This window comes from Medicago sativa, chromosome 1 (genome assembly GCF_051527215.1).
Source record: "Medicago sativa cultivar Bolivia chromosome 1, Bolivia_mono, whole genome shotgun sequence".
In the NCBI taxonomy this organism is placed as follows: Eukaryota; Viridiplantae; Streptophyta; class Magnoliopsida; order Fabales; family Fabaceae; genus Medicago; species Medicago sativa.
The window spans coordinates 4,198,536-4,342,714 of record NC_140749.1 but is presented as its reverse complement, the minus strand read 5'-3'; the positions used below and the strand labels follow the sequence as shown (position 1 = coordinate 4,342,714).

General features: G+C 32.2%; 11 protein-coding genes, 3 long non-coding RNA genes and 2 pseudogenes across 19 annotated transcripts; 9 read left to right on the top strand and 7 right to left on the bottom strand.

The window, feature by feature from the left end:
* LOC146951880 (F-box/kelch-repeat protein At3g23880-like) overlaps nt 1-556 on the top strand; it is a 1,564-nt pseudogene extending 1,008 nt beyond the window's left edge.
* A 12,017-nt stretch (nt 557-12,573) lies between these two features.
* Nucleotides 12,574-13,197, top strand: LOC146951879 (uncharacterized). Its single transcript, XM_085756081.1, has one exon. It carries the CDS (start codon nt 12,717-12,719, stop codon nt 13,068-13,070), a length of 354 nt encoding a protein of 117 aa, XP_085612207.1. The 5' UTR covers nt 12,574-12,716; the 3' UTR covers nt 13,071-13,197.
* Nucleotides 13,198-17,014: 3,817 nt separating this feature from the next.
* On the bottom strand, nt 17,015-24,007 carry LOC146951878 (flavodoxin family protein / radical SAM domain-containing protein). The gene is made up of 8 exons (XM_085756071.1): nt 23,112-24,007; nt 22,462-22,577; nt 21,749-21,924; nt 18,370-18,560; nt 18,202-18,288; nt 17,779-17,936; nt 17,473-17,683; nt 17,015-17,390 (listed from the first exon to the last, which is right to left on the bottom strand). Exons 1-8 carry the CDS (start codon nt 23,943-23,945, stop codon nt 17,238-17,240), a joined length of 1,926 nt encoding a protein of 641 aa, XP_085612197.1. The 5' UTR covers nt 23,946-24,007; the 3' UTR covers nt 17,015-17,237.
* Nucleotides 24,008-31,283: 7,276 nt separating this feature from the next.
* LOC146951877 (uncharacterized) lies at nt 31,284-33,654 on the top strand. The gene is made up of 3 exons (XR_015006896.1): nt 31,284-32,955; nt 33,046-33,171; nt 33,284-33,654. It is a non-coding gene; the product is annotated as an uncharacterized LOC146951877 (long non-coding RNA).
* Nucleotides 33,655-37,819: 4,165 nt separating this feature from the next.
* LOC146951876 (AAA-ATPase At3g28510 pseudogene) lies at nt 37,820-39,732 on the top strand (annotated as a pseudogene). The gene has a single exon (XR_015032576.1). The product of XR_015032576.1 is annotated as an AAA-ATPase At3g28510 pseudogene (transcript).
* Nucleotides 39,733-40,688: 956 nt separating this feature from the next.
* On the top strand, nt 40,689-42,920 carry LOC146951875 (AAA-ATPase ASD, mitochondrial-like). Its single transcript, XM_085756061.1, has one exon. The coding sequence runs from the start codon at nt 41,042-41,044 to the stop codon at nt 42,443-42,445; it is 1,404 nt and encodes a 467-aa protein (XP_085612187.1). The 5' UTR covers nt 40,689-41,041; the 3' UTR covers nt 42,446-42,920.
* Nucleotides 42,921-43,047: 127 nt separating this feature from the next.
* LOC146951874 (S-adenosyl-L-methionine-dependent methyltransferases superfamily protein) lies at nt 43,048-48,632 on the bottom strand. Its single transcript, XM_085756046.1, has 8 exons — nt 47,514-48,632; nt 46,645-46,794; nt 46,072-46,342; nt 45,864-45,956; nt 44,705-44,879; nt 44,371-44,613; nt 43,912-44,106; nt 43,048-43,559 (listed from the first exon to the last, which is right to left on the bottom strand). Exons 1-8 carry the CDS (start codon nt 48,303-48,305, stop codon nt 43,361-43,363), a joined length of 2,118 nt encoding a protein of 705 aa, XP_085612172.1. The 5' UTR covers nt 48,306-48,632; the 3' UTR covers nt 43,048-43,360.
* A 15,893-nt stretch (nt 48,633-64,525) lies between these two features.
* On the top strand, nt 64,526-74,772 carry LOC146951873 (uncharacterized). 2 transcript variants are annotated; one of them, XM_085755681.1, is made up of 18 exons: nt 64,640-65,003; nt 67,207-67,508; nt 69,197-69,274; nt 69,406-69,626; nt 70,047-70,139; nt 70,569-70,652; nt 71,326-71,436; nt 71,810-71,915; nt 72,005-72,067; nt 72,209-72,262; nt 72,457-72,514; nt 72,799-72,875; nt 73,078-73,148; nt 73,228-73,288; nt 73,381-73,440; nt 73,563-73,625; nt 74,422-74,555; nt 74,686-74,772. In XM_085755681.1, the coding sequence occupies exons 1-17, from the start codon at nt 64,784-64,786 to the stop codon at nt 74,542-74,544; spliced, it is 1,845 nt and encodes a 614-aa protein (XP_085611807.1). In that variant the 5' UTR covers nt 64,640-64,783; the 3' UTR covers nt 74,545-74,555; nt 74,686-74,772. The 2 variants fall into 2 exon arrangements, with proteins under 2 accessions (XP_085611800.1, XP_085611807.1); XM_085755674.1 differs by having other exon boundaries at nt 64,526-65,003; nt 74,422-74,772.
* Nucleotides 74,773-74,903: 131 nt separating this feature from the next.
* Nucleotides 74,904-79,636, bottom strand: LOC146951872 (putative LRR receptor-like serine/threonine-protein kinase At2g16250). The gene is made up of 5 exons (XM_085755662.1): nt 79,134-79,636; nt 77,244-79,058; nt 76,695-76,820; nt 76,402-76,424; nt 74,904-76,137 (listed from the first exon to the last, which is right to left on the bottom strand). Exons 2-5 carry the CDS (start codon nt 78,998-79,000, stop codon nt 75,536-75,538), a joined length of 2,508 nt encoding a protein of 835 aa, XP_085611788.1. The 5' UTR covers nt 79,001-79,058; nt 79,134-79,636; the 3' UTR covers nt 74,904-75,535.
* Nucleotides 79,637-93,135: 13,499 nt separating this feature from the next.
* LOC146951871 (uncharacterized) lies at nt 93,136-93,888 on the bottom strand. Its single transcript, XM_085702556.1, has one exon. The coding sequence runs from the start codon at nt 93,886-93,888 to the stop codon at nt 93,136-93,138; it is 753 nt and encodes a 250-aa protein (XP_085558682.1).
* Nucleotides 93,889-95,826: 1,938 nt separating this feature from the next.
* Nucleotides 95,827-97,476, bottom strand: LOC146951870 (uncharacterized). The gene has a single exon (XM_085701600.1). It carries the CDS (start codon nt 97,031-97,033, stop codon nt 95,942-95,944), a length of 1,092 nt encoding a protein of 363 aa, XP_085557726.1. The 5' UTR covers nt 97,034-97,476; the 3' UTR covers nt 95,827-95,941.
* Nucleotides 97,477-101,204: 3,728 nt separating this feature from the next.
* Nucleotides 101,205-102,209, top strand: LOC146951869 (uncharacterized). Its single transcript, XR_015005888.1, has 2 exons — nt 101,205-101,660; nt 101,773-102,209. It is a non-coding gene; the product is annotated as an uncharacterized LOC146951869 (long non-coding RNA).
* Nucleotides 102,210-110,561: 8,352 nt separating this feature from the next.
* Nucleotides 110,562-111,640, top strand: LOC146951868 (protein RADIALIS-like 4). Its single transcript, XM_085756022.1, has 2 exons — nt 110,562-110,913; nt 111,493-111,640. The coding sequence occupies exons 1-2, from the start codon at nt 110,657-110,659 to the stop codon at nt 111,515-111,517; spliced, it is 282 nt and encodes a 93-aa protein (XP_085612148.1). The 5' UTR covers nt 110,562-110,656; the 3' UTR covers nt 111,518-111,640.
* A 4,593-nt stretch (nt 111,641-116,233) lies between these two features.
* Nucleotides 116,234-122,480, top strand: LOC146951867 (Maf-like protein). Of its 3 annotated transcripts, XM_085755995.1 has the most exons (10): nt 116,234-116,371; nt 116,486-116,557; nt 116,645-116,719; nt 118,083-118,166; nt 118,865-118,945; nt 119,428-119,497; nt 119,632-119,723; nt 120,894-120,935; nt 121,064-121,144; nt 122,132-122,480. In XM_085755995.1, the coding sequence occupies exons 1-10, from the start codon at nt 116,342-116,344 to the stop codon at nt 122,201-122,203; spliced, it is 699 nt and encodes a 232-aa protein (XP_085612121.1). In that variant the 5' UTR covers nt 116,234-116,341; the 3' UTR covers nt 122,204-122,480. The 3 variants fall into 3 exon arrangements, with proteins under 3 accessions (XP_085612121.1, XP_085612137.1, XP_085612127.1); XM_085756011.1 differs by lacking the exon at nt 118,083-118,166; XM_085756001.1 differs by lacking the exon at nt 118,865-118,945.
* Nucleotides 122,481-123,803: 1,323 nt separating this feature from the next.
* LOC146951866 (uncharacterized) lies at nt 123,804-127,454 on the bottom strand. 2 transcript variants are annotated; one of them, XR_015032567.1, is made up of 3 exons: nt 126,805-127,454; nt 124,481-124,924; nt 123,804-124,057 (listed from the first exon to the last, which is right to left on the bottom strand). It is a non-coding gene; the product is annotated as an uncharacterized LOC146951866 (long non-coding RNA). The 2 variants fall into 2 exon arrangements; XR_015032566.1 differs by having other exon boundaries at nt 124,401-124,924; nt 126,805-127,134.
* A 2,523-nt stretch (nt 127,455-129,977) lies between these two features.
* Nucleotides 129,978-134,237, bottom strand: LOC146951865 (sugar transporter ERD6-like 6). Its single transcript, XM_085755988.1, has 17 exons — nt 133,928-134,237; nt 133,783-133,845; nt 133,327-133,416; nt 133,161-133,220; nt 132,866-132,931; nt 132,713-132,778; nt 132,526-132,601; nt 132,338-132,402; nt 132,160-132,252; nt 131,949-132,029; nt 131,746-131,830; nt 131,131-131,240; nt 130,990-131,049; nt 130,832-130,900; nt 130,679-130,738; nt 130,335-130,449; nt 129,978-130,251 (listed from the first exon to the last, which is right to left on the bottom strand). The coding sequence occupies exons 1-17, from the start codon at nt 134,123-134,125 to the stop codon at nt 130,139-130,141; spliced, it is 1,470 nt and encodes a 489-aa protein (XP_085612114.1). The 5' UTR covers nt 134,126-134,237; the 3' UTR covers nt 129,978-130,138.
* Nucleotides 134,238-144,179: the final 9,942 nt, after the last annotated feature.

The following is a 144,179-nucleotide window of genomic DNA, read 5'->3' as shown; positions in this document are numbered from 1 at the left end:
CAGGCTACTATCGCTATGATGGTGTTGCAAATATCCTATGCTTTAACTTTCGCAACGATCAATTTCACCAACTCAGAGGGCCAAACTTATCAGCTAAAGATCGATACTTTCTATGTGATGATGTTGCTGAAATCAAGGGTTTTCTTGCTTATGTTGTGCAGTGTCACTATAGCAACTTGAAAATTTGGGTAATGGATCATCAAAATGGATGGGAGAAAAAGTACAACATTGTCCCACCTTTGTTCAATTTTCGTATGTGCGGTCTTTGGAAGAATGGTGATCAACTCCTTGGAGGAAAGGATGGAAAGTCCCTTGCATCATATGACCATCAAGGCAACTCACTTTGCCAATTTCAAATTGATGTTGATTATACTATGAATTTCTGGATTCATGAGTATGTACCAAGCATTGCTCCTTTGTCAGCATAGTTAGCTAAGACATTAGTCACACCAAACTGAGATATATATTGTTAATGCATACAATGGTGTTATTTAGCATAGGTTTTAGCTAATTTGACTTAATAAGAAAGAACATCTGCAAGAGTTATGATCATTGATCAATTATGTTTACCAACATCTATCACATTTCTCTGAGATTAATGTTTTTTTTATTATTTAATAGTAGTTCTTCCTTACTGTTTTTCAATTATTTAATAGTTGTTTTCATGCAGAAATGCAACAAAATATGTCTTTCTGTATTGGTAAAAACAAAACAAAATCTATAAAAAGTGGTTTTAGGAGTTTGATTACTATTGTGATTTGTGAGAAACATATATGGATGATATATTAGATTGAGGAAACTGAAGAGGAAAAGGATATCATATAGGATCCACACTCAGAATTCCTAGCTCTTTTTTGCTTTGCAGCATCTGCAAAATAGAAAGGAAAAAAGCAGCTTCTTAACCTCATAAAAAGAGAGAAACAAAATATAATTTTTTGGCCCTATTATTGGTTCTTATTGTCAAATTCCATCTCTAAGGGTATTGTTTTGAGTTGACACACGATCAGTTGGAAAGAAAAAACCAAAACAGATGATACTTACACTACTTTGGTGTATTAAAATTGTCTTTATTCTTTGATTTATTTGTGATTTGAAAAACTGAAACAATCGTTATTTTTTCTTAATTTCTCTTGTTACAATCTTCTATTCTTCAATCAAAATACAGGTTCTAATGGTATTATGTCTAACTTGTGAACAATTACATTAGAAAGGATATATGATACTTGTATTCATATTGTTATGATGAATATTAGCTTGTTTTTTGTGATCTAAAATCGTAAGAGTTTAAGAATTCAAGAGTTTTACAACTTTAATTGAAATGAGGTCCAATAGGCGCTGGAGATAAGTGCTCATAATCCATAAGCACGGTTGACGCTAATAATGTAGGCAACTCACTTTATAGAGTAAAGTGAGAGTATTATGGATTATTGATTAACAAATTAAATGTGAATATTGTGTATATCATAATAAATTTCGAGTTTGTTGAAATAATAACATGATTTTTTTTCACTTTGCACTTTATTCATTTGAAATGAACCAGATTAGGTTGATACAATTTAAGAGAATGATTGCATGAATCAAAGAGCACATGTAACGACATTAATCAATGGTGTGTGAATCCGAGGGTGTCTATGGGCGATATAGTGACCTGAGGAGAGGCTCTTGGATCTTTGGTGTTGGTGAAGTATAATTCTGAGGTAAGTTAATTGCATTGTTGAGTCGTCTTGGTTGTATCTCAATATCCCTGTCATGTTGGATGCGTTAGAAGAAATTGAGCTCTATCATTTTTTTCGTTTGTCCGTTAGTTGTTTGTGGTAGGGACCGAGATCCCAAGAGGGCTATCTCTTATCTCAAAGGATTAGTCGGCGCGTGTCTTCTATTTTTCAGCTAGGGAGTTCTGCATTTCATGCGCGTATTGTCTTGTGGTTTCATTTTCTCTGGTGTATGGCTTGGTTGTTAAGGTGTTGGTTTGGGCTCTGATTGCTTTTTCTTTCATTCCGTTGGTAGTATATCAGATTCATAATTAGAGGATTGTTGCTCATCTTGTATCTGTGTGTCAGGGGTGTGGTTTTTTGGTGATTGGGATTTGGTTCCCTATTGTACATTAGTCTTGTATTTCTTCTAATGCATTTCATTTTTGCATTTCCAAAAAATAAAACAAAAACGAAGAAGATGGTTTAATGTACCCCTACAATTGGTAACATACCCTTAATAAAACCCCTTAAGAATGTTGTAAAATGTCTTGACTCAGAAAACCATAAGAGTATAACTGTTATGGTTTTAAGGATGTTATGGTATTAAGGATGAAATATATTTAAAATATAAAAAGACAAGAGATATTTTAACTGTTGATGACACTAAATCCATATAGATATAACTATATTCAAGTTTCTGATTTACTTCGGATATGCAACGTTGACAATACCAAAATCATAGATTGGATCTACACTCAATCAAAAACTAATGTTTTAACCTGAATCAAATAAACACCGCATTAATACGGAAAATAAAAAACACACTGCACAAAAACGGGAAATCAAAACAAACAAAATAAAACAAACGAAAGAAGACGGAAAATATGTAGAAATCACTTATTTAACTAAAAGAAAGAAAAAATTATTTGGAGGGGTGATTTTGAATCAAAACTAACCATAAATCACCTTCTTTGATAGATCAAGTAGAAGAAAAATGGTGACGGTTAAGGTTTAAAAAAGAGAAAAAGAGAGACGCACTAACTAACATGTAGGGCTGGAAATGAGTCGAGTCGAGCCGAACTTGTCTGAGCTCGACTCGACTCGATAAGAATTGGTTCAGCTCGAAACTCGGTTCGAGTTCGACACGAACTTATTTTTCAGCTCGAGTTCGGCTCGTTTAAAGTTCATGAACGGTTCGGTTCGGTTCATTAGGTTCATATCGTTTGTTCAAATCACATAACTCAAAAGTCAAAATTTATAATATTGTTTAAAAAAAAGAGAAGAATATCATCAAATCATTCCCAGGAAAGAAACCTGGTATAAAATAGTTAATGACTTTTGTGAAATAAAAAATGAAGCACAACATTAACAATTAAGTTTGTAGTAGTCAAGCCAAATATGTTTTTTCTTCTTCTTAGCAACTAGACTAGATAATTACTTTGCAACCGGCAAAAATATCACTTGGAGTAAGAGAATAAACAATGAAACGACTCGGTAGGATAAGACACAACATAGTGCCAATAAGAAGAAGACTGAAGTAACGTACACAAAAAATTGGATTAGAAACAAATATACCAATAGGTTTTTCCTTTTTGATGGAGATTTGCTTATCTTGCTACTTACTACTTGCTAAATTCTTGTCAGTTACTATGGGTGCGTTTGGCCCTACTTTTTTTAGGTCTAAAAGTCACTTTTAGAATAAAGTTGAAAATTAAAACTTTGAAGTTGAAGTTAAAGTTGTTTGGTATTTGTTGTTTTTTTCAACTTAATTAGTACTTTTAAGTTCAAATCTGTTTGGCAAAATATTTTTAAAAGAGCTTTGAGATTTTATTACAAATTATCATAAATAAAATAAAAGACATTTTTTTTATAAAAAAATAAATTTTGTAAAGACCTGATTTTTTTTAGACCAAATGAAAATTTATAAATTATTATATAAAACACTATCATAAATTAAATTGAAAGAGTTTTAGAAATAATCCAATATTAGAAACATAACACATCATAAACTTGAACGATTTTTGTTTTCCAACAGCTTAGTGGCTATTTGATTTCTAGCTCTATCCATGTAGCTCCCATCTTGTACTCTTAAATTCTCTGAACTCGAATCTTCATTAATGTTTCTTTCTTCTTCTCGTTCGAGCATATATCCAGTGATTTGGTCCCATTTGTTGAATTCCTCATCTTGAACGCCACATATTCGAATGAAGTTATGAAGTGCTGTTGTTGCAACTATGATCTTTTCTTGTTTGATTAGTGGAAATGGTCTCATATCACATAAAATATGCCACCTTTTCTTCCAAACACCAATTGTTCTTTCAATGACATTTCTAAGTGACGAATGTGCATGATTGAATACTTCACGAATGCCTTGTGCTTGACTGCCATCTCTAAAATCAGGAATGTGATATCTTTCACCTTTGTATGGTGATAGATATCCTTTCATGTTTGGATATCCTGCATCAACCAAGTAATACTTTCCTAGAAATATTTTAAAAAAAAAAATCATTGTTAGTTTATGCATAAAAGTTATTGTTAGAACTATATAAATCACAAATTTTATTTATATATATAAAAAAAAGATTAATCGTACCTTCAGGAGGATGAGGGAACACATTTTTCATTTCTTCAAGGACTGACGTAAGAATACGTGTGTCATGCGCAGTACCAGGCCAGCCAACAACAACAAAAGTGATTAACATGTCTAAGTTACAGATTAACATGACATTTTGCGTTGGATATCCTTTTCTGCCAATATAACGAATTTGATCTTTAGTAGGAACAATGGCAGGAATATGCGTTCCATCTATAGCACCGATGCATCCTTCAAAATAAGGCCAATACCTTCTATCATCCTTGATTTTGGACGGAATTTCTGTGAAGTTAAAATCAGGCGGCCTCACTATTTCTTTTGCTAGTAAACATAAACTTTCTAAAACTTCACTATACTTCCTACTTACGGTCTCTCCTGATTTCCCAAATTTATTTTGAATATTTCTATTAGTCTCGCTATGCGCACAACTCCAAAGAAACATAACAAGTGCTTCCAAGGATGTCATTTCATTTGATGGGTGCAACCATCCCTTACTCACTAATAACTTTTCAAGTTTTAATACAGCATAAGTTTCCATTCTAAACATATTATAACTTTCACCCGGAGTGTTAAGAGTATCTCGAACCCAAGTCCATCCATGAGAATAAAGAAATCTATTACCTTGCTTCGATAAGTACTTCATGTGATAGTCATAAGCAATCATCGCTGCCCCATAACATATTTTATAAAACATGCATTTTCTTTTTTTAACTTTTCTTGAATGCTCATTGATCTGATTAGAAGACATCTGTAAACAATGACATTACCAAATGAAAATAAATATAAAATAAAGTTGCTCAAATATTGCATAAATATCAATACAAAATTCTCAACCAAAAGCAAAATACCAAATGCCAAATAACAAAAGTACTAAAGATAAAGCATAAAGCAAAATCTAAACATAAAGTATGAATGCAAATATAACTAGAAAAATGAGATCAATGGTTTCAAAATGAGATCAATGATCGATGGTTTCAAAATATAACTAGCGTAAAGCAATACCTATTCAAAATGATGCAACAAATATATGTTTTCACAGATCAATACCTAATATATTTGATGCAACATTTTTTAGTCTCAGATCATCATATATATGTCATTCAAAATGTTGCATCACTTGTGAGAGCAATGATGAAACGTTTCTTATAGGCCGGGATTTTTGTTTTTTTGGCTTTTAACAAGATTAATTTATCACTAAAGAACAAAAAGGACCTAATTTGAATCTGATCATGACAGGACAAAGCAACTAAAGTATAAAAACAATACATATATCATATAAAAGACACAAGGAAAGGAAAGCAACAAAAGGATTGGCGCTATTTTACCAGAAAAATAATTAAAAAAAGGAACATGGTGGCCTGTGCGGGAATCGAAGCTGGAGAAGCAAATTACACCTCCGAAAAGTTGTTTCAAAGCTCACTTTCATAACTTATTTTCAAAGTGACTTCTATTGGATTTCCTTCATGGTAAAAAAGTCACTTATTTTATTAAGAGCTTAATTAAAATTGTGTTTGGCCCCACTTCTCCTTAGAAGTAGAAGAGAAGTGGAAAATAAGTAGGGCCAAACATGCTCTATGTACAACAAAGGAGCGCAGAAGTTTTGTGTGGACAATTGAAAATGAAAATGAACCGAAAAGTAATCTTAATGTAAATTGGAAATGAAATTGGAAATTGCAAAAGCAGTTGATACATATAGTAAATTTAAAGTTCCTCCTACTTCCTAAGCTTTTTAACAAAACGAACCGAAAAATTTAAGCCTTAAAGTCTTTTTTTAAATTTAATTAATTTCATCAATATAAAAAGTTTCTAAAACTAAGTACAAAATTATTTAAATATATGAAATCAATTATATATATAATCGAGCTAACTCATGAACCAAACGAGTCGAACCATCTATAACTCAAGGTCAGCCCATTTATTTAACAAACTTAATTTTCGGCTCAAGTTCAGCTCATTAGGTTCATGAACCAAGTTCAACGGATTAATTGTCGAATCGAATTTCGAACTATACTCGAGTTGGTTCGGTTCATTGCCAGCCCTACTAACATGTTATTTTGTAAATTTATGGTACTTATTTTTCAAAAATATGTACCTCTTTATAATTATTTTAATATTTTATCTCTTTTCCCTTAAAAAAATATATTTGATCTCTTACTATACTTGCATTTTTTTTTCAAAAGACTCGTATTTTATTGTTAGGATCATGCTACACTTGTTAAGAAATCAAATAAGTGAAGTTTTATATTTGAAAAAATATTTTTTTAAAAAATGTTAAAAATTAACTACATAACTTCTAAAACCTCCAGCTCAAATTATATATTACTTTGATAATTTTACACAAATTAACACATGTAATTAATGTTATATGGAGAAGAGAAATTATGAATAACTTTACAAAAATGTTTTTCATTAATGGTATGAGAAAAATAAATTAAAAGAACTTTAAAAAATAGAGAAATAAATAACAAAGGGCATAATAGAAAAAGAAACATTAATTTTTCTTTGATATTTTAAATTGACATATAATTTGTTACAAATATATATATATATATTGTTAGAATGACATAATTTGAGACAGATGGAATATTAATTTAAGGGTTATGCTTTTTTTTTGGTCGAATTTAAGGGTTATGCTAACAAAAGACACTTGTTAAGGATTTAAAAAAAGAGATAATTTATAAATTTTACTTAAAAAAAAAAAGTTCATTTTTAAATTTTCAACGTGTTGAATACACAATTTTCGAAGTTTTTTTTATAAACTTTTTAAGTTTTAAACACACACTTGTTTCCTTCAAACAAAAACATAAACTTATTAACATTTCCCTTAATTTAATCACTAGCATTTTCGTTTAGTTTATTGTGTATCCTTAAGATGAAAATTAGTCAAACCTATGTCAAAAAAAAGTAAATATTTTGTTTGTTCATAAAATATACTTGCGGGAAAAACAACTTCATTCTGATTATGACTTTTTTTGTATAAATGACTTTATCCTAATTAAGACTTTTCAGTGGTCTACAGTATCTCCACAAATTTAAGTTCTCTAATTTGACTAATGATTATGAAATTAATTTTTTGTCATCTGTCTACAAATGGAAATCATGCACTTCAAAAAAATTGAAAAAAAAAATAAAAAATACGAAGCTGATACTCAGTAATTGGAGGAGTCACTTCCTTCCCCCACTAGCCACTAACATGAAAAAGCTTCAAAAGCAAACATGAATTAGCGTCATTGATTACAAATTTGGTCCCCTAAACAAATCAGATTTATTTGATTTTTGTGATTGAAGTAATGTGCAAAACCAGAACACTCATATAAGACAAACATCAAAACTCAAGACCATTCTGTGTCTTGTTCTATAATTCTATTAATTAATTAATTAGTGATTAGATAATCAACACTTTTATAGTTAAGTAAAAGCTGTATAACCCAAAATAATGCTCCTAAAAAAATCCAAAATAATGACCCACAGATCTAGCGATGCCACCATTTTCTGCATTGTTGAGTCTTTGAATTACTCCTACACGTTGACCCCATAAATTTTTGGTGCATTAAGCTCGTTTCTTGTGCGTGCTATTCGAATTATTTCCTCCGTTTTAAAATGAGAGTCGTTTAAAATTTCTACGCACATATTAAGAAATGTAATAATTTTGTTTAAAGACATTGTATTTTTACTAAAATAACCTTATTACCTATTGATGCATTTCACATCATTATAATGTACATCGTAATAATTAGGGGTTCCGATGAAAAAAGTTAATTAATACTACACTGAAAATCAAAACGACATTCATTTTAAAACAATTTATTTTTTGCTAAAACAACATTCGTTTTAAAACGGATGGAGTAATATGTTTCTTATAACTAGGAGGGGGAATAGAATAGGTCGAACTAAACTTTACAATGTCAAAGTCTGACACGATAAAAAAATTAAAATATAAGTATGACATGTAGTTTGTCATAGAATTATTTTTAAACTTGAATATCGTCTTTCTAAAAGGTTGATATGACCATGAAGTTACTTAAATGTCTATTATATATGAATATATTTAAATAAATAATCTCACGCATGTTAAAAGGTCATGATAACGTGTGTCAATATGACAATATAAGATAAGAAAATAAAAAAAAAATTGAAATCTATCAATTTTTGTATTAAAAAGGTAAACTTTTAAGATATAATGTGTACAAGCTTATGTGACTATACATGATGAAAATTGGATTGAATCAACAATTAAGCTTCGAAGCATTTATACTAAATATATGAGAGTCTAAGCCAAGCTTATGCGATTATAACAAACTTTCCTAAGATCAAGGGAAACAATTATGACCGTTTTACAACTATTTTTGAGCTTGCTGTAAGCTTGTGACTCAAGTCACTTATTGTCTATCGTGTTTTTCCTCCATTTCTGATAATCTTTTGTGCATTTGTTTTGCTATCATTCAACAAAAGTATTTTAATTCAAATCTATAGCAATTAAAGATTTTTAAAAATTTGAATACTCTAACCTTAATATCAATAGATTTGAAACAACGGAATTACCATACAAAATCTCGCGTCCAACTCCCAATGGTCATAAATCGTGAAAATAACAAAGCTAAAATTTGTAGAGTTTGGTCAAACGCATGGCAACAACGGGTATCCCACCGTGTAAACAAACACGTGCTAAATGTTTGGTATTGCTTTATTTGTACCCCATTAAGCAATTATTAAATAAGTACTTGGTATGTAGTTTATTTTTATAAATGAAGAGATGTTGGTACTTGATATACAGTTAAAACTCTATAAATTAATAATGTCAGGACCGAAGAAATTTATTAATTTAGAGAGTTATTAATTTATAGATAAATTAATAATTATTAATTTAAAGAGTTTCTAAGTAATTATATTGTACATACCAAATAAAAAGGCCAATTAGTCTATGCCTCTTAGAATTACGTTGCAGCGAACCTTGAGTCTCAACGTAAATCAATAATGACTTTTGAAGTACAGTAAATTTAAACAAGAGGAACAAATGTGTTCAATGTATTCTTAAGCAAGTTTGGCATATTTCAATAGAGTGTAATATATTTTTTTCAGTTGCTATGAATTATTAATTTATGATTTTATTGGGACCGAAAATTATAAAGGGATCTCCCGAAAAATTATTATCTTATTATTTTATCGAGTTTTTCAATTTTTTACATTGTCCCAAGTCGGGACCGGACAAATTTATGTTTTTAGAGAGTTTATTAATTTACCGAGTATTAATTTAAAGCATTTCTACTGTATGTAGTTTATTTTTATAAATGAAGAGATGGTGGCCGTAAAAAAACCAGTTAATCAAAGATATAGTGAGCACAACTCCCAAACCAAACTCTAGACAATTTAGTGATTTACACAAACACTAGAGTTCCTGATTATTTCTACCACTACCATGATTTTACACACATCATATATGAGTGAAAATGTAACTTATGTATGACCGTAAAACTAGAGTTCCTGATTATTTCTACCACTACCATGATTTTACACACATCATATATGAGTGAAAATGTAACTTATGTATGACCGTAAAAAAAAGGATAGAATTGATGGTTAATTATTAGGTCATTACTTTTTTCATTCGATAAGGTTCTTGGATGCCCTATTTAGATCCTAAAATTCAAAATATCTCATTATATTTTTGAAGGTTTTATGGGGTTTCTATTAATCTGAACTACATGGGACGCATAAGAAATTCAGAGGGTGTGAAAAAAGAAACGTCTAATTAATATAGTAAAAAAAGCCAAGTACCCACCCCCCACTTGTGTGATAAGTGAAGAGAGGACGCCGAACCATGCAAGCAACAACACAGCACAAAACAACACAATTGGTCAGACTGCAACACTGCAATATTGAGTAGTACAACACACCAAACCAAACCTGCCAATACTGCCTTTTACCTTGCCCTACCTCTAGTAAAAATACCCCACATACCCTCTTTTGGTCCACACCCTTTCTTTAACCATGGTTACTATTACCATCACTTTTCCACTTTCTTACTATGCTCACATTTCCTTACCATAGTTTATTCAGCAGTCAAAGAGCATGTAGTAAGGTTTTTGTCCTCTCACACACCTCCCTAGTTTGTACAATACTCTACTCTCTTATTGTACCTTAGCTACTTTTTATTTTATTATTTTACCCCTTTTTCATGCAATGGTAGAAAGGAAACAACATGTACATTGGAATGGCATTGGACGGAATGAATGGACAAAAAGAGAAAGTAAAATATGACTTAAATGACTTTTTCAGCATTTTTTTAAGAATTTTTATTTCATTTTGAGAGCAAAACGATGACCTTTAATCAATTACTCTCTCATTTTCACAAAAAATTGTACCTATTTGATCAAGTATATATTAATTTATTTACCATTATTATAAATAAAAACATGTAGTTATTAAATTGAGAATGATATATGTAATATATATTACATTGTACAATTGAAAAAAATAAAATAAAACTAACACTTTCAAAATTATTTATGCAACATCGACACTTTAAATTAAAAATGTATCAATATCTAACATGAATACAACACCAATAAATATAACAACATTTAATCAAATTTTTATTTGAATAAATTGTTAACTGTGGCGCAAATGTTTGAGTTGGGGTGGGGAGGGGAGGCTTGGAAGTGGAGACGAAAATTATGGGCATGGGAGGAGGAGATGGTAGTGGAGTGTAGGTCTCTATTGTTGTCTGTTATGTTGCAGGTTGATATTCGGACGTGGATCCCGGATCCTTCAGCAGGGTATATTGTTAGAGGGGCTTATCACATGCTCTCACACGGGGCGCCCCACACCATTGGAGATTCGATTCATGCAGACCTCTTATGGCGGAAGGAAGTCCCGCTTAAGGTTATGATTTTTGCTTGGCGTCTTTTTTGAGATAGATTACCAACTAAGACGAATCTGTTTCGAAGAAGTATCATTCAGGATGAAGATCAGTTGTGTATTGGCGGTTGTGGGTTTCATGAATCATATGTTCACTTGTTCTTGTCTTGTGATTTTTTTTGGGTCAGATTTGGCAACAAGTTCGGAATTAGTTAGGTATCTCTTCTGCGGACCCTTCAACTGTTGTAGCTCATTTTCTATAGTTTCGCACCTCTGCTGGGCATGTAAAATCACAGTGCTATCTCATGACTGTCATCTGGTATTCGACTTCTTGGGTTCTTTGGAAGGAAAGAAATGATAGGATTTTCAGAGGAAAAGCAAAAACTATTTATCAACTTCTGGAAAGTATCAAGCTTCTTTCTTTTTGGTGGTTGAAGGCCAAGTTAGCTTTGTTTTCTTTTAAGTTTCATGAATGGTGCCAACATCCTTTTTTATGTTTGAGTGATGGCTGACTGTGATTATTATTGATAAACCTGTGATGTAACTTCTAAACTATTATCTCTGGCACACATTGTGTTGGGGAAATAGTGTTTCGGGTTAATATATGATTTATTTTGATCTTTTAAAAAAAATTATTTGAATAAGATATCATTTATACGTAATTGCAAAGATTAATTCTTGAAACCCAAGACATCTAGTTAAGTCGAAAAAATTCATTTATCATCTCATTATAATACTTTTGAATAATCAATTTATTTTCTTAAACTATTAGTATCTTTATATGTAAGAACATATTGCTTAATGTACAATTATCAAGAAGAATTTGTCTAACATGTACACTATCGTTCATGTTAAAAAAATTAAAAATAACAGTTTTTTATTTAAAAACAATAATTATTTTATATTTAATTTGTTAAAAAATGTATATTCAGTTTTCAAAATTATCTTTCAATGATTAAAAGAAAACTAGTTGAATTTTTAATTCTCATTATTTATTATGTACATTTTTGTAAAAAAAACTAATTAATATTTCTTAAAATTTTAAAAGGACACTGTAAAATGAACAATTTTTAAAGAGAGGAGTATCATTTGACAGAGAAATTTGAACTGAACTCGACCATTAAAGTTTGATGGTGTAACTTTTACACGTATTATGTTATCAATTTATCCCGTGTCTTATACGAGTGCTTCACAATGGTGCTTGCTTTTAGACCCGTGTTTGCAAAATCTTGGTTCTGGTCAAAGATATTGGTCTACCTTTTAAATATTGTTAACTATTTTTTACAAAAAAAAAAAAATAATAATAAATAATATATGCACTTATATATATTATGTCAAGTGATTCTTAAGAGAGAGAAAGTGAAAGAGAGAGAGAGAGAGAGAGAGAAAAAAAAGTGATTATTTTGATTCATATGTTTTCTTCTCACCTCTTTTATCATATGATATTATGGTATATATTTGATATTGATGGGTTTGTGTAAGGTTTTTTTCTAGATTTTTTGAATAGATAGAGATTGAAAGTTGTTATTTGTAATAGAGTAAGAAGGTTTTATTATCATATCATATCATATATGGGTAAGAAACCACAAAAAACAAAGGAAATTTGGGCAGCAATAGCTGAAGCATCATCAACAATAGATGAAAATCAAGAACAACCTCAACCTACCAGAAAAAGAGGTAGACCTCGTAAGATTGTTGTGAAGATGGAAAGTTCAGAAGAAAAAGCAGCTTCACAACAACAAGAAGAAGAAGGTTCTATGAAGAAAGAAGAAGGAACAAAAACATCATCAGAAGTAGAAGCATGCATGGTTAGAAAAGAAGAGGGAGGTGAAGAGATTCAACTTGTTCCAAAAGGTGTGTCTGTGTCTTGTAGAAGCAGCAGAGCTAGGCGTAAAAGCAAACCCATAAAGAGTAGTACTCAATAATATTTTTATTTTTATTTTTTATATTTTATGATTAATTAATGATTACTGCTTTCATTAAGAAATTATTAGCTTCTTGATTTGTCTAAACTGATATTATGTCAAAGAAAAGAAACTATTTTATCTTGAAGTTTTTTTTTTTTTTTGGTGCTTAATTGGTTTATTATCTAATCCTTATTGCACAAAACCCATGTATTGTGTTGTGATTCTATATGAGTTCATTTCATTTTGTTTGTTTCTTTACTTGAACTAGAATATTATCGATTGCTTGAAACTATTAGGGCTGAATTTATACTAAGTATAATAAGTTGTTTGCAGTACTAGTGATTGAAACATGCTTGTGGTTAGGTTTATTTTCTTACTTTTCCCTTATTTATATAATTATATTATATGAGTTGAATATCAAAATGTACATATTTATTTTCATCACTCTTTTACTTTATATTTTCTATAAGTTACACGTACTTTGAAAATACACAACCAAAGAACAATGAATTTGACATCAAATTTATGGTGTAAAAATATCATTACTCTAACTATATATACAACCGTCTGTTTGATATTTGCATATAGTTGGATTACAACAACTTCATGTTGGATCTTTTGATGGATATGAAATGTTGGATCGTCTAATTATTATTGATTATTATTATTAGCTGTAGTTTGCATCAAGTTTGTTGATTTGATTTGTATGGAAAGGTAAAGAATAATATTAATATTACATAGGTAAGACTCACGTGTGTGGGTGCAGTGAATCTGAAAGGAGTATGGGGTTTGAGTTTTCTCGGTTCTCACTTCACAGACAAAGTGAGTGTGAGTGGGTACCATTGCAATTTACCAATACCATTTGCAGGAGTTCATCACGTGAGAGTCAAGTTCCAATCAACAGTATGCACCTTCGAGTGTTTTTGATTAAGTGCATGTTTGGTTATGAGGTGACAAATGAATTCATTCTATAAAATTGATTATGAATAAAAATGAGTTGAATGTGTTTATGTAAAAGTGGTTTTCACAATAAATTTAAAGATTAAACTCAATTGTAGAAGTTAAAGGCTACAAATTGTAGATTCAAATAAAATCAATATCCCTATAAACAAAATCGATTCTCCTCTAAATCATTCAAATGTGAGTGTATGTTTGGTTTTGCGGTGACAAAAAGTGATTGAGTGAATTGATTTTGAATAAAAGTGATATTAATGTATAGAGATTTATGTTTGGATGTATTTATGTAAAAGTGTTTTTTTTTTGTCAAGTAGCCTGATTTTGAATAAAAGTGATATTAATGTATAGAGATTTATGTTTGGATGTATTTATGTATAGAGATTTATGTTTGGATGTATTTATGTAAAAGTTTTTTTTTTTTGTCAAGTAGCCTAGTGGCTAGAATTCACCTTTTTCAAGGTGAATAAGTGGAGTGTCCGGGGTTCGAACCCCAGCCTCTGCATGCATGTCCCTGCCAACTGAGCTATGCTCACGGGGGACTTTAAAAGTGCTTTTAACATTAAGTTTAAGGCTAAATGATTTGTATAAGGCAAAAATTACTAATTTTAATTTTGAAAAGAGTCAATTCTACAAGTAAAATCAATTCTACATCTAAAATTACTTTTGACCCTTCAAAATTGAAATCAAACATATGCTTTGACAAGAATTGACTTCATGTAGAATTGTTTTTTTAATCTCCAAAATTGATTTCTAAAAAAAATGTGAAAACATAATTTTATAGAGTTAGAATTGCTCCTGTCACCTGAAAAAATTGACAAGAATTGACATCAAGTAATTGCTTTTAGTCCCAAAATTAATTTCCCACGAAAATGGCAAACATAATTTTATAGAGTTAGAACCACTTTGTCATTTAAAAATGTATATAAAACAATAGATTTGAGATCGTAAATCAATTATTGAATTCAAAACTAGAAATTTGACTTCCAAATTAGATGAAATTTTAGAGAGAAAATCAATTACATCTTATAATAAATATTAAAAAAATTCATCCTACTTTTGTTTTTTTGAAGGGACATTTCTACTATTGTTACACACCTAATCATGTCGAAATAAGTTCTATACTTTCGGCATCAAGTTTATATCATCCAAAAATTGAAACCAAACATTTCTAAGATCTAGCCGATTTGAGTCAAAGAGAAAACATGAAAGGATAGAACTTAATTTGATTATTTTGTAACTTACATTGACACCCAATGCTTGTGAAAGTGAAAACAGTGACATCCATAGAGAAAACATTTTATAATGCTTGTCCAGAGCATTATAGAAATGATATTTGTACAATCATTTTCTGATAATTTTTAGAAAATTTTCTCTTTAATATTCACATAATGTTCTTACTCTCTTTATTTTTCTCTCTATTTTTTTTACCAATAAGAATAAAAAAAAGAAGTTTTTCACAAAAGTTGTCATCAAATAGTTGTACAAATATTATCACTCTTTCATTAAGGATTTAGTGGTGTTTTATACATGGCGTTGCAAGCTTGTGTAACTTAAAAATGGTGATCCTTGAGACTTGAATACTGGGGGGCAAGTATATACCGTACTATATTTCCTTCCTTCATTGATCTGTCGTCTTCTATATTGTTCTCTTTTTTTTCTCGTTCATAATAATGACAAATGAATCAAATACAAAAATCTCAATTCCCAAATCAAAAGCAGGAAATCTGTACCATCGTCTCAGAATCTTTGTCGACTTTCTTTGGGTAGTACGATTACGTAGTTACAAAATAAGTACTTTTTACTTCGTAGATGCAATTTATCAAAATTTGAAGGTGATACTAAAATAATCCAAGTAAAAACTATAGTGTTTTTATTAGTGTAAAAATAAATCAGGCCAAATAGTGTCGGTTAACCAAGTAACCTTGACCCTCGAATATGAATTGAGTCAGTTCTCTAACAGGACGATACTATCACGGTCCAAAGTTGTCATCAGTTAAAAACATGTCCTTACTCCTTAGTTAAGTACATCCATGGAAAATGTGTGTAATTGATAGGGACTACTAAGAAAAAATGCAATTGTTAGTGGTGCCACTGCGTGAAAGCGTGTTTAAGGAAAAAGGGAAATATGGCTTGTAAGTCTAACATTTGCACGCAGGACAATTATTAATAAATCTTGCAACTTGCAAGATCAGAAACCAAATTTTAAAAATTAAATTACGCATATAACTTAGTGATACATTGTTAGATTATGACTCACAATTCCACGAGTTCAATGCACATGAACAGAGTGGGTTATGCAGTATGGAAAATATCACATTAGGTACTAGTACTATTTTGACTTCAATAATATAATTAGGGTGCAATTTAATAAAGAAAACACGCTACCACTTTGATCCATAAAAGGGATTTTATAATTGTAATAACCAAATTACAAACGATAACAATTTAATCACTTATACATAAAAAGTGATATTAATTTAATCAGATAAATAATTGGCATCCTTTCAGTCACACAATAAGACAAGAAAAATAACAATTCAGTCTTTCAAAAATAAGAAAGAAATGACATCAATTTAATTTAATATTTCAAATTTTCAATCTCATGGATTTTGTATAAAGTTATGTTTGGATATCACATATGATTGAGGGATTAAATTGCTGTCAATTTGATGCAAACTTAACCTTTCAAGGACTAAAATATATTACTCTTAACAAACAAAATTTTGAAACTGTGAAGACTTGGCTATTAGCCAATCAAAGTCAATAGCTACCAAGGTTTTAAAACCTTAATATATAACTAATGAACCCCAAGAAGAAAAAAAGGAACGAGTGCAATATTGTTCAAAGATTTATACATTTTATTTGTTTGCTTTGCATTATGATTACCACTTTATCTACCTCTCTTCAAACCAAAATACTACTATGCTAGCAACAAACACAGCAGAGCAAATACTACGCAATGCTATTTATTGCAAGGAAAACTCAAGATATTCTTCAAATCTCAATTTCAAAAACAAATAGCTGCAAGAATTAAAATAACTACAAAATTCTTTCCTCAATTGCCTCGAATTGGGAAAACATTGGGACTTAAATACACTGGAATGCTTTAACCTATGTCTAAAGCATTGTATTACAAAACTATCCTATTGAAATATGTTGTAATACCTATAGTTACACAATAAAGAAATGAAAGGGGAAATGGATGTTGGCTACCCAAAGGCCTAACTTCTAACCTGATTCTTTGCGGCTCGACTTGTGATGTCTCTCTTTCCTATATCTCAACTGTCCTGGATCAAATCCACCTTCCTCAGCTCCATAGACGGCCCAGGATGGTGTGGCAGCCATGTAATCTTTGCTGTCAAAAGTACTTCCAGAAGCCACCTGAATTTAAATTGATGATAAATGTCAGAAACAAAACAACAATCCAAATTCAGTCCAAAGTAATAGGGAAATAAACACCCACCAGATCATGAAATTTATCATAGTCTATCCATGTATACCACTGGCCATCAATTTTGAACTTCTTAGTTTTTGCCAAGAGGACACAACACGAGTGAACATGCTCACAGGCAACTTCATACTCCCCTTGGCTTTTCAGAGACAGAGCCTCCGAGAAAGCTTTCACGTCGGCATGCCAAGGGACATTTTCCATTGTTAATTTTGATGTAGCAGTCCTGAGAAGAGTTCATTGTCATTCGAAGATGGTTTTCAATCAAGAATTTAGCTGGACTAAGGGGTAGAGATAGAGAGAGAAGAGGGGGAGACTTACGAGCCACAATATGTAACACCCTTGATTTCAATGAAGTCGGGTTCTCCAATACTGAAGAGTTTATAATAAGCATCAATTTCTTCAGCATTCCATCCTTTCACAAGGGTCAGGCGGTATACAGTGCGCTGGTGTTTTTCCTTCAGAGCAGTCAAGGAATCCTGGAAAATAGTTATCAAAATACATAGACAATGTGATCAAGAGGACACAGTATCATCAAACAGTCAAATAAAATCCAGCGCAGTCGCCCCTTCTTCAGATGGTGATCATGCAGTAAAGAGTCCATGATATATGAACTAAACTCTTAACACAAATAATGCATTTCAGCTAGGCTGCTAATTAGAGTAGTTACATACATCATACATCATGAATTCATGATTTGATTATACTTTTCTAGATTTTCACTGACATTGAAAAGATACTCACAATAAATCTTTCCCAGAAATCTCCAAAGAGTGGTCTATCGATTGCCTTAAGAGAGTCCTTTGTTCCGGCATCTACACTGACATATAACTGCAAGCAGCAAACAAGAATATTAAGTTTGGCTTGCTTATCCAGCATGTTCAAATTATAAAATTCTGAAAACCTCAAAACCTGGGTAATAGGCTTCAGCAACTTAATTTTATCTGGAAATTGTGCATTTGTAACTAGAAAAGTGGAAATCCTCCTTTTGTGCAACTCATCCACAAGTGTATTTATCTCTGGATACATAATAGGTTCACCAACAAGAGATAATGCACAATGCCGTGGTGTCATGCCTTCAGTTAATCGCTCCGAGGTGACTCCTACAAAAAGAGTTAAATGAGCCAATTTTGAAACTAATTATATGCAGAACGGTGGGTTGTTTTGAAGCTAATCCTCCCAGTATCAGTCAAAATGATATAACGGTGCTGGAGTCCGATTTTACTTATTTATAAAAATATTTGCAACTTTGCAATGCCAATATGGAAAACGATATTATAAAATGGGTCAAAATCAAAATCCTAGACAAGATCAGGGAAGGATCACAAATAAATTCATAATTTCACAAATAAATTTGACATATATATCGCAATAAATTCATGTATATGCATAACAAATAAATTGTATACTTACTAATTAAATAATATAATACTCCCCATAAAAAAAAATATTTTCTTATTATTTATTTATTTTTTGACCAAAAACATTTTCTTATTATTCATATTTTATGTGTACAGTTTTCTTAAGTCGCGTGATCAGTTATTAATTAATTATTGAAAACAAAAAGAAACAAGGAAATGTTGGCGTGTAGCACAAATAGGAAACCACAGCGTTGGACGTGTTTTATTTTTGGGTTTTAGTACTGACAGCATCGTTTTAATTAAACGGGTCGTGGATCCGACACGCGAACAACAGCTCTGCATAACAAGTACAGAAACGATGGACACACAATTTCATCGTTTTTGCGACTTTTGGCGGCGACCCTTGCCACCCCCACCAAATTCGGCCATACTCCAGCACGCGAAGGGGAGGCAAGATCACAAAATCGTACGATCCTACGAGTTGGATCACGATTTTGACTACCTAGGTCATGCCATCACACAAATCCAAAGGCATTAGAAAGTACTATGTACATTGAAGAGTCAAGTTATTATTCAAATGCTTACAAATTCTTAATAATATACTTAAATGGAAAAGAACAAACTCAAGAATCTATTTAAGTACTTTGTGGATAGTGACAGGCCGGCCACTGGATAAGACCAGACCAGAATTCAGCACATCAGAGATGGATCCTTTCGCCTACCTGGCCTGATTGCAAACATGTGTTTTCTAGTTTGTGAATTCATTTATGCAGAGAGCTATGGGATGAGACTCGATAAAACATTGTTTACCTCCTCTCAGATGGGCTAACATCTGAGATATTAGATGCACCTGTGTTGTAGAGAGCTACAACAATTGAGATTTCTTTGGATTTCAAAAAACCTAAACCATTGACATTTTATTTGGAGCACTTTTTTTAATAAAAATACCAATAATTATTGTTTACCTAAAACATTAATTGAAGAACAATTTTTCTATGCACAAATTTAATACAATGTCAATATCTAGTTTTTTTGATGTGTGAAATTGAGAGATTCTCAAATGGTGCTTTCAATAAGGGAATAACAATGGTTGTCAAACTTAACACATTTCCAACAACAAATATATTAAAAATGCTCAAAATTATTTGAGGAGGGTTTAAGGCAAAAGAAGAAATAGAAAATTATCCAGATTGAAGAAAGCGAGTCAAATTGCAATCCCAACAACATACTCCCTCCGTCCCATAATATAAGCAAAAAAAACTCATTTTCTTTGTCCCAAAATATAAGCAAAAAAGACAAACTTTTATCCTATTTAATCTTGTTTTTTTAAAAAATCTCTTTTCCAAGAAAAACTTTTGTTTATTCTCATAAAATTAAAGGCAAATTAGATTCAATTTTCTCTCTTTCATTTTTTCCATAACCAATAGCCAATGAAAATTGTTTTTACATCTTCCTATAAAACTTTTTCCAAAGAAAACACAAAACTATACTCCAAATTCTTATGTTTTAGTTTTCTTAATAAGTGTGATTTTTTTTTTTTGCTTATAATTTGGGACGGAGGGAGTATATGTTTTTCATGTCAAACTTGAAGTGGGGAACTCAAAGCCACCTCAGATGCAATAACGCCGCCATTATCGATATTGTCGGTGCTTCAATGTTTAATTCCAACGAATCAGCAAAGATCGTGGTTGTGAGAGAGAAACTGATACATGATCAGAAAACCGCCACAGATAGAATGAAAGACCCGATTTTGAGAGAAGAAAGTGTAGAAGATATAAAGACTCTAAAGTTGTGGAATCAGAGAATGAGGCAAAAAAAAAAGAGATTAAAGCTCCGATTACCGTCTCTGGTAATGCGAAACGTGATTTCACTTCTACGAGAATTGATGGCGGCAATAATGTTTCATCCAGGTTGAGAACTAATATTAATAGTACTGAAAACGGTAATTGGAGCTTTAATCTCTCTTTTTTGCCTCATTCTCTGATTCTACGACTTCAAAGAGTTTTTGTATATTCTTCCCTTTCTTCTCTCAAAATCGTGTCTTCCATTCTATCCGCGGCGATTTTCAGATCATGCATCAGCTTCTCTCTCACAGCCACGGTCTCCGTTGATTCGTTGGAGTTAGACATTGAAGCACTAGCGGTATCGATAACGGCGGTGTTGGTGCATCTAAGGCGGAGTTGAGTTCCCCACTTCAAGTTTGAAATGAAAAACATAGATGTTGTTGGGATTGCCATTTGTCTCGCTTTCTTCAACCAGGATAATTCTCTATTTCTTCTTTTGCTCCAAACCCTCGTCAAATAATTTTGAGCATTTCCAACTTATCTGTTGTTGGAAATGCGAGTTTGACAACCATTAAAAATTGCTACTGTTCTCCCTTATTGTAAGGACTATTCTCTCAATATCACACATTAATAAAATTCGACAGTGTATTAAATTTGTCCATTTCATGCATAGATGTTCCAAAATTGTTCCCAATTGATGTTTTAGGTGAACAATAATTAGTAGTAATTTTTATTAATAAAAAAAAAAGTAGTCCTCCTAGAAATTTGAAAAGGGGTTTGTCTTTAGGGACAAGATATTTTTTTTCAACTGGAGTATTTAGGGAAAGAGGTAGTGATGAATATAATCAAATAAAGGATAAATGATGATCTCATAATAGGAAAAAATCAAATAAGAGAATACTTATGTCAAATGAAAAAATTTACCCTCATTTATTTTTCCCTTAAACTCCTGCACGCACAAATTATAATCTACAGCTAGAGCTAGTCTCCGGTATGAAACTTACCCTACTTTATGAAAGTGTGCATGTTATGATCTAGAGCTACTCTCGTTAATTCACTATTAACATATGTAAGTCCATCAACCTGACAACAATGTGTCAGCGTCAAACTTCTGAAATGATAACAACAAAGAAAATATAAAATTACCAGGAACTCCTTTCATTTGTTTAATCATATTTGTATGCTGGTCTATTGCAGAATTTACGATCTCTATTGGATCGTCCATCTCCCACACCCAACTTTTCGCTACTGGATTTGTGTGATGCCTCCAGCAGAAAACACATTTATTTGCACATGCCAAGCTAGGGGTTGCCTCCATGCACCTATTTCACTCATAAAAGTTGATAAAATGAATATATGATAGCTGAGGTGTGATTGCGAACACATAAAGCAGAAGATAAATCCACTTATAACAAGCACCAAAAAAATACTTACTAAAACCTATGAAATGATCAAAAGTTGCAGATAATGCGAAAGTACAACAGAAATTATAAATCCAGAACATTCTTCTTCTAAGCCATGTCAAATACCAGCACAAAGTTACTTAAAAACATAGATACACTCTGTTTCTTCTCTCTTCCTGATTACTTTACAAACTTATTTTCATTCAAATTTAAGTTCAATCCATCAACGATTAAAAACTGTCACACCATCGATGAAACGTACATCGAAAACAAACAAGCTCCATCTTGAGATTTAGGTTTTCATTGGCATAAATAAGGTAATGAATTGCAGGATGACATATATTATAATAAAGTTGTCCGCTAGCACGACACATAAACGATGCTCAGACCACCAAAACCAAATGCTAATGAAACGTGAACTTAAGTAATTTGTAGAGGAAGTCAAGTCTCAATTACCTATGACTCTCAATTCCGTAAAATGAATGCTTGTAGCAACCACCTCGACCTCGAAGCTGTGACTTAGTCCATCTACAAATCTTGACACCACTGTGTGAACCAATAATCTTATAACCCTGCAAATCGATAATATTTTAAAAACATTACATCTTATCTAACAAACAGAAAGTTAAATCAATTGACATGTTGAAATTTGGGGACTAACTCAACCTTACAAAACCGGCTTGTAAGGTGAGGATTGCCTCCTCTATATAAACTCTTATCAAGAGTCTTATCTATCTGATGTGGGACTTGGGTTTTTCCCAATATGACAAAAACTGCATATCTTATGTAACAAACAGAAAGTTCAATCAATTGACAATAACTGCATATTTAGCATCACCATAGTGATCTTGCAAAATCCAAACCAGAGTGTAGCTTTCGCAAAATCACCGTGGGTCATCATAATTCGGACAAACTCACGGTGATGCCAAACAAGTACCAAGTAAGCAAGCAATATCACTATGATACCAAAATCACAATAGCTCTTCTGACAAACTCACTAACTAAGCGATATAAGAGTCACTAACTAAGCGATATATGAGATTGGAATCTAATGCAACGCATATATGAATTACATTACACAAAGTAAAAATTGAAAAACAATATACCTGCTTCACCAAATTTGCTCTAATAACAGGAGTCACCATTTCTTTCTTTCCATTCAACTTCCCATTACTCTCCTTCACCGTAGCCACCAGCTTCCTCGAAGGTGCTTTACCGGCAATATCTTCAAGATCAACAATCTCCGACTCCGCCTCTTCCTCCTCATCAGACTCTTCTTCATCAGAACTCAAAACACCGCTTTCCTCCTCAGCATTCTCCAAATCACCACCATCATCAACACCTTTCAGTATTCCAACAACCTTCCCACACCACTTCTCAAAAACCTCATCCACCTCACCACCATCAACATCTCCTTCCCCCAACGGAATCATCTCGTTACCACCCAACGCCTTCATCCGTTTCACAATCTCCTTACCAACCGCATTGAAATTCTCACCATAACCTCCACTACCGACACCGAATACCGCAAATCTACACTTCGACAAAATCAACGAACCAACTCTAAAATCCTCCGAACTCTCCGCAAGCCAATCGGCGAAGAATTTATACTCCGGCGGTGGTTTTCCGTCTTCCCAAGTGGAAGCAACGATAAGGAGAAGCGTTTCCTTGGGGAGATCTTCGGGTTCGTAGTTTCTGCCATCGATGATGTCGAATGCAAGGTTGTTTGAGGTGAGGAAACGGTGGAGGCGGTTAGAGAGGGTTTTGGAAGTGTTGGTTTGAGAAATGAAGAGGATTTTAGGGTTAGGGTTGGGGTTTTGGGAGCTTAGGGTTAGTTGTTTTAGGCTTCGTAAGCGGCGGGATTTGTAGAAGAAGTAGAAGGTTGTGGCGGAGAAGAGAGCGAGGAGTGTGAGACGAGCTGGTACTGATAAGAATGGCATGGTAATGGTGATTCGATGATGGTGGAGCAGTGAAGAGTGCGTCGTGTGAGTGTGAGTGTGGCGGTGGAAAACGCCGTGGGAGGGAAAATGAAAACGAAGAGGGAGTGCTGTTTAGTGGGCTTTAGGTTTTGAAGTTAGAAGCCCGGTTGTTTTGTTACGGCCTGGTGGGCTTTAGCGGTCTGCACGAATCTTGAATGGTCATTGTTGTTTACACCTTGAACAAGGCTAAGAAACACCATAAAATGGCAAATTTAACCTCAATTTCCATCGACAGTTAACTACCATTTGTTAATTTTCATTAGAAGTAAACTGCCGATGAGGTTATTTTGATATTTTCGTGGTGTTTCCTAGACTCTTTTGAATTAGACGGTTGTTATAGTTTATGCTTTTCTTAGATTGTTCAACCCCTTAAATAAGTTGATGGAAAGTACAATTAGATGAATAAATAGTTGGTTAAGAGTTACGCTATAAACTTTGTGCAATCGAAAACTACCATCCAATAAATCGAGTTACTTTTGAGCAAAACTGAAAGGTTCATAGAACAACTATCCTCAAATTATGAAATTGATAACTATATAAAAGCAGGATGAAAATGAATAAATATTTAAGAAACAAAATATAAGAACTTTTGAAAATAAAAAAGAAATAAACCAAGACTTGTGGTAAGATTAATCAATGTATCTAACTCTGATTCTTGATTGTAGCATTGAGCTTCTAAAAAAAATTTCGTTTTTGGTGTGGAGATGGTAACTCTAATTATTGGCTGGAAAAAGAGACTTTTTCCAATCACGTACCTTATGTTCACTGTCATGACATGCATTGAAGTGTTAATGATCTTGTGGATGACAATGATCAACATATTTCTCATCTTTATTCCAATATGCTTGGAAACATTATCAACAAGATTACCATTTTTTTTTACAAAATTAACACAGTTACCATGTATCCTTCTTTGCTTGTGCAAGACACCCCTGATGTGTGGGCAGGGGCGAATCTCTTTGGAGACCCATGGGAATCATGGTATCCCCCAAGTTTGCTACATATATCATCATATTAGGCATAATTATACAACGTGTGTTTCATTGGTTGTAGTGAAATGGTGACCATTCTCTCAGCATAACTCTTACGGCCTATGTTTTTTAATATTTCTACTCTATTTTTAATATTTTATTCAAAAAAGTGTTCATGTGGGGACTTGCATTGGCTCCCCCACAATATAATCAAAAGAAACCAACCACTTGACCTATTAATTTCTCCTTGATATATCTTGAAATGTTTTAATATATATTACATACATTTTTGGCATCCCCAACAAAATTACTTAAGATCTGCCACTGTGTGTGGGTGTGCAGTGGCGTATCCAGAACCCTAGACCAGGGGGTGCGAATTATTTAATTTTAATTAATTATTATTATCATCAAATATATATATATATATCCTCTAAAAAAATATAATTAATAAATAAAAAATAAAAAATAAAAAATTAAATATATTATTAGCCAGGGCCGTCCCTATGAAACTGGAGGCTCGACTCTCATAGTAAAAATAGGCCCCTGATAAAAAAAACCACAAATTTTTTAAAAGATTAATATTCTATTTAAATTGAAAATAACACTCGTATAATGATTGTTAACCACCAAATTCAAAATTAACAATTATTTTTACTAAAGACGTGTTTTTTAACTTATAAATAGAAACATGGAACATGATTTTTTATTTAGAAATTGAAACATGAAACATGTTTATTTTTCTTTTTTGAGTGGGGGTGGGGATATTGAGGCCCATCGCTTTAGGAGGCCCAGCTCGGTTGAGCTCTTTGCACTCCCCAAAGAACGGCCCTGCTATTAGCCTCTAAATATTTATATTGTTTAATTTTTGTTTTGGTTTTGAAGAGTTTACAAATCCTATATATAGATAAATAAAATATTGTGGGTATACTTAGATAAATAAAAACAACAAATAAATCATTAGACACTACAACTAAAGTTTTTTTTTTCTTCAAAAAAAACTAAAGTTATGTTTAGTTTTTTCAGGTTATACAATAATATTGCGCTAGCCTATTGGAAACTATAATTTTAGCAAGCTACTACAACTACGAAACACTGGTCTGATTCCTTCAATTGTAAATTTTAATTATGCTTCTAATAAAAATGTTATGATGATAGCACAAAAAGCAAAAAAAATATAAGCAGCTTTGTCAGTATACATCACAGAGTGGTTAATGTCATTTAATACTACAACATAGTAAGTGTTGGGTTTGAGATATGAGTGGTCAGAGTGCTACTCAATTGTCAAGGTGCAAAGATGAAAAGCCAGGGTGTGCAGAGTGCAAAATATCTATGGTGATACATGAAATTTACCAAAATCCAGGGTGTGCAGGTGCACACCCTCACCTATAGCCAGCTCCGCCCCTGTGGGTGTGGCCCAAATGCACCTCTTACATCTACTTTGTTCTTGATGGTTATCATTTGTTAATTGGGTATCCAAACTTCTTTGTTGTGAGAAGCAAGTTGGAATTCTTGTTATGGTAAATATGATGATATGACTTTGTTTCATTCAAGTTTGTCTTACTGTCTCGAAACCCTATCTCGTTTAACTGATGCCCTATTTGTAATACAGAGGGAAGGATATGTTCCATGTCTTGGTCCTTTGCATGTGCGCTAAGAGTGTGCATCAACTGATCAACTCTCTGGATCTTGATAACTTACACACTTAGTTGATAAACTTTAGTAGTGAATTACTAAATTTGGGTGGTTTTGGCGGTATTACATGTGATAATCATGATAAGGTCTTTTCTGCACGGGTACTTAACAACATTAATGGCCCTTACATTCATTATGTCGATATCTCATGTTTGTTGCTAGCGTGTCAAGTAAGAATTAGAAGTCTCACATTATTGGTTGAGCTAAGGGATTTAAGGAGGTAAAATATAAAAATCTAGGGTTCGAATCCTAGGAAGCTGAGAAACGAGTTGCAACATAATGAAGGATACTCGTATAACTACAACCCATATAATGATAGTTGGAGAATTTCATACCATCACATTCAATTGTCATTGGATTAATTGAGATTTACTATGATAGTTAGATACTAAAGATGTTAAATTAAAACAAATAATTTTATTAATAAGAGTAAATCTCAATTAATCCAATGACAATTGAATGTGATGGTATGAAATTCTCCAACTATCATAGTTAGATACTAAAGATGTTAAATTAAAACAAATAATTTTATTAATAAGAATTGCATTATTTGAACACCAAAAAATGAATTGCATTATCTTTTGGACTTGTTTATTTCATCGAATTGATCAAAGGACCTATTGATCTATACAAAAGTCAAATACCTCATGTCTTCATGTCACCATATTTGTTCTTCTCTGTATGACAATAATGTAAACATAAATATATCAAGGTATTTTTTTAAATTACTTTGAAGAACTATGGATAATTTTTCAACACCCAATAAAAATATGAATTTAGAATACTGATATATTTATACTACTAGCAGCTAATGTATTTATACTACTACCAATACTATTTATCCACTCCATAAGTATGTGTCCAAAGTCTAGTATAAGTTTATCACAATATTAGCGAGTCTAAGCATTATCAAAACAACATTAGTAATTTTTCAGAAGAAAAAAAAACCACAATTTATCTCAGTCCACAAGAATTATTTAACAAAAATGTTATCTCATAAATATCAACACTTGTGCTCTTGATACTAGCATCGTATGATCTTTGCAGCTTTGGGGTAGAGGTGTCAATATCATGGGGCCTTGAAGTTTTGGCCCCAGCCCACATAGTAATGGGGCTTAAAAATCCACCAGATTAAAAGGCCCACATTCATGCAAGCCCATAAATCAAAAGCCCCCAAGCCCCAAAATTTCTATAAACATTTTCTTTTAAAGTTTTTTTAAAAAAAAAAAAAACTATTTTTAAAGTTTTTTTTTTAATTCAAAACAAATTATTTATACAAAATAACTTATTACGATTTCATTTTAAAAAACAACTTATTTATGCAAAACAACATATTTATGCAAAACAACTTATTTAAAACAGCTTATTTATACAAAATAGCTTATTTGTGCAAAACAGCTTACTCGAAACAACTTATTTATACAAAATAGCTTATTTGTGCAAAACAGCTTATTCAAAACAGCTTATTTATACAAAACAGCTTATTCCAATTTCATTTTAAAAAACAACTTATTCAAAAGAGCTTATTTATGCAAAACAACATATTTATGCAAAACAGCTTATTCGAAACAACTTATTTATACAAAATAGCTTATTTGTGCAAAACAGCTTATTCAAAACAACTTATTTATACAAAACAGCTTATTTGTGCAAAACAACTTATTTATACAAAACAGCTTATTCCGATTTCATTTTAAAAAACAACTTATTCAAAACAGCTTATTTATGCAAAACAGCTTATTCGAAACAACTTATTTGTACAAAACAGCTTATTTGTGCAAAACAGCTTATTCAAAACAACTTATACAAAACAGCTTATTCCGATTTCATTTTAAAAAACAACTTATTCAAAACAACTTATTTATGCAAAACAACATATTTATGCAAAACAACTTATTCAAAACAGCTTATTTATGCAAAACAGCTTATTCGAAACAACTTATTTATACAAAATAGCTTATTTGTGCAAAACAACTTATTCAAAACAACTTACTTATACAAAACAGCTTATTTGTGCAAAACAGCTTATTCAAAACAGCTTATTTATGCAAAACAACATATTTATGCAAAACAACTTATTCAAAACAACTTATTTATGCAAAACAGCTTATTCGAAACAACTTATTTATACAAAATAGCTTATTTGTGGAAAACAACTTATTCAAAACAACTGATTTATACAAAACAACTTATTTGTGCAAAACAGCTTATTCAAAACAGCTTATTTATGCAAAACAACATATTTATGCAAAACAACTTATTCAAAACAGCTTATTTATGCAAAACAGCTTATTCGAAACAACTTGTTTATACAAAACAGCTTATTTTTGCAAAATAACTTATTCGAAACAACTTATTTATACAAAAAACTTATTCAAAACAGCTTATTTGTGCAAAACAACTTATTTATGCAAAAACAACTTATTCGTAATAAGCAGTTTTGCATAAATAAGCTGTTTTGAATAAGTTGTTTTGCATAAATAAGATGTTTTGCACAAATAAGCTGTTTTGAATAAGCTGTTTTTGCATAAATAAGCTGTTTTTTTAAAAAAATAAGGTGTTTTGAATAAGTTGTTTTTTAAAATAAGATCGTAATAAGCTGTTTTGCATAAATAAGCTATTTTGAATAAGCTGTTTTTCATAGATAAGTTGTTTCGAATAAGCGGTTTTAAAAAAAAGTGATCCTAATAAGCTGTTTTGCACAAATAAGCTATTTTGTATAAATAAGTTGTTTCGAATAAGCTGTTTTGCATAAATAAGCTGTTTTGAATAAGTTGTTTTGCATAAATATTTTGTTTTGCATAAATAAATCTAACTTATTCCTAATCCTAGTTAACATTCCTAATAGCACTGCCAACCCGCCAACCCTAATTCTACTGTTTTTGGGCGCCAATCATTCCTGGCCATTGGATGCTAATCTTTGGGCGCCATTAACCGTTGATCAGATATGAGTATTGCTCAATCCCCCAATTGCATTGTAAATGACAAACAATTAATGTCAATCTATTTCCAATACTTAGTGTTGCATAATCCTCCTTTCTCTCTCTCCATCTCTATACGATTCTTCATCTCCACCCCTTTTCTCTGCACTCTCCCAATGCCACCGTCCACCCCCTTCTCTCTCCACGACCTTGCTGCCCTCACGGATATTCCTCACCGTCCTTCTCGCCGCACCACCACTTCTCCGCTGCCTAAGTTCTGCTCAAACCCGTTTCTGAAACTACGCCGCTGTTTCGAGAATTCTGTTCGACAACAACACTGAAAAACCAGAAGCAAAAGAATCGTGATGAATTGTGCAAGCCCAATAATAGTTTAGGGTTCAAGCTAGCACTAGAGGTGTTCACTGTTTGAATCAGTAACCTTCATCAACAATGGCTTCTTCGTTCTGTAAATCAGCGGCGAGAGCGACTTCAACTTCCTTCGCGAATCGTTCTAGAACCTTCGCTCAAAAACCTTCCATTCCGCTTCTGTTTTCTTCTCAAGCTCCTAACCGTTTCAAGGTAGAACAACATATTTTCCAGCTTCAATTATGGAAATGAATTTTTGTTGTCTTAATAACGTGTCTGTTTTTGAATGATTTTATCGGTTGTTGGAAGTGTTGAATCATTGATGCCTCTTCATACTGCCATTGCTGATGCTAGACTCACTTCTTATATTACTTCCAACTCCACTTGCTGGAGCATGCTTCCACAAGGTACTGATTTTTTTTAATTATTGTGACGACATTTTTTTTTCATTGTTAATTTTTCTTGCATTTACGTGATTATAGTTATTATTCTGTTTGATTATAAAAAATAAACATGTGTATGATATATGAGGTTTATGGAGTTGAATTATTAGTTTACATAATTTAAATATTATGTATTGTTATGGTTATGGCTGTTTCAGCAATTGATTGTCTAGGTTTTGCAATATTAAGTTGAATTCCTTTGAAAACATTTTCTATATATGATGCACTTTATTTTGTGAGTGATTATAACTTTATAAGCTGTTTTAGATTTTATTGATTAGAGATGAGAGGGGTATTCTTTGATTTGGTGAAATATGCATCAGACGAGAGGATGAGCTTTATTAGATAGATATAATGAGTTAAAGGATGGTGTAGAATTAAGATAAAGAGGTGAAACTTAGAAAACTCACCTCAGTTGGAGAAATGCTCTTCTTCTATAGCATTTCTGAACATTGTCTGTTCCAATTTTTTCTTTTCCCTTTCCTGTAATAAATGCAATAAGAGAAAATATGTTGGATTTTCAAAATCCATTATTTAGGTTCGTGCTGATAATTTTTCTTTTCCCTTTTATGACAAATCAACATGTTGTGGTGCTGCTGTTCTGTTTTAACAGGCAGTGTACATGTCAGTAGAGAAAAATAAGGACAAGCCATTAACACTAATGCTTCCTCCACCAAAATTTAAGCATAGTCCTCCTTTGATGTTGAACATGTACCGAGGAACTCAATTTGGACCCTATTTAAATTTTTTCCTATTGCTTTAATTTGTTATATTTGTATTTTTTTTTGTCCAATTCCTTTTTTAAACTTTGCTCATTTAATATTTTTCAAAATCATTCTACAGGATGCTAAACTTAGGCTGCTAATGTACGGTTTTGAGTTTCTGTGGTTTATATGTTGTTGATTTCATCTGAAGTAATCTTTTATATGTTTTGACTAAAATAGGAGCTAATGCTTGACTGCAAAATATGTATCTTGACTTCATTTGATCTTTATTTTTCTTCTTCTAACTTACCAATGGTTTCTTTTTCAAAGTTTAAATTGAATGGGTGGAAAGTCATTCAAAACAGGTTTGAGAGTTCCACAAATTTTTTTAGTAGTGCGCCAAGAATTGAGTCTCTAAATCTGGAAATGCATAATATTTGTTTTGTTTGAATATATTTATCTAAGTTATTATTTATGCAAGGGCATGCCATAGCAAACCAGTGCTAAGATAATGTAGTTTTAGTTAGGTTCTTTATCTTACTTTTAGTTTCAGTTTGGTCATAATATAGTCTCATTTTATATTCAGTTTGGTCCTTATGATCCCTTATTTTTTTTAAATTTAAGGATTATGAGTTGTGAGGATTGCAATTTCAAAAGAAAAACATTGTTGAATATGTGAGGGCAAAGGTGTCTTCTTGAGAGACTACCATTGAAGATAGATATTGACCTTTTCTGATTTATGTTTTTGGAGTTTTCATTCTTTACTACTACATGTTACTTCTACATGTATTCATTCTAAAGTTGTAGTATAAAGTTTCCAGCATCATGGGTCCTAAAACACATGTTACTAACTCATCATTTATCTTTATGTGATATTTATAATAAAAAAATTCAGATAGCAAAGCATTTGTAATTTTTTTGACAAGGCTCCAATCTAAAGACAGTATCATACATGCACCAATTATTTTTTTGAACTTTGGAAAGGCTTGAAAGTCCAATAGATCAAGATAAAGAAAAGAAATTACAGGAAAATGTTCAAGAGAGACATAAAAATGTTCATTAAAAATTTTCATGATGTATATGATTGTAAATTTATATCATTGTAGTATTATTGCAAGACTAAGATTCACTATTTTATTGAGCATGAAGAAACCCACACTGGCTTTCATTTGTAGTATTATATATTTTCATTTTGTTTTCGAGTGCTGATGCATTTAGCGCTTTTCTGTTTCAGTTGTAGGTCTCCTTGCATTTTTTGGGTTTTGGCTACCTTCCATGTTGTTTCCTGCAACTTTGTGTTGTGCACTGCATGACTGTTGTAAATTTTTCAGCTTGAGTTGGTTCTTTGGTTGTTTGTGTGGCTGCAATTGTGTTTGGCAGAGTTATCAGTTCAGGTTCACTTCTTCAGTCTTTGCTGATGTTGTTTTGTAGTTCTGCTGTTGTTTTGTTTTGCACTGGTTTTTTAGTAGACCGTCTGGTGTTGTTTATAAGTGTTGGCAGAGTTTGTAAGTGTTGGCAGAGTTTGGTTTTTGGGGTTGAATTATATTGGATTTGGTTTTATATGATTTTGGTAATTGTTATGTTGGCCTATTGTTGCTTATGCGGGTATGTAACTTTCCTCCACTTCTGTGAAGATACACTACATTTTTGCACTCTATTATTTTTGTTTCTAAAATAAATTTATGATTAGTGTTCTATACCTCACAAATATTTTCATGTTAATATATGTAGTTAAAATACATATATAGTTGGATTTGAAGATTCTATGGACATATGAAGATGGCAATTGTATGACTACTACATCAAATGTGGTCTTCTGCAATTTGTAATGATTCCGGTTGTTGGCCTGCCATGCTACTTTGGCACAGAAATAGGTAAATACTGAACTGATATTAAATAGAATTTGACATTTTGTTTCTCCATGGCTGCAGATGATAAATTAATTTGTTGATATGTTTGTCCAGGGCAAGGTTAGTATGAATCAGAAGTTATTGGTCGTATGTGCGTATTTCAAACCAATTATGTCAGACAAATGATGCTGAATTAAAGGGGATATATTTACTGTCATATTACTTATTGTTATGTTAGAGGTAAATAGGCAGATTGGATTTTAAAGGATGTTTATGGTTATTTGGGTATGTTGTTGTATACACTGTGAGTCCGTGACCTCTTATCACACTTTAATTTTTTGTTGTATTGCAGGTGAATTGAAAACTTCATGAAGGGAATTTCATGCCATCGCAATTACAAGACGGTTCCCAAAGTATATATATTTGACGTCTGTTTCATGATTTTGAAATTCCAATGTGGTTAGGCTTCACATGTTGAAAGTATATGTTTCATCTGTTAAGGATTTCATGTCTGTCATGGATCTCCTTAAGTTGTTTTTATATATACGTATGACCTTATTATATGTATTGCAAGCCTATTTGATGAAATTATTAATGCATGAAGCTATGCTTCAGTATTACTAAATTCTTCATCTTAATATTACCAAGTGCATATGATCACCTGATTATTTATTGGGTGCTAAGTGACCATGGTTTCATGTCAAAGTTATTTCAAGACCCATCATTTTATACATATATTTGAAGTCTATATAATGACATTCTTAATGCATTATGTTAAGAATTTTTTTATTTATTTAAGAAGCTAAACTAGCTCACCTAAATTGACACCGGTGATAATCAAACCTGAGACCTCGAGGAGCACACTCCCAGATCCCAAGCCAATACCACTGGGCCAACTCAAATGGGTTTATGTAAAGAAATATTAACTGCCGTTTTGGGTTATTATGTTACGTTACAGTGCTTTCTCTAAAAGTTGTGTAACCAATATTGTGGCGAGTCAACCAAATATTGTCAAACTCAATAATTTAATTGTTCGATTTTCTCACTTAACATGTACAATATTATCACACAAAAAAATAATAATTAAAATACAAGGTATTTTATATTTCTTCAACTTACATTTTTTACTATACATGACCCGGGCGGTAGCACGGGTAAAAGTACTAGTTGTTTTGAATAAGTTGTTTTTTGAAATGAAATCAGAATAAGCTGTTTTGTATAAATAAGCTGTTTTGAATAAACTGTTTTGCACAAATAAGCTGTTTTGTATAAATAAGTTGTTTTGAATAAGCTGTTTTGCACAAATAAGCTATTTTGTATAAATAAGTTGTTTCGAATAAGCTGTTTTGCATAAATAAGCTGTTTTGAATAAGTTGTTTTGCATAAATATGTTGTTTTGCATAAATAAGTTGTTTTTTAAAATGAAATCCGAATAAGCTGTTTTGTATAAATAAGTTGTTTTGAATAAGCTGTTTTGCACAAATAAGCTGTTTTGTATAAATAAGTTGTTTCGAATAAGCTGTTTTGCATAAATAAGCTGTTTTGAATAAGTTGTTTTTTAAAATGAAATCGAAATAAGTTGTTTTGTATAAATAAGCTGTTTTGCACAAATAAGCTGTTTTGTATAAATAAGTTGTTTTGAATAAGCTGTTTTGCACAAATAAGCTATTTTGTATAAATAAGTTGTTTCGAATAAGCTGTTTTGCATAAATATGTTGTTTTGCATAAATAAGCTGTTTTGAATAAGTTGTTTTTTAAAATGAAATTGGAATAAGTTGTTTTGTATAAATAAGCTGTTTTGAATAAGTTGTTTTGCATAAATATTTTGTTTTGCATAAATAAATTGTTTTGAATAAGTTGTTTTTTGAAATGAAATCATAATAAGCTGTTTTGTATAAATAAACTGTTTTGAATAAACTGTTTTGCACAAATAAGCTGTTTTGTATAAATAAGTTGTTTTGAATAAGCTGTTTTGCACAAATAAGCTATTTTGTATAAATAAGTTGTTTCGAATAAGCTGTTTTGCATAAATAAGCTGTTTTGAATAAGTTGTTTTGCATAAATATGTTGTTTTGCATAAATAAGTTGTTTTGAATAAGTTGTTTTTTAAAATGAAATCGGAATAAGCTGTTTTGTATAAATAAGTTGTTTTGAATAAGCTGTTTTGCACAAATAAGTTGTTTTGTATAAATAAGTTGTTTCGAATAAGCTGTTTTGCATAAATAAGCTGTTTTGAATAAGTTGTTTTTTAAAATGAAATCAAAATAAGCTGTTTTGTATAAATAAGCTGTTTTGAATAAGTTGTTTTTTAAAATGAAATCAAAATAAGCTGTTTTGTATAAATAAGCTGTTTTGCACAAATAAGCTGTTTTGTATAAATAAGTTGTTTTGAATAAGTTGTTTTGCACAAATAAGCTATTTTGTATAAATAAGTTGTTTGGAATAAGCTGTTTTTGCATAAATAAGCTGTTTTGAATAAGTTGTTTTGCATAAATAAGTTGTTTTGAATAAGTTGTTTTTTAAAATGAAATCGGAATAAGCAGTTTTGTATAAATAAAGTTGTTTTGAATAAGTTGTTTTGCACAAATAAGCTATTTTGTATAAATAAGTTGTTTCGAATAAGTTGTTTTGCATAAATAAGTTGTTTTGAATAAGTTGTTTTTTAAAATGAAATCGAAATAAGCTGTTTTAAATAAATAAGCTGTTTTGAATAAGCTATTTTGCACAAATAAGCTGTTTTGTATAAATAAGTTGTTTCGAATAAGCTGTTTTGCATAAATAAGCTGTTTTGAATAAGTTGTTTTTTAAAATGAGATCGGAATAAGTTGTTTTGCATAAATAAGTTGTTTTGAATAAGTGGTTTTTAAAAAGTCATTCTAATAAGTTGTTTTGCATAAATAAACTATTTCGAATAAGCTATTTGCATAAATAAACTGTTAAGAAAAAAAATTATAATATGGGGCTTTATTAGGCCCACAAATAAATAGATTTTATAGTGGGCTTGGCCCCAAATAATTCTTTTCAATTAGGGGGCTTTAATTTAGTGGGCTTGGTGGGGGCTTTTTTAAGTGGGCTTTGAAATTTGGGGCTCTATTGACACCTCTACTTTGGGGCCTCATACATACTTGCTTGTTACGTTAAAATGGATACATCATAGCAAAATGACACGTGGTCATTGGACCACGCATTCATGGCTGTATATTAGAGAAATTAGACATCTCTCCATGCATGCTATGTTCATAAAACTGATTTGAAAGTGGCTAATATTAAATTTCCATGTGCTTGCCCAAGTACTTATTAACTCTTGGGTTGTAATTGGCAGGTTGTAACTGTTTTATCTTTTATTTTTATAGAAAGTTGCAGTTGTTATCTTGTCAGTTTCAATAACTTTCATGGTTCCAATATTGTCAAACCATTCCCACTTTCAAATTCAATAGTCATCTCTCTTTTTTTTCAATGTGGCAACATGAATTGTACAACTTTTTTTTGGTTACATTGTGCGTGTTTTTCTTAGAAAATGGTGTGATGACTTGTGACTTTGAAAGAATTAAATTTATTAAACTTTCGTATGCTTCCTCGAAACTACTACCTCCGTCCCTAATTATAGGGCATTTTTGAAAAAATAACGGAAATTAAGATAGTGGATATTTATATTAAATATGTTTGTAATTACTATTATTTTTACAATTTTATCCTTTAAGAGGGAGAGTTGGTTTATGTTTTGAATATGTTATTTACTGTTGATTGAAGAAAAAAAATGTATAATAAATAGGGGCATGTATGTAAAGAAATAATTAATGTAGTTGGAAATAGCAAAATGGTCTTATAAAAAGGGACAAAAAAATTCTCAAAAAGGTCTTATAATTAGGGACGGAGGTAATACATATCTTATCATTGACTCGAATTTTTAAGTTGACTTGATGAAACTACCTTGTTCATGCTTCTTCGTTTCCTTCCATTTTCTTGTTAAACTTCATAGTGGTCGGTCCCATTCATTTAGGCATTGTTTTTTCTATGGGTAGGTAGCAAATCAATTCTCACTCTACATATTACGGTATTACGGGTAGCACTTGGGTGACATTGTGGTTAGTTACATTGACAAATCACAATGTCACAAGTGTACAAACAAAAAAAAAACATTGTGAAAGAGAGCGAAGAAAGCCACTTGTGACATTGTGGTTGACCAATATCACCAATATCACCAACCACAATATCACTTAAGTGTTATCCACAGATTACCTAACAACTCATCATATATCCGGTCAAAATTAATTTCCATATATATCTTATTGTGAAGAAAAATTTGAACACATCTTTTGAATACACCCGTGAAAAGGAAATAAGAATAATTAAATAATACTCCATTCCTCCCAAAGTATAAGTAAAAAAAATCAAATCATATTTATTAAGAAAACTATAAAATAAGAATTAGAAGTATAACTTTTTTTCGTTTTCTTTGAAATAAGTTTTATAGAAAAATGTAAAAACAATTTTCATTGATTATTGCTTATGAAGAAAATGGAAGAAAGAAAAAATTGAATGTAATTTGCATTTAATTGCATAAGAATAAACAAAAGTTTTTTCAATGTGGCAATATGAATTGTACACCTTTATTTGCTAATTTTCTCACATAAGAATTATACCCTCAATAATTTGGGTACTATAATAGTATAATTTATGAAATAGTCATTTATTTGTTCTAATTCATTTTAAATGAATTCTACAAACTTAACTAAACTCATGGTCACCACATTACATGACAATACAAGTAGTGTGACAAGCAAGCAACTGTGGTTATGTGGTCTTTTGCATGTGGTCAAAAGTCCAAGCTGTTTCTGAAACAGTGTACTATGAAAAAGACATGCAAGTCTCATTCAAGATCAACTATCAGCATCTCATGATCATATTTTGTCCTTATACGTAACAAACACATGAGAAACAAATGTTCCTAGCCTATATGTATATACAAGACCAATAGAGTTTAAACAAAGAAACACAGTAGTTCAAAGTAGAAGAGAAAAAGAAGAAGAAAAAAAACCAAACATGTTTGAACTTTGGGGTCTAATAGGTTCAAAGCTTGCAAGCTTAATGTTTATATGGGCTATGATTCAAAGTTATTGTCCTCATCAAGTTCATGCACTCATTGAGAAATTCTCAGAGAAATTAGCCAACTTTTGTTACCCTTTTGTTGAGGTTAGATTCTTTGAGAACATTGGTGATTACATGAGAACCAATGAAGCTTTCTTATACATTGAAAACTACTTAACATCTAAATCAACCAACCAAGCAAAGAAACTTCAAGGTGAATATGCGAGAAAGTCTTTAGTTCTAAAGATGGATGAAAGACAAAAGTTTTATGATGAGTTTGAAGGGGTTAAGTTTGTTTGGAGTCTAATCAAGATTGTCCCTAACACAAATTCTGTTTCATTCTATCCAGCTTCAGACAAAAGATTCTACCTTCTCACATTTCATCGCAGTCATCGCGATTTTGTTGAGAAATCTTACCTTAACCATGTTTTGGAACAAGGTAAGGAGATTGGTTTGAGTAAGAGGCAGAGAAAGCTTTACACAAATTGCACAGGTAATGGTGAATATGAAAGGGGAGGTAAGTGGAGTCATGTGATATTTGAACATCCATCTTCTTTTGAGACAATTGCAATGAATCCTAAAAAGAAGAAAGAGATTGTTGATGATCTTGTTACATTCAGTAAGGCTAAAGAGTATTATGCGAAAATTGGTAAGCCTTGGAAGAGAGGCTATTTGCTTTATGGTCCTCCTGGAACAGGAAAATCATCACTAGTTGCTGCTATTGCTAATTTTTTGAAGTATGATATTTATGACATTGAGTTAACCAATGTGAAAAATAATGCTGAGTTAAGGAAACTTTTGATTGGAATCACGAGTAAATCTGTTGTGGTTATTGAAGATATTGATTGTTCGCTTGATCTTACCGGTCAGAGGAAGACAGATTCGGAGAATGACAGAGAAAAAGAGGACAAAAATGAGGAGGTGAATCAAGTTGCTGCTGCTTCTCTGCAGGGATTACAAGCAGCAGATAAAGCAAAGAACAAAGCAAGTCAGGTAACACTTTCTGGGTTATTGAATTTCATTGATGGGATTTGGTCTGCTAGTACTGGTGAGAGATTGATTATATTCACTACTAACTATGTGGAGAAACTTGATCAAGCTTTGATTCGTCGTGGACGAATGGACATGCATATTGAGTTGTCTTATTGTGGTTTTGATGGATTCAAAATGCTGGCAATGAATTATCTGAGTATTGAATCTCATCCTTTGTTCGAGATGGTTCGGTCCTTGTTGGAAGAGACTAACATGACTCCAGCTGATGTTGCTGAAAACTTGATGCCTAAGGTAGCTGATGAAGATGTTGAGGCATCATTAGAGAGGTTGATCCAAGCACTTAGAACCTCTAAGGAAGAGGCTGAGATGAAAGCTAAGAAAGAAGCAGAGATGAAGGCTGAGAAAGAAGAAGGGACAGGTGAAGAGGATTCATCAGAGAAGGAGGCAGAAGATGCAGAAGACAAGAAGCCTAAGGAAGAGAATGCCAATGAAAATTCCTAGGCAATATTGCTGGTTATTTTATATTAGAGTCTTATTAAAACATTAGTATGAATCTCTATTTCTATGCTTACATTAGAGTCTTAATTTACACTATTATAAGTTAGATTAATATGCTAAGGTTGAAACATTGTTGGTGGTTATGCTGAATTACAAACTCAACAACTATTTAAAAGATGGTTAACAATGTTGAATTATAAATATTTTTAGTTTGCAGTGCAAGTTTTATGTGTGTGCTTTTATATGTTTGTTGATAACTGGTAAACTATTTTGTTTTGTTCTTCTGATACCATATTGCCATACTATTCTGCAAGTCATTAAATAAATAGTTTTTAGTTTAAAGAACTTTGTTATGTGAGCTTCTATCCTAAGTATTAAAATATTATTATAAATATTTCTTTGAGGAATATGGTTACACATCTATCCTCCTCAGGTACTATTTTAAATAAACAGTAATACTTTAGGTTCTTTTGGACATTAAAATCTCATTTTCATATTGGCCTTGACATGAAGAAATAAATAAATAAATGAAATGACACATAATGAAGCACCATTTTTTTTTAATAATAAAAGCCAGGTCTGATTTCATCTTATCTGATGCCTTTTCAACCTTTCCTAGGACCAAACAAAAAGGAAATGATGTAATACAAACAAGTCATGATCCATAATACCTACCCCCAAATAACCTTAACTCATTTGCTGCATTTTCTTATGTGTGACTAAGTGTAGAGTAAGACTCACATTCACTGATAAGTCGATAGACACTCGAACGTAGAGAGGAGTGGAGCGAGCGTATTCTTGGTTTCTATCAAGAAGGTCGGGGTGTGGCGGGCAAAGGCCCTTCCGTAATTTATGGCAACTACTCTATTGTCGGAGACGTAGACACAATCGGCCAAACTACATGATCAATTTTTTTTTATGCATTTATTTATCAGTTTTCTTTAAGGTCTAACACCAAAAAAAGTCATGAGTCGGTTGCAATTACTTTTATCAGTTTTCTTTAAGGTCTAACACCAAAAAAAGTCATGAGTCGGTTGCAATTACATTACATTAGTACACATCAATCAAAGAGAAATTGACTTCAACTTTTTTGGCCGACATGTGAAGATATAGACAAAGATGCCAATCAACTTTTTTTGTATAATAGCCACATAACATTATTCACAAAGGATAAATAAACAAGTTTTCTAAGGAGTAATGGTATTTTGACATCCATTTGATGACAACTTTGTTGACAACCTTGTTTTTCTCACTTCTTATTGGTCAAAAACAATGGGGAGAGAAAAAGGAAGAGAGAGGATAACAACATCATGTGAGTATGAGAGAGAAAGTTGTCCAAAAGTTGTCAAAAAGTGGTTGTCAAAATATCATTTCTCTTTTCTAAGATACACACGTGGACAAATTGGACATGATCTCATGTCCTTCACCTTTTTATAAGACAAAGCTGGAAAACCATTTCTAAATTCACATTATGTTTGTGCAATAGAAAGAGCTTAAAAAAAGGTAGAAGTGAAATCTGAAGGAAAAAAAAATGAAACAAGGTGACATGTTTGCTCAAATAGGATCCATAATTGCTTCCTTGATGTTTGTTTGGGCTATTTTTCAACAATTTTTTCCCTATCAACTTAGGAACCAAATTGAGAAATACTCACAAAAATTGGTTACTTTTATCTACCCTTACATCCAAATCACATTTCATGAGTTCACTGGTGAAAGACTCATGAGAAGTGAAGCCTATTCTTCCATAGAGAATTACCTTAGCACCAAAGCATCAACACAAGCAAAGAGACTCAAAGGTGACATAGCTAAGAATAATCAAGCACTTGTTCTTAGCATGGATGATCATGAAGAAGTAGGTGATGAATTCAATGGAGTTAAACTTTGGTGGGCTAGTGGCAAAAATATATCCAAACAAAATTCATTTTCACTTCATCACAACATAGATGAAAAAAGGTACTACAAACTCACTTTCCATAAACACAATAGAGATGTGATTTTAGGTACATATCTTAATTATGTACTAAAAGAAGGTAAAGCAATTAAGGTGAGAAATAGACAAAGGAAACTTTATACTAATAGTGGATCTTATTGGAGCCATGTTGTGTTTGAACATCCTTCAACATTTGAAACATTAGCAATGGATTTGGAGAAGAAGAAAATGATCATTGATGATCTTATTACATTTAGTAAAGCTGGTGAGTTCTATGCAAGAATTGGAAGGGCTTGGAAAAGAGGTTATTTACTTTATGGTCCTCCAGGGACTGGAAAGTCAACAATGATTGCTGCCATGGCAAATTTGTTAGGCTATGATCTTTATGATCTTGAATTGACTGCTGTTAAGGATAACACTGAGTTGAGGAAGCTTTTGATTGAGACATCAAGTAAGTCTATAATTGTGATTGAAGATATTGATTGCTCACTTGATTTGACTGGTCAAAGGAGGAAGAAAAAGGAGAGAAAGGAAGAGGAGGAAGAGAAGGATTCAAGGGAGAAAAAAGGTGGAATTATGGAGGAAAGAGATGGAAAAACTAGTAATGTTACACTTTCTGGACTATTGAATTTCATTGATGGATTATGGTCTGCATGTGGAGGTGAAAGACTAATAGTTTTCACAACAAATTATGTGGAGAAATTGGATCCTGCATTGGTTAGAAAAGGTAGAATGGATAAGCATATAGAGTTATCATATTGTGGATTTGAGGCATTCAAGATGTTGGCTAAGAATTATCTTAATATTGAATCACATAATTTGTTTGGAACAATATGTGAATTGTTGAAGGAAGTTGAAATCACTCCAGCTGATGTTGCTGAGCATTTGATGCCAAAGACTGCTTCTGGTGATGCAGAAATTTATTTGAAAAGTTTGATTCAAGCACTTGAATTGGCAAAAGAAGAAGCTAGGGTGAAATCAGTGGAAGATGCAAAGAAACTATGAAGCATCTTTCAAGCATGATTTTCATTGGCATCAATGTATGATTCATCAGCCAAAACAGCCAGAAAGTTAGAAACTAGACATCAACTTGATGCTGAGTATAGTAGTATATGGAAATGGATGGTCTGCACTTACACAATATCACAACTATAGATTTGAACCGTCCGATCTTAAATCCCGACTTTGTATTTTGGATTGATTTACAAAGTCAGAAATACAAGTCATCTGATCATGATCGGATGGATGAAATTGTGTAACTGCGCATGAATGCACGACTTTCCCAACTTCCAAAAATCCAATTCCTTTGTCTATCAAGATATAGAGTAAAGGGGTGTAATAGTGTAAGAAAAGATGGTAAATTGATAAAAGTATACTAGAGCTTATCGTATGAGAAACTTACTTTATATATTCTATTGTACGCAAGCATGCACTTAGTGCACGAATTAGTGAAAAGTTGAAGTAAAGAGAACTTTAAAAATTGTTGGACTTGGAAAGCATTAAGAAAAGGTAAGCAATATTTCAACATGAAACATCTAGGAATTCTAGGACAACATTTTCATTGGCTAATGTGATTTTTTTTTTAATTCCCACATTGAATTGTTATCTCTCTTGTAAATTCCAATGTTCTATTTCTTCAAACAATAATAGCAACCAAGTAATTTTTTACAACAACAAAATTAATAAAGTAATTTTTACAGCAAAAATAAAATAATAAAATATTTTTTACAACAACAAAAAAAAAAAAAATAAAGAATTTTTACAAACTTCATTTTCCTTTTACACATTAAGTTGATTAAAATAAACAATTGATTCACGTGTAAGTCGAGGGAAAGAATATCATGGAATTTGAATCAAGTCATGGTGGGACTCTGGATTTGATGTGATGATACACCAAAAAAATGGTATATATTAGAGGGTTCAAGGCCTCCATAGAGTTTTCTGTGCACATAAGATACCCTCTTTTTCCTGGTAGAAAGTCATTCTGATTTCCCATTGCATACTTCTCAATATTTCCTCCAATGCATTTAGGACTTCAACTTTATCACGTATGATCGTCAACCCTCCTGGCCGTAAGATACGGTCCATCTCAACAACAATCGACACAGGTTGCTTGCACCTGCAAATTTATTGTTAAAAGCAATTTGGTCACAGGTCTCAACTAAGTGCATTTGCAAGAGTTAATTTACATATTAAGATTTATGTTATGACATAAACCTCTGCGTAAGTGATCGAGATACATTATAAAAATAGTCTACAAGATTATGACCTGTGCATAAGTTTTTTCAGCTTAGTTCAACAAACTTCCTATTGTAACTTATGGAAATAACTTGCAACAAATACGAAAACAGTTCAATCATATTCCCATTTTAACTATAGAAATAACTTATACGCAAACGCTAGTATAATGGTTATGGAAGAACATCAAGAGAAAGATAAGTACAACAATACTGGTAAAATTTCCCGAATACCTGCTTTTGAGGCGTGAGAACAAATGATCAGCATGCAGAAGGTCATAAGTTCTTGGATAAGTACCAAAAGACTCGCACCAATCGTGATAGACGCCAAAAAATCCCCGTTCAAAAATTATGGGAAGCGTATCCGGTGCATGGACAGGTACTACATTCATCACCCAAACGTTATGTTTAGATAGAGCTGCAGCTAATCTGTATTTTCATAGGAGAATTAATTAAATTTTATTCATGTTTCTAACAAGATGTTGGAAATCATTCAATGGAATAAAATTACATGTGTATTAAATATGTAATGATGTACTAAATATAAGCAAAAAAGTACATGTATTTGGTTCACATTTGGACCAGATACATGTATGGTTTTTCCTTATATTTAAGTCCGGAATGGTATCAAAGGAAAATGCAGCTCACTTATTGATGCAACGAACTTAAAATCAAGTGGTTTTGCTGGCATACCCTCCATAGATGGATTTCATGTCCATTACATTCCTGATATTTGTCCAGTTAATGCCCATTCCATTGAGATATGACTTGTTAACTATGGCGTTCCAATGGTTGGTGTCCGCGATCAATTTCTCCTTATTGTTCATCCAGTCAGGAAAAGTTTCGAGCCTCTTCGGCCATTCCTCAGGCCACTCTGCCCCATGCTGTTCAATTCCAATTGGAATGGTGTGCAAACAAGTCTTGATTGGAACATGCCTATTTAAAAATGATGAAAAATAACCTATTATTAATAAACAACCTTAAGCTGATTAGAAACAAGTCCTCAACTAATGTTTCAGCAGCATACCAGACTGCGTCGGGATTTTCATTTTCTTTGCAAATTGGTGGGATCTTCTTCCTTCTCAATTCGTATATGTCATTTCCTTCAGGCTTTTGATATATTCTAACTCCAACTTCACCAACATCATCACTTTTATGTGCCAGAACATTCCAACAAATAGAGGCTGTCAGTGCGGTCATGGCTGAAACAGAGAAGAAATGTTACTTTTCTTTGTGTGAGTTGTATGCATTTCCACTTATAAACTCACACTACAAAAGTTGTTAGTCATCCGTTTCAAGGTTACTCAGGTCACGCTTCAGATGTTCAGTCTTAGGCGAGATAAGGTCTGAAAATGAGTTTATAAGCGGGAGGCATCTCTCACCCTACAAGCCGATTTTGTAAGCAGGATTAGCCCACATAAAAACCTAAGCTGGTACATTAGGCCACCCATTATCAAGCCCCTCAAGTCATGCGTAACCATTCATGGGGCGTCGGAGGTGACAAGAGTCTCACATTAGATGAAATATGGACCGAAATTGATTTATAAGTGAGAGACATCCTCATCATACAAGTCGGTTTTGTAGGGTTGAGTTAGGCTCAACTCAAATTTTAAGAATAACGAATTTATTATTTCAAGGTTCATTTGTTTGATTCTAGGTTCATGATTTATGTATTGCATTTTGTATTCTAGGAGATGACCATTATTTGATTTGTGATTATTTAAAAGGTTAACTCAATTAAGTCAATGATAGAATTATGTAAGGAGCTTATAAATATGTATGTCAGTCATGAACAATTCAAGAACATTAAAGTGAAGTAATTCAGTTTTCAATTACAGGTCTCTTTTCCACGCGTTTCTCTTGTCCTTATGTATTTAATTAACTGTTTTCTTTCGTGACTGTTTGACTTCACACTTGGTTGTTTGACCCAGTTAATACTCTTGTTTTATCACACAAACTGCATAGTCAATTTTTCAACGAACATTAGTACCACCCTTTACATACACCTGGTTAAATATCGTGTTTTTGCTAAAACATATGATAAGCAAACAGAATTTGTGTCAAGCTAGCAGTACCATGATAACCATGCTTAAAATCAGAGGGGAAAAACCGAGAATGAATCACAAGAAACATAGTTCCTTTATTTCATCAATGAGTGCACTTTTTTATTCAAAATTGAGACAAACCTTCTTCTTCTTCAATGCTATCATGTTTAGTTGACATGATGAAGTATCCACCAGGTCTTAGAATCCGATTCATCTCCAGTAGAAGTTTACCCCCTGAAAAAAAAAATGAAAGGATGGTTCAAGCTATTGTTGTAATAATCAAATAAATAGAATCTGTAGAAGAAAATTTCATCTTAAAAATACCAAAATTATAGACTGGAATACAAACCATTGGAATGCCAAGGTATGCTGCAACGTGCACAATTTATAGCATCAAAAACTTGACTTGGAAAAGGAAGTCTCCTTCTAGCAAAAGGGCTAACCAATGTTGGGAAGCCGCGCTCGAGTGCCACTTGAGCTAAGTCCACTAGGTCATCTTTCAAGCCAAGTGACAATGTTAAAACACCCTTATCGAAGAGAGCAGCTGCGAAGCTTGAATCTGTACATCCAATGTCCAGGACAACACGAATATTTTTACCCCACTCAATGTCTGGTACCATCTATAATTTTCAGGACAAGTTTCAAGATGTTTGCAAAGATGGTGGCAGTGAATATTAACAAAAAAAAAAAATCTGTTGAGTTGAAAATCATAAACAGTTGTTACGAAGCAAATCATAAACAAGTCAAACCTAGAAATCACAGTGCCACAGAGATACATTTTCATCTCGTCATATCCAAAGAAATGAGACTATGTTTTGGAAACTGAAATTATCCATTATTAACTAATGTTCTATCATTTGCAATACAATGATTATGTTTAAGAGGAACCAACAAACAAGCATCATTCTAATAGAAATCTCACCTCTTCAATCGACTCAAGATAGTGCTGAATCCCTCCCAAAAATTCTGACTGGTTTTGAGGGAAAGTAAGATATTCTCCAGAATCCACCAACCAACGATGTTTTTTAATATATGCAGCTAGTTTCGGGTGTGCAACATTCTTATAAAATATCTGCACTGACGCCAAATGTTACTGTGAGATAACAAAGAAGCACCAAACCAATCCAACACTTAAGGCTAGACTAGATAAACTTCTAAATGAACATCAACAACAGCCGAGCCTTATCCGACTAATAAATGAAAATTTACTGAAAAATTAATATTAAAAGCCTCTTGCAATATCTACATGTTTTTTAAACAATAGTTTCAAAAAGAAAATAGCTTCTCTATATCAATGCATATGCTATCTCTAACTTCTCAATAAATCCTAGTAGAAGCTTATAGGGATTATATCAAAAATGAAGAATCATAAACTCATAAGTATCATAATCTAGAAGCTAATCCAAACCAGACCCTAGTAGGCTAAACAACTTAATTAAGTGCTTATAACGTAAGCAATTATATGATAATGGCTTATGTATAAGATATTTCTATAACAAAAGATAAGATAAAGTTAAACTATTTTCATAAGCTTATTTGAGAGTTTATGGGAATAAGTTAAAACAGCTTATGAGCATGTCATAAGTTGTTTCCATTAGCTCTCGCAAACAGTCTCACAAGTTCTCATGCTAATAAATAAGCTCAAATAATCTAATTCAAATGTGCCCTAAATTCTCCATACTATAAGCTTATATGGATTATTTCACAAGTGAAAAATCATTAACACATAACCTCCAACAATCTAAAAGCTAATCCAAACTAGACCTTAAATATAACATACTTTTCATATACCTTCAATTTGCTCTCAGGCCACGGCACCGGAGACTCATAACCATCAAGAGGAAGAGAAACCATACACATGAAGGGCATCCTTGGACAACTCCTCTCCGTGTGCCGGTACTGCACCTTTCCACCACCTACTTCGATATCAATGCAAGGAATATAGTTATGCTTGCTTCTAGTATTGCACATTTTCCATCTATAGTTAACATTTGATTCAAACAAAGGTCCTTTCACTTTTCCCTTCTTTGTTTTCTTTAACTCTTCCAATATCTCAGAATCTTCATCGACGGATTCAGCTGAATCATCACCACCAACAACATCAGAATCCAAATCAACTTCACTCTCATGATCCAATCCTTCTTCTTTATCTTCCAACTCTTTTTCACCTTCTTCCTCTTTCTCCAATGACCCTTGATTCACATTCTCTTTATTATTATCCTCCTTCTTATGCACACGTTTCTTTCCACGCGCCACTTCTTTCTTATGAGGGCGCGTAGAAGAAGAATTTGAAGATGACCCATCATCAATCTTTTTCTCATCACTCTTATGAAATTTATGATCTTTCTCCACTTCCACACGTTTTTCTGATTTTGGTGTTGGTTTTTTAACATTGGAAGAAGAAGAAGAAGAAGAAACAGGTTCTGAAATATCTTCAAAACTTTCCCTTTGAAAACTAACAGAAGAAGATGAAGAAGAAAACACAGTCCAAACAAAAATAAAACAGAGACCCAAAATTGTTACAGCTGTCATCTTCACCCATAACCCAGTTGGTCTTTTAGCTTGACGAGGTATAATAGCCATAGCTAACTCAATGCGTCACCGAGTTTTCAAAGAAAAAAAAAGATTACTGAGTCATTGTTTTGAGTTTAGCTTTGTGAAGCAGAAATGGCAATGATTTTTGAATAAGCATATGAATCTGAATCTGAAGGTGATCTGAACAATAAGAAAGTGATGGAATTCGAAAGTGGATGGATGAAGAAATGAATTGGGAAAGGAAAGAGGGAATGAAGAAGAGAAGTTGGTTGGAGTGTCGTGAAACAGATCGTGTTGTTTGAGGTTTGATGTGTTTAAGGATGGATGTAGAGAGTAGAGACAGACAGTAATATGAAGTCAGCTTCTTACAGCTCTAGTTAATAATCTAGAACTAGGATATTTATATGTCAAAGAAAAATATAACTAGATATTTATTTATCTTGAATTTTTTTATGACAAGGGTATTAATCAATCATCTCCTAGTTTGGTTTTTATGGAACCATTTTTATTTATAAAAAAAAAAAATTGTGATTATGTGAAAAAAATTTGGTTTCAAAGAGAGGTGTTTGCGGTGCAGTTTAATTAAGTCATGAAGCAAAAATTTAATAATTTAAAGATTAAAATATTTGCACTTTTGTTGAATTTGAATTTTCAAAAAACTATTTGATTTTATCCAATTTAATGTTGTTTAAATTAGATTGATTTTTTATTATCCAAATTATAATATTAAAAAGGGAAAATTACACTCACCTCCCCCGAGTTCTATCAAAATAACAAAGACACCCCATCTAGTTTTAAAACTTACATTAACTTCCCTTAAATTTTCATCAAAAACAAACACCTCCCTTCCTTGTTAACACCGTTAAATTTCTGTTAACTTTTAACAAATTGATACATTATCCATGATACATATCCAACCTCTCCGAAGAAAAAACGAGAGATGATGATGCTCAACAATCTCTCATAATCCAGCGATACACAATACAAGCATCACAAAATATATATTACAAAAATTGAATAATTCATTAATTTGTCTCTTTATTGAATTATAACCCATACATCTTCCTTCATTTGTCTCAAGTTTTAGTGCAGTTGTATACCATGTGACTCCATAAATTGCAGGCTGCATACTAACCCGTAAAGATGGTCTTTTAATCATTTTCCCACATTTGAAGATACGCTTAATTTCAATTAGAACCTCTGAATCCTCCTCCAAAGCTAAAATTGGAGCCATCTAAGATATTCTCACATGTATACTATTCATTCTTTAGCACCAATTGGATTGATTTTATTCAATCTCCCTATCTCAGTCATCTATCTATAAATAAATATACAATTCATTGTTGCAATTGCGACTCTTTCTCTGGAATTAGCAAAGTCTCTCCCATTGTCATTCCCTTGACTCTCTTTAGAATTAACAAAGTATGCCCTTTTACACACAATCAAGTTAAAAGACATATCGGCTTGTAAAAACTAACAGAATATTAACACAATTAACGTTGTTAGTATAGAAGGGAGTTGTTTGTCTAATTAATGAAAACTTAAGGGAGGTTAGCGTTAGTTTTAAAACTAAAGGGGGCTGTCAGTGTCATTTGGTTAAAACTCAAGGGAGGTGAGTGTAATTATCCCTATTAAAAAAGTTCTAATAACACCTACTATACTACAAAATTATGATAAAATAATATTGGCAAATGCTAACATATGCCCTCTAGGATACATGTTAAGGAACTCATTATAGAAATATACGTATCAAAAGTTGTACTGTAACGCCCGTCTTAATTATTTAATTAATTTAGCGAGGTTTTGAATATATTTATAAATATATGCTTATATGATTTATGAATTTAAGTGATTTATGAAGTTTACGTGAGTTTATGTGAGATATATGATTTATCTGAAAATTATGTGATATATGCGTTGTTATGATTTTAGAGATGATATGAGGTGTTGAGACTTATTTTATTATTTAATAAAATAAGATTTGAGAAATAAAATAAAAATATTAGAACTTGGGCTGTGATGTGAAAAGAGCATTTTTAGAGGTGTAAAGAGAAATTAGAAGTGAGGTTATAAATACAAGGAGTTAGGTTGAGAAAAGTTTTTAGGCAGAACGTACGTTTTTGGAGAAAAGGGAGAAAAAGTCAGAAAGAGAGAAGAGCAAGAGGAGGCTGTCGATTTTCATCTATAACTAGGTAAGGGTGGGACTAACTTTCAATATTATTAAGGGTATGATTCTGAGAATTGAATTTGACATGATTAGGTTGAGTTTTGGTGAGAATTGGGATTAGGGTTATATGACCGATTTGATGATTAAACCATGAAAAGATGTTAGATTGATACAAAACTAGTGTACAGACCTCAGATATACATTAGAGTGTTAATTAGATGCTGTTTTGGTGTTAGAATCATGAAGAGATATGAAAAGTTGAAGTTTTTAGGTTTCTGCCCGAGCCTGAACTGTCATCGCTCGCAACAGCGAGCTGGAGCACTCGCAACTGCGAGCTAACCCAGACCGCTCGCCACTGCGAGCAAGACCCTGAGCTCGCAACTGCGAGCAGAATCGCTCGCCATTGCGAGCAAGATCATTGAGCTAGCCACTGCGAGCCAAGTTACTCGCCATTGCGAGCTAGACTGTTAGTTGCCCAAATTGTTGTTCCATGCGATTCTTTCGCACGTGTAGTTGTGAGTTGATCTTAGGGGTAAGAGTGAGAGTTGTTAGGATATTCCAGAATGACCAGAAGCCTGATTAGATGACTGAGATTATTAGTAATGTTGCATAAGTAATATTATGATGTTTTATGATAATTAAGTTGATGTAATTCATTCCTTAAATGATGTTAATGCATTCAAGCACCATTATATGCTATACCTTGCTGCTGTTTACTGTTGTTGACTGTTAATGTCTTGAAGTTGCATGAGTCGGTCTAAGTTGTCATGATTTAAGAAGTTGTCCATTTTAATGGAGTTGTATAAGATGTTCACGTTGTTGTCCAAGTTGCGTTTAGAGTTGTGATGTTGCATAGTCAGCGATGGGGGCTTAATGCCTGACAGGTCCTTTATGACCTTAGCGATGGGGGCTTAATGCCTGACAGGTCCTTTATGACCTTAGCTATGGGGGCCTAATGCCCGACAGGTCCAAATGTGACCTTAGCGAAGGGGGCTTAATGCCCTGGTGGTACCACATGCATAATGAAGTTGTCTAAGTTGTTGTTGAAGTTATCTAAGTTGTTGTTGAAGTTGTAGTTGCATTGTAGAGTCGTCATAACTTATATTTAATGATGATTTAACGATGATGTCTGACGATGATGCCTTGATGATGATGTTTGATTATGATTTGATGGTGATATTTTGATGATGATGTCTGTTTATGATTGATGATGATAATAATATGATACTAAATGATTATTAATGCTGATGTTTATGATGTCTTAAGTTGTAAAATATATGATGATACTTGATTATGATTTAATGATGATTTTTGCTTATGAATTAGAGATGATAATTGTTTACGAACTAATGATGATATTTGATAATGATAATTAAATATGATTCGATATAATGCTAAATGATAAATGTTTTATATGTAATTGATGATCTATGTTGTTAAATGCATTTTGATGAATTATATGTTTAATTTATTGACTATGAAATCTCACCCCTTCTGCGTATATGTTGCCTCGACCGTGGGTAATGTGCAGGTAATAAAGATTAGAAGTGTTCGTGAGAGGACTCCTCACTTGTGTCTAGGTGCTCTGATACGTAACGGGATGGGGCTTGCTTTCTTATCTATTCCTTACGTGTCTTTATGAACTTTTTACGAATAAGTATTGAATCAAATTATGAGATTTTCTGATAAGGCCTGCGTGCCAAGACTTTGTTCATGTTGAACTATTTCCGCTGCGTATTTCCATACTTTTATGATGTTGAACCTGGAAGGATATTTATTAATATCTATTTTATGACTTAAAAGTAGTATGTGACATTCCGTTTATGATTTAAATACTCTGATTTGATATGAAATTTTTATGTTGGAAAAACGGGGTGTTACAATTGGTATCAGAGCAGGTCGGTCCGTCCGGCCAAATAGATGAGTCGATGTGTCGTTTTACAGTTTTGTACTGTATTTGAGTTGTCTTGTTTGTTGTTTGTTGTTTAACCCTTTGTATGGACTGGTTGGAGTACAACCATGTCCATATTAATTGTTTTAGTAAGTCGGTGTATTTCTCTTCTGCCGAAGAAGAAGGTGGAGCAGAGTTTGGTCTACTGAGCAGCTGAAGCAATTAGAACGCGATGGAAGTATGAGGTTGTGCATTGATTATTGACAACTGAGTAAAGTAACTATAAAAAAAAAAAATAGGTATCCACTTCCAAGAATTGATGACTTGATGGATCAGTTAGTGGGTGCACGTGTGTTCAGCAAGATTGACTTGAGGTCAGGTTATCACCAGATTAAAGTGAAAGATGAAGATATGCAGAAGACGGCTTTTTAGGACGCGATATGGACATTATGAATACAAGGTGATGCCTTTTGGTGTTAGTAATGCACCTGGTGTGTTTATGGAGTGTATGAATCGCATCTTTCATGCATTTTTGGATCGCTTTGTGGTTGTGTTCATTGATGATATCTTGATTTACTCTAAGACAGAAGAAGAACATGCGGGACATTTAAAGATTGTTTTGCAAGTGCTGAAAGAGAAGAAGTTGTATGCTAAATTGTCTAAGTGTGAATTCTTGTTGAATGAGGTAAGTTTTCTTGGCCATGTTATTTCTGGTAGTGGTATTGCAGTCGATCCATCTAAAGTTGAAGCAGTATCACAATGGGAGACTCCTAAGTCAGTTACAGAGATTAGAAGCTTTTTGGGTTTGGCAGGTTACTACCGAAGATTTATAGAAGGATTTTCTAAGTTAGCACTTCCGTTAACACAGTTGACGTGTAAAAGGTAAAACCTTTGTGTGGGATGCGCATTGTGAGAACAGTTTTAATGAATTGAAGAAGCGGTTGACGACGGCTCCAGTTTTGATTTTGCCGAAACCTGATGAACCTTTTGTGGTGTATTGCGATGCGTCCAAGTTGGGCTTGGGTGGTGTACTCATTCAGGATGGTAAGGTGGTTGCTTATGCATCAAGACAGTTGAGAATTCATGAACGAAATTATCCTACTCATGACCTTGAATTAGCTGCAGTCGTATTTGTGCTTAAGATTTGGAGACATTACTTGTATGGTTCGAGATTTGAGGTGATTAGTGATCACAGGAGCTTGAAGTATTTGTTCGATCAGAAAGAATTGAATATGAGACAGCGAAGGTGGCTCGAATTGTTGAAAGATTATGACTTTAGCTTGAATTATCATCCGGGTAAAGCTAATGTTGTTGCAGATGCCTTAAGTAGGAAGACTTTACATATGTCCGCTATGATGGTTAAAGAGTTTGAATTGTTTGAACAGTTTAGAGATTTGAGCTTAGTTGTGAAATATCGTCTCGGAGTGTTAAGTTAGGAATGCTGAAAATTGATAATGATTTCTGTAACACCCCGTTTTCCCAACGTAAAAATTTCTTAAATTAAATCAGAGTTTTTCATCATAAAACGGAATGTCACATTTCTTAAAAAAACGTAAATGGAATAATAATTTATCCTTCAAAAATATAACAACATAATCTTTAAAACTTCGTAGCGGAATAGTTTGACAACTTAAATAATCTTTCGCACAAGGGCCTCAATATAAAATTTCATAAAACTTAGTTCAACGTCAATTCTTGAAAGATTCATAAAGTAATACGTAAGGAACAGAAAGTAAAGACATAATCCCATCCCGTTACGTATCAGAGCACCTAAGACACACTTGTGAGGAGTCCACTCACGACCGCAACTAATCCTGGTTACCTGCAAGTTACCCATACGAAGAGCAACATTTCCAAGCAGAGGGGTGAGATTTCTCAAACAATAATATAAAGCATATAAATCATATAAAGTACATTCAACAACTTAAACATCTTATAATTCATTAATCATATCTAACAACTTAAACTTTCTTAACTAGTGTCACTATTCTTCCTATATTAGTCATATACTTCATCTTATATTATCAATAATATCACATACATCATCACATATCATCATTAGTAAACATGTAGCATCATATCATAAATTACATAGCATCATACCATAAATCACATAGCATCTTATCATAAATCACATAGCATCTTATCATAAACAACTTCATAATCAATCATCATAAGCAACTTCGTAATCAATCATCATACACATCATAATCATTCATCATCTTAAGCATCATAATCATTCATAAAGCACTTCATTAATAGCTCATCAACTTGACATCTTAACATCTTAACATCTCGATAACTTGACATCTTAACAACTTGACCTGACAATGCATCTAGACTCGACTATGTAACTCTTAACGTCTTAAACCATCTTTGATCATCATGAAAATGCAAATGCATGTGGTACCATTTTAGGGCATAAGCCCTCATCATCGTGGTTGAGCATAAATATACTCCTAGGGCATAAGCCCTCATCGTCGTGGTTGAGCAAAAGCTCCATCGTCGTGGTTGAGCAAAAAGCTCCATCGTCGTGGTTGAGCAAAAGCTCCATCGTCGTGGTTGAGCAAAAGCTCCAGGGCATGAGCTCTCATCTTTAAATGAGTATGCATGGACTCAACATCTTACGTCTTAGAAACTTTATGAACATCTATGACATCCTAACATCTTGATATCTTGGCAACATAACATCTTAACAACTTGATGACTTCATAACGACTCGACGACTTAACAACTCTTATCATCTTAACGTCTTAACATCTTAACATCTTGACAACATATGGATCACATAAATAATTCATGTCATATCATAATATAACAATATCAAATGATAATAAACAACATCTTAAAACATCATATTCATCAATCATAAACAATTTCATATAACATCGTATTTAAACATCGACAATAATTCACTATGTATCTTTGTAAAAACATAATAAATTATCCACAACATATTTTCATGTCAAACCAAAGCTACTGGAAAGATATCACAAATATCAACAACTTTCATGTTTAGAACAAAGATCAATTCAAAACAGAAACATATGAACAAAACGCAAAAACATGAAACAGAGAATGCTGTCACCGTACAATTTCGCTAAGACCTCCCTGTAGTATTTTAATCATAACTCAAAGACCAAACATTATTTTCACGTCAAACCAAAGTCACTAGAAAGCTAACAAAATTATCTAAAATTTTCATGTTTACGCCTAAGACCAATTCTGTACCGATCAATACCAGTTTTTATTTTAAATTCGGAAAAGTTGTGCTGAAAGTCCATAAAAATTCACTGTGACCTACGTGTAGTAATTTGACCATAACTCAAACTCTATAAATCCTATTGACTTGAGACCAACGGCATTAGAAAACTAACATCCATACCTACAACTTTGGTGTTTACACCTAAACCTAGTTCGGAACTTAAACTTGTCAAACTGAGACAATAAAAACGCGTTTTGCACATTGACAGCAAAATCGCAGTTCAGCTGCGATTTCGCTTTGGGGAAATATTTTCCACTTCTTATTCAATCCAATACTCTCCAAACTTGATCCTAATCATTACTCTATGATTTCCCTATCATTAGAACACTAATTATTCATCAACTTACTGTATGCAAATTCAAATGGTTCTCAAATCTATTAACAACCTATTACAATTATTAAACCCTAATTCTTAAACTCACCAACATCTCATCCAATTTCATGGTTTTAACCTCAAAACTACATCTAATAATCATCCTATGGGTTATCTAAGGACTGTATACAATTTCTACATCAATTCAACAAGTTTTCATCATCTAATCATCAAATCTCTCTCAAAACCCTAATTCTCAAATTCCCACAAACTTTCCCCAACTTGTTAGATGCAATCTAATGATTTAACAACTTAATATTAATGCAAGATAGTCTCACCCTCACCTTAGATTAATTCCTGAATCAGCGGCAGCGTTCTTCTTTCCTAAGGTCTTCTCCTCTTCTCTTGACTTTTCTCTCCTCTTCTCTTCTTTCTTGTTCTCCTCTTTTCCAAAAAGCGGTTTCCGGTAAACTCTTTCTAACCTAAGCTTCTCTATTTATAATACTAAACGCTCTTCCTAAATCTATTTTGGCCCAACAACTTATTCTTCTTTCTATTCTAACCTCCTTCTTATTTCTCTTACACCTCAAAACTACTTTATTCCTCATAATCTTATTTATTTCTAAATTAAATATATCTCTCCCCCACTTAATAATAATAATACACCAATAACAAATATATCTCTAACAAATAACAAATATATTTCTACACCAAATAACAAATATATCTATAACAAATAACAAATATATTTCTACACCAAATAACAAATATATCTATAACAAATAACAAATATATTTCTACACCAAATAACAATTATATTATGCTAGTAGATACCAACATATAACATAAGAAAATATCACATAAATCATGTAAATCATACCAATCATATAAATATATTCTAAAACTAATTAAAATAATTAAATAAAAAGGAGGGCGTTACAACTCTCCCCAACTTAAAAGAATTTCGTCCTCGAAATTCAAGCACAAGAGAAAATAAATTTAATTATTGTTTCTTCAAACAAATCACAAAACCACATCAATGTTAGTCAGTTAAACATGATCGTATAATAAAACATAACTACTAACTAGAAAACATGACGACACGACACAACGACTCTTCTACTTGGCCGAACGGACCGACCTGCTCTGATACCAATTGTAACACCCCGTTTTCCCAACGTAAAAATTTCTTAAATTAAATCAGAGTTTTTCATCATAAAACGGAGTGTCACATTTCTTAAAAAAACGTAAATGGAATAATAATTTATCCTTCAAAAATATAACAACATAATCTTTAAAAATTCGCAGCGGAATAGTTTGACAACTTAAATAATCTTTGGCACAAGAGCCTCAATATAAAATTTCATAAAACTTAGTTCAACATCAATTCTTGAAAGATTCATAAAGTAATACGTAAGGAACAGAAAGTAAAGACATAATCCCATCCCGTTACGTATCAGAGCACCTAAGACACACTTGTGAGGAGTCCACTCACGACCGCAACCAATCCTGGTTACCTGCAAGTTACCCATACGAAGAGCAACATTTCCAAGCAGAGGGGTGAGATTTCTCAAACAATAATATAAAGCATATAAATCATATAAAGTACATTCAACAACTTAAACATCTTATAATTCATTAATCATATCTAACAACTTAAACTTTCTTAACTAGTGTCACTATTCTTCCTATATTAGTCATATACTTCATCTTATATTATCAATAATATCACATACATCATCACATATCATCATTAGTAAACATGTAGCATCATATCATAAATCACATAGCATCATACCATAAATCACATAGCATCTTATCATAAATCACATAGCATCTTATCATAAACAACTTCATAATCAATCATCATAAGCAACTTCGTAATCAATCATCATACACATCATAATCATTCATCATCTTAAGCATCATAATCATTCATAAAGCACTTCATTAATAGCTCATCAACTTGACATCTTAACATCTTAACATCTCGATAACTTGACATCTTAACAACTTGACCTGACAATGCATCTAGACTCGACTATGTAACTCTTAACGTCTTAAACCATCTTTGATCATCATGAAAATGCAAATGCATGTGGTACCATTTTAGGGCATAAGCCCTCATCATCGTGGTTGAGCATAAATATACTCCTAGGGCATAAGCCCTCATCGTCGTGGTTGAGCAAAAGCTCCATCGTCGTGGTTGAGCAAAAAGCTCCATCGTCGTGGTTGAGCAAAAGCTCCATCGTCGTGGTTGAGCAAAAGCTCCAGGGCATGAGCTCTCATCTTTAAATGAGTATGCATGGACTCAACATCTTACGTCTTAGAAACTTTATGAACATCTATGACATCCTAACATCTTGATATCTTGACAACATAACATCTTAACAACTTGATGACTTCATAACGACTCGACGACTTAACAACTCTTATCATCTTAACGTCTTAACATCTTAACATCTTGACAACATATGGATCACATAAATAATTCATGTCATATCATAATATAACAATATCAAATGATAATAAACAACATCTTAAAACATCATATTCATCAATCATAAACAATTTCATATAACATCGTATTTAAACATCGACAATAATTCACTATGTATCTTTGTAAAAACATAATAAATTATCCACAACATATTTTCATGTCAAACCAAAGCTACTGGAAAGATATCACAAATATCAACAACTTTCATGTTTAGAACAAAGATCAATTCAAAACAGAAACATATGAACAAAACGCAAAAACATGAAACAGAGAATGCTGTCACCGTACAATTTCGCTAAGACCTCCCTGTAGTATTTTAATCATAACTCAAAGACCAAACATTATTTTCACGTCAAACCAAAGTCACTAGAAAGCTAACAAAATTATCTAAAACTTTCATGTTTACGCCTAAGACCAATTCTGTACCGATCAATACCAGTTTTTATTTTAAATTCGGAAAAGTTGTGCTGAAAGTCCATAAAAATTCACTGTGACCTACGTGTAGTAATTTGACCATAACTCAAACTCTATAAATCCTATTGACGTGAGACCAACGGCATTAGAAAACTAACATCCATACCTACAACTTTCGTGTTTACACCTAAACCTAGTTCGGAACTTAAACTTGTCAAACTGAGACAATAAAAACGCGTTTTGCACATTGACAGCAAAATCGCAGTTCAGCTGCGATTTCGCTTTGGGGAAATATTTTCCACTTCTTATTCAATCCAATACTCTCCAAACTTGATCCTAATCATTACTCTATGATTGCCCTATCATTAGAACACTAATTATTCATCAACTTACTGTATGCAAATTCAAATGGTTCTCAAATCTATTAACAACCTATTACAATTATTAAACCCTAATTCTTAAACCAACATCTCATCCAATTTCATGGTTTTAACCTCAAAACTACATCTAATAATCATCCTATGGGTTATCTAAGGACTGTATACAATTTCTACATCAATTCAACAAGTTTTCATCATCTAATCATCAAATCTCTCTCAAAACCCTAATTCTCAAATTCCCACAAACTTTCCCCAACTTGTTAGATGCAATCTAATGATTTAACAACTTAATATTAATGCAAGATAGTCTCACCCTCACCTTAGATTAATTCCTGAATCAGCGGCAGCGTTCTTCTTTCCTAAGGTCTTCTCCTCTTCTCTTGACTTTTCTCTTCTCTTCTCTTCTTTCTTGTTCTCCTCTTTTCCAAAAAGCTGTTTCCGGTAAACTCTTTCTAACCTAAGCTTCTCTATTTATAATACTAAACGCTCTTCCTAAATCTATTTTGGCCCAACAACTTATTCTTCTTTCTATTCTAACCCCCTTCTTATTTCTCTTACACCTCAAAACTACTCTATTCCTCATAATCTTATTTATTTCTAAATTAAACATATCTCTCCCCCACTTAATAATAATAATACACCAATAACAAATATATCTCTAACAAATAACAAATATATTTCTACACCAAATAACAAATATATCTATAACAAATAACAAATATATTTCTACACCAAATAACAAATATATCTATAACAAATAACAAATATATTTCTACACCAAATAACAATTATATTATGCTAGTAGATACCAACATATAACATAAGAAAATATCACATAAATCATGTAAATCATACCAATCATATAAATATATTCTAAAACTAATTAAAATAATTAAATAAAAAGGAGGGCGTTACAATTTCCTGAAGAGTATTAGGGATGCGCAGAAGGTTGATGTTAAGTTTGTAGACTTGTTGGTTGCTAGTAATCAAACTGAAAATAATGACTTTAAGGTCGATGATCAAGGTGTGTTGAGGTTTCGGGGTAGGATTTGTATTCCAGACAATGATGAGATAAAGAAGATGATTCTTGAAGAGAGTCATAGGAGTAGCTTAAGTATTCATCCGGGAGCTACAAAGATGTATCATGACTTGAAGAAGTTGTTTTGGTGGTCTGGATTGAAACGTGATGTAGCACAATTTGTGTACTCTTGTTTGATTTGTCAGAAGTCGAAGGTCGAACATCAGAAACCTGCTGGGTTGATGACACCGTTAGATGTACAAGAATGGAAATGGGATAGTATATCCATGGATTTTGTGACGAGTTTGCCGAATACTCCTAAAGGGAACGACGCTATTTGGGTGATTGTTGATAGATTGACGAAGTCGGTACACTTCATTCCGATCAATATTAGTTTTCCTGTAGCTCAGTTGGTAGAAATTTATATTCGAGATATTGTGAAGTTGCATGGTGTTCCTTCAAGCATTGTGTCAGATAGAGATCCAAGATTTACTTCGAGATTTTGGAAGAGTTTGCAAGAGGCTTTAGGCTCTAAGTTGAGATTGAATTCGGCTTATCATCCCCAAACAGATGGTCAGTCGGAAAGAACGATTCAGTCACTCGAAGATTTGTTGAGAGTGTGTGTACTTGAGCAAGGTGGAACTTGGGATAGTAATCTCCCGTTGATAGAGTTCACTTATAATAACAGCTATCATTCAAATATTGGAATAGCACCTTTCGAGGCTTTGTATGGTCGGGGGTGTAGGACTCCGTTGTGTTGGTTTGAAACAGGTGAAAGTGTGGTTTTAGGACCATAAATTGTTCAACAGACTACTGAGAAGGTGAAAATGATTCAAGAAAAGATGAAAGCGTCGCAGAGTCGACAAAAGAGTTACCATGATAGGCGTAGGAAAGATCTTGAGTTTCAAGAGGGAGACCATGTGTTCTTGAGAGTTACTCCGATGACCGGTGTTGGTCATGCATTGAAGTCAAAGAAGTTAACTCCGAAGTTTATTGGTCCGTATCAGATATCGGAAAGAGTTAGAACGGTGGCGTACCAAGTGGGTTCACCATCGCATTTATCGAATTTGCATGATGTGTTTCATGTGTCGCAACTGAGGAAGTAGGTTCCAAACCCGTCCCATGTGATCCAGAGAGACGATGTGCACGTAAGAGACAACCTTACGGTGGAGGCTTTACCAGTGAGGATCGAGGATCGTGAAGTGAAGAAGTTGAGAGGCAAAGAGATACCTCTTGTGAAAGTCGTTTGGGATGAAACGACTGGCGAAAGCTTGACGTGGGAGCTAGAGAGTAAGATGCTGGAGTCTTATCCAGAGTTGTTTGCTTGAGGTAAATTTTCGAGGACAAAAATTCTATAAGTTGGGGAGAGTTGTAACGCCCGTCTTAATTATTTAATTAATTTAGCGAGGTTTTGAATATATTTATAAATATATGCTTATATGATTTATGAATTTAAGTGATTTATGAGGTTTACGTGAGTTTATGTGAGATATATGATTTATCTGAAAATTATGTGATATATGCGTTGTTATGATTTTAGAGATGTTATGAGGTGTTGAGACTTATGTTATTATTTAATAAAATAAGATTTGAGAAATAAAATAAAAATATTAAAATTTGGGTTGTGATGTGAAAAGAGCATTTTTAGAGGTGTAAAGAGAAATTAGAAGTGAGGTTATAAATACAAGGAGTTAGGTTGAGAAAAGTTTTTAGGTAGAACGTACGTTTTTGGAGAAAAGGGAGAAAAAGTCAGAAAGAGAGAAGAGCAAGAGGAGGCTGTCGATTTTCATCTATAACCAGGTAAGGGTGGGACTAACTTTCAATATTATTAAGGGTATGATTCTGAGAATTGAATTTGACATGATTAGGTTGAGTTTTGGTGAGAATTGGGATTAGGGTTATATGACCGATTTGATGATTAAACCATGAAAAGATATTAGATTGATACAAAACTAGTGTACAGACCTCAGATATACATTAGGGTGTTAATTAGATGCTGTTTTGGTGTTAGAATCATGAAGAGATATGAAAAGTTGAAGTTTTTAGGTTTCTGCCCGAGCCTGAACTGTCATCGCTCGCAACTGCGAGCTGGAGCACTCGCAACTGCGAGCTAACCCAGACCGCTCGCCACTGCGAGCAGAATCGCTCGCCACTGCGAGCAAGACCCTGAGCTCGCAACTGCGAGCAGAATCGGTCGCCATTGCAAGCAAGATCATTGAGCTCGCCACTGCGAGCCAAGTTACTCGCCATTGCGAGCTAGACTGTTAGTTGCCCAAATTGTTGTTCCATGCGATTCTTTCGCACGTGTAGTTGTGAGTTGATCTTAGGGGTAAGAGTGAGAGTTGTTAGGATATTCCAGAATGACCAGAAGCCTGATTAGATGACTGAGATTATTAGTAATGTTGCATAAGTAATATTATGATCTTTTATGATAATTAAGTTGATGTAATTCATTCCTTAAATGATGTTAATGCATTCAAGCACCATTATATGCTATACCTTGCTGCTGTTTACTGTTGTTGACTGTTAATGTCTTGAAGTTGCATGAGTCGGTCTAAGTTGTCATGATTTAAGAAGTTGTCCATTTTAATGGAGTTGTATAAGATGTTCACGTTGTTGTCCAAGTTGCGTTTAAAGTTGTGATGTTGCATAGTCAGCGATGGGGGCTTAATGCCTGACAGGTCCTTTATGACCTTAGCGATGGGGGCTTAATGCCTGACAGGTCCTTTATGACCTTAGCGATGGGGGCCTAATGCCCGACAGGTCCAAATGTGACCTTAGCGAAGGGGGCTTAATGCCCTGGTGGTACCACATGCATAATGAAGTTGTCTAAGTTGTTGTTGAAGTTATCTAAGTTGTTGTTGAAGTTGTCTAAGTTGTTGTTGAAGTTGTAGTTGCATTGTAGAGTCGTCATAACTTATATTTAATGATGATTTAACGATGATGTCTGACGATGATGCCTTGATGATGATGTTTGATTATGATTTGATGGTGATATTTTGATGATGATGTCTGTTTATGATTGATGATGATAATAATATGATACTAAATGATTATTAATGCTGATGTTTATGATGTCTTAAGTTGTAAAATATATGATGATACTTGATTATGATTTAATGATGATTTTTGCTTATGAATTAGAGATGATAATTGTTTACGAACTAATGATGATATTTGATAATGATAATTAAATATGATTCGATATAATGCTAAATGATAAATGTTTTATATGTAATTGATGATTTATGTTGTTAAATGCATTTTGATGAATTATATGTTTAATTTATTGACTGTGAAATCTCACCCCTTCTGCGTATATGTTGCCTCGACCGTGGGTAATGTGCAGGTAATAAAGATTAGAAGTGTTCGTGAGAGGACTCCTCACTTGTGTCTAGGTGCTCTGATACGTAACGGGATGGGGCTTGCTTTCTTATCTATTCCTTACGTGTCTTTATGAACTTTTTACGAATAAGTATTGAATCAAATTATGAGATTTTCTGATAAGGCCTGCGTGCCAAGACTTTGTTCATGTTGAACTATTTCCGCTGCGTATTTCCATACTTTTATGATGTTGAACCTGGAAGGATATTTATTAATATCTATTTTATGACTTAAAAGTAGTATGTGACATTCCGTTTATGATTTAAATACTCTGATTTAATATGAAATTTTTATGTTGGGAAAACGGGGTGTTACACGTACAATCAAATCTTAAAAAGTTAAAATATTATGTTTTCCAATGCAAAGTTACTCTTTTTATGTTCCTTAACATGTACTCCCTCCGTTTCAAAATGAGTGTCGCTTTAGCCAATTGCACACAGATTAAAGAATGGAATAAAGTAGTCAAATGTCATAGCAATTTTACCAAATTATCCTAATCAACTATTGGTTTGTTTTTCATTAAAGAAAAAAATAATACTTTGGAAGTAGTGTAACATAGTATTAATTGAAGGGTACAATTGAAAAGAAAAAATTATTATTGCATTGAAAACCGAAAGTGACATTCATTTTGAAACAATTTTTTTTGGCTAAAGCGACACTCATTTTGAAACGGAGGGAGTACCCTTTAGGCACAAGTTAACATGACCCAGTAATATTTGGTGTAATAAAGTATAACATTTATGGATAATAAATGAATATTGTCATTTACCATAAAATACTAAAAAAGTTGTAATAATACCCAAATTTAGTATCCCCATAGGCTTAACTTAATTGATAGTGATATTACATATTATTATATGTAGGGGTCGGGGTTCGAACTTCGGAAATCCCACTCCTCCCCATTTAAAATATGTGAGTTCTAGCCTAGACGGGAGGAGATGTTCTTATTCCTCTTCCACGTGGCAGTGCCCTCCTTCCCTAACTCATTCACCAACTCAAGCTTCTTTATTTTTATTTTCCCACCAATTTCCAAACCCTATTTCATTTTGTTTCTTCCATGGTGCCTCATAACTCATTTCTCCCAGCACCAAAATAACTAGTAAATAAATGCATTGCTAATGCTAAGCTTCTCAATGTAAATTGCAATTTCAATTGCATTTGCATTTGCATTTTCAACTAACTTCAAATCCAACCATGCCTTTCTCTACTACCATTCCAATCCCAACCTCTCCTTGTGCGCGTTATTTAAACCTCTCTTTGCATGCTGAGAGATTCAAACCGTTTCATTTCGTTTCATTCTCTCTCCGTAACCGCTTCTCTCTTCGTCATTGCTTTGCTTCTAGAATCTTCTCCGATGTTCACTCTCCGCCGCGCTTTCTCCCCTTTCCTCCGCCGTCTCACTCCGCTTCCTCAGGTTCGTTTTCCGCCTCTTCCGTTGAAATGTAGCTGGAATATTTCATAGTACCGAATTTATTAAGAGCTTAATTCGGTTTAGAATTTGAGTTTTCACGTGTCTGTTAGAGCATTGCTTGTTTGTGAAAATTTCAGTGATTTTGAACGTAACTGTAAGTGTTTGTGCTAGGTTTTGTTTCTATAAATAACTTAATTAAGCTCTTATAGTACCATAAACGTTTATCATATAACTATTAGCGTGCTTATCTATAAGCCATTTCAATATCAAATGATGAAATAAAGTTAAATTGTGTGTTTTAGTATAAGTGTGTTTAAGTTATGTCCTCGTGAGCTTAGCTCAGTTGGTATGGACAATGCAAAAAAATATGCAAGGTCCGAGGTTCAAATCCCGGCCACCACCATGGGCGGACCTGAATAGGTCCTGGTGTGGCAAGTGCCACACCAAACCCAAATCCAATTTTTTTTATTTTTTTTGTTTGGTCAAAATTGGTACTCTTGATTCTTGAATTCTTGCACAATACACAGAAAACAGAGAACTCACAACTCACGTACCAGTACCATTGAGTATTAAAAAACCTTAAACTAGTTATTATTATTATTATTATTCAAACAAGTACTAGGAATAGCCCACAACTTGCAGTGCCTTCAACGTAGCAGAAAGAGAGTTGTTCTTTCTTTGCTTCATGGCTCATGTTGTGCACTTATTTATATTGTAGTTTGGCTTTGTAAGCTTGCAATGTAATTTGGCTTTGTAAGCTTATTTATATTGTAGTTTGGTTTTGTAAGCTTGCAATGTAGTTTGGCTTTGTAAGCTTGCAATATAGCCGATGTGGGATTTAGTATCTATCTATCTATGTTTTACAAAGCACATGCATATAAAAATAATAATAAGTAATATATGTTTTTTGTGATTATCAAGCTATATTTTTTGTGCTACTTGTTGGAAAGTGGTTTTACAAAAGACCGAAGTATTGAGTTTTTATCGTTAGCTTTGTCAAGCTATTATTAGGTTTTGACTACTAAAATTGATATTATATCATTTTAAATTGAAATTGTATCAGAATGAAAAATATGCGAAGAGTCAACTAAGTAACAAGATGTGTGATCAATGGTTAAATGATCGTCTTGTAGCATATATAGAAAGAGATGTCCTTAGAACAATTTAGTAATGATGTAATTTTATCTCATTTTCAAACAAATGAAAAATAGAGTATTTTCTTTGTAATTATGGTTGCTACAACTACTTATAATATAACTTCTTATTAAATTTAGTATTATTTAATTTTTTGACAAAAAAATTTGTGCCCCACCAACGTTGTAAGTCCAGATCCGCCCCTGCCACCACCAAAAAAAGTTATAAATTGTTTTTATCAGTTATCTTGGAGAACTTATGAAAATAAACTGAAAACAGCTAATGGACATGTCATAAGCTATTTATACAAGTGTTTATATCTAAATTATTTTTATAACAAAAACTAAAATAAAGTCTAATTTGTTTGATATAAGTTATAAGCTGATTTCATAAGCTATCCTGGAGAGTTTATGGAAATATGCTGAAAACAACTTATGGATATGACATAAATTGTATCTATAAGCTCTTTCAAACAGTCACACAAGTGCTTATGCTAGTAGATAAATTCAAATAAGTCGATCCAAATAGGTATATAGTCTTTCACGTATTTTCTAGAAAGTGCTTATATTGTTAGTCATACTTTTTCCTTTATTGTTATTAGTTTTTTCCGTCCTTTTTTTTCCGTTAATGTTAGATCAAATATATATCTCCTGTTAACATGAGAAAGTGCAATAGTGCTTACATGATTAATAAAAAATATGCGATTGTATGTTTTTTGTAAGCTTACCATATGGAGCTGAGATCTTGTGCCTCTTTTATCACGTCTGGATGATTTACTCATTGCGACTTTCTAGCAATTCAGAGCCACAAATCCATCCCTTTTCGGTCTGAATGTAATGGGATGCATATTTCTATACAGATTTTGGACCAATATATTGTTGTCTAGCCTTTTGTGAGGAAGCTTATGTAGAAAGTTAAGGAACTTGATATATAGTTACTATGTATAGTCTAAAGTTTTTTTTTTTTGACAAAATGTATAGTCTAAAGTTTTGTTTTCATTGGTGCAGTTTGTTGTTATATGTACCAAAATCATTCCTAATTATTATTGGAATATAATTCTAAAATTTACCAGGGGATGGTCGGTTGAATGCTAAATTTTCAAGGGATGACATCCGTATTGATGCACATGATGAAAGTTCTGGAGGCGATAGTGCTGAGCAGCCGCGAGAGTGGCTATCATCTCCTGATTATGGACCTAACACTGATATAGAAAAGCGGATCTTTTGTAACCGGCCACTGAATATGAAGAACATTGTTGCTGTGGGATTTGACATGGATTATACTTTGGCACAATACATGCCTGAAACTTTTGAATCCCTTGCTTACCAACACACAATTGAAAAGCTGGTTTATGATTTGAAATACCCTAGTGAGGTTTGTCTAGTTGTTCTTATACTGATTGTTACCGTGTTTTAATTACTTTTATTATTCTTTTTCTTGTGCCAATTGTGTTTCAAAATGACTTTGTATTTTTATTTTGTTTATTACTCACATATTTTCGATTCACTTTGTATCCGTCAACTCGTTGAAATATAGTACTCCCTCTGGATCAAATAGAAGCAAAAAATTGGCCATGATTTGAGTCAAGAGGAGTATTCTTTAACTATACATCAACCCAAGCATTTTCCACTACGTGGGGTTGGCTACATTAGTCAAATCATGAATCCTGTCTAAGGACAAACCGTTTAAATCTATATCTATCTTAATGATTTAACCTATAGTTTTCTTTGATCTCCCTTTGTTCGTAATTGTTAAACTAACCTCCTTAGCATCACTTATACGTTTCTTCTCCATACATGTTCAATTACATAAGACAAGACTCTACTATCTTTTCTCCAATGTACGCTAATCCAACTTTCTTGTCTACGATACTTTTATGGGAAATGCTAATGAGGGCCCCCGGGGTACTCTTTAAGGACCTAAAATGGTAAGTTTTATGAAAATTTATGTATCCAATGCATTGAAAATTGAAATATTTGACTTTTTGAATGAATAATTTCTTAATTTGGAATACTTAAAGAGTGCCCCTGGGGCACTTGTTAGCAAAACCCTACTTTTATTTTCAATCCTATATTTTCTTGTGTGTGACCACTTATCCATGGGATCATTCTTATCTTTTTGAATAATGATGCCTCAACTTTCGCTCTAATTCTTTCATTTTAATCCTATCTTGTCTTGTGTGACCATTCATCCATCATAACCTTTTTTATCTCAGCACTGGCTTTCTTGTTGGCTCTTTACTGTCTAACATATCCCATGCACTTGATGACAAAGGCATTTTCCCATTTTATTCACCTTGCTTGCATGTTTTGTTGTAGTCCTTCTTGTGGGATTAGGTCATAGGTTTAGACACCATAGAATCTATCTTCTAACCTATGATGAAAGAAAGAAGCAGACTCATCCTTGACAGAGCTCCTCCTAAAACTCACAAGTTTTCTGATGATTATTATTTTATAATAACTTCATTCCAAACCACATTGCCTTTTAAATAGGCTGCAACTGCTGAAAGAATGCTAACTGTATTAGGATAACAACTAACAATCCAATCCTAAGGAATAAAATCAATCGTCAAATGCTATGAATTCAAAATTTAGAAATTCTGTTATCCTATTCTTATCAAGCTAAGGAAACTTGATAAAACAACTCTAAATTAAAATAGATAACCTAATCGTAATCAAAAAATCCTAATTAACATAAATTTTAAAATATAAAACAATAAAAGGGCAGCCCGGTGCACTAAAGCTCCCGCCTACGCAGGGTCCGGGAAGGGGTTCCACCATTTGGTGTATTGTACGCAGCCTTACCCTGTTTTTTACACAAGAGGCTGTTTCCAGGACTTGAATCTGTGACTGACAACAACTTTACCATTGCGCCAAGGCTCTCCCTTAAAACAATCCTAATCAATAATTCAAATTGTTTGCGTCTTTCTCTGGTACTATCACTATGTTCCTTATCATATTCTTCAATTGTAAAGGATTTGATTTACTCCAATTTTATTTGTTTAGTATATGAATATTGGATTGCGTGTATTTTGGCTTAAAGAAGCGTTGCTTTTTCTGCAGTTATTGAGTTGGTCATTTGATCCAAATTACATGGTTAGAGGTTTGGTTCTAGACAAAAAGAGAGGCAACATCTTGAAGGTAAAGATTAAGCAAATGTTTTATATCCCTTCAGTTTTACCAGGGAAAGTAATATATGAGGAAATTGCATGGATTATTTTTTAATATCTTTTTGTTGTTGTATTGATTGTTTTATCACTTAATGTATTTAGATGGATTGCCACAAATATGTGAAAGTAGCTTATCATGGATTTAAAGAGTTATCAAAAGAAGATAAAGTTGGGACCTACGGAAATACTTTAGTATGTGATCCTTTTGATGGGCCAGACTATGCTCTAATTGATACCCTCTTTTCTCTTGCGGAAGCCTACTTGTTTGCACAACTGGTTGATTTTAAGGACAGAAATCCTGGAAAGATTCCGATGTCTGTTGAGTAAGTTCAAATATTGCTTGTATGAGTCTTTTATTAGCAAGTTTATACACCTGTATTTTTCAATATCAAATGGATAGTAGGACCAAGTATTTTTGTAGTTATCACTCGGAATAATATTACCCTCCAGGAAGAGGCGGGATTCTTTATTTGTGAACATATCTGGATCACTTTTAGTCTATCATTAATGTTCATTTCAACATCCTTCTAAGGCATCAAAATGTTATGGTTGCTTGCTGCTAAACCTGTTTATGCAGAGAAGTATGTTACAATAAATATCTGGTGAATATTGGGCTGTTTAAATAAATGTATATTCGGAAGTAGCCATAGCATTCTTTCTTTTTAAATGTTAGAAAATTATAGATGGTGTAAAACAGAAATGAACTGCATTTAATTTTTTTTCTTCATGTGTTGCCCTTCTAGTTATGCTTGTCTCTACAAAGATGTTCGCAACGCAGTAGATTTGTGCCACCGAGATGGAACATTGAAGCAAAAGGTAGCAACAGATCCCAGAAGGTATAGACGTAATAGCACTAGTTACATAGTGTTTAGTTTTGGGGAAATGGTGGGGGATGGGAGGGGGATTATTTTAAATATTTATTGCATGGTCTGTTTATTTAGAGGGTAGGTAATGGAGTAAGATCGCTACCCACTCAATTTTGGCTCCTCCTAGATGTTGGAGGGGAGAGAAGATGAGTTCAAAATATTTTAAATACACTGACTTGTATATCCTTAAATTAAATGTCACATAAAATGTTACAAGAGTGTAAAAGTAGATTAGTCTTTTCCCATCTTCCGTTAAAACCCGACCCTCTCGTCCTCTTTGAACCAAATAATGACAGTGTTATATAAAATATCTTAGTTAGTGAAATCACTGTCTATTTTTGTGCTTAAATTTCAAGCTATCTGACTTGGTTGTTTTTGCTTCTAAATTTGAAATACTAGGTATGTCAATGAAGACACCTCAATAGTTCCCATGCTTAAAATGCTTAGAGATTCTGGGCGAGCAACATTTTTGGTGACAAACAGGTAGTGATGAGTTGTCTTTATAAGAACGCTGTTACATATTTTGTTCATGTCATAGAGATTCGACAAAGTTTTACATTGGCTGTCGAGGCCTAACACAACCCTCTCCTTTCATCCGGGCTTGGGACCGGCTATTCATAGCAAGGCTATGCTTAGGCAGGATTCATTCTCCTTATAAGAACAGAATGAAAAATTGTTGGTTAAGTAATCCAACCTTAATTTTATCAAGTGCGTAAAAGTGTTTAGAAGACAGTTTAAAATTATTTTTATATGAAACAAATACAGTCATTTCTCTAAAATTAAGATTTGCTATTATTATATTTATTTAATATTCTAATGTTTTAAATTGTAGAACACAATGAGTTGTGTTCTCGTATATTGTATGAAATCATTCACGTGTCTTTATTGACAAGTTCTTGGAACAGTTGGTTCTTGATATTCTAAGCCTTGGTGCCTTCTAAATTTAAAATTAAATTTCAGCCATAAGCATGGCATGCTTCAAGTCTAAAAGTAGAGAGTAAAGTTACAAAACATCTGTGTCGTTACCCAATAGTTTAAGCTTTTGTGAAAGTTAATTCATGATAAATTACCATTGAGAATATAAAGACACCTGTTATTTGGTTTCTGTCTCTACAAACAATTAACTATTATTCTAAACACTCATCTCATTTTACAGTTTATGGGACTATACAAATGTTGTCATGAGTTTCCTATGTGGACCCAGTGGGGTAAATGGCGGTACCAATCTTGACTGGCTTCAATACTTTGATGTTGTCGTCACTGGCAGGTTACTTTCTTCTTTGAGCATCTGCTTAGAATAATTTTCATTTAACATTATTAAATTAGGCCCCAAGGAGTTATGCTCAAATGCTATAACAAGTAACTCTGCAGTCATTTAGTTGGGTCCCTGAGTTGTTCAGTGAATGGCTTTTGCAATTTCATTTATCCCAATCACAAAATATGTCTATATTGTAATTTTCATGATATTGCATATGGTTTATGTATGTGCTAATTCATAAGAAACATCGGAACATATATTTATTGCAATTTGATTGTGCTCTTCTTGTATTCGAAAGTTAATTTACCGGGGTTCCTATTGATTGCTGTAAATTTACTTATATATTTCCTTGCTAACCTGATTAAGCCAACCTTTCATGCAGTGCAAAGCCAAGCTTCTTTCTTGAGGGAAATCATGCTAACCTATTTGAGGTTGAGCCTGAGAGCGGAAAGTTACTTAATACAGATAATGGCTCTCCAATGCCTCAGGTCAGCACAATAGCATATCAAATCATTATATTTTTTTCATTGGTGACCTTGTTATGAATTTTGTCTGTTTTTTTTTTGTGTTGTTAAAGGTAGGTAACATCTCAGCAAGGTTATTGACGAAAGATAAGGACCGTGCTCGTAAGGTTTTCCAGGTATATTGTCTTATGTAATTTGAAGTTCATTTTGTAGGTTTATGTAACTCAAATTTGAGGTTAACATTATATATAATACTCAAGCCGATAAAGTTGATAACTGATTTTTATTTATTAATTTATACGGTTATTTGATTTTAGGGAGGCAGCGTCAATCACTTACATAATCTACTTTCAATAGAATCAAGTTCACAGGTAACTAAAATTTTCTTTCATGAAAACAGTGCCCAGTAGCATAAAGAAATGGCATACTTTTTTTTAATTTTTATTGTGAATCGTGTTTTTGGTTTGAAGAGTTTATATTTATGTAGTAAACATGGCGTTTGTCGTTCTAGAATTGAGATAAAAACATTTATTGAAGCGTTCTGCAAAACTCGTAATACTTGTAGGTTCTGTATGTCGGAGATCATATTTATGGAGATATACTACGCAGCAAAAAGGTTCTTGGTATATTATATGAATCCTTATCACTTTTCTATTAGATAGGCCTTTTCATCATTGGTTAACTCGGAATTTACCTGTAGTAGCTCCTAATCATATGAGGGGTGGAATATATCTAAACTAAAAAGTAATTTGAAAGTAAGGCATCAATGACAGTTCCAAAAAGGAAGTCTAAGTTATGTTTATTTATGTGTGGAAACCCAAATATCCATTCTGTTAAAATCATGCTTTTTGTTGATTATTCTTTATATGACTTGAATTTGATAATGGCTCAATGTGATCATGAGCAGGTTGGAGGACAATGTTTGTAATCCCAGAGCTTGAGAGGGAGGTTCAACTCCTCTGGGAATTGAAGGACTATCGCAAGGTGCTTATTGATTTTATTATCTCTGATTTTTGTTGATAAAATAAAGCTTGGAAAATGAGATGATAGAAAGTAGAGGTTTAATTCATGCAGAAAATTTATTATGGGCACTTCTGACATTTTTAATGAAGTGCGCTTTTGCATTCTTATTTACATTCTACAAATTTGGAGCATAAGATTTTTACGTGAATAGCCTTGTGTGCAGGATCTTCAATATTTGAGGAGCAAGGATGATTACATTGCAGATAAAGTCCATCATTTGAATCGGTCTCTCAAGTTAGTCTAACTCTGGACCTTATTAGTCATGTCTTATTTTCTGATTTCGGGTCTCAGACAGTAGTCTACACTTTTTCAGATTAGTGAATCCAGATGATGATACTAAGCAGAAAATAAATTCAAAACTTAATGAATTGAAGGTTAGGTCTTTTAAGTTCATTCTCGTTTCTCATGTTATACATTGAAGTCTAAGTATGGAAATTTGTATTTAAGTATCTTTTTTTTAAATCAGCTTGAAAGAGAGGTAGTGCGATCAAATCATCAAGAAGCGCTAAGAAAATTACACCAAAAGGTAGAAACTTGTAGTCTTTTACTATAATCTCTACTTTTCGTTTTACTAGTCCGGTCCACTTACATTATATTCAATTCATTTTGTACACGAAATCACAATTGTTTAAAAATAAACCATTGTAGTTTCACGAGCCATGGGGCCAGCTGATGAAGACTGGTTATCAGAACTCTCGCTTTGCTCATCAGGTAAAGTTAAACACTCTCTGTTCTTTGTTGTACAACATTAATACCGGGTGTATATTTCACACTTACATGCAACAAGAAACTGTGCTTTCCTTTATAATTTTTAAACTTTTCCCCCAAAAAAACTACTCCCTCCGTTTCAAAATGAGTGTCGCTTTAGCCAAAAAAATTTGTTTCAAAATGAATGTCACTTTCGGTTTTCAATGCAATAATAACTTTTTCTTTTCAATTGTATCCTTCAATTAATACTATGTTACACTACTTCCAAAGTATTATTTTTTCTTTAATGAAAAACAAACCAATAGTTGATTAGGATAATTTGGTAAAATTGCTATGACATTTGACTACTTTATTCCATTCCTTAATCTGTGTGCAATTGGCTAAAGCGACACTCATTTTGAAACGGAGGGAGTATAATTTTTAAATCAGAACGGTTATCAGCGGCGTTGTTCTAATGTTGTGAAATAACATACCAACTGTTGCCAAGTTATACCTCAAATTAATATCAATGCGTAAATGTTGCCAAGTTACCTCAATTTAATTAATATCAATGCGTAAATGTTGCCAAGTTATACCTCAATTTAATATCAATGCGTAAATGTTGCCAAGTTATACCTCAATTTAATATCAATGCGTAAAACACATGTTGTCGTTATGCAGATCAAGTATAACTTTTTTTTTTTTCCATTTTGAAGTGTAAAAGTGAATGACTCAGTTTTCCTCTGTCTGAATTATAATTATAGAATTGATCTTATTAAAGATAATTTGGTAATGCACTAATGTAATGTGCATGATGCAGGTTGAGAGATTTGCCTGCCTTTATACAAGCCGGGTATCTAACTTGGGTCTGTTATCTTCAGACAAGTATTATAGACCCAGTGAAGATTTTATGCAACATGAATTTGGCATTTTGGAAAGTTGAGCTCTGCTACTGTATGCTTTATACCTCTCCCCCTGGAATATTTTTGTTGGAAACATATAGCAATTATTTGCTTTAATTGTTTAGGAGGTATATTAATTTTAACAGGGTTGTATTTTTTTTCCCCATCTTTTGTTTTTATAGTAATAGAGACAGCAATGGACAAAGAAGGCACGGTAATAACTCTGCCACTTTCCTTGCTGCTGAAAATCCATCCCATTTTTATTTTTATCGGCATGAATATAATATCTATTGATATGTATATTAAAATATGAAGAGAAAAAAAATTCAAGGGGGGTTTGATGGATATCCACGTATATCCATTGATATATATGGAAGAAGAAAAAAATCTGAAAACTTAGTTGAGAGAAACTTATGCAATATAAAGGGACAGTTTGAAAACAATATAAAACAACTTAGTTTGACTTACTCCTAACTAATATAGAACAAGCAAATGATCCACCAAAACAAAGTTAACTAATGTTTTGTGAAAACAAATCTTTTGTGCTTCTTTCTCAAGCGCTCACCACTCTGCCTTAAATCTGAAGAAGACTTCCAATGCTACTTAGATACGTATTACCTACCTATAATTTCATTAGAAATACATAGTTTTCATCACTTTCCAACTCCTCACAAAACGAAAACCCTCTTACTACTTTTTACAATCTGTCGCACATTCATCGACATACAAGAAGAGGTGGGTGCTTTAAACAAATAGAGTATGAGTAAAATTACTTGATTTTACCAAAGCTCTTTAGGTACCAGAATCTCAAGGGGTTCTACTTAATCAGCTTTAGAAAGCAAAAACAATCATGAACTGTATCAGCAAGGTTTTTAATTGCATCACCATTTGTGGTGATGGACCATAATGGATTCTAGCTTAGGCAAAATTTGCATGCCAATAACAAGCACTTGCTATGGCGCGAGTAATTACCTGAAAAGAGGTAAAAACCTCACCAATAAAAGAATAACCAAAGTGCATTTTCTAAGTGTTTCATTTTGCCTCTCCACTCTCCAGGTCTTGCATTCCCAACGGTTCAGGGAAAATTTCATTGGATGACCTTTTATTGGAAGAAGAGTGATCATTGCCACCACTACCATGAGAACCTACTCTTCCTGTTTGTTTATTGCCACTAGAACTGTCCCTATTTGTATGTGTTATGGTAGCACCACTGTCTGATGAACTGTGTCTCCAGCTACCAAAGAATGCAGTGTTCCAAGATCTATTAGATGAAGTTGTTCTCAGTTTTGCTGAACTAAAACTTTCTTCTCTAACAATCTTCAATGGATTTTCAAGTGCTTTGAGGACATGTCTCATTGGAGGACGTTTGGAAGGCTTAGGATTCAGGCATGACTTGGCCACAATTGCCATAGCCCATACCTCTTCCAATAGGTCCTCATCCACTATCAAAGTCGGGTCAACAATCTTAGTCAACCGTTCTTTATCGAATATGGTGATGTAGCACAAGGTGTGCTCTAACCAATCCTTTGTCGTGGCATCATCTGATTTGCTGATGTCAATATTACCGGTAACAAGCTCAAGTAAAATCTTCCCAAAACAGTAGACATCATAGGCACATGTCACAGATGATTTACCTGTTCATTAACACAATAAAATCAGACACCGATGATTTCTGTTGTAACAGTTTTAAACACATAGAAGTCAATGCCAAAAATATACTATATGCAAGTATGCATGTTCTTTCTCAGTGCTATTACATGCATGTAGCAGATCACTAGTTCTAGGGAGAAAACTGTTTGTGTACTATTGCATCTTAAATTTGTCGCATTAAATGCATGGACGCATGGATCAACAATAGGATAAAAACTAGCAAGAAATAGGTAAAACAGTTTACTCACCAGAATTGCCTTGATTAGAAGACCTGCAAAATTACAAGAAAAGGAAAAGGTTACAAACAGGCACCATAAAAATAGAATTAACTAGTATACTAGCCCTAAGAAAGAATTAATTGATCTACCAAATCATTCTAGCTTGTAGGTACGATCCAACCATTTTCAGGATAGTATATTAAGTCCATTTAAGCTTCAAGTTTATAAATCGTCACAGTATTTCTTCTCTTATTTTCCATTTCATTTATCATAAAACAGTTTCGCTTTATTACATTGTCATTGCTAATTCATTCAAAACTTACATTGGCTTGCTGAAAACTCTTGACATAACATTCTGATGAAGATCCCCTTGGGCAATGACCTCACTTAAACTTCCAAGTCGCACTTCAAATTTATCATCAAGAAGTATACTACTAGCTCGGACATCTCTTCAAAAATTAAAATAAAATATCAGATGTGCAGACCACCTTAGTTTTAACATTGTTGACTAGGAACTTCAAATTTAATTCGATAAAATTGTAAAGAGAAATCTATCACTAAATAAACATTTGCAGCAGACTATCATTTTAATTCATCAAACACATATCTTTGACTAGCAAGAACGCAAATCTGTGACTTTCATTTATGTCTGATATATATTATGCAATATAATTGTTTTATTAGTGGCATAAAAAGATCCATTGTCATGGTGGAAACACAATGCTGATTTTTTTTTTTTTTTTAGAATTCAACATATTTTTCACAACACATAAACAATTATATTATGCTAATAAATTTGACTAAGTGATATAATTGTAATTTTGTGATCATAACGAGAGAATCATAGCAATCATGATTGCATTCGGTTTTACCTGTGAACAAGGGGAGGGCTGCAATCATGTAGGTAAGCTAGGCCTTCAGCAACTCCTGTTGCAATTTTCAATCTTGTGATCCAATCCATGGACTGCAATTTTCCATCTAAATCATTGACTTTGTGCAAGGAAGTAGCCAAATCTCCATTTAACATATACTTGTAAACTATACATTTATCCTTCTCATTGTCCATGCAGTGTCCTAGGATTGGGATCAATCTTGCATGTGAAACCTTGCTCAATAATCCCAATTCTACCATGTAAGATTCTCTCTTAAATAAGCTTAAATCTACCCTTTTGACAACAACTGTTGCTCCATTGTCCAAAACTCCCCAGAAAAAGTCTCCAGAATGACCATGCTTCATTACGTTTGCTTCATCAAAATTGCCAGTCATATGGAGAATTTGTTCAAAAGTAAATGATTCTCCCACGGCAGTTACAAAAACGGGATCCTTAGGTATAGGACTTTCCCCTTCTGTAACAGGCCCCCCATTTGTGGTCCCTCTTTCAATTTCCAAATTTTTACTCTTATGACATTGTTTCAGAACCAATATGAGGACCAATGCCAGTAGCACAATAAAGCCAATCCCACCAAATATACCTGCCAGTATGAATATCAATCGTTTGTTTTTCTTGGACTCATGGCCACCAGAAGCAAAGGGTAAATTTCTCTGGACATAAAACATTCTACACTCTTCCAAATTTCGCTGGTTTGAAATCATCTGCAGGCAATTTCTGGCTAAAGCAACATCACTAAGACCACCACCATCACCTTGCACATCACCTTCCAGATAATTGCTAGACAAATCAATCGTTTTAATCTCGTTCATAAAACCATTCACAGGTCCATAAAACAAATTGTTTGATAGATTGAATATACCACCTGAGCTAACATTTAAACCAGACAATTTTGGTAGTGGACCAGTGAGACTGTTGTCTGATACATCAAATATTAGCAACTTAGGCATTGACCACAAAGTGCTCGGCAACTGCCCAGAAAGAGAATTCATACTAAGATCGAGTTCAACCAACTTTGAAAGATTACCTATCTGAGAGGGAACCGAAGAAGTGAAAGAATTATTAGAAAGGTTCAAATTTTGAAGATTTGAAAGGGTGCCTAGTTCAGGTGGAATAGACCCAGATAAGTAATTATTAGAAAGATCAAGCCTTGTAAGGTTACCAAGCTTAGAGAAAGATTCAGGTACTGATCCTGAAAGCAAATTCCTAGAGAGATCAAGAATAGAAAGACTAGATAATGAATCCAAACCTGAAGGCACTCTACTAGTAAGATTATTTCTTGAAAGAAACAACTTCTTCAAACTTCTCATGCCCCCAAGTGAACCAGGAATCACACCAGATATTGAACAAGACCTTAAATCAAGCTCTTTTAGTGCACCAAGTTTCTCACCAAACCACTCAGGAATAGAACCATTGAGCATGAACCCAGAAGCATTGAAAGACTCCAATAGTGTGAAGTTTGCAAGAGCATCAACTTCAAAACTCGGGTTAAGACGACCTTTGTGGGTTCTCTTCAACCCAGCCACTTTGATACCAACAACTTGATCGTTCCGGCACTCAACACCGGTCCAGTTCCGACATGGATCAGTTTTTTTAGGCCATTCCTTTCCCCTTATCCCCATCGATGAACGAAGCTCCAACAACGCTAACCATTCAGTTCTTGAACTCAAACTCACTGTTAACTCTACTAACAAAAACAACACCATAACACTCACCAGTATTCCACTCCTCATTTTCATTTCCAACTCTCACAAACTTTACTTCACTTCACTATGCTCTTTGCAATCCCAGTTTCATCTGCATGTAATAATATAACAAATTCAGCATATAGCCCGGAGAAAAAAAAATGAATTTTTTATATAAAAAACGTACCTTTAATTATGACAAGTTGTTAAACTTCACTCTGACTCGGTCTATAAGAAGGAACCATTAACGTTGTAAACTACAAGAATGTCTTGTGTCTCTGTTGTTTTTTGTTTTTTTGTTTTGTTGTTTATATGAGTAGTTGTCTTCATAAAACACAACCATCAAAGTTTAAGGATGGAATGAATAAAATATGGCTGTGACAAAAAAAAGAGTGTTGTTTTGGAATTGAAGTGAAAATTTTGTGACAAAACATTAAATGTGTATGAAGGGAATTGGTGGGATTGAGGTAGTGCATTAATTAGGGGAAGAGTGTGGTAGTGTTAGTGTTATGCACCCAACTGCCACAACTGCCAAAACTCACCGGAGGAGTTATTAATGCAGTTTTGAATTGGGAGGTGGTGATGATGATGATTCAAGATTCAAGATTGAACAAAACAGTGTTTGTTGTTATTTTGTTTGGTTTTGTTTAGGTGTTCACTGTGAACAAGTTGAGTCTTGTTTGTGTGTTTATGTAAAAAGGTTGTAAACATGAAATAAATGCAAAAAACCAAATTATTGATTTGTAGTACTAGTAGAAGTTTCGTGGAATTAGAGTGGCTTTTCAAATTTGATTTTTCTTTTATTTTTTTTATTTCTTTTTTCTTTCTGCAGATACATAATTGGGGGGTAATGCATGATAATTTGATGATTGATGAATCAATCACCATCTGATGAGCACTGAGGAGGTGTGACAGTATCCACTTGTGTCTTTACACGTAGAATTTTCAAAGGAGAAATCAATTTTAAGATGTTATTATTAAAAGCCACTCATGCTTTCATACACAGGAAAGTCACATAATGCCACCATTAGTTTGGTCCAAAATGCTATTTAGTTTTTATTGTTGGAAAATACTTGTGTGAATTTGACCGTACAAAATTTCGTCTGTTGAGTTGATAATATCTTTTTTGATTAATTAATGTACGTATAAACCGTGTATCCATAATATTCAATGTTATTCTTCTCTACAAAAAATATACTAATATTCAATCCTAACTTCATTGATAACCAATTTTAACTACCAGAACGTGACGTTTATGATGGAGGTTCCAACTTTTATTGTACACGTATTTTTCCTGCTCCTACCTCTCTCTACCTATATTGTTGTATCTTAATGCACACACATTCAAAAGGATAACCGAATAAATACTACTAATTCCCTTACTCAAAAAAATACTACTAGTTCCCTAAAAAAAAATATACTAGTAGTATTTAGGTTAGATATGTTTTTGCTCCCAACAAAATATCTCTCCCTCAGTCGTAATACTAAAATTCTTTGACGTGACTGTCAATACTAAACCCGTGGAGATAAGTTTTTGAGTTATGCAATATGATTTGATTTTTGGATAGAACAATTGTTAGTAATATATTATATTTACCTTTTAATCGAATTCCGAATTACTAGAGTTCATTCAATTGAAAATCAGAGATTTAACACAAATAGAGACTAGTATTTCTATAGTTTGTTGGCCTAATAAGACTTTCGTCATCCACCAACACTCTTGTAGAGTTCATATCAACTTGATTACTTACGACGAGCAACTACAAGTCGATTAAGACTATTTGAGCTCTTCGAAGATGGACCCTTGTACACTAGAAAACCCTAACACATGACACACAACCTTAGTTAAACATTCTTCACGGTTCCATTACCAAACTCCACATTCAATCTTGCAATGTGTCTCTCACATAAGATTTAGAATCTTAAATGCAATTCCTTTAAAATCTTTTTCTTTAAATATGGTATATTATTGGTATTATGTTCAAAAGGATTTGCTTAGTAGGGTGTGCGAGTTAAACCTCTGTAATATATGGTATTAAATTGCTTTCAAATCTTTGTTGCTTCTTCCAAGTGGTTAAGCATTAAGGTATACCTTCTCCTTACTAGGAGGTTAAACCTATGCCTTATGGCTTGATGATTTTACTTTGCCTACCTTGTATAGTAGTTAATTATATTTGTTCACCAACATAGTGTGACACAGTTGATAGATAATCGAGTCTCTTAAACACGTGGTCATGGATTCGATCCCTAATTGATGTGTATGGAAGAACATTTGTTGAAAGAGGACAACCCTTAAGTGAATCTCTGTACCTTAAAATATTAGTCTCTAGCCTACAATTGGAATTAAGATACCTTGGCGAAAAAAAAACAATTGTTTCATGTCATTTTTAGCCAATATATTTCTGACATTGTTCATTATTTTTTATTTTGACTTGATATGCTTTTGTATTGATCAGCCTAAACTGAAAATGTTGAGAACATTGCACTGAAGAGGCAATTAGAAATAAGCTAGTTGTGCTGGAGTTATTAGCTATATAAATACTTTTGTGTTCTTGTATTTTTATTTTTACCATTTTGTGTCAATTTCTCCCTTCAATCAATTCAATTTGCATATATTCTCTCTCTTATTTTTCATAGATATCACGTTTACTAACATAGACTCCTAAGCTTTTAGCACCAAAAAGTCATTATAACTTTCTATCCTTTTCTATTATTTTTTTACCATGTTGAAGTTTCCACCATAATATATGGTGATTAATAGTCGTTAGAGATTTTTTGGACATAGTGGATTCTTCCTTCTCAACCAAATGTTGTTTCTATATACAAAAGTTAGAGACTAAACCCCTAATACTTGCTTAAAAGACCCTAATCATTTATCCATTAGAACGATCTATTGTTGATATCGCTCTCTAATATTATTATCTCTACTAAATACATTAAAGCGATATTGATTTTCGCAACCCATATATATATAGATTAGGAAGATACTCTATTCTTATCCCCATGGGTACATAATGTATAAAGTTAGTCTTGTATAATCAAATGATCAAATATATAGTTTTAATGTATACATACAAAGAATTCTATAAAAAAAAAACCGACATGTAAAGACTTATCTCCAAAATACTAACTCAATTTTTTATTATTAAAAAATACATATCTTTATATGTGTATAAACACTATACATCAAATCTTGTGAATACAAGCTCCAAAATGTAACTCACCTAACAATATATATTTTTAGTAGACCTAAAAGAAGTTGTTGACTATACATAATATTGTAACTTTTAGTCTTTTAAATAATAAATAAATACACGATACATTTTTCAGTTCCACGAGTGTTATCCTGTCAATGGTCTTCTTACCACTTGCCAATAAGTGCCAGAGTTTGAAGGTAAATTCATAGGTATTTTGGAGTTGGAGTTTGATTGGTAGTGATACTATGCAAAATTTGTTTAACATTTAAATTTCATTTTAGAATAAATTAATCTCAAAATTTGACATGTCATTGATTAATAACATGAGTTACATATCCGATCAAACTACATGAATATCATTGTGTTCACCTTAAAATATTGATATGGCAACATCCTACTCACAATCCAACGTGTACTGATAGCAACCCCTCCCCTTTATTTTTGCCTTTTCATGCCAATTATCAAAAGAGTGTTTCTTTGTGAGAAAATTTGAGAGTAGAGAAAGATAAGGAGAAATAGATAAGAGAAATTATTTTGTACAACTAAAGTTAGACATCATTTGCGATAACGTTTAACACAATTTAAATAATTTGTTAATTATGTGAATTAGATGATTAATAGATAGGTTGGTTTGGCGGTGTTGGATTGGATTTTGGAGTATGCTCCTTTTCAGGTATTAGGTAAAATTCTCTCTAACGTCAATTTTGATCAACTAATTTAACTTATTAAAATGATTAATAGATAAGTGCATATCAATTATTAAAACTTATTAATCATTCATGTAATTTCATTAACCACAGTTTTGCACATCGTTAACCAAATAAATTTGAGAGCTATTCTTCCGAACTCCTCAACATGTATTAGGTTGAAAGTCAATTTACACACTTTTTTAAACTAAAATTTGAGAGGTACAAAACAATAATAATCCAAACAAATAGTACACATTAACAACTCTACTTCATGTCAAAAACTTACTTTTTTTCTTGTAATAACTAGTCGAGATACCCGTGCTACAGCACGGGTAGCGCGGCTTCGCCGCGCTGTATGGCCGCGGCTCCGCCGCGTGTCGCGTCTCGGCTGTGCTTGGCATAGTATTTTTTTTTTGTCCATGGTGAAATTATGTAAAATATTTAAAGCATAATAATGTATATATTGATCGATAGTAATGAAAAATTATAAAATAATTAAATTTTAATATGAACAAATATATATTAAATTTTAGTATTGACGATATTAAAAAAGTTAATAAACAAAAATAATCATAGTTTTTATTTACTAATATATTAATAAAACTTAGGCAGTCGCGGTGTTTAAATAGAGATAATAAAAAATACTAATTTTTTTTTGAAAGATTAAAAAATACTAATTAAAACTGATCACTCGTTATAGTTACTAAAATGGGTCCCGTGTTACAATTGTACACTCCAACTGGTTTTTTATTGATACATTTTAAAAAAAAACAACGGAAAAAATTGAAGTATGATTAATCATATTATATTATAATTTCCTTGTCAAAAAAATAGTATATTATAATTTTTTTTGTTTGTTTTAGTATTGACGATATTAAAAAAAAATGAAAATACATTTTACAAATAAACATATACTAACATATTCCCGTATAAAAACATATAGTGAGATATATTTTTATTAATATATAGTCCATACACTCATATATATATATATATATATATATATATATATATATATATATATATATATAGTTATCAATATATAGTTCCCATTAGATTTCAGAATTAAGAATATACTAATATATTCCCGTAAAACAAACATATACTCACATATATATTTTTATTAATATATAGTTCATACACCCACATGTATTTTTTGAATATATTAATAAAACTTAGGCAGTCGCGGTGTTTAAATAGAGATATTAAAAAGATACTAATTAAAACCGATCACTCGTTGTAGTTACTAAAATGGGGCCCGTGTTACAATTGTACACTCCAATGATTTTTTTAGTGATACATTTTCATAAAAAAAAACAACGGAAAAAATTGAAGTATGACTAATCATAGTATATTATAATATTGTTCTTGTTTTAGTATTGACGATATTAAAAAAGCTAATAAATGAAAATACATTTCATAAATAAATATATACTAACATATTCCCGTAAAAAAACATATAGTGAGATATATTATTGTTAATATATATTTCATGTACTCATTTGTATTTTATCAATATATAGTTCCCATTAAATTTCAGAAATAAAAATATATTAATATATTCCCACAAAACAAACATATACTCATGTATATTTTTTATTAATATATAGTGCATACACCCACATATATTTTATAGATATATTAATAAAATTTAGGCAATCGCGGTGTTTAATTAGAGATATTAAAAAAACACTAATTAAAACTTAGCACTCGCTGTAGTTACTAAAATGGGTCTCATGTCACTTCTTTTGTTTTTTGTATTAACAGATTTATATATTTATTTGTACAAAAAATTCATTTTTTGAATTTATATTTTACTTTTTGAGAGTCATTTTTTTTTCTTCTTATTTTTATAAAATTCTTTTACATTTGTCTCAATACCTGACATCATGTGCACCCATAAACCTACTTTATATGAAGAAAAAAAATCACTTGTCAAACCTAAAATATAAATTATTAACTAATTTTAAATTTTATCGATTCCATTTTATCCGAAGAAGTTAGACTCTCATAACGTTGCAAACCAATTTTTAAATCTCATATAAAAGAGGTGTTCATGTTTAATATCTGACAATATCTCGAATATAATTAACAATGTGTAGAACATTATTTCAAAAAAAAAAGTGCAAAGAACATGTAAAAAAGTGTGCACAGGAACAAAAATATAGAAAAAAATTACGCAAGTATATTTAAAATTATTTGGTAGAGTCTGTAACGATAACAAATAAAAGAAGTAAATTCACGCTGCAAATGAAAAATATGGTCTTATTAATGACGGAAAAAATAACTCTCCTTTATTAACATTTCAGTGTATACTTTTTTATAAGAAAAGCTTAACTTTTAATCAATGTATACTTTTTTTATAAGAAAAGCTTAACTTTTAATATATGTTTTATTAATAAACAAATACACCACAATTCCAAAAATTCATTTTCATTAAGACTAACATTATAAACAACTTTTGTAAATGTAGACCATCACTGTATCCAAGCAATTCAATTTTTAAATAGTAAATCTAAGTTTAAAAGTATGTTTGTGTATGGGTACACAAATTTAACAATTTGGCACCCTAAAAGTCGCTATTTTATAATAGTGTTATCGTAAAATACAAAATCATATTATGCTATAACAACAACACTTGTTAGTTTCCTCTAAAAAAAAAAAAACTTGTTAGTAAAACCGAATTGAAAATTAGTAGAGAAAATGAAAAATGAAGAAAGTTGGTAAGAAAAAGATAAGAGAGGGGAGTAAGATTGAGAGAGAAAAGTTTATTATTAAAAAATAAAGGTGAGAGAAAAGTTTATTATTAAATAAATAAAGATGAGAGAGAAAATATTATTATTATAAATAAAGAAAGATGAGATAGAAAAGTTTATTATTAAATAAAGAAAGGTGATAAAGTGGGTTTTAGTAAAGTGGGTTTTGATAGTGAATTTGACAAAAATAACCCTAAATTTGTAAATGAAAAAGTTTGGAAGAAAATTAGGTATGAGTAGTTAAGTAATTTTGATAGTATCTTATTTTTATATATTGTAAGTAGATAGATTTTTTATAAGTTGTGGATTCACGTATAAATTAATGAATTTAATTTTTTTTAGTGAAATAATTTAATTTCTATACGTTGATAGTGTGAACCTGTTTTCATATATCTAATCAATCACATCATCTGTCCACGTGAGCTTAGCTCAGTTGGTATGGACAATGCATAAAATATACAAGGTCCGGGGTTCGAACTCCAGCCAAAAAAAAAAATCAATCCCATCATCTAATTATTTTGTAGATATTTTGACCTAACTAAATAACTTTTTTGAGAGGAAGGCCTAACTAAATTTTTTTGTATAAATATTTTCCGCAAAATTAAGCCTAAATTAATATGTGATCAATGACCATGTCAAACCCCTCACTCTTATCCCTTATCACAATTGAGAAAAAAGTGAGTAGAGACAAGACTCCCAATGCTGTGCTGTCTTTGAGTTTGTTGTGTGTACGAATTGTTTCACGTGTTTTTTATTTCATATTAATTTCAACTATTTTTTGAATGGTATATAGGACAGGATATGATTTAAGGTCTTTTGTGGAATAGAAAGGGAAAAGAGATATTATTATATAATTATGATGGGAGTGTAGAATATAGATTTTTTTGCTCGTCGGCTACAACATGTGGTCTTGGAAGTGAAAGTGACTTGGAAAAGAAAAGAATAAAAAGATGTAGTTGACTGAGTCGAAATGCAATGCTATTGACTTAGTCATTAGTGCAATTTTGAAACACATGGGCCCTATTCTGTTATAGTCGTTCATATTTAATCAATAAAAATAATATCGCATTAGTTTAATATTCACCGATAAAAAAAGATGATCTAAATTGTCCACAAATTCTAGTTCAACCGATAAAAATAATAAAATAGTTAGGTCGGACGTTATTACTGATGTTATTGGATAGTTAGGTCGGACGTCATAACATCCAAAAACCCATTAGGGCTGGAATGTTCATTGGCAATGATAATGATGGGGTCACTTGCATAGATTTCAGGTTTGAAAACTTACCTATGTTCTGCTTTGGATGTGGCCTCATAGGGCACAATGTTGAGAATTGCAGAAACATACCCCTGCCTATAGAGGGTGGCACAAATCCTAGAGGTGCTTGGTTGAGATCCAAGAGCTATGGTAGAAGGATTCATGAGAGGCCAGAAAAAACTTTTAGTAGTAACTAATGAGCTCTAGTTCAACCAATGCTATTGACTTAGTCATTAGTGCAATTTTGAAACATATGGGCCCTATTATGTTATAGTCGTTCATATTTAATCAATAAAAATAATATCGCATTAGTTTAATATTCACCGATGAAAAAAGATGATCTAAATTGTCCACAAATTCTAGTTCAACCGATAAAAATAATAAAATAGTTAGGTCGGACGTTATTACTGATGTTCGTCTATCAACCAAAACAATAAATTCAAAGGAGAAAAGAAGAGATGATTCGGTTAAAGGTATATTGTATTGATGGATTAAGAAAATCCATTTTATGACACTTCTATTACACATTTGATCTATAGTGTAAAATAGTGACTATGACAAAAATCTCAATGATTATAGAAGAGTAAAAACTAAAGTGTTTAAACTAAGTGTGAAAATTGATGCTCTTAAAAGTGATAAAACATGAGGAAAAAAACAGAACCTTTAAACTTTAAGGCAAGAGTAGAGATGAATTAAACATTATTAATGGGGACCAAGTTTTTTCCTTCAATTATTTTAGTCTTGAAAGGCACTACTTGTATTGTATGGTTTCCTTGTTGCAATGTTGCGTGTGGTGTGCAAAAAATCATACCATTTGCGCCACCTTTAGTTTGGCTTTACATACACGTATATGTTCTCTATTTCTCTATCAATCATAATATAATAAAGTACTAAAAATAATAAAAGTTCAATTTAGTTTTTTTTTTTATGTTTTTTTTTCTTTCAAATATCTCTTCACTATATCTCGTATTTATTCTTAAAGTATGTAGAATAATAGGTAGTCTTTAAAAAAAAGGTAGTCTTTAAAATCACTAAAACCGAAAAAGCATGATTTTTTAAAAAACTCACATCATTCAGGTTAATAACATATAACGATAAATTGCCTATAAATATGACAGTCTATAAATATGATAAAATTAAGGCTTAAATAGATAAATCGTCCATGTTAGTTCACATATTCTTGGTTTTCATCCATATGTATCATTTTTGTTCTAAAACAAACATGGTAGGTTATACGCGTTTTGATTTTGGTCTCTATCATCATCTGTTACAAAAATGAGCATGTGGCAAACGGAGGATGGCGTGGTGGTGTGTGACATGACATATGACATTGATGTGTCATTTCAGATGCTGAGTCAGAAAGTTAGAGGGACCAAAACGGAAAAAATCGCAGAGAAACCAAAACTAAAAAACGAGAAGACAAAAAAATCCAAAAAAAATCTAAAAAATTCTTCTTCTTCTTTCTATTTTTTCTTCATCATCTTTAACACCCCCTTCATCAACATTCATAAAAAAATTTAAAAATATTCCAAAAACAACAATCATCTAATCGCTGCACATTGTCAAAAAAAAAAAAATTCTAATCACTACACCAACACCATCATCAACAACACCTAATCTCATCATCAAAATCATTAAAAAATTAACATACATAATATCATTCAAGAAACCCTCTTTAATCCAATACCTAACTTCACCCCATTTTTACTACCCCACCATCAAAACCCCTAATTCTATACCTTAAAATATGCTTTTCCAGCTTCTAGATGTTCATGCTTCTGCGACAACGTCATTCGAGAACAACAAACAATCTAGAGCAGAATTTCAAAATCAATAAATTCATAATCTCAATACATGAAGTTACAATCCCAAGCCCAAAAATGAGAAAATATTTTCTAGATTGTGAAAATTTGGAGAAAAATTAATTTTTTAAACAAAATAAAAATTAATACCTTAAAAATAAGAAAGGAATCAAAACAGTTGAGTTTCAAACGGATGTGTCATTCAAGATGATGATAAGTGAAGGATGGAAACGAAAATGTGTTTTGCTTTGGTTTTTTGTATTTGACATTCCACTCTGCTGCTTTTGCTTTGGTTATACAAGTAATTTGAATTTTACCTCAGAAATTAGGATTCTAGGTGTTGGATTAAAGAAGTCTTCTTTAATGATTTTATATATGTTGAATTTTTTAATGATTTGATGATGAGATTAGGTATTGTTGTTGATGGTGGTGGTGTAGTGATTAGATGATGATGATGATAATGAGGTTGTTGTTTTTTGGATTTTCTTTATGGATTTTTATGAATGTTGATGAAGGTTGTGTTAAAGATGATAAACAAGAATTAAAAGGAAGAAGATGAACAATTTTTTGGATTTTTTTTTTTTTTTGGATTTTTTGACTTCACGTTTTTTAGTTTTAGTCCCTCTACGAATTTTTTTTTCGTCCCTCTAACTTTCTAATGCATCATCTGGAACGATACATCAGCGTTGTCTGCCACATCACAAGTCGCCACATCATCATCCATTTGTCAGAGTCATTTTTGTAACAAATGATGACATCAGGGGCCCAAAACCGAAACGTTTATAATTTGCAGGGTTTGTTTTATAACAAAAAAAGATACATGGACGAAGACCATGAATACGCGAATTTGCAGGGACGATTTACCTATTTAAGCCTAAAATTTAAGTGTTCGAAATACACATGTCTTTGGATTTGTAACATTGAGACGCTAAAATTATTGACTGAATCTACACTAATCGAAGTTAATTCGTCAATATAAATCAAACAAAAACAACAACAACAAGACAAAACAAACGCCACACGAAGACGACAACAAATACAACGTCCCACAAAAACATGAAGGAAAAAAACAATTAAGAAGTGCGATTTCAGACCAAAAGTTGACATAAAACCACCCATTTTAGGGGTGTTCGAAACCAACCAACACAATCGAAAAACCTCAAATCGAATAAATCCAAACCGAAACCGCATAAAACCACATTTGATTTGGATGTATTTGAATCATTTTTTTACTCAACCGTATGGTTTGGTTCAGTCTGCGGTTTTTATTTTACCAACCGAACTAAACCAAACCAAACCGCAATATAAGGAAGAAAAAACAACTAAACATATGTCACCTAGACCAATACTCATAGAAACTCAATGAACTTTTTATAAAATGACATATTTTTTCTCTTGTTAAGTTTCTTTGCTTTTTATTTCATAAATGTATTTATGTACTACTTGAAATTATAGAGAATGAAAAAATTTAGTCTTTTACATTTCTTACATAATAGAATTACTTTTTGTCCACGTTTTTAATTTAGTTTATGTTGTTTCATGAAAATGAAATTGTAATGTTAGATGAAATTTAATGCATTGCTGAAAATATGTAGTGTTTTGGTTTTTTAACTCAATTTTAATGTTAGAAACAAAAAATTGTATTGTCTAAAAAAAACCGCACCAACCGATCCAACTCAAACCGCATTGGTTTAGTTCTAATTTTTTTTAATGTTAGAAACAAAAAATTGTATTGTCTCAAAAAAAACTTGCATCAACCAATCCAACTCAAACCACTTGTTTAGTTCTGATTTTATTTTAAAAGTCAACTGAACTAAATCAAATCAAACTGCATGTTTTTTCTTTCTTCTTACGGTTCGGATGATTTTTAGCCTCAAAACCGAAACAAACCACACCGCGAACACCCATATGGAAGAAGAAAGAGATGAAACAAGGGTTTACAATGGGGGCGGCTGCTCAAGTTCTGAATTGGTGCCCTTAATTCAACTTTTCTAACTTAAGAAAAAAAGAGAGAAAATAGTATGCATTTCCTTTTCTCGTTAAAGTCATCAATCAAAAACAAACAAATGATAAATATGTCTCAATTGTTTCATATCTTACTTTTTATTTTCATTTCAAGTCACTCCAAATTCCATCGTTTTCTAAACTCACACTCATGTCATTTCCTCAACTAGCAACCAATAAATACATGGGTCTCCAGAACTCCAATAATTGCAATGGGTATATTAACTCCTCTGGCAAAATTATAATACTAGAATAGATACTAGTATATTGGAAAATTTTAGATAGGACATTTAAAATTCAATTTGTTTGAGTTAAGAGATAATAAGTTGAGGTTTCTAAATTCAAATGTAAACAAAGAGTAGTAAATATTTTGTCAAAAAAAAAGAGTAGTAAATATTAACCTACCAATTAACTATTGATGTTCTTACAAAAAAAAACTTATGCGATTAAAAAAAAGCATTTTAAAGGGTGTTCAATAATAATCTTCTGTCATACGCAGAATTGAGTTTGAGAAAAAGCCCAATATCATAAATATTAGCCCAACTACCAAGGTTCTCCTTAGCATGTCAATTAAGTGAACTTATTTATCCACCCCCATAGTTCTCTTAAGCCCCTAAAAATTTAAAAATAATCTTTTACTACACATTCATATTTTAAATCCAAACATGTTTTATCTAAAATTTAGAAGTCAAGTTTCATGATCTAAAAATTATTGTAATTTTGTTGATATTAAACGTAGTTAATGTAATCATGAATGTTTTTTTTTGAAGGAAAAAAAAAACATCAATGATTACATTAACTACGTTTAATATCAACAAAATTACAATAGCATAAAGAACAAGCTTGGTAGATTCAAGAAGTAGCATAAAGACTCAAGCATTACATTAAGAGTTCATTACCTTTTGCCAACCTGCGAGCTCTGATTCATCTATAGTCCGAATTTTACCACATTAGAAACCAACTCCTGAGGGTCACATCAAACTAAATGTGGATGTTAATTTTCTTGAAGAAAGATTTAGTCAAGGCCAAACCAAGGAGGCAGCCACTAAAGCAAGGATTTTAGGTCCTCAAAATTGTTAGGCCCTAATTTTTTTTTAGCATTCAATGTATTTTCGTAAGTCAAACTAATTGTTTTAATTATTATTCGTACCTTAAATCTAAGATAGGTACCGTGTGATCAAAATTTTAAAAAAAAAATTATATTTGTATCATAATTCATTATTATTTTACTATTTAAGGTTTTTTTATCCAAAAATATTTTAAAATTAAAATGTAATAATTGATAAATAATGTCTATATTAAATATTATTTTTAACATATATTAGTAGTTAAAGTAATTTTAAAAAAAATTCTTGCAAATGTTATGAACCAATGTTCGAAGTTCCGACTATAAAGATATTTAGGGTTTTTTTTGTTTTTGTTTTTGTCAAGTAGCCTAGTGGCTAGAGCTCACACAATTTAATTGTGGAGAAGTGGAATGTCCGGGGTTCGAACCCCGGCCCCTGCATATAAAATGCAATATCCCTACCAACTGAGCTAAGCTCACAGGGATATATATAGTGTCTAATACGTATCAAATATAATTTACTTTCAATCGAAGAAATCTATGATAAAAAGTTCTAATTTTTGTGATTGTGATATTCTCTCCCAAAACATTGTTTTTAGGAGACTCTTCTAACCCATTTAAAAGGCTTTTATTTTTTTGAGAGGATTAAAAGTCTTTTATTTAAAATTTGCTTTAAGCTTACAAATATATTGAGCCGACCTTGGTTTTCGTCAGGGAGTTGGTGAAATTCTTCATGGCCATAATGGAAAATGGACAGCGGAGCTCACTTTTTTCCTAGTGGTGGCGATGCACTCTTGGTAGAACTTCATGCTATTCAACTTGGGATTGCAATTTGTTATAATCTTGGCTATACAAACTTCATGTGCGAGACTGATTGTTAGGAAGCAGTAGACCTTATTCACAACATGACAAATGCAAGTTTGCATGTGTGTGACTTAGTGTTACTAGAAATCTCATATGTCTTGCATTATGAGACTATCAATTTAGCTCACATTTCAAAGGAGGAGGATATTTATGTTGACTTTATGGCTAAAGAGCATCTCATTGGGATCATCCTTCAGATGGCTTAGAGTCTCTCCTTCTTCGAGGCAAACAAGTTATTTAGTGTTTTTTTATTGTAACGCCAAAAAATAATGTTTTTATTTATTTTAAATTGTTGATAAACGAAAAGTCATGAGAAACTGCCACATAATTTACGGGGGGGGGGGGGGGGGGGGGGGGGGGGGGGGGTTGAGAATGAGAAGCCTTAAATCATTCTTGCTTTTTTAATTTTTTTTTGAAGAGACTAAAATGAAATATATTACCACGACAAAAAGTCCTTCCTAGCATAAGACATGCCAGGAAAAACAGAGTTTATACAATATTTACAAAGGTCACCAAAACTGAAACGACGACAGAAAAACAAACAGACTAAAAATTATCCAATGCCCAAAACAGTGAAAGGTGAAAGCCACCAGCCATGATAGTTGAGTTGAAGTGAAGGAAACTTCGCCTTCAACCACAAAAAAGACAACGACTTAATTTTATCAACCACCTGTAAAGTTGAACATTGTTTACCGTTGAATAGCCTATTGTTTCTTTCTTTCCATATCTCCCACGATGTTGCAAACCATAGAACCTGTAAAATTGATTGACGCGCCTTTACAAGACCACCAAGGGTTGTAAACTGAATAAAATGATCCCCCATAGTAAAGGGAGAGACTGACGACACATTCAGCCACCTATAAATATAGTGCCAAATCGCACCAAAAATATTACAATGTAAAAATAAATGTTCAGAAGACTCCTCAAGACCACACCCAGCAACGCACGAAATAGCATCACCAGAAATCACCCCACGGCGAATAAGATTACTCTTCGTTGGTAACCTGTCACGGAACAGACACCAAACAAACAGCACCACCTTCAGTGGGACATCTTTATTCCAAAGAGAGGAAACAGACACCACACTAACAGCCGGAGGTTGAACAATAAGCAATTTGTAAGCACTACGGACTAAATAAACATGAGATGTTTCTAAATACCATAGCCACCTGTCATCTTTATCAACCTGCAAAGCCACACTGTGAAGTAATAATTTAAGTTCCCCCACCATTTCCTCTTCCCACACAAACAGACCCCTCCTCCACCTCCACACCTGACCGTCTTCCCCCCACCCTAACGGACTCATATCCGCCACTGACGCGTCCTGAAACATCGACAGGTCAAAAAGTCTAGGAAACCTGACACGAAACGACACGTCACCAACCCAAACATCTGACCAAAACAACGTATTGACCCCATTCCCAACAACACGGTCTACGTTGTCTGAAAACCACTCCTCCCTACACAAGACCTCTATGTCACGCCATCAGTTGGATGCTTGGCGGCCCCCACCCCTCAACCTCCTATCTATCAAACCATACCTAGCTGACAACACCCTAAACCACAAACTATCCCGCTCCACTAACATCCTCCAACACCACTTCCCAAGTAACGCCACATTGAACTCCCTAATTCTCCGAACCCCCAAACCACCAACCTCCTTACTCCTACACTCCCCCCCCAAAAAAAAAAAACAATTTAAAATAGATTCAATAGAGGAGATGATACCTGAAGGAGCTTTGAAAAAAGAAAGCGCATAAACAGGCAGAGATGACAGGACTGACTTCAATAAAACTAGGCGGCCTCCGAAGGATAGATGTTTTTTAATTTTTGTAAAGGTCATTATTTATTTACTCCCTCCGGTCCTATTTACAAGAGAAAGTTGACTTTTTAGATACATTGAATAATGTATGTATTTAGTGGTGGCCGGGGTTCGAACCCCGGACCTTGCATATTGTATGCATTGTACCAACTGTTAATAATTTGTTGAATGTCATTTATTATTATATCTCATATTTTAATGATTTTTATATTTTTCTTTTGTAATTATTATTTTATTTTTATATTATGCAGTTGATTGTTTGATCTCCATTGAGACTTAAATTGTTTGATAAAGTTTATATTTCTGAAATTTGTAAGGTTGTTTCAACTACACTTTACTGTAATTTTGTGTAGAGATTGGATAATGAGAGTATTTTTTTTTCATTTGTACGTGATGAAATTCTGCTAATGTTTATTGATGATTTTTCCTATTTTTGAAACTTCTATAAAGGTAACTTATTTAATGCACTTAATTTGGTTAACTTCCCTCATGGCATGTGTATTTTTTTTTTGACAAAAAACTTTCCTAAGTCATGTGTTATTCTCCAAAAACTATGGGAGTTTTTTTTTTGTTAAAAAGAAGGAAAATTATGGTAATTTAATCGACATTAAATGTAGTTAATGCAATCATTTTTATGCAATTCTTTATGTTTTGAATTAATATATATATATATATATATATATATATATATATATATAATTTTAATTCTGTGGATTTTTCTATCATGTACAAGTTTAAATATATTAAGAAATTTAAAATATTACGAATAGACAAGTGATACTTTGCGGGTAAACAATTATATTTTCTTCTATTCTTTTGTTAAACCAAAGTATGCATCCGTATAAATGTATCACTTTGTGTTACACTAAGTGTTTTTTAATTATTTTAAAACACGTATTTCATTCAATAACAAATTAATTTTTTTCCCGTAAATCATGGTATCCACAATGCAGGTATAAAGATTTTTTCTGAAATGACGGATAACTATCTAATGGGTTTACATCTTTCAACAAAATATATGTAATATGTTTTCTCATACCATGGGCATTCAAGCAGAAATTAAAACCCTTACCAAAAATAGTTGAGTAACCGTAATTAACTCGAACCAATTGTACCACACTAAATTGGTCTTTCGCTAATAATGGATTAGATTTGTGATCAATTACTTTTTTGAACGGCAAATCAAATTAGATTGAACAATTTTTTCAAACACAAGATGTATCCGAAATAGATTAAAGAAAAATAATAAGAGTCACTCCTCTCCTCTTTATATGAATTTGACAACGCTATCAATAAACTATATATAGAAGAAGAAGAAGAAAAAACATGGGCAAATGCACTTATTTTACTTCCATTTTAATTAAATAATGATAAATTAGACACAAATGAAATAAAACCAATAAATAATAAATTAGACAGTCGTTTCAATTTAAAATAGCTTAAATTAAACTTTTGTAATTCATGATTACATTTTATTCTAAGCAGTTTGATTCATTGCATAATTGAAATCACATCAAAATGTTATGAAAATAATCCCTTAGTACTCTTCATAGTATGCATTTGCCTCCTCAACATAGGATTCCTCCTCAACCTCAGGTGCGTACTCTTCATAGTATGCATTCGCCTCCTCGACACTGGATGCCTCCTCGACATGGGATGTGTACTCTTCATAGTACACATTCGCCTCCTCGACATGAGATGCCTCCTCAACATGGTCCACATTCGCCTCCTCAACATGGGATGTGTACTCTTCATAGTTCACGTTCGCCTCCTCAACATGGGATGCCTCCTCAACATGCTCATAGTAGGCCTCACTCTCCACTTCATGGACATGGTATGAATCCTCTTTCTGAGCTTCCTTGTCCTTCCCTAATGCGAGTGCACCAACACCACCCACAACAACTCCCACAGCCAAACCTGCTCCAGCACCCACGGCCAAACCTGTTCCCAACCCAAATTGGCTACTTTTCTCTGATTCACCTTGCTGCGTGCCTTGTTGAATGCTTTGACCATAGGCATACGGTGCAGATGCGGGGTAACCTACAGGAGGACGTGAGGCAGCAGCATATGTGGGTGAGGCTACGGGGTAACCGTAGCCTGCAGGAGGAGGTGGAGCAACATTGTATGGATTCCCATACGTTACCGACAAACTTGCACCAGGTACAGGTGGAGCACCATATGGACTCCCATAAGGATGAGGAGCACCATAAGGTGCATGATAGGCTAAATTTTTTATGATGACTTTAACGTCAACCGTGCCTTGTGGGCGTCCAGAAGGACGCTTCAGCTTCAAAGTACGGTTGACACCAGATAAGTCGTCAATTTTAATACCATCGAGTGGAAGTTGAGTTGATCCGATAATGAGTGGCGCCTTGTTATTTGACTCTAAGTGGAGAACGTCGATGAAGACTATACAATTGTTGATGGGTGTCGATGGTGGCATAGGGGTGATGAGTTTTTCATTCCAGTTGGGTTGAGTGTCACCAGATTTGTCAACGTTGGTGGAACGTTTTTGTGCTGGATCAACCCAAACAACAGCATATGGGAGGTTAGGACCGTACCGCCAATTCACATTCTTGAGGTTTTTGGCAGATAAAAGCTTAACTTCAACCTCATAAGGTGACGCCATGGAAGCAAAATGGGGGAGAAATGATAAAGAAAAGAAACCAAAGCAAACGTTGATATGTGGTGTTTGTGATTGTAGAAGTGAGGTTCAAGAGCTATATATAATGCATGAACTTTACTTCTCGACTAAGGGATGTATGTATTTGATATACATTATTTCTCTAAGGATTTTTCGGATATGTTATCAATGTCTTTAAATGTCTATTCTCTGATTATGCAACTATTTTCGTTTTGGACGAGTCTAGTGACTACATCTCGATCTGTTTATTTTTACTCGTAACTTTTGTATATAATTTTTATTTTTTTGTTCGTAATTACTTTTTGTTTTTAAAATTTCAAAATTAGTTTTTGTTTTCACAATAATACATTTAAATATTTATTGCAGCGAAATAGATATATGTGAAATGAAATAATAAATGATTAAGAGTGATTTTTGTAATTTTTTCTTTCTATATGTCACTTTAGAATATTAATGTATTTTACACTAATTATTTTTTTACAAATGTATTTTACACTAGTATATTTTTATTTATTGAATTTCACTCAATATAACTACTCAATTAGTTAAAATTAATAAGATTATTATTGTTAATGATATTCTCCTTGTTCCTTAGTTTTGAAAAAATATTTTATTCCGATGTCGATTTTAAAGTTCAATACAAATTATTTATTTATTCTTCAAAAAAAATTATTTATTTATTACAAAGAGAGAAGTAAATGTAATAAAATAATTCTTATTAAGGATAATATGAATCAAACATAAATATTTGTATTAAAAGTAAAAATGTTTATTAGTTGTTTTATCATCCATTACCATGTCCAAAATGACATTCAAAAAAGAAAGGATGAATACTAATTTTATAATTCAAATCAACCCAAATAATTATTTTTTTTGAAAATCATTCTCCCCCGTCCCTTTTTTTTAGACTACTTTACAAAAAATTGTGTCCCTAAATATAAGACTATCTGCAGATTTTTAGATACATTCATTACTCTTTTCAAATACACCCTTCATTAATATTATCAATATATTTTGAAATATAAAAAGTTAACATTAAATATCTCTCTATAAATAAAGGGTAATTTGGTAATAGTAACATACATTTATGACAAATTTATTACTTCAAATACTTTTTTAATATCCGCGATTTTAGTAAACTATTCCAATAAAAAGGGATCGAGAGAGTATACAACTCAAATTTGACACTTAATGTGAAAGGGAACCGAAGGAGTAACAAAGTTTACATTGATAATATTGTTAAGTGAAAACAAATTTTTTTTTTAAAGTGCAAATAACCTTAAAATGGCCATTCCTAGTGCAAAATTGGAGGTGGCACGATTGGGATTGAGGAGGAAAGAAAATATCAGAAAATAAATGTCAATAATGATGAGGATAATTTGAAGGACGGTAATAACGATGATTTGATATCTCCAATTAAAGATGCTACTACCATTTGAAGGAGTAGTACAATTCACTACTAAAAAACAAAAATTAGTGAGGGAAATTTAGTGAGGGAAAACGCGAAATCCCTCTCAAATTCCGTCACTAAATTTTGCGACCAAAGAATTTGTGAGGGATTTTATTTTTTCCGTCATTAATTTCCCTCTCTAATTTTACTTTTTCTAGTAGTGATTTGTCCAAAAAAAAATGCTATTACAAAGAACAAATGTTTTGGAAATTATGAGGTTAATTCAAATTTTAATGAGGATAATTTAATTCATAATCAAAACAAAAGAAATGATGTTTTGGAAATTACGAGGTTAATTTAAATTTTAATGAAGATAATTATAATCAAGAGGTGGAGCGGTCTAATGATCATATGATGCATCATGATGAGATGAAGACATAAAAAATATGGGCCTTAATAAAATAGAAAATCAAATACCGGCCCATATGATAGTGGAGCGAACCAGGGGGGTGTATTACTACAAAGGACTATTGAAGTTGCAGACTCAATGGGGGGTGTCGTGGCAATCATTTTTGTCAGTTTTTTCCAGAAAAGGGTAAGGTGAATATAGTTTTTTGTTGTTGAAAGAAGAATATAGTTGCATCCTTGAAGTTTGATTGGGTATGTAATCATTATTATTGGGTATGTAATCATTAATAGGTCACTTTTATCTTGAAAACAATATTATTATTTCCCTCCAAAAATATTATTATAAAAAATGTGTAACGACAAAAATTAGATATCGTTTATTTTTCTACATCAATTCAACACTTTTATTTCTTCCACTATCACTATTTTCCTAGCACATCATAAACATAATACATCTATTATATCACTCACACTTTTTCTTCCTCTCTCTCAAAGTGTAAGGAAGAAATATGGATTCTATAAGATAATTTGTCAAAAACATCCAACACATCACACTAATACATAAGAGGATGGAAGATAATATAGCTTAATATGTTTTTATTTTTCATTTAGGATTATTTTTTATGGGATTTTGATTAATTTTTTAATAAAAAAAAACACTATCAAATTGAATAATTTTTTTGACAAAATCAAATTGAATAAAATATAACGGTCTTTGATTTTGTATAAGACCCATGCATCAGACAGGTCAGTGATGTGGTTATATTCAATGGAGAAGGACTTGCTTGAGCACAAATTTTTGGGCACACTATTTAAATACACACACAAAAATACATTTTATGAAATTATTTAAAAAATAAATATTATTCTACTATGTTCTCTCTTTATTTTTGTATTAATTTATTTAAAAGTTAAATTAAATTTTGAATGAACTTTACCTATGAAGTATCGGTACCCGACCAAACATCAATTACATGAGAATGTACATTTATTTACCCTATGTTATATTTTTTATTTGCATTTACCTTATGTTAAACTTATTTCCCGTAAAGAATTTCAATATTTTTTTTTGGGTACAAAAATAATTTCTAATTTAAAGTTTGTATCTTTTAGGAATTAGGAATAAATTTTGCAAACAAAGGAAGTGCACACGATTATTTTTTGTAATAATAGCGTTTAAAAACATCATTAATTTTGGAATTAAAAATTCATTATTCAATTCAAATTTTATATATATGTAGAAATACAATTAAGTTTTTTTTTTTGTCCTCGTGAGCTTAGCTCAGTTGGTAGGGACAATGCATATTATAATATCAAGGTCCGGAGTTCGAACCCCGACCACCACAAAAAAGAAAAACAATTAAGTTTTTTTTTTTTTTGACAAAAAGAAATACAATTAAGTTTTGTAAGGGGATATTACAACTTCTAAATAAAGGAGCCATTATGATAAGACGCTGGCATTTTTAATCATGGCAACGCAATTATGAAGAGTTATAGGAAGGATCCGTGAAAAAAAAAAATCCACCTTTATCCACGAGGTAAGATCTTCTTCATTTATGTATTTCTCCATAAATGACAAAGTTTATAAACTTACATGATAGAGTTTATACAACCACACCGAATATTAATATCAGTAAAAAAAGGTTAATAAACTTACATCATTATTTTGTAAAAAAAAACTTACATCATTATTAAATACGCCGCATTACCAAAATTACCTAAAATGAGATGAGAGATGAAATTGTGGGACTAAAAAACAGGTTTTAAAAATAAACGACCAAAATTTCTCAAAAAAAAAAAAGTTGGACGACTAAAACTTCATTTTTATGATAATAGGATATCAAAAATACATTTGAGTCTAGTAGTTATTATAGGTGTAGAAATTTTTTCATATAACATAACTAGGAGTATGTTGTTGAATAATGTAGTTATTACAAACATTATGTATAAGGGCCGGAGTTCGAATTTTAGATCTTTCAACAAATCGAGGGAGGTCCTCTTCTCCAACAAATCGATCATAATTTAAATGAGTTCGTTTTGTTTTGTAAATATTTTTTTTACTACATGCATGTTGCAAAATATTGTCTTCATGTCATATATAGAATTCCATTTGTGAGAATATATAGCAAAAATGTCTTTCAGTTAGTATAGTAGATGCCAGATCTATCTCATCATAAGAATAAGAGTATAAGCTTCTTCTCATGACATTATCTCATCTATTACAGCCTGGCGCTAGTGAAGTTGATACCTTTGGAATCCTTATCATCCATGCATATACCAATCCAAACACTTATCACTGAAGAACTTCCCTTTCAACTTCAGAAGCTTTCTATAATCACTACTCCATAGATACAAGTTGGAAATTAGGGTTACAACTTACAACATTCAATTTTGACCACAAATTGGGATATCCACGTTTGGATTCCCAAGTCTGGATGCTTTGGCATTAAGATAAATTTCAAAATATTATTTTTTTTTTGAAAAATCCAATATTAATATCTTAAACATATATAATGTCATTATACTCTTATCTTGAGTATATAATTTTAATATTTGTAAAAAAATTATCATAATTTTTAAATTAATTAATTGTAAAACTATTATCTTAATAATACACACAATCAAATCTTAATATTTTAATTTTATCTTCATAGTACATATCAACATAATTCAGTTTCAAGAAAATTTAGTTTGATTGAGTCGGTTGTCTTGCAGGGTGAAGCGGTGAATAGTTGGAGCTGGCGGGCTCATTCTTCTAATAGGCACACAGTGAGCCGCGCATATCAGTATTTGATTGATGATTTTGACCATGACGTAATTGTTACCGATTATGGTCATTTCAGTCATATATTATGGTTAAAGGTTGTTCCGTTAAATTTCTCTTTGTTTGCTTGACGCCTGCTACTTAATTGTCTTCCTACTACAGATAATTTATTCAGAAAGCATGTGTTGCCCATTGATGAGCAACTTTGTACAGGAGGATGTGGGAGCAATGAGGGTAGAGATCATTTGTTTGTTTCTTGTGATTTTTTCGGCAGCATTTGGCATGTGATTTGCGGTTGGTTATGGATTTCTTCGGCATCTTCTCGGAATTTAATTGGGCATCTAAACCAGTTTTGTGTGGCTTGGGAGGTTTCTCTAAAAATATGTGCTTAGTGTTCAAGATGTTATGGTTAGTGGTTGTTTCCATTATTTGGAAAGAGGGAAATAGACGTATTTTCCAACATAAGGATGATCATATTCTTTCCATGGGCGAACAAGTTAAGCTTCTCGTGTTTTAGTGGTTTAAATTGAATTTTGTTTTATTCGACTTTGACTGCAATTTTTGGAGGCAAAATCATATGTTCTGCCTAACTTCTGTAACTTAGCTCCTTGTTGTTCCTTGTTTTTGTTCAGTTTTCTCTTTTAAAAAATCTTTTAAACACATATTATAATCCTTTATTATAAAAGCTAGACTTGGTTAGCAAACATGTTGCCCTAATTAGCCCTAATCCCTAGCATTTTTCCCTCCTAAACATGCTAATATAATCTCACCCGTTGATTCAATCTCTATTCTCAAACTCCTCATTTTCAATCATACTCCATCCGGTCCTATTTATAAGAAAAATTTGGGTCAACAAAAGTTGATGTATTTAGTTAAAAATTCAGTCCAAATACATTAATTTTTGTTGACTCAACTTTTTCTTGTAAATAGGACCGGAGGGAGTATAACTTAGTTAATGCTAATTGAAAACGAATAACACACTTTTAATGACAATTGAAAACGTAGTTAATGCCAATTCGATTAACAACCCCCTACAAACTTTTAAACCATATCCTCTCCTCATGTTAACTTGAGAAACTTTCAATATTAACGATTGCATACCAATTATCCCCTCCTACCATCATTTTTACATCAAAACAATTTAGACTTAACAATGGAAAGTGATGCACTAACTCTCTTAGCACTGCACTGCTTGAAGGGTACAATGTTTCATCTTCTTTCTTGATCTCTTATGTGTTGTTTCGTTTATATTTTTCAGCTTGCGCTAATTTTTTTGAATCTTTGATCTTTTTCAACTCCATTAGATCCAAATCCTATAACGGATTTGGACAAGTTTGTTAACAGATTGCGAGTTCAATATAGAAAAAAATATTGTATAGATATCACGAAAAATCTTCTATGGGCGACAAAAAATTGATGCAATATTTTTTTGTTAAATTTTCTGTTTCCATTATTTACGGAAATGGTACTTTCTTGATGCTCCCCGTTTGTCTTTATGATGTGATTTAAGATCAAGCAATGCAGGGCTATGTGCAATTTTGTTAACAAGTTGTCAATTTTATTTTGATACACATTTACGTGCATGAATAAAATGAAAATTACCACGTAGCTATTGCTAATCGAATAAAAGAAAACAATAATGATATTTATGGAACTTAATGACATTTCAGGAAGAGTGAACGAGAGATTAGCACGTAGCTATTACATAAATCGAATTACTAATTTGACTGTCATCCATGTAACAATTCAAATTTCAAAATTTTTTGAAATTGATTAATGATATTTGATTGTGAATAATAGAAACTTATTGCTCATTATTGCTAATCGTTAACATCATTGTGAATAAAAGAAACTTATTGCTCATACGAAATGGAAAAGGTTAGTAGTGCTAATCGAATAAAAGAAAAAAGTAATGATATTTATGGAACTTAATGACGTTTCATTTCATGAAGAGGAAAAGAAAGATTAGCACGTACTTATTTCAAAAATTAATACGTATCAAGGTTAATTGTTTTTATTCAGTATGCACTAATTGCTTTTATTGCTTTTCGTATAGGAATTGATTTTAATTGCTATAACTAATTACTTTTAATTGCTTTACGTATAGGACTTGATTGTTGAACCGTTTTAGGCGCATATTTTCGTATAGGAATTGCTTTTAATTGCTTTTATGCAGTATGCACTAATTGCCTTTCATATAGGAATTGCTTTTAATTGCTATAACTAATTGTTGTTAATTGCTTTTCGTATAGGACTTGATTACAGAACCGTTTTAGGTGCATATTTTCGTATAGGAATTGCTTTTAATTGCTTTATGCAGTATGCACTAATTGCTCTACCAATTACTACCTATTAAAAGCAATTATGACTGCAATGATGATATTAACATAAGACTCTCCAACATTTATGCAGTAATTGCGTTTAATTGCTTTTATGCACTATGCAGTAATCCACGAAATGTTTGAAAATTGCTTTTACTTACAAGGTTAGTAGTGTTAATCGAATAAGAGAAAAAAGTAATGATATTTATGAAACTTAATGACATTTCATTTCATGAAAAGGAAAAGAAAGATTAGCACGTAGTTATTGCAAAAATCGTTTAGGAGAGTTAACTGTCCTCCATGTAACAAGTCAAATTTCAAATATTTATGAAATTGATTAATGATATTTGATTGTGAATAATAGAAACTTATTGCTCATTATTGCTAATCGTTAACATCATTTTGAATAAAAGAAACTTAGAGCTCATACGAAATGAAAGAGGTTAGTAATGCTAATCGAATAAAAGAAAAAGTAATGATATTTTTGGAACTTAATGACATTTCATGAAGAGGAAAGAAAGATTAGCACGTAGTTATCGCAAAAATCAAATTATAAATTTGACTGTCCTCCATGTAACAAGTCAAATTTTAGATATTTATGAAATTGATTAATGATATTTCATTGTGAATAAAAGAAACTTATTGCTCATTATTGCTAATCGTTATTTCAGGTCATGAATAGATGGTAAATTAGTAAACTTTCAAAGAAAACTTGCCAATTACCTATTTAAATACCACTCAGTTGTGAGAATACAACTATTCTCTTCTTTAAGCCAATTAATATTTTTATCATTGGTTAGTCTTCCTTTTATCACGAAGTTTTTCGTAATGGTTAATGTTAGATAACTTTTTTGTTACTTTTTTGTTGCTATTAATATTTTTATCAGTTGTGAGAAAACTTGATGGTTAATGTTCAAACCTTTTTGTTATGTATGCTACCATTTTATTTTGTTGCTATTGTTGTCTTAGAAGTGAACATATTTTTAAAACTGATATAAAACTTCTACCAACTATATATGTTTACATTATTGCTATTGATTCAATTAACTTCTACGTGGTACGATCCGTGTGGTAGCACGGATCAAGAGTCTAGTAATTATAATTTGTATCTTTTAAGTCTTCCTTAGCACGCCTTATGCTGGATGATATTTTGTGGTAGTAATATATCATTTTAGCCTCTTAAAAAAATTAGTTTCTACTTTCTATCCATTTATAAAATAAATAGTGTTTGGTGAAATTCGGATTTTAAATTTAATCAAATCTTAATATTACAATGACACCATATATATGAAATTCGGATATATTATTTTTGCTACACAAAATCAACTAAGAAATCAAAATTAAGTATCCCCTCACTTCCATATTTTTTTTCCTCACATTTACAAAAAAAAAAAAAACCCTTCCATATTTTCTTAATTTTGATAAGTTTAAACAACTTTATTTATCATCTAGAATTACTCTAGTGTTGAAAAGTTTAAAGAATCATATCTTAAACTTCAGCGAACTTTTGTTGGAGTTACTGCTAATTCGCTCTTTCTTCCACGGGAAATAGATGAATGACTTTCTTTTCTATTTTATTCTCTCCTTTCATTTTCATTAGAAAAAGTTTAGAAGAAAGGAATAAAAATTGAAAGAGAGACTAACATATTCCTAATTCTCAAATGCTCAATAGAACCACACAAAAATAGACAAGAATGGTCTTGTCAAATAGCCTAATTAAGGGGTTTTGATTTGTGTGACCAATAATTTAATTTCTTGTATTTTTCTGAATATGAGATGGACTAACATTGATGAACACAGTCACACACACATACTATAGAATACGTTTTATCTACCGTTATGTATTTGACACATTATAGTTAATAAAAAACAATGAATTTCAACCCACTTGGGTTGGCCTAGTGGTATTGGCTTGGGACCTGAGAGTGTGCTCCTCCTCGAGGTCTCAGGTTCGATTCTCACTAGTGTCAATGAATTTCCTTTCTTCAAAGCTTCTTTAAAAAATCAAAAGCTAAAAAAAAACAATGAATTTCCTTTCTTCAAAGCTTCTTCAAAAAATCAAAAGCTAAAAAAACTTCAAAGCTTCTTAAAAATCAAAAATCAAAAGCTAAAAAAAAACAATGAATTTCCTTTCTTCAAAGCTTCTTCAAAAAATCAAAAAAAAAACCAATGAATTTCCTTTCTTCAAAGCTTCTTTCTTCAAAAAAAAAAATAAAAAAAAATATTACTTCTTCAAAAAATCAAAAAAAAAACCAATGAATTTCCTTTCTTCAAAGCTTCTTCAAAAAAAAAAACTTCTTCATTCAAAGCTTCTTCAAAAAAAAAAACTTCTTCAAAAAAAAAAACTTCTTCAAAGCTTCTTCAAAAAAAAACAACAATGAATTTCCTTTCTTCAAAAAAGAATGCATTTTATCTCGTTATATCCATTTTTTCTTTCTATTTATTTTCTTCTACTTTGCAATGAGATAGTCTAATATTTTTCTTAATTCTATTGTAAAATGTTAAAAATATTCTTATTTCGTTATATTTTGTTTCACTTCAAATTACATATATCTACAATAACATAAGTACACATCCTTAGGTTAATTAATAACAAAAATAATGTAAAAAATAGTTTTTTATTGGTTAAATAGTTTAGTGGCTAAAAATTCATCCCCTTGTTGTGAATAAATAAGGAAGGTTTGAAATCTAGCCTTTGCATGCAAACTGCAACGAAAAATAATTATGAGCTTTTTTTTTTTGAAAGGAAATAGCTTATAGCTTTTCATTATATATTAAGGACCGGATACAAAAAGGTACATCATTAAAGACTTGGGGACTAGCTAAGAATGGGGCCTCTCGTGCAAGAGTGTGAGCTACCTCATTCGCTTGCCTCCTACTAAACTCAACCTTAGAGTTTTCAAGAAAAGAAATACATCGCGTCTTACAACCTATGAGCTTAATGACTATATAATTCAAACTTCAGGAGAAGAAATAATTTCATTATCGCATAACCCAAAAAGGAAAAAAAGAACCGCTTATCAACATCGTTTTAATTTTTGTAAAAGGAAAATTTCTTTTTATAGAAAAAAAGGAGACGTTATTCTCCAATTATATGGGAAATAAGTGCGAAAAATCGGAATCCTTTATTTATTTTTTTTGACAAGAAAAAGTCAGAATCCTTATCATTTTGGTTTATTTTCCACCATAACCAATCACCTTAGATACTTGTTTTGTTCCAAAGTAGTAGTGGTCTGGTCTATTAATGGTGAGGCCCCATCCTCACAAGTTGATCAGGTTTATTCGTGGTTCCCCTTAACTGATATTAATCTCGATTCTGCTTGTTTTACTGCTCCAAAAATTGTTTCTATTAATTATTTTAATTTAATTCATATTATATCATCGGTGTAAAGAGATTGTACACGACCAATTAATCATACTTGTTAAATCATTAGAAATATTTGATTTTTAAGGGGTGAGACTCTCATATATAATGTGTCCAACCATTGTTCACCTTTCTATTTTGACCAACGTCATTTCCGTCTACGTGGTGACAAGCAACCAAAGGCTTAAAATTCCTTTCATCAATGTCCTTGTGTCAACTTGATGATGAGCGACCAAGGTTCAACCTTTTCTTTGACCGACGTCGTTGTGCCGTTATGGTGATGAGAGACCAAGACTAAGCTTTCCTTCGCACAACGTCCTTGTGTGACGTGGTGATGATCGACTAATTAAGCTCATGCTCTCCTTTATCTAACGTCCTTGTGCCAACGTGGCGATGAACGACCAAAGCTAAAGATATCCTTCATCTGACGTCCTTGTGCCAACGTGGTGATGAACGACCAAGGCTAAAGCTCTCCTTCATCTGACGTCCTTATGCTTACTTGGTGATGAGCGACCAAAACTCAGGTTATCCTTCATTTGGCGTCCTTGTGCTAACATGGTGATGAGCGGCCAAGACTCAAGCTCTCCTTCGACCGACGTCCTTGTGCTGATGCAGTGACGAGCGGCCAATGCTCAAGCTCTTCTTCAACCGACGTCTTTATTTCAGTTCTTGGTATAACTCAAACGGGAGAAAATTATAGGACAAGTGAAATTAAAATAATATTGATTATGAGAGAATTGTTACAACAAATAGTACATTGAGGTCTAGATAATCAAACTAAACTAACTCCCAACTAATCTAACTAACATGTAACTAACTTTTGCATCTCTAATAGTCCTTGTGCCAACCAACTTGGTGAAAAACGGCCAAAGCTCAAGCTCTCCTTCACCCGACGTCTTTGTACCGACGTGGTGACGAGCCATCAAGGTTTAAGCCCTCCTTCATCCGACGTCTTTGTGGCGACTTGACGTCGAGTGTCCAAGGTTCAAGCTCTCCTTCAAACAAAACCACCGTGTAAACTTCTTCTTGTTTGTACTGAAAAATATGGTGCCATACTGTCGTAATTGTAAAGGATTAATGACCCATGTTTGGGCATTACAAAAAATAAAGTGTGTACAGTGTACACAGCCAAAAAACACGATATGGTTCAAATCAAACAATACACTTTTGTCAACATTTTTTCCTCTCCTTTTTGTTGAAAAGTTGTGAATAATTGTTCTAACTTTAGACCAAATAGTTAACATAAGTTATCAGCAAAATATTCTGTTGGTCTTGCTGATATTTTTAATGTTATAAAAATAACCATGATTAGCTTCAAAACTGTTGGGAAACTGTTTGTGAGGAATGAGGAAGAAATTCAACGACCAACCAATGAGCCCGATTTATATTCCATCCATGAGACAAATTAAGAAGATAGATCAACCCAAGTCTAAAGATATAAAGATTCTGTTCCTTGTAACTTTATTTTGCTGTCTCTTTCATTTCATTAAATTCAAAGTGAATTAAATAAGCTCATTAATTTACAACATTTTATGTGTATCAAGTTTTTTTTAGTATTTCCTTTTAAAAAAAGTTTTTTTTAGTATTTATTCAAAAGAAGTAAACTCTCGGTTTTTTTTATCGAAATGGCCAATGTTAGTATTGTTATTTTCGCCAATAGTAGAGACTAGAGATCGAATCATTGACCTCTTTAACACTTCACTCCCTAACTCGCTCACTCTAACCACCAAGCCGTCATTATATCTTCAGTAAACCATTTAATTGATCTCTAAAATCATAAAAATCCTTCATTTTAGTACTTCAAATTTGAGAATAAGGAAAAATGTCCTCCGAATTGAAAAATGTTGAGTATTTTTTGGTCCATCCATATGAGGTAGACATTTAAATGCATCTGTACTGGCGTGGCATATGGCAACGTAGATGCCAACTAACACTCTCACATCATAAGAACCATTTTGCCCAAAAACAAATTGGGTTTTCAAGAACGAGTACATATGATAACAGATGAAAAATTTACCCAAGAAAAAATAATCAAAATTAACGATGATAAGTTAGATATGAAAAAATATGTATGAAAATATATAAAATTCATGTGATAGTCCTTTCTAGTAGGGCTATCTGAAATATATAAAACTATTAAAAACTATCACTTGCAATGAAATTTCAGATATCCACTTTGGATCAAATTTCATTTGTGATCAAAAGAATATAGGAACATCAAATGTGACAAATCTTGCTGAAATAATCACAACACAAGTGTACAAAAACCAGGACCATTGGTACGGACTAATAAATATTGTCAGAATTACTGCCACACCATTTTGTCATTTTCTTGAAAAATTGCTGAGTAAGAAGGATGCAAGGAGCCACTTTGGTTCCTTAACCACAAACACAGAAGTAGAAAACATCCAAAAGATAAAAATGCACTTCTGTGCCTTTTCTGTCTTATCTCTATATTGATGATAGGGTGAAATTTTGTACATGGTTGCATTGCATTGCATTGCATTGCATGATACCTTAGCCCGTGAACTGGATCCTTCGTGTGCAGTACAAAATGAGACCTCCCAATCAGCACTGCATATGAAACAAAAAATCATGATGAATCATATAAACTGAAACAAAATTTTCATCATGAATCACGTCACATATGAAACAAAACTATGTATTGTACAATTTTTCACATAGTATTCCATACATTATATTCTTGTGTGGTGATTATGTTCTTGGGATTTCTCTATATTGGATTTTCCAATATTTTTCACATTTTAACTTGTAAAACAATACCAATTGTCAACAAATTATTTGGTCATGTCACATGTATTAGGGACAGATGCAATATTAACTTGATATTCTAATTTAGAGATTTCAGTTTTAATTTAGTGGTCATGTAAGCTCAATTATATTCTTATGTTTTGTTAATTCATGATAGTCCAAAAGAAGACATGCATGTGAAGAGGAAAGAACGAGTGAAATTTACAAGATCCATAAACTTTATCGGTTTAGGGAAAGTCGGCTATAGAATCATGGGTCTATTAGGAGTATAATATTTCTAATTAAGGACAACATTTCTTAAAGTTCAAGCATATATTTAAACATTAACTAATAGTACAATACATACAAATTCATATAAATGTTAAATTAATTACCTAAAAAATGTTCCAAGATTTTTCAACAGTTTGTCCCACTATTATGCTCTGAAAGCAACAGCTAGCACTAGCAACAAGCACATTTTCTATCCCTCCATTGGTATATAAAGGGTAGAGGCCAATGACTAACTCTTCATTGGCTCATTCATTCACACATCTCTAACAATAAACACTAAATTTTCTTATCTTATAATTTATATATAAGTGTTGCTAGAATGTCCTCAAGTTCAGCTTGGACAACAAAGCAAAACAAAAGATTTGAGAATGCTTTGGCCATCTATGACAAGGACACCCCAGATAGGTGGCAGAAGTTAGCAAGGGCTGTTGGAGGGAAGACAGTTGAGGAAGTGAAAAGGCATTATGAGATGTTAGTTGAAGATTTGAAGCAAATTGAGGAAGGTCATGTTCCTTTGCCCAAATACAGAAATGCTGCAACAATTAAAGGTTACAATTACAGTGACGAAGAACAAAGGTAATTTTTACTACTTAATCCTTAAAAAAAAAAAATTGTAGATAGACAAAATATAATAGTCATTAGAAACTCATACACGGATAGACGAGTCAGGGTTTGAAACCAGGTCACTTCGTTCGTCTTATTAATATTTTTGGTACTTTTGACACTTGAGCACTACTTAATCGTTATTTTGTCATTAGCAATCGCTTGCATGTGATTCAATTTGACACTGTTAGATAAAATTAATTTAGCAACACAAATTTAAAGAGAGATAATATGAAATATGTATCTAATTTTTTCACTAAATTTAATGAGGAAAATTAAACAAGAATTTATATTTTGTATATCTAATTTGGTCTCTAATTTTATTTTTCCTAGTAATAAAAATCTACATTATAATCTAAACTATAGTTTTATATCATTTATGTTCATTTTCTCTGTTTCATTTACACACACCACAAAGGTACAACCATGAGGGACCATAAACTTACTGTTTTATACGTTTTTTTTCTTCTTCTTCTTCTTCTTGTTTATAAATATGGAGAAGATTTTTATTGTGGGTGTGAGCTGAGTGAGTCTATTGTATTTGTAATGCAGGTTGAAGTATCTAAGCCTTCAGTGAAGTATTGACAGAACGGATCCAATATGGGTGGAGAAAAAATGTGACATATTCGTATATCATGCATCTAGCTTGGTTCTATAAGAACAAAAAAATCTAATCTAATATTGTTTTCTGGCTTGGTAATCTTTTACTTTCTATATATGCACGATGTATCTGTGCTATTTTTTTTTTTGGTTACAAAGCTAAAAGGGAAAGAAAAAAGAAACAAACAGCAAAAAGAAAAAGACTAAGCTCTAGGGAACACAGTTCCCATGGCGTCTAATCTGATCAGCGGAAGGAGATCATACGGAGGAGATGTATGCCTCACAAACTCTTCGTTCGAATTTGCTCCGAGCTTTGCCATGAAGTCAGCGCATTGGTTTCCCTCTCTAAGACAGTGATGGATTGAGAAGTTTCTTAAGGAGAGAATGTCCTTAATATCTTGGATTAAAACAGCATAAGCATGAAATTGAGAATGATTGTTATTAAGCAGCTGAACAGATAGCAGTGAATCTGAGTAGCAGACCAGGACATCAATTCCCTTATCAATTCCCTTATCTGTGCTATATGGCTATATGTACTAAAATTTGTAAGTCAATTATTTCAAGGGCATGTCAACCACTTGATCATGATGATATATAAATGATAAATCATGGCCATTTGACCATAAGTTTATGTTAACTTCATTTTAATTTGTCTTTTGGATGAATATAAATTATAACGACTTAATTAAGTTGCAATCTTAGAGGGTTTTCCAATCCAAGCTTCCAAGCCAAGTGTGTGTTTATGTTTATTTGCTAAAAGACAAAGGATGTGGTGTGGATAATGCAAAATATAATATATAATGTAAGACACATAGAATCCAAATTCGGTTAGTCGTTGAATCAAGAGGGTGCAATGATGAAACATACTCACAATATAATATACACATATATTTAACTAACAAGAATGAAGTGAAGTTCATCTAAAGTGAAGGAACATGTATGCTTTTACTCAGACCTCAGATCACCGACCATAACATGAATTTATCATTTTTGTCTAGAAAGTATGAAACCGTTAGATCTATAGAATAAAATTTATTAAAGATTATTAACAAAAATCAGATGCCCAATAATCAATTGCTTTGTTCACAACAGTCGGTCATAACATGCCCACAAACTTCTCTTGATAGAGAGAAAAAAAAAGACAACAACAATCAAGTTGTAATATTTATTAAAAAAAAAACACAAATATTTTAAAAATTAATTCAAGAGGAGAGCATCTCCAACATGTTTTTAAGTGATTCTTTTTCCCCCAACTACCACATAAGTTTTAGAGAATTGTTTTTCTCTCGTCTGTTTTTGCTCATTTCCATCCAACGTGAGTTAACTTACCTTGAAAATACACATGCATGAGTTAACTCATGCTCGACTATTTTAACGGAAACGAGAAAAAAAAGATGGGACAAGAGCAATAACCTAAGTTTTAAGAACACTCACTAATTTTCACTCCAATGACGAAAACCATGCTTCGGTTCTTAACTTGTATACTTTGGAGTCCTATAATTATATGAAACATCGTCCTAATGTGGAAATTGTGTTTTACATGCGGATGTCAACTCAATCATCTTCAACGCAATAAAAATAAATAAAGGGAGATTAGTCACTTTAGTCCCTGAATAGGAAATAAGTCGTCATTTTAGTCCCTGAATGCAATAAATTGCAAAATAGTCCATGAATGTAGACTATGTTAGTCAATTTAGTCCTTGAATGCAGACTTTGTTAGTCAATGTAGTCTCTGAATGTAGACTCTGTTAGTCACTTTAGTCCCTGAAATTGACTAACAGAGTCTACATTCAAGGACTCTTTTGCAATTTCTCTGCATTCAGGGACTAAAGTGACTAATTCCCCAATAAATAAATAATGACTGTTTGATTAAATGTTAAAAATAATGCATTGGAGACAGGCCGGATCTTGGGGGTGCAAATAGCTCAATGGAGTCGGGCCTCCCCAAGGTATGGGCCTAAAAAAAAATTTATAGTTACTACTAAGTACTACCCCACTAAAAAAAATTCCCTATGAGAACTCTCATACCACCCGTGTTTCTTTTCTTTCCTTATTCTCTTTCTCTCTTCTGATACTCATACATCGTGTTACATCACCATCACTCCTCCATCGGACTTCCCTTTTATTTATCTTTTGGAATGGCGGTTTGAGGTTCATCATGTATAAGGTAGTAATTTTCACCTTTGGGTGTACCGCATATATACGACACCTTGCATTTATCTTTTAAAAAATTTAAATAGAACAACGCTCTTTTAAAAAAATACGTTTTTATTTTATTACAAGCCTATTTTACTTACAGAACCGAGCCTCCGAATTCGTAGGAACGGTCCTGATTGGAGATGATTGAGTTATGCAAAAATTGTCTCAAAAAAGAACACAACGAAAGTATTAAAAGTTGTGAAAAATTGTCTCAAAATGATTCTCAATGAAAATATAAGTCAAAACTCACATTATCAAAGTGGATTTAATTCTTCTTCAAAATAGGGTGACTTTGAATGAGTATCTGAAAATTTGGGTCTCTTTATCATGCTTAGTTGTACGAGGTTAATCATAATTTCATAAATATTTATTTATTTTTATTCTTTTATACTTGTAAGATATTTATCTCCACACTGATGATTATGTAAGAAAAGTTTAAATGTTGATCATCAATTTGAAAATTAGTCTCATTATAAAACTTTTTTTAAGAGCAATGATATTTGTACATATATTTAATGACAACTTTGGTGACAATAATGTTTTTAACTCTTTTGTATTGGTAAAAAACAATAGAGAGAGAGAGAGAGAGAGAGAGAGAGAGAGAGAGAGAGAGAGAGAGAGAGAGAGAGAGAGAGAGAGAGAGAGAGAGAGAGAGAGAGAGAGAGAGAGAGAGAGAGAGAGAGAGGTAGAGAGATGATAAGAACAACATGTGAGTATAAGAGAGAAAGTTTTTAAAAAGTTGTCACAAAATAGTTGTATAAATATCATTTCTCTTGTTTAAATGAGGTTTGTATATGAAAGTTATGTTGTACTCCCTCCGTCCCTATATCTAAGCATCCTTTTATTAGAGACAGAGAATGCTTACATTACAGGAACAGAGAGAGTAGTTTGCATCTAAAAATATGATTAACGAGGTGACAAATACTTACTTAAGGACAAACTCAGATGTAAGAAGTTTGAGCACACTCACACTTACACAAATGACTTATTTTAAAAAGATAAATTTAGGGGGGGTGTATTGGATTGTGATTTCAAGGGATTTTAAAAGACTTTTTTTTATAATAAAAAAGTCTAGTGGTGTTCAATCAAGACTTTTATAAAATACAGAGAAATCTTGTGGTATTCAATTAAGACAATCATGACTTTCTTTTCAGGGCAACAAAATTCTTTGGTATTCAACTGAGATTTCTAATAACTTACAAATTGTCTATTGACATTCAAAAATCTATAGATTTTGATGGATTTTTTGATGGAATGAATTTTGTGAGACTTTTTAGTTAAAAATATAAATACTGCTCTCATCAAACAATCTCACACAAACCCTTGAGATTTTGTCACTCTCTTTCAAACCCTTGTTTGCCGTCATCTTTCTATGCCAATTTTTTCTTATTCTTTCTCTCTGTCAAATCCTTCAAAAATCTGAAGATATTACCGATTGATTTTTCCTTTCTTTTGGTATGATTTCTTTGTCATTTTGTATGCCATGTTTATATTCCGATTTGTTGATTTTTTTTGTCTAATTTGTTGTTACTTTTTTGTCCAATTCTCTCTATGCCATGATTTTTTCATTCCAATTTCTTGTTTTTAAACGTCTTTTACTTTTCTCCGATTTGTTTTATTTTTACAACAATTCATTGTTTTTTTTCTTTTGTCAAAAAACAATTCATTGTTTTTATTTTATTTTATGATTTGTTGTTATTTTTTCTTTTAACAATTGTTTCACTAATATTATTTTCTTATATTGATTAATTATTTTCTTTTCATTGATATTGTGTTGTTGTTTTGGTTGTAGTTGTTGTTGTTATTATTATTGTTATTATCATTATCATTATCATTATTATTATTATTATTATTATTATTATTATTATTATCATCATCATCATTGAGTATTATTTTTATTATTAGGTAGTTTTTTTTTTGTATTTTTATTGAATATATATAGTATTTTTGGTATATAGTCACCATATTTTTGACATTAGAAAACAACAATTGCTCTAGTGAAATAACTAGTTCGATCCTTAACATATTAGTGATCGAATGGGGGATTCATAACAAGAAAATAACTTAAAAAGAACTTAAAAGTCAATGTGATGCTCGAGGAATTAATCTCCGCAATTGCGTGCAGAGGTTACCTAGTTAACATAAAAAAAAAAAAACATGTTATAAATCCATTGAAATCTGTGTTATAAATTCATTAAAATATGTGTTATAAATCTTGAGTATAAAAAATCTTTTAAAAAAAGTCTTTTAAAATCTCACAAAATCAATACAATCCTACAAAGTCTTTTAAAATCTTAAAGACTTTTTTCACCAAAATAATCTTTTAAAATCTCAATCCGATACACCTCCCTTGTTTGATGATGTTAAATGTTGTGACTAATTTATTTATCATTTAATCTTTTTCATTATTGTGTGTGTCTAAATAATTTTTAAAGTTTAACAACAGTGTACTTACTATGCAGAAGAAAACAGACACGAGTCACTCACAGCACATAACACAAGCACAAAAGAGTTGAGTCAAATTCAAGTTCGCGTGCAGTAGTTACTCATCGCACATTTCTTTCAATTTGTTCCCGCCATCCATTTTTCCACTAAAATCACAATGGAACCCATCGCAACTTCTTCTTACAAGGTATCACTACTTTCTTTCTTTCTTTCTTTCAATTTAGGGTTTCCATTTTCCATAATCATTCAATTACTTTTTAATTACTGTTAACTACTTAATCATCATTCGCGCTATTTGCAGATTATTTTGGGTTCTTCCTCTGTTGCTCGACGCAAGATTTTATCCGAAATGGGATACCAATTCACATTAATGGTACATTGCTTCTATCCTATTACTATCTACGAAATTCGTTCAGATTTCGTTTCGATTTTGGTTTTGATCTTTACTGTTTTGTTATAGACTGCAGATATTGATGAGAAGAGCATTCGGAAAGATACTCCAGAAGAGTTAGTCATGGCTCTAGCCGAAGCCAAGGTTTGGATTCCATCAAACTCAGTTAGAAAATGTTTATATGGATTTATAATGCTAAGTTGGTAGGTTCAAGTTCAACGCTCTAAAAGCTAGGGTTCATAGGTTTCTTATTCAATCTTGGTTTGGAACAAAATCAATCGATTACTTGATTTATAATGTTGTGAATGAAATATTTATCTAGGATTGAATTGGGAAATAATAAGAAGAAAAAGTATGTAAGTAATTATGTTTGGTGTCATAAACACTTTTTGGACCTTCCTCATAAATGTTAAATAGTCATGTAAGCACTTTTTAACAAAGTTGGATGAAAAAAAAGGGACCAATTTGTTACAAAAACAATTAACGGGCCAGCTTGTTCAGTTTTACTGACATAAAGGACCAATTTGAAACTAATAAATTTAAATGGACTAATTTGGTACAAAGGTTAAACTTAAAGGACCCTATGATGCATATGATATGGCCATTTGATTATGATTGATAGTTATTATAGAGTAAAAAAGTCATTTGGGTCCTTGAATATCGTCTTGTTTGGTTAAACAACGTATTTGTAGCTTATAGCGCAAACGTTTATCAGTGCTTATGTATAAACTATTTCTATAGCAAAAGATGAAATAAAGTTAAGTTGTTTTTGTATAAGCTGTTTTCATAAGCTATCTTGGAATGGATAAAAAAAACACTATCTTGTAGAACTTATGAAAATAAACTTATATCAGCACATAAACTTATGAAAAGTAGCGTAAAAGTTGTTTTCATAAGTTTTCCTAACAATCTCACAAAACTTATGTCAGCACATAAGCTCAAATAATTCATATGTCAATGTATACTCCTCAAATGTATCAAAGTAACAACAACATTCTCAAATTTGTCTTTTAACTAAACAATTTGGTCGGCATATGTGTTTTCTGTTAGTTAGTTTAGTCTTTGAATGTGACTTTCATTTGTTAGTTTGGTCCATAAAATTACTAACAAAAGACACACTCAATGATTTTTTTTTATTTTTTTTATTTTAAGTTTCATACATTTAGGGTCTATAATGACATCACCTCACACATCTACGGATCAAAATGAATGTTTACTCGTTTATTATATATAGAACTTTATTTTATGCTAACATTTCAATTATTAAACCACAGAACTGTGTAAGCCATTTTCTAATTGCAGAAGAACTTGTAAAGCAATCATAGTACTCGTGCTGTATGAGGTCATATAACATATATTTTTGTTGTAATTCTTCTATAGAGTACAGATAGTGTAAAAAGATGTGTTATTCCATTTGCTTTTGTACTTTCCCTGTCTTGTTTCTCAATGGAAGGGTGTGTTTATAGATTAACTGTCCCTCTAATTTTGGATGTGAATTGTGCGTCAGGCTGATGCCATTATATCCAAACTTCAAACTACGGGTAATCAAGAGAGGGTTGATGAACCAACACTTTTAATTGCTGCTGATACAGTATGTCATTGCGTTTCCTTTTCTTGGCATTTATGCCCCTTAGTTAAGTGTTGCTGGTCACTAGGTTGGTTGTCACAAGGGCCATTTACTAATTGAGGATATACAAGCGTTCATATTCTTTCAAGAGGATGTAGTGTGGTACTGTACTCCAGTTTGAACATTATAGATTTGGCTTCTTCAGCCATTTTTAAGAAAGAACAAAGAGGTTGATTCTTTGCAAAGTATAGACTATTGATCAAATGTTGTCTTGGTAACCTTGCTATAAACAATTCAGTTCTTATCTTCTACCTTCTCCTTTTTGGTTTTCATGCATATATCTGAGGGAACTGCCAAATATCAGGACAGGACAGTATACCTAAGTTGTCATCTTCCAAACACTTTGAATTTTTAATGAATACTGCATGACTTTATTGAGAATTGAATGTAAAAATGGAAGCCATACTCGTATAATCTAATACCTAGCCGCTCATTATAAAAACATTGAAGAGCAAGACCTACATAAGAAGTTCTCCGGTCTCAAGTTGCTCATAATTTTTCACTATTGCATTAGGGGTGTTGTCCTTTTTAATGCCCAAAACAGATCCTGGTGGTGTCATGTTATTATTTTATTCATGATTTATAAAATGATATTGTTCTTTTTTAGTGCTGCAGCTAATAATCTGATACTTACTTTCTCTGCTCCTAATTTTTTTGCTTAGGCAGAAGCCATCTTACAAAAGCTCCCTGTTGATGACTACTTAAAGGATGCCGAGCCAACTTTATTAATTACTTCTGACCAAGTATTCTTCATGTTCTTCTGATTTTTTTCTTTCTACTTTGCCATTTTACGTCCTCTTTTGCACAAGCAACAACATTTTTGAGAAAATTTTCTGTTAAAAGAAAAATCAGAAAAAATTTAGTAATGCTGCCACTGAAGTAGTCTTTGTTCACTTGCTTCCTAACACTCTCTTTTCCTCCCTCTTTCTCTTGCTTTTTGTGGGCTGTCAGTAGTGAAATTTTTTATTCATGGAGTCTAATTGTCTCGTGTTTTTTATTTTTTAATAACCTAAATATGTCCAGTGTTTAAACAAACTGATTCTTTGTGTTGTGGAGGCCTAGATGACTTCCATTCTTAATGCCTAAGCTCGCATGCTTGCGTGTTTGCTATCCTAATAAATAAATGGCCTTATGGTGACAACCAAGACTAGTTTGTGGCAGAAAATGTCAAATTTTTTTGTCAACATTTGCTTTTGGCTTACATTTATTTCCAAATGATTTTGAGGTGGTGGTCTATGAAGGTGTGATTAGGGAAAAGCCATCTGGCAAACAAGAAGCTCGCCAATTCTTGAAAGGTCTGCTTAATGTTTTATTTCAATCATTTATCATCTAAGTAATTTCCTCTCTCTTCTTCAGTGATTATGCTGTGAAGTGTGCGCTTCCAACCACCTCCTATATTCATATCTAATGGCTTTTTGCTCAATTTTAGATTATTCTGGAAAGCAAGCAGCAACTGTGGGATCTGTATTAGTTACTAATCTCAAAACAGGATTGAGAAAAGGAGACTCCGATCGTGTGGAGGTATTATTTGCTCCTACCTTGTTTATTCTTGGGTGATTATTATTGTTCAGTCTGTCTCTTATTTAGAAAATCTGATTTTTAAATATAAATAACATAATATTACTAATTTATAATTTTTTTTTATTTAACTGCTACTTTTACTATTATTCATAAAGATTCCCTACTCTTGTGATAAAATGGTGATGTTAGAATTGGTTCTAACTTTTTTTTTTTGAGATTAGAATTGGTTATAACTTTTGTTATTTCAATATAAATATATATCCATTTTCAAATAACTTGTTGCAAATGATCATATCCTTTGATGGGATGGAAGCTGACTTTTTACCTCTCATACTTGTCATCTACATGACATTTCGAATCAATGCATGAGGAGCTATGCTCTTCATCTCAATCCTTTCTTTGTGATAAATAGTTGCAAACAATGTGTACATGAACTATATCAAAAACTAAGAAGAAATGTTAAATTTATTTTTTGAGTGAATCCTAGTCTCTATTTGCACCAATTGGGTCCAGAGCAAGGATAGTTCAAAATTACATTAAATGGAAGAAAACCCAGGATTTACAAGAGACCTGGACTCTCCCCGGGCTGAATGGATACATAAATACCTGTTCTTTCACCTTACTCACCGCATATTTCCTTTCCGCCCCTAACTACTCTAACAACTGTCCAGTAGTTAGTTACTCTGTTACATTGACATCAAGGGTTTTAATTCGCTGTTGTTCCCCTTCTTACAGCGAGAGGGACTAATTCAAAGTTCAAATTGGGGACTTGTGGAACTTCAGTTTTTTTTGTTCTTGGCTTAGGGATATTCATGGGCCACATATAAATAATTGAAAACACGAAAATTTACAGGAATGATAAACACTCAAGACCTACAGAGAATGATAAACACTCACTCACACTTGCTCATTTCTCATGGACTTGGTTACTTCAACTATTGGCTAGATTCCCTTTATGTAGTGGAGGGGATGTGGCTTCTACCAAAAAGGATGATGGATGTAAAAAATTCACCTTTTAAATATTGTGAATATTAGTTTATCTCATCTTTTAAATAGTCTTTATTTAATGCTTTCGAAAATTTGAACTAGTACTGTCTAATTTAGGAATTTTCTGTTCAAATACACAGACATCTGTTGTGGAAATTGATTTCGTGTTGTGATGTTTTACAGATCCATTTCAATGAAATACCTGATGAAGTCATTGAGAAGCTGGTATGTGTTGTTTCAATTAATTGATTGTTTGATGGAAGTTTCCTGTACTGTGCTTTTAATACGAACTCTCTTTTTTAGTTGCTGAGTAAAGTACCTGAAATGTTTGTTATCCCTTTCTTCTTGTTTAGGTTGATGAGGGGACCACTCTCTATGTTGCTGGAGGGCTGATAATAGAGCATCCTTTAATATTTCCATATGTCAAAGAAGTGGTTAGTTGACTCATCTTTCGTACTCGGAAATGTTGGTACATCTTAATTATAGACACATAGGAAGCAGATTGCCTTGACCTCGCACTGCATTTCTCTGTGTAAACTCTGATAGTTTAGTGTGTTACATATGTTTTTGGTCCTTATTAAATTTTAATTGGAGTTTTAGTCCCTCATATTTTTAGTTGTTTACAAAAAGGGTCCTTAACATTAAAACTATGCTGACAGGGAACTTGCCATATAATTTAAGGAGTCAAGTTCCTAAACTCAGATTTGAGGACACGTCTTTTTTTCATCTTAGGACCCAATATGAGGTGTTTAAGCAATTAGTAGGGTGTCTAAGTATTATGAATATTCCTTTATTACTCAGACACCCTACTAATTACTTTAAGACCTAATATTGGGTCCTAACATATTGGCATTTTAATTGACTCATTTGCCACATGGATGCCACGTCAAATTTAATAGGGGCCAAAATTTAGGTTTAAATTTAGAGACCAAATAGATATTTAACCTTGATTTAGTTTTTGATGTTGTCATCCAATGTCTGGTATAATGAACGAATGAAATGGCAGTTTTCTGCTGTTCACCTCTTTAAATTATTAATTTTAAAATAATATTATACACTAAAATTTTGCTGGCCAGAGATGATGGTTGGAGCGAAAGCCTACAAAACTGATTTAGAAATCTATAGACCATGGCTAGTTTAGCTTGGGGTTTCTTTAGCACTCAAACTGAACCAAAGCTATTTTTCATATCTGATAATATGGGAAGCTTGCACTTTGCATGTTGATTATCCTCAAATCTTAGTGAAACTTTTGTGTTTTCCTAAACTAATATCAAGTCGTTGGTGTCAATATGCCGATGGCCTGCACAAGTTTAGTGCAAGTAATATTGTTAATTGCTTTTCTGCTAGGATAAGATTGCTCTTATTTTACTTCTTAGTTTCAAAAGACAGTAGATGATTTCTACGTGGTGGTATATTTACAGGTAGGCACAACTGATAGTGTGATGGGGCTTCCCAAAGATTTGACTGAGAAACTCTTAAAGGCAGTCTTGTAGTTTGCGCTATCGTGTTCGGCCTTGTGGGACTGCTAAGTAATATTGCTTAATTTGTGAGTCGTGACTTTTGCTTGCTCTCAAGATCTCTATTAATCTTGTCTCTTCTGGTAACAACAGTTAGGTTTCTGCTGGGATGTGCAGGCAGTTGTGTTATGTCTGGATTTTTTACTGTCCGTTCTGTTTAAGTTGATGTATAATGTATTTGTCTATATTTAACTATTAACATAATTGTGACTTATCTAAAATAAAATAAAAACATTATGTTGTATTGTGACTATTCATTGTTTCATTAGAAAGATAAAAAAAAAAAAAAAAATCACACGCTGGCATGTCGATCGTGGGAAATGTTTAAATTCAGATTATTATTTTTTTAGGCAAAATTTAGATTTTATTGTGAAGTACTCTCTTACCAAGTTTGATTATGAACGGTATTCACATAACATATTTTGATCATATTTTCCTATTAAGATATAAAGACAAATGATAGTATATAAGATGTTAGATTTTTTTCGATGAATATATTTGAAATATAAAAAAAAAATGGTAATAGATATTTAAAGATAAAGAAATGCTAACCAGTCCGAGACACGGGATAAAAAATCAAATATACTTAAATTACATTGGAAATTGTGTAGCCAGTGTTTTAAAAGTTTATTTTCAATTTAAAACTTTTATTTTTTTGCTTTCTTAACAAGTGTCCTAGAGGGACCGATTAACATACCCTTAAAGAGATCATTGTTTTGATAAATATTTTCGAAATATAAAAAAATATATAAATTTTTGCTAATAGATATTCAAAGAGAGAGAAATGATAACCAATGTCCGAGACACTGGATGATAAATCAAATATACTTGAATTACATTGGAAATTGTGCGATCAAGCTTTTAGAAGTCTAAAAAGTGTTTTTTTCAACTTAAAACTTTTTTTTTTCTTCGTTTTCTTAACTAGTGTCCTAGAGACACCGATTAACATACCCTTAAAGATATTAAAGATCGCTCTTTCGATGAATATTTTTGAAAAATATAAAATAAAATATAATTTTTGCCAATAGATATTTAAAGATAAAGAAAAGCTAACTGATATCTGAGACACTGGATAAGGAATCAAATATACTTGAATTACATTGAAAATTGTGCAGTCAATGTTTGAGAAGTCTAAAAAGTGTTTTTTTTCAACTTAAATTTTTTTTTTTTTTTTTTTGCTTTCTTAACCAGACCAATTAACATACCCTTAAGGGCATTAAAGATCAAAATTATTCATTGTGTATAAAATATGAAATCTGAAATTCTATGTATTATTTGAGTATTTGCAAAATGAATCTGTTATAATGAAGGAGAAAATCTTGTTAACCTTCTATTAAAATAGACTTCAAAAAGATGATGTGCTTCTTAGATCAAATATAATTAAAAACAAAAGATTTCAATTATTTGTAAAAGGAAATGCCTATGGAATTACGTATACTAAAGCCTTCAATATACACGTGTTTTCAATATAGAAAGTAAAATACTGGTTGTGTTTGTTCTAGGATCATGTAGCTTTGCCCTTTTTAATAGTTGTTTGTGTTCAGTTGTCAATGAGACAGGAATTGGTTGTGAAGAATGAAAAGAAAAAATTAAGTTCATCAGACAGTTATTGTATCTACACAATTTCACTAATAAAATCCGAGCAACTTCAATGACTCTGAAATCAAAACTAGTAATATGCACAGAGATTATTAGAGACACACTATCAAATAACTTTTCATAGTTTACCAAGTTTCAACATTAAACCAAGAATATTTAAGTGACTATGAAATAACTACTAATAAAAGTTCCTTCACATAAAGAGAATGTGCAATACATTGAAGCTGGATCCTGCAAACAAACAAAACAAAACAAAACAAAAAATGCACATCAACAACCAAATGATGAAACAGAATTAGAAACAGCAAGAATAAACATCACGAAGTAATTCCAGATAACTAAAAACTAGTACAAATATAACAGCAAGAGAATCATGTAATTTGATTGCAAGAAATGTCTTTCGAAAGAATATTTAGGATAAGTTTAGATAAGTCCTAGTGTGTTGCTTATTCTAACTTTTGCACAACTATCCATACATGTAAAACAAAACAAAGCACAAAATATAGTACCTTTTACCAATAGGATCAATCAATCAAGAGGCAAAGTGGATTCAAATTAGGAACCCAAAACATACCAAAAATCAATTTTTAAGTCTTCAAAATCATTTTCGCCTAGCACAATACGATTGTAAACAGTCTTCAAATCAAATCATGCCTCATCAATCATCATTTCTAGTGCCTAAGCATCCTACTCCTTTAACTTGCTCTCTTCCTCTTGAAATCCAAAAAATGTCTGGATATAAGTCTTGTTTTGATTTTTTAATCTATCAGCAATGACCTGACATAAGTAATTTTGTAGCTCACAGAAGCCGATGTGATAAAACGCTATGACAAGTTCTTTGAGTTGCTCATCGGTAAAACCCTCCGCGTAGATCTCCTGATTGGCTTGGAGTTCTTTTAAGAGCTTAATGGCAGTCTTCAGGGCATCGCTTCCCACATTGGAAAGTTTCAATTCTGTTTCGGATGCTGCAAGGCCATACTTTGTCAGAATCTGCAGCGCGAAGACTCGTTCAACATTGTGAGCAACTCCATCATTTGTTTCGATAACAATATCGCCATCAGCTGAACTTTCACAGTTTTCGGTCGCTGAGATAATTTCCTGAGTTTTCGGAGCAAATCAGAACAAAATTATCAAAAATCTACCAAATTGTGAACGAGAAAATAAAAGATAAACATCCTAAACTCTGCATATATATATATATATATATATATATATATATATATATATATATATATATATATATATATATATATATATATATATATATATATATAGGGTCAGATCAAATGACACCATGATGTCAAAATTAGTTTGACACCAAATCTTATCCATTCATTTCATTTAATCCAAAGGCTTAAAACTATCACCAAATTAATTAACATACACCAAATACTCTCTATCACCCAATTAAGAAACATATCTAACATCATTAATTCATAATCAAACAATCCCTTCTTGTTTTTGGTAGATTCAAACCCTTTTTATTTTCCCCTAATTTTTTTCTTTTGGCTATAAGCACAAACTCAAACTTTATAATTTTTATAAAATCATGATAAATCTTAATTCACTTAAACATGAGACACGATGAGTCCTCTAAAAAAAAAATTAGACCTATGAGTGACAAAATAATCTAATTAGCATGAACAATTCAAGAATCATTAGTCGAGCTTGTTGGTTTTTTTTTAATACAATTTAATTAATTATTAAAAAAATATGAGTATATGAGATAAAGACAAAGAAATATTATTGATGATGATGACGATTCAAACAACCATATGTATATGAGTTCTACCATTCATTTTATAAAAAAGTTTAGAAAAGAAGTTTGAGTATGATTATAGAAATCAGAGAAAATTTATAAATTTGGGGAAATAAAAAAGAGGAATAAAAAAATTTGGGGAAATAAAAATGGAATGTTTGATTATAAATTAATGATGATAGATATGTTTCTTAATTAGGTGATAGAGAGTATTTGGTGTATATTAATTAATTTGGTGATAGTTTTAAGCCTTTGGATTAAATAAAATGAATGAATGAGATTTGGTGTCAAACTAATTTTGACACCATGGTGTCATTTGATCCTGACCCATATATATATATATATATATATATATATATATATATGGGTTATGATAGAAGACACCTTTTATGAAGGTGTCTTTTATCAAGTTACTCTATGGGCATTTACGAAAAGACACCAACTTACTTTTATGAAGGTGTCTTTTAGCAAAGTTATAACTAAAAAGTGAAAATCACACCTTAAGGTGTGACTTGTTAAAAGACACCACCAAAGGGTGGCTTGTAACAAAACCCTATATATATATATATATATATATATATATATATATATATATAAGTCGGAGCTAACTAGAATTAAATTATCAAAAATCTAAAAAGCACAAAAATAGTGTATCAAAAGCTAACATATAGTGACCATCCATTCATAAATATCACTGTAGTATAACATCTTTGACAAACTCACCAAGACAGTAACTAAGTCCACACATATATTAAAAAAATGTAATTAATTTTGTATTAAAAAGACATTACATATATTAAAAAGGTAATGCATACTCTTAGTTTTTCTTTTTAATACAAAATTAATTACATTTTTTTAATATATGCCTTATAATAAAATGCAGATGGAGTACGTAAGTTGATAAATGATGCATTAACTTTCTTCAAAAATAAATGTGATGTCATCAACTGTGCAAAGCATATTTGAATCTATCGAAAATCCTAGTATAAATTACGGCATTGTGTGTTCTAACTCTAAGTATAAATAAATTAATGTTCCTAAGTAACACACCAACACCAAAAAATTAGTGCTCCCAATTGAAATACATGAACTATCCTTGGATTTAATTTGTCTTTCATATATTTTATTTATGACTGAATTTACTATAGCTTTCATCAGTCTTTCAATCTCAATCAAATATTAAAAAAAAAATAGTAGAAATAATTAAAGGAAAGGTTACATGATAGCGTAAGAACTCATCCTTCTCAGCAGGACATTGTTGTACTCTCTTAGATTTGAACACAGAAACCTTTGCGACACCTAATATTAAGTGGTGGATTTTTTGGACAATCTTTATCCGTTTGACAACGACGACTAAAATAAAAAGATTTAGAATCATATACTATCATGATAAGAAATATAGAGAGAAATAAAATCAGAACATAAACAAACTTAAGAGTTTCTGCCATATTTTTTCCTTTTTGCATCTAAAAATCTGAATGTATAATCTTTTTTATAGTCTATAAAATTCATGCTCTCATAAAAATGATTAAATAATTTAATCATTTATGAAATTTTAAAAGTCCTTCATAAAATTAAAATCATTTCTAAATGCCTCTTAAGTATATTAGCGAGCTATGCTTGTCCCTTTAGCACACTAAAAAAGCAGGTCATTTAATAAATTTGGTAATCATAATAATTGAATATTATTTAACTAACTTCTCATCACTTTTTTCTTAAAAATAGTCAAATTTTATTACCTTTTTAACCTTTTGTGACGGTAAAGAGAAGAAAAAAGAACTGAATCGTGACAAAGTTATCTACGGATTTGTTTTTGACAAAAACAAAACAATATTTAATTAAAATTGACATAGTGTATCATTCAATTTAAGTACCGAATTTACGTTTTGTGGTACCAAAATCGTGTCAACTCGGAGGTAAACTCGATTTCTGGTAAAATCAGAATGTTTGACGAGTTTGACTCGAGTTAACTTGGTCAAACTCGGTAAACTTGGGTAAAATCGGGTAAACTCGAGTAAAATCAGAATTAAGTCTAATTTTTTTTGGATGGTTTTATTAACAACTTTAGGAACTTGTGAAACTTGCCTTTTTGGATGTTTAAGACTTAAGAGACTTATGATTTTGCAAGTTTGATGTTTAGTTGAACAAAATGCTTTATTATGGTGGTTGAAAACCTTTATGATTTAGTCATATTTTGCACTATTGAACTATTTCACTACTACAAAATACCCCCTTTAATAGCACTTATTTTGGCTCTTAATAGCGCTTATCAAGCGCTAAGAAAGCCTCCGCTATAAAAGGTCAGGAGCCTATAATAGCGCTTTCCAAACGCTATTAAATAGAACGTTTCAATAGCGCTTTCTGATAAGCGCTAATAAAGCCTCATTGTAGGTGCTGTTTTTAACTAATGTTTCTTAGCGCTTTTAGAAAAGCGCTAATATAGCTTTATTTTTGTGCTATTTTTAACTGATGTTTCTTAGCGTTTTACATAAAGCGCTAATAAAAGTCCCTATTTTTATTTTATTTTTTAAAATGAAATCTCCAGCCAAAAGCATTATAATAAAATGCTGATCATACAATACAACAAGATAATGATTAGAAACACTAGTAATCCATTAATCCATTGATATAAATAAACACTAGTAATTTGTTGATCAGAAACTTATTTACAATTGTCATAAATATTAATCAATCCTAAATGACATATAATGTACACTTGCATAAAAATGAAAGTTCGTGCACAATACATATATATGAAATAAAAGCAGCCACAACCACAAAAAAAAAAAAACACCAAACATTGAGAGGACTCGTGACAAGCGATCCAAATTACTCAATATATCTACCTCGAGCATATTCTCCTGTGTCGTATGGAATGAAAAATTAATCAAGTATCATTCAATTTCCAGCATAGCCAACAGTTTAAAATAACTCAAAGGATTTTAAAGTGCATATAAAATCCACTTAAAATCAAAAGAATCTCAGTTGACAAACAATACAATACAATACAATACAATACAATACAATCCACTCAAAGGGTTTCAATTGATTTGAAGGAGAGTTCGAAGATATAGAGATGGGTACAAAGAGTTCGACGGTTCGAAGAGGCAATGAAGGGTTATAGGTAGAGATAGAGATGAAGAAATCATGAAGGGTTCAATTGATGGGCTAGACGGAGAGACGATGATGAGATGGGTCGTAAGTTTGACGGAGGTGGGTGAGGAGGAGGTAGGTTCGACGGTGGTTGGTTCAAAATCCAGATAAGGTTCGGCGGTCTTTCTGGCCTCTGGGTGAGTGGTTGTGACTAGTGAATGAGAGGTGGTAGAGAGTGAGTTCGATACTGGTGGTGAGAGAAGAGTTTGAAAGAGAAAACGGTGGTGGTGAGTGAAAGAGTTTAGTGAGAGAGAAGTGTTTTTGTGACTAAGTGGGTTTTTGGTGAGAGAAGAGTTTTTTTTTCTGCTAGAATAAAAAGTGTCAGTTTTTTTATTTTATTTTATTATTATAGCTTAGAATAGCGTTTTGGGGAAATCGCTAACTTAGGGGTTGCTAAATAATAGCATTCCCCATAAAGCGCTATTGAACCGAACACAAATATTAGCGTTTGCTTAGAAACGCTATCTAACGCATGTTTTGAGCAGCCTATTATAGCACTCATACAAAAGCGCTATAATACATCTTTGTGTTGCCTTTTTAATAGCATTTTATCAAAAGCGCTATTAAAATTGCGCTATAAAAGGCCAAAATTGTAGTAGTGTTTACAATATTATATTAGTTTACATATGTCATGTAACTAATAAATTTTATTTAATTTTAATTTTAGGTAAACTCGTACGAGTTCTCGAGTCGGGTTTACGAGTCGAGTTTATCTAGGCAAAACGAGTTGAGATAAACTCTCGAGTTGTAAAACGTTGACTAGCTTATATAAACATCTAACTTAAAGGACCGTGTATGGTATTTGGCAAAAAATAAAATATCAAATTTTGAGCAGTATGGGAAAATTATCCACAACAAACCTGCCACGATAGGATTTTATATTTTGCTTGCATGACATGTCTCGGTAAACGCATTCTAATTTTAGGTTATGTTGCGGTCACTAGTAGCGCATTCAGGGATCTAAATCCTTTAAAATGACTAAAGGGTAAAATGAAAAAAACAAAAATGAAGGGTTGTTATTTTAACAAACTCGTAATTTGTTAGAATTTATCTATAATATCTATCTTTGATTTATCACTCTCAAAAGGGACTTAAGGTTTTTTTAGCTTTTAAATATAAATATACAAATAATGAAATTAATATGCTTATTATTTATGTGATCCTCTTGTGCCACTTGAAATGCCTTGAACTGAAACCATTACTACTCTAATTGAAATTTATAATAACAACACTCTTCCATGAACCATAACAAAAAAAGTAAGATATGTAATAACTATACTTATTTGGTTTTCATATTTAACAAGCCAAAAGAACATAAAAAAGAATTGAATCAATGAGGAAAATTTTTCAAGGTGCATTCAAGAGCAAGCACTAGTTGAAGTGCTGCTAAAAAGGAAACTTCATCTGAAAAATTGTTGGATTTCTTCAAGAGTTTTTCCCTTTGTTTCAGGGACCCAAATAGCAACAAATCCTACTGTGAAAGCACATACAACTGTATATATAGTGAAGGTTCCTGATAAGAACAAAGGAAGCTTCTGGTTAGCAACAAATAACAAAGATATTTAGAGAAAAGTAACTCAGAAAATGCACACTAACCTCCAGAACTCCAATCCAAGAGCAAATTTGCTGTCAATGTAATCAACCACGAAAAGAACCAATTGGCAAGTGTTGCAAAACTTCCGGCAAGGCCTTTGATGTTAATCGGAAGAATCTGTTTTGCAATATATTCAACTCATCAACTGTCATACTTGAAACACAAGCTATCTATGCTCCAATTGAGAAGCTTTTGAGTTTAATAACCGGACACCGACATTATAAACAAATCTAAATTTTATACAGATGTCCGATTACACTTCAATATCTTGGCACATTATAATATACAAGAGGGGTTCTTAAAAAATATACTGTCATGCATAATATTATCGAAGCATATACGGTACCTCAGACATTATAATCCATGGCATAGCTCCCATTCCCAAAGAGAATGCAATAACCATGACCTGAAAGAAATTGGAAGTTTATAATTATTAGATATATGTTTCCTACCAAAAATATCATTTGTATAATGAATTTGCATTTGTATATGTACATACCACAACTCCGGCCACCGATAAGAGGCTCAATATCCCGTATAAAGAAGAATCTGCTGATATATAATAATCCTGAGAACAAATTCAACACAATATATTATCATGCATCTAAAAAACCAAAAACCTAAAGAAGAATTTGCTGATATATAATCCCGTGATACCTTCAAGTAGAACGAGATTGACACGACCAAAAGACTTAAAGTCATGGCTGATGAAGAAACCTGCAATAGAAGATTTTGATTATTTTCTTCCGAACAAATAGTAATGTGAAATTAAATATGATAGAAAAAGTTAAGACTCACAATAAGTAGGAGCCGGCGACCGGATTTGTCTGCCAACCACAAAGTTAAAGTGGTGGCAAGAACCTGAACAGCACCAACTCCAAATGTAGCTACGTCACTCGAACTAATTCCTGTTTCATAAGTAATGAATTTATAAGAATAAATCATAATTGGTCCTATATTTCAGATAGTTAAAGTTATAATACCTTGCAATATTGTTGGTTTCATCAATCTGTTTTTAGTAAATTTTGATTTATCTTATTTTCTAATTCTAACACATGGTTTATGACAGAATATAAATTGTATATTGAGTTCCTATAAACTTCTTAGCAAGCCCTTTTGGAATAAGAAACATTAGAAGTTAATGACTATTGAGTTTCTTAATCAATAGCTTGTAGTACAAGTTTTAATTTGCTTATGAATCTAAACTTTTTCAGAAGCTCTCTCATTTAGTTTCTTCATAAAAAATTTATAAGCTTATAAGGACTTTTCTGAGTGTAGAACCTAAAAGTGATTTTAATTGAGAAGCTCTCACTAGAAGCTTATTCAAATCAATGAATATTTATAAGGACTTTTCTCTAATATTGCTCCTATCACATAACTTGAGAATAGTTATAACAAATTAGTATAACATACCAGCATTTTGAAAGATGGTACTGGAATAAAAAAGAACACCATTTATCCCAGAAAGCTGTTGCAAAACAAGCAGGCCAATTCCGATCTACCGAGTATATAAGTCCAAGTTAGTTAAGCTAGTTAGGCTCTTATGGTCATTGTTATAAAATCCTACTTTATATTGCATATGGATTGAGTCTAATGCTTCTATAAAAGTAATATACCATTAAAGGAAGCCAATATCTTCTTTGCTTGAGTTCTGAAAATCGAACGGTAGTTCTTCTATTTGACGATGCAACAGCAGTCTGAATGAAATACACATTAAATGGTAACAAAAATTTAGACATTGTATAAAATAAAATAAAAATAGACATTAATTATGAAATATGACTATATCAGGGGACATGCAATTAAAAAATGAATGTTAATTATCACCTTAATTTCATTAACTTCAACGGATATATCAGTTTCGAAACCTCTGAGCACTTGCAAGGAATTTTCAAATTCTTCTGTCATGCCCATTTTTGCCTGTATTCATAAAATGAAGTTAACTTTTTTTCACATTACATTAAGTATTCAATAACAATTGAGAATACTGATAAACAAAGCTTACTAGCCATCTTGGAGACTCAGGAATGAAGAATAAACCAGGTATTAATAATGTGCAGGGTATAATTCCTGCAAGAGTAGGACATAAAGTTGCTTAGTGCAACTTTTCTCACATATCATTGAAGTCAACCTTATGTAGTAATGCTGAAATAACATAATGAAATCTTATTGTATAGTTTTATAGGCTATTACCTAAAATTGCAAGGAATCTCCATTGAACAAAAAGTCCTAGCAAATAAGCCAGCATAATTCCAAGGGTGACAGAAAGCTATGCAGAAAACAAAAATTTAAAATAAAGCTCACTAATCTAAGAAGTGGTAATTTATTAAAATGTAGCATCGAAATAGTAATATAAATATAATTGATGGTATTTACCAACCTGGTTAACTGAAACCAGACTTCCCCTCAAGTTTTGAGGTGATATTTCGGCTATATACACGGGAACCTATATGAATTAATTTGAAAACTCAATTATTGTCTTCTCATATAATTTGATCACACACTAGCAAAAGTGAAAACAATTGGAAATTACCGTGTAAGATATTATTCCGACGCCAAATCCTTCCAACAACCTTCCCATATAGAGAAAAGAAGAATCCTGAAAATGCAAAATATGTTATGTTATTAATTGAAGTAACACTAATAATCATTTTACGACCATCGTCGCAAGGGATTTCAACTCGGTCCCTTGAGGTTACAAGGTCAAACTCTTACCACTGAGTTGAGTTGACATCTCGTGTAAAGATGCAAAACATATTAAGAAGACCAAACTCGGGAAAACAAGAACTTAAGTAAATTGAGCAAAAATCAAAATGATCCAAACTCACATTTGCAAATGAAATCATCAACCAACCAATAATATTTGGAATGGATGCAATCATCAAAGACTGCAATTTTAGATACAATGAATTTTGTAATTAGTCTTGGCCATCAAAATATGAAGTCATTTATATACAATGTAATGTAATGCAAGAAAAGAAGAAAACGGGTTACCCCTTTGCGCCCCATATACTCAGCAATTTGACCACTAGCTATTGCTCCAACCATAGCACCCACATTGGACAAAGAACCAAACAAAGAGAACTAACCAATAAAACATAATAATAAAAACAAATGAGGCTATGGAAAAAAATATTGAAAATAAAGGAAATGGAATCATATCAACTAGACATGTAATTGTGAGAACATTAGTTCAATTAATTTATATAATGTAAAATTTAGTGTAAAAATTCCAATCCAATGTTAAATCTACTTTTGGTCGTATAAAGTCAAACCTTGTGTAAAATTTTCAAACCAATATGTATAGTCAAAAACAATATTAGGTGATAACATCCAAAACATATGTAATTTTAATAAAATCATCTTTGACAATGTCAACAAAATCATTTGTGATGGTTAAACTAACTCATCACTTTTCTCATTTATGACCATCATATATAATTGTCATACCTCAGAAACTGAGAGGCCAAGATCAGTGATGATAGCTGATTGTGTAGGTGATGTATATCCTGCCTGCAATAAATGATCATAATTCATACATACATACATACATACATACATATAATAATGAAAACAAGATATATTAGATTCTTACTGTAAAACCAAACTGAATAGGGCCTAAAGCAACAATGAGAACACAAGCAATGACAGAGATGGAAGAGTCACGAATGGCTTTAGTTGACCCAAACAAACTTGATTGTCTTCTTTCATTGATTTTGAACCAACTTCCTGTGTGTAGAAATGGCTTCTTAAGATCCCTTCCTTCTTCATTCTCTTGCCTCAAACTACTCATGCTTGATTCCTAGCTACCTTAGAATTTTCTTCTATCTATGATAGCTTGTTAACACAAATTATGAAGACAACCAGAGAGAGAGAGGGAGAGGGAGAGAGAAAGTGTGTGACATGTAATATCATACGATATGCTTATTATATGGTTTGGTCTTAATGTTTTAATAATAATATTCAAAAAAAGCACGTCTTATTGGATATATTACAGCTATTGCTTATAAGAAAAGTACAAAAAAATATTAATACAATTTGTATAAATATATATACTTAGATATGCTTACTTGATCAAAAAAAGATATGCTTACTTAACGTGGCTACACATATCATATTTGTTCATCGTTATCCATTTTCTGATTATTCATAGAGCAATTTCCTTAAATGAATACACTTATAAATAGACATAGATATTACAAGTAAAAAGAAGTCAGCATGTATTAAAGTTTTCTTTTTTTACTTAGAACTTAATTTTTATTCAACTTATGTATAAAAATATTTTACACAATGATTTGTTGTTGTTATTTTCAATATTACTCCCTCTGTCCTACTTAATAAAAAAGTGTTAAAAGAAAGAAATATGTAATATATTAAGAATATTTAGTATTAGGTTTTTGTTGTAAAAATAATGTTAGGATGGTCAATAAAAAACTTATCCAAATTTGAAAAGAAAAAAAATATAAAACTTATCCAAATTTCAAAAAAGTATCCTTAACCCAAAAAAGGTCCCAAAAAATACTTTCAAATTTAGATTTAATTTTCTTTATTCACTTTTTCTTAATGACCCGTTTGACCAACCAAATGTGATGTGAATAATTGAAATTAACCTCTATTTGGTAAAGAAAAATTGGATAACCGATAAACTAACTCATAGTAGATGAGTTTATAGCTAATACAGGATAAACTAACTGATTGAATGTGTAATATTCGTAAAATTAGCGGTTCAATTGACTGGTGGTTAATATGAAATGACACAAAAATATTTTTAAAATTGTTATTTTTTTTCAATGAGATATCAAGGGTAAAACAGAAGGGGGAAATGATAAGCTATAAGTTTGAACCCTATTTGAAGTAGCTTATTAAAAAACACTACAAAACTAGTAAATTTTCTTTTTTTTTTAAGGATAGTAAAAAAAATTATAGACTCATGAGAAAAAAATGTTACATATAAGTCATAAGCCATTCATTATAAGTTTAGAATTTTGTTTTGTCGAACGGAGCCTTAAATATTCTAAATATTTGTTTTTACATACTAATAAATATTTTAAATTTTCATTAGTTTTATCGTAACCATTAAATTTTATGCATTGGCAAAGCATCACTAAAATTGTAAGATGTTTGTTAAAATAGTCAATACATAAGCTTTTACGGTTTTTTTTTTTTTTTGAGAGATAAACTTCTACGGTTAAAAGCTATGGTGTTGGTGTAACACCTAAACTGAATATGGCGTTCATTTACATTGATTTCACGTACATCAAGAGCTAATTTGTCTATAAAATGTTGATCTTTCAAAGTTTGGGTAACACCTGAACTGAATATGTCTATAGTTTTACATTGATTTTAGGGAAATGCTAACAAATATCTTTAGGACACTTGTTAAGAAGTTCAAAGTTGAAACTTTATCTTAAAAATTGTGTATTTCAAGCTATTGAAATAATAAAAAGCAATTTTTTCAACATAAAATTTAGCAATTGTTTCCATAGTTATTTGAATCCTTAACAAGTATCCTTAGGACATTTGTTAGCATCACTTGATTTTATTACCTTCTACTTTTTTATAAGCAAAACTTTGTCTGTTATTCTTATTACTCCCTCCGTCCCTCAATCTAGTTGACAATATACATTATTGACTTGACATACTTTGACCACATTTTTCTACTAATTCACAAAGATAAATAATATCATGTAAGATGTTGTTGGATTCGTCTCGATGAATATTTTTAAAATATTAAATTTTCATAATTTTTTTTAGTAGAGAATTGAAGATATCAAAGATAAAACATATGCATTGGTACGTGTGTCGAAGTCAACTAGGTCATCTATTGAGGGACGGAGGGAGTAGTAATTAGTCAAGTCAATGAAATGACAAATTTGGCTACTACTACTCTTGAATCTTGATATTATTTGCCTCCCACAACTACTATTATTATTAAGATTAGTTGAGTCAAAATAAAACTATTATTATGATTAACACATGGTCCCATTTTCTCATAAAAAGAAATTAAAATAATGGACCCATTTGCATCCCATCTTCTTTCTTGTTGATCTGTTAGTTGGGCTAGGTCAATTCAACATGTGATATTGCTGTTTAATTAATGGATTTGAGATTAATTTAGTATGTATTGTTTGATGGTAAATGTTGGTGAGATTTAGCCTGGGAAAGGTTAGTTGCTTCCCATCATGGGAAAGTTGCTTTATCAGCATCAGATCATAAGAGGAGCATAGTTTTATGGTAGACTGCCAACATTGAATTTTTTCTACTCTATTCTCCATCACTATTCACACTCTCTCTCACGCATGCATCTGGGAGTAAGAACCCAAGTCTTTGTTTTAACCCATTCATATTGATTCATTTTTCTCCATGGTTGTACTTCAAAATCTATTATTCTCAATTATTCTATTTTCCCAATTTTTCAATTCTCAAACACAAAATAAACTACACGTTCATTTGCTTGCAAAACCACTTCTATCCCAAATTCATATGGTTTCTATATGTTCCCAATCCAATTCCCTACAATCTGAAAAAATGGGCAAAATCATAAATGTTCATAGTTTACCTTACAAAATTCTACTGAACATTAAAAACTTAAAAATATTTCATTTTTAACTCCATTGATTTGTGGAGAATAATAACTAATTTTGTTTGTGATTTGGCCCCCTTTTGTTTTTGGCAATTCAAGAATATTTTTAATTAAATATTGAAGCTTCCATATCAATTTCTCAAGAAAATCCGATTCCTCAGTACCAAATTTCTCTAAAACCTAAAAATCAATAACACAGAGATTGCCTAAGCTTCCCTAAAAATAGCTTGAAGCTTATTAGAATTAAGGAAAATGGGTTAAATCTGATTTGATTTTGGGACAGTATGCAAGATTGTATGCTCGAAAAATTTTGGGTTTGAGAAGACAATGCAGTTGTTTTTTTTCTTTCTGGGCTATGTGAACAAGATGAATATGATGAACTTACAGAAAAAAAAATCTAGTGTTGGCAGTCTACCATAAAACTATGCTCCTCTTATGATCTGATGGTGAAAAGGCAACTTTCCCATGATGGGAAGCAACTAGCCTTTCCCAGGATAAATCTCACCGTAAATGTTAACGAGTGTATATTCAAAAAATATGTATATTCAATAAATAGTAACATTTTTTTTACTTGACCAACAAATAAAAAATAATATGTTTTTCACAAAATAAATAATAATGATGATAACAATATACTATTGTTTTTGTCAAAAATAAAATACTGTACATCCAAGGTTAAATATAATTAATAACACGCAAATCATCTTACTAAAAAAAATCATACTAAAAAAATAGCATGTGAATCGTCATATTCCTACTAAATAAAATAACATGTGAATAACACATCTTGACAAAAAAAATAAAAAAATAACATGTGAATGGCTTTAGATATATTTTTGTATCAGTGTGAATAGCATTAGATTTTATTTATTTATTTATTTATTTATTTTTTTGACAAATTAAGTCTGTAATAATAATACTCCCTCCGGTCCTATTTATAAGAGAAATTTGGGTCAACAAAAGTTGATTTATCTAGTTAAAAATTCAGTCCAAATACATCAACTTTTGTTGACCTAATTTTCTCTTATAAATAGGACCGGAGGGAGTAGTTGATAGATTTTAAATACAGATCATGAAGCTGAATCTACACTTAAACTATGCGCTAATATAAACCTAACAACTGTTTGTTTATCACAAAACAGTTTAATAATGATGGACATCATGAGGTTGAATCTACACTTAAACTATGCGCTAAAATTCCTATTAAATTCCTGCCTATAATAATGAAAATTATTCTATTGTAGTTACTCCTACACTTCATCACCACCAAATTTAGCACAATTAAACTTCTACCTCTATAATATCAACTATAGTCTCATGAGCTATGTCGGCCTTAAACTTGGCGACCGCAATAGCCCGGTCAAATCCCCCCACATCGTCGATTAGCCCATTCATCAGAGCTTCCTTTCCAATGAAAACTCTGAGTTCTACTAAATGCTCCTCCACTTGTTTAACATTGATAGATTTGGAGCTTGCAACTCTCGCCATGTAAAGGTTATAAGTAACCCTGGATTTCTTCTTTAATTCATCAAGTTCATCAGGCTTCAAAGCCCGGTGGTCAATAGTTTCCAGACCAACAAATTTTCCTTTTATAAAAAGTGTTTTGATCAAATGAAAATAACTGTAGACTTTTGAACGGTTTTGGAAGTCGCGGATGACTCCAATTGAGCCAACCAGCGACATTTCCTCTGCTACTAGACTATTGACCTGTGCTACCGCACGAGCCATACCACGTAGAAGTTAAAAACACGCTATCACGTATCCTTTCAACCATAACCTCAAACTGGTTGTTGTTAGGGTCGATAAAAGTTGTGTAATCACCTAGCGATGCACCAAAATCAGAGACAAATGTTTTTGGCAACATAAGTGAACCCTGGAAAACATATATATCCGAAATTTGTAAGCGACAAAAATGATCAAATGAACTTTTAATTTGAATTGTTTACATTTATAAAAACACAGTATTAGTAGTCTTGCACTCACATCTGTTACATGGAACTCAAGTCGAAGAGTTCTATATTGAACTCGCAATCTGTTAACAAACTTGTCCAAATCCGTTATAGGATTTGGACCTAATGGAGCTGAAAAAGATCAAAGATTCAAAAAAATTAGCGCAAGCTGAAAAATATAAACGAAACAACACATAAGAGATCAAGAAAGAAGATGAAACATTGTACCCTTCAAGCAGTACAATGCTAAGAGAGTTAGTGCATCACTTTCCATTGTTAAGTCTAAACTGTTTTGATGTAAATATGATGGTAGGAGAGGATAATTAGTATGCAATCGTTAATATTGAAAGTTTCTCAAGTTAACATGAGGAGAGGATATGGTTTAAAAGTTTGTAGGGGGTTGTTAATCGAATTGGCATTAACTACGTTTTCAATTGTCATTAAAAGTGTGTTATTCATTTTCAATTGCATTAAAAGTGTGTTATTCGTTTTCAATTAGCATTAACTAAGTTATATGAAAGAAAATGAGGAGTTTGAGAATAGAGATCGAATCAACAGGTGAGATAGATTAGCGGCATTAACTACGTTTTCAATTGCCATTAAAAGTGTGTTTTTCATTTTCAATTGCATTAAAAGTGTGTTATTTTGTTTTCAATTAGCATTAACTAAGTTATATGAGAGAAAATGAGGAGTTTGAGAATAGAGATCGAATCAACGGGTGAGATTAGATTAGCGGCATTAACTACGTTTTCAATTGCCATTAAAAGTGTGTTATTCGTTTTCAATTGCATTAAAAGTGTGTTATTCGTTTTCAATTAGCATTAACTAAGTTATATGAGATAAAATGAGGAGTTTGAGAATAGAGATCGAATCAACGGGTGAGATTAGATTAGCGGCATTAACTACGTTTTCAATTGCCATTAAAAGTGTGTTATTCGTTTTCAATTTCATTAAAAGTGTGTTATTCGTTTTCAATTAGCATTAACTAAGTTATATGAGAGAAAATGAGGAGTTTGAGAATAAAGATCGAATCAACGGGTGAGAATAGATTAGCGACATGAACTACGTTTTCAATTGTCATTAAAAGTGTGTTATTCGTTTTCAATTAGCATTAACTAAGTTATATGAGAGAAAATGAGGAGTTTGAGAATATAGATCGAATCAACAGGTGAGATTAGATTAGCGGCATTAACTACGTTTTCAATTACCATTAAAAGTGTGTTTTTCGTTTTCAATTGCATTAAAAGTGTGTTATTCGTTTTCAATTAGCATTAACTAAGTTAAATGAGAGAAAATGAGGAGTTTGAGTATAGAGATCGAATCAACGGGTGAGATTAGATCAGCGGCATTAACTACGTTTTCAATTGCCATTAAAAGTGTGTTATTCGTTTTCAATTAGCATTAACTAATTTATATGTGATAAAATGAGGAGTTTGAGAATAGAGATCGAATCAACGGGTGATATTAGATTAGCGGCATTAACTACGTTTTCAATTGCCATTAAAAGTGTGTTATTCGTTTTCAATTGCATTAAAAGTGTGTTATTCGTTTTCAATTACATTAAAATTGTGTTATTCGTTTTCAATTAGCATTAACAAAGTTATATGAGAAAAAATGAGAAGTTTGAGAATATAGATCGAATCAACAGGTGAGATTAGATAAGCGGCATTAACTACGTTTTCAATTGCCATTAAAAGTGTGTTAGTCGTTTTCAATTGCATTAAAAGTGTGTTATTCGTTTTCAATTAGCATTAACTAAGTTATATGAGAAAAAATGAGGAGTTTGAGAATATAGATCGATTCAACAGGTGAGATTAGATCAACGGCATTAACTACGTTTTCAATTGTCATTAAAAGTGTGTTACTCGTTTTCAATTGCATTAAAAGTGTGTTATTCGTTTTCAATTAGCATTAACTAAGTTATATGAGATAAAATGAGGAGTTTGAGAATAGAGATCGAATCAACGGTTGAGATTAGATTAGCGGCATTAACTACGTTTTCAATTGCCATTAAAAGTGTGTTATTCGTTATCAATTGCATTAAATGTGTGTTATTCGTTTTCAATTGCATTAAAAGTGTGTTATTCGTTTTCAATTAGCATTAACTAAGTTGTATGAGAGAAAATGAGGAGTTTGAGAATAGAGATCGAATCAACGGGTGAGATTAGATTAGCGGCATTAACTACGTTTTCAATTGCCATTAAAAGTGTGTTATTCGTTATCAATTGCATTAAAAGTGTGTTATTCGTTTTCAATTAGCATTAACTAAGTTATATGAAGAAAAAAAATGAGGAGTTTGAGAATAGAGATCGAATCAACGGGTGAGATTAGATTAGCATGTTTAGGAGGGAAAAATGCTTGGGATTAGGGCAAATTAGGGCAACATGTTTGCCAACCAAGTCTAACTTTTATAATAAAGGATTAGTGTACAACTACCCAGAGAAATGTAGTATCCTCCACTAAGGGCGTCTATGATGGAAACTACCACAGGAATAGACTTTGAGATTATTTCAACCTCCCTGCACAAAAAATCAGAAGCTAACGCACATCCACCAAAAATATCCATCCTAATAATCAGTGCCTTGAACTGTTTAGAATCCTGGATAAAATGCATCTGCTTTCTAAAAATGTCCTTAGTTATTTGTTCAGAGTTGCTTATGTTAGAAGGAAAGTTTTCAAAGAAATTTTTAAGGGTAAAATATGCTTTTCGTCCCTGTAATTATAGGCCGTTTGAATTTTCGTCCCTGAGCTTACTAATCCTCCCATTTTGTCCCTGTAAAAGTTAATCACTTTAAATTTGGTCCTAATTAAGATTTATTGCCTATGTGGCATCTAATTACCCTTAATGAATTCTGAAACACGCAAAAAGACCAAAATGCCCTTGGTTTTCCCTTCCTTCTTCCCTCTCTTCTTCCCCATCTCTTACTCGACATTAATTATCCATTCCCTTTCTTCTTCCCTATCCTGAGATATTCTTTGCTCTTTCAAATCCATGTTCCCCTACTTTCATCAAACAAACAATAGCATGAAACTAAATAAAAACACCATCGTATCATACAAAATTTAAATTCATGATTTAGGATTAATTGCATAAAAAGTTCTCTGTTGCAAAAAAAAAAGATAACAATTAATAAAGTTCCTTCTTTCCCTTGTATTTACAAAGCATATTCATGAACAAATTTGAGCACCATTGTCTGCAACACCCTTGTGTTCTCTCTCTTTCTTCATCAAAATGGGTTCTTTCAAAAAACAAAAAAACAATTAAAATCAAATAGTTTTGCATAAAAGAACACAAAACCTTCAAGAACACAAAACCCATAAAAGAAAATCCTCACATTCAATCGGATTGACCTTTCTTCTTCTTTCTTCCTCCCTCTCCAATTCCACCAGAAGCCATTATCAACAACATCGTCACTATTCAGAACGTCCATCAATTCAACTCACCGTGAAGTTGAACCTCTGCGTCTAGTTAAAAGAAAATCGGATCACCACGACTGTCAACAGGAACGCAATTACAAACACGACCGCCACTAGCACCGCCGTCACCACCACCGAACAGAGTCTTTATCTCTTTAAGTTATATTTGCTGCTTCTGGTTCGTTTTCGATTTTATGGGTCGTGTTCGTTTTCTCTCTAATTTGAGTTCGTTTCTGGTGGGTTCGATTTGTATGGATGTTGATGGAAGGGGTTTCGATGACATGAGTTTGAGATGAGGTTAATCGACGACGGCGACGGAACATGAATCATTAGTGTAATTAGGATGAGTAAGAAGAAGAGAAATTTGCTTCTCTGGATATATGCCATATGCTGTATATTTCTAAATTCATGAATTTGCGGCATATGGGGGAAGAAGAGATAAAGACTTGTCCTGACACGACGGCGATGGAACATATGGGTGAAGAAGAGGAAGGGGTATGAACATGAATTTGCGACGGAACATATGGGTGAAGAAGAGGAAGGGGTATGCACATGAATTTGGATGAGTAAGAAGAAGAGAAATTTGCAGCAACATGAATCTGGATTGAAAGAAGCCAATGGGTACTTAAGGGCAAAAATGTCATTGCCCCAGCCATCTGATGACGTGTCCAGACAAAAAACCATCAAACAGACGCCACGTCACTAATTACCCTCCACCTCAGCAAATTTTTGTAATTAGGATGAAATCTCAAATGATTAATATTTACAGGGACGAAATGGGAGGATTAGTAAGCTCGGGGACGAAAATTCAAACGGCCTATAATTACAGGGACGAAAAGCATATTTTACCCAATTTTTAATTTCACCAGAAGCTCTTACAACTGCTATTTTGGCTTGCCCCCTTGGAATTCCAAGAGTCGATCTTTGAACCTTGGAATACTTCTCTTCAGAGACAAGATTAAGTACTCCTTTGTTTGCGGATTTCAAAATACCCAGGACTTCTTTGTCTACGTCGGATGTTGCTAGCAGTGTTAAAAGCCCTCCATCCCGGAGTCGTTCAATCTCCACAAATTGTTCCTGCGTGAATTGTTTGATTTCATGACTTTCCTCTAGAGGAACATACCTTTTCCAACCATTGGGAATAGAAACTGTCATGCAAACGGGACAGTGCCTCAATGTGCCCATCAGTCATGCATTTGTATTTACCTATTGTAAGATATACAATTTCGATGAGAGAGCTATGATCAATGTCAATCATTGAAGATTTAGGCACAGCATCATCATCATCATCAGGTGGTTGACTGTAAGGGTTTACTTCGAAGTAAAAAGACGCCCATACTGAGGAAGAACTGTAAACCTCGTGACAAGAAGATGCAAGATAGTAGCAACTGTGTTTGAGCGAAGAGCCGATATATGCCACTATCATTTTGCCTGATTGTTTGAAGGTTGAGATCTTTCTGCAGAGCTCTTCTAATTTTGCCCACCTACCGTGGGGTTGATTGTAACGCCCTATTTCTATTAAAGCGATAAAACACGCGAATATAGAAAATATTTAAGAAATAGACGCTACGTCTAACATCAAAATCCAAAATCCAAACATACATGCATATATATATATAAAATATCTCAACAGTCGCAGCGGATACAAATCATATAACTCCAACATATACATGCCATGGTCAAAATACATCAACATATAAATCCTCCAAGTCCTAATCAAATGGACAACTTCAACAATAAAAGAAACAAAATCCAACAAAACATAAAGACACCGACCCTAATCAGAGCCTAAACCTACGACTCCAAATGATAACGGAGAAAGCTCCCGCTATCCAAGCACTCACCAAAAGCAACTACTCCTGCACAGCGTCTACCCATCCATACAGACAGGTAGGCAG

What these genes read in the sequence shown, in the direction of transcription:
- LOC146951879 (XM_085756081.1), top strand. Translation starts at nt 12,717, where the DNA reads ATGGGTAAGAAACCACAAAAAACAAAGGAAATTTGGGCAGCAATAGCT.
- LOC146951878 (XM_085756071.1), bottom strand. Translation starts at nt 23,945, where the DNA reads ATGCCATTCTTATCAGTACCAGCTCGTCTCACACTCCTCGCTCTCTTC. An exon ending in GAGCAAATTTGGTGAAGCAG is followed by an intron (nt 22,578 to 23,111) that starts GTATATTGTTTT and finishes ATCGATTTGCAG; the next exon opens with GGTTATAAGATTATTGGTTC. An exon ending in ACAAATGAAAGGAGTTCCTG is followed by an intron (nt 18,561 to 21,748) that starts GTAATTTTATAT and finishes CTCTTTTTGTAG; the next exon opens with GAGTCACCTCGGAGCGATTA.
- LOC146951875 (XM_085756061.1), top strand. Translation starts at nt 41,042, where the DNA reads ATGAAACAAGGTGACATGTTTGCTCAAATAGGATCCATAATTGCTTCC.
- LOC146951874 (XM_085756046.1), bottom strand. Translation starts at nt 48,305, where the DNA reads ATGGCTATTATACCTCGTCAAGCTAAAAGACCAACTGGGTTATGGGTG. An exon ending in ATCTTGAGTCGATTGAAGAG is followed by an intron (nt 46,343 to 46,644) that starts GTGAGATTTCTA and finishes TGAAAATTATAG; the next exon opens with ATGGTACCAGACATTGAGTG. An exon ending in CATACCTTGGCATTCCAATG is followed by an intron (nt 45,957 to 46,071) that starts GTTTGTATTCCA and finishes TTTTTTTTTCAG; the next exon opens with GGGGTAAACTTCTACTGGAG.
- LOC146951873 (XM_085755674.1), top strand. Translation starts at nt 64,784, where the DNA reads ATGCCTTTCTCTACTACCATTCCAATCCCAACCTCTCCTTGTGCGCGT. An exon ending in ACGCAGCAAAAAGGTTCTTG is followed by an intron (nt 72,515 to 72,798) that starts GTATATTATATG and finishes GATCATGAGCAG; the next exon opens with GTTGGAGGACAATGTTTGTA. An exon ending in ACTCTCGCTTTGCTCATCAG is followed by an intron (nt 73,626 to 74,421) that starts GTAAAGTTAAAC and finishes TGCATGATGCAG; the next exon opens with GTTGAGAGATTTGCCTGCCT.
- LOC146951872 (XM_085755662.1), bottom strand. Translation starts at nt 79,000, where the DNA reads ATGAAAATGAGGAGTGGAATACTGGTGAGTGTTATGGTGTTGTTTTTG. An exon ending in AGCCCTCCCCTTGTTCACAG is followed by an intron (nt 76,821 to 77,243) that starts GTAAAACCGAAT and finishes TAATTTTTGAAG; the next exon opens with AGATGTCCGAGCTAGTAGTA. An exon ending in AGAGTTTTCAGCAAGCCAAT is followed by an intron (nt 76,425 to 76,694) that starts GTAAGTTTTGAA and finishes GTAATTTTGCAG; the next exon opens with GTCTTCTAATCAAGGCAATT.
- LOC146951871 (XM_085702556.1), bottom strand. Translation starts at nt 93,888, where the DNA reads ATGAGTCCGTTAGGGTGGGGGGAAGACGGTCAGGTGTGGAGGTGGAGG.
- LOC146951870 (XM_085701600.1), bottom strand. Translation starts at nt 97,033, where the DNA reads ATGGCGTCACCTTATGAGGTTGAAGTTAAGCTTTTATCTGCCAAAAAC.
- LOC146951868 (XM_085756022.1), top strand. Translation starts at nt 110,657, where the DNA reads ATGTCCTCAAGTTCAGCTTGGACAACAAAGCAAAACAAAAGATTTGAG. An exon ending in TACAGTGACGAAGAACAAAG is followed by an intron (nt 110,914 to 111,492) that starts GTAATTTTTACT and finishes TTTGTAATGCAG; the next exon opens with GTTGAAGTATCTAAGCCTTC.
- LOC146951867 (XM_085755995.1), top strand. Translation starts at nt 116,342, where the DNA reads ATGGAACCCATCGCAACTTCTTCTTACAAG. An exon ending in TGGCTCTAGCCGAAGCCAAG is followed by an intron (nt 116,720 to 118,082) that starts GTTTGGATTCCA and finishes ATTGTGCGTCAG; the next exon opens with GCTGATGCCATTATATCCAA. An exon ending in TATTAATTACTTCTGACCAA is followed by an intron (nt 118,946 to 119,427) that starts GTATTCTTCATG and finishes AATGATTTTGAG; the next exon opens with GTGGTGGTCTATGAAGGTGT.
- LOC146951865 (XM_085755988.1), bottom strand. Translation starts at nt 134,125, where the DNA reads ATGAGTAGTTTGAGGCAAGAGAATGAAGAAGGAAGGGATCTTAAGAAG. An exon ending in CTATTCAGTTTGGTTTTACA is followed by an intron (nt 133,846 to 133,927) that starts GTAAGAATCTAA and finishes CATTTATTGCAG; the next exon opens with GCAGGATATACATCACCTAC. An exon ending in CAATCTCGTTCTACTTGAAG is followed by an intron (nt 130,901 to 130,989) that starts GTATCACGGGAT and finishes ATTTGTTCTCAG; the next exon opens with GATTATTATATATCAGCAGA.